At 45.4% G+C, this 112,026-nt stretch overlaps 8 protein-coding genes across 9 annotated transcripts; 5 read left to right on the plus strand and 3 right to left on the minus strand.

The window, feature by feature from the left end:
• Positions 1 to 13,461: 13,461 nt before the first annotated feature.
• On the minus strand, positions 13,462 to 20,918 carry LOC140357629 (uncharacterized). Its single transcript, XM_072442135.1, has 4 exons — positions 20,850 to 20,918; positions 17,899 to 18,059; positions 15,008 to 15,137; positions 13,462 to 13,824 (listed from the first exon to the last, which is right to left on the minus strand). Exons 2-4 carry the CDS (start codon positions 18,041 to 18,043, stop codon positions 13,596 to 13,598), a joined length of 504 nt encoding a protein of 167 aa, XP_072298236.1. The 5' UTR covers positions 18,044 to 18,059; positions 20,850 to 20,918; the 3' UTR covers positions 13,462 to 13,595.
• A 2,106-nt stretch (positions 20,919 to 23,024) lies between these two features.
• Positions 23,025 to 42,585, plus strand: ift70 (intraflagellar transport 70). Of its 2 annotated transcripts, XM_072442689.1 has the most exons (20): positions 23,025 to 23,140; positions 23,866 to 23,931; positions 24,406 to 24,615; positions 29,213 to 29,269; positions 29,962 to 30,097; positions 30,231 to 30,335; positions 30,471 to 30,599; positions 31,989 to 32,038; positions 32,549 to 32,701; positions 34,483 to 34,548; positions 34,625 to 34,678; positions 35,083 to 35,148; positions 35,246 to 35,322; positions 35,736 to 35,943; positions 37,403 to 37,450; positions 38,527 to 38,598; positions 38,823 to 38,926; positions 39,522 to 39,600; positions 41,131 to 41,260; positions 41,566 to 42,585. In XM_072442689.1, the coding sequence occupies exons 1-20, from the start codon at positions 23,093 to 23,095 to the stop codon at positions 41,700 to 41,702; spliced, it is 1,995 nt and encodes a 664-aa protein (XP_072298790.1). In that variant the 5' UTR covers positions 23,025 to 23,092; the 3' UTR covers positions 41,703 to 42,585. The 2 variants fall into 2 exon arrangements, with proteins under 2 accessions (XP_072298790.1, XP_072298791.1); XM_072442690.1 differs by lacking the exon at positions 37,403 to 37,450 and having other exon boundaries at positions 41,566 to 41,809.
• A 9,225-nt stretch (positions 42,586 to 51,810) lies between these two features.
• On the minus strand, positions 51,811 to 63,020 carry cunh16orf89 (chromosome unknown C16orf89 homolog). Its single transcript, XM_072442692.1, has 8 exons — positions 62,849 to 63,020; positions 57,812 to 57,964; positions 56,817 to 56,967; positions 54,069 to 54,186; positions 53,309 to 53,471; positions 53,135 to 53,239; positions 52,949 to 53,038; positions 51,811 to 51,974 (listed from the first exon to the last, which is right to left on the minus strand). Exons 1-8 carry the CDS (start codon positions 63,018 to 63,020, stop codon positions 51,871 to 51,873), a joined length of 1,056 nt encoding a protein of 351 aa, XP_072298793.1. The 3' UTR covers positions 51,811 to 51,870.
• A 585-nt stretch (positions 63,021 to 63,605) lies between these two features.
• Positions 63,606 to 71,340, plus strand: alg1 (ALG1 chitobiosyldiphosphodolichol beta-mannosyltransferase). Its single transcript, XM_072442691.1, has 13 exons — positions 63,606 to 63,945; positions 64,833 to 64,910; positions 64,977 to 65,080; positions 65,604 to 65,752; positions 66,744 to 66,833; positions 67,265 to 67,378; positions 67,453 to 67,574; positions 67,836 to 67,874; positions 67,943 to 68,002; positions 68,091 to 68,201; positions 69,282 to 69,396; positions 69,478 to 69,553; positions 70,614 to 71,340. Exons 1-13 carry the CDS (start codon positions 63,663 to 63,665, stop codon positions 70,752 to 70,754), a joined length of 1,482 nt encoding a protein of 493 aa, XP_072298792.1. The 5' UTR covers positions 63,606 to 63,662; the 3' UTR covers positions 70,755 to 71,340.
• Positions 71,341 to 71,586: 246 nt separating this feature from the next.
• On the minus strand, positions 71,587 to 76,183 carry eef2kmt (eukaryotic elongation factor 2 lysine methyltransferase). The gene is made up of 9 exons (XM_072442693.1): positions 76,062 to 76,183; positions 75,043 to 75,105; positions 74,891 to 74,971; positions 74,402 to 74,503; positions 73,818 to 73,951; positions 73,446 to 73,596; positions 72,523 to 72,607; positions 71,798 to 71,935; positions 71,587 to 71,715 (listed from the first exon to the last, which is right to left on the minus strand). The coding sequence occupies exons 1-9, from the start codon at positions 76,155 to 76,157 to the stop codon at positions 71,603 to 71,605; spliced, it is 963 nt and encodes a 320-aa protein (XP_072298794.1). The 5' UTR covers positions 76,158 to 76,183; the 3' UTR covers positions 71,587 to 71,602.
• Positions 76,184 to 76,257: 74 nt separating this feature from the next.
• LOC140358773 (THAP domain-containing protein 1-like) lies at positions 76,258 to 80,319 on the plus strand. The gene is made up of 7 exons (XM_072443822.1): positions 76,258 to 76,378; positions 77,685 to 77,880; positions 78,041 to 78,100; positions 78,178 to 78,247; positions 79,363 to 79,424; positions 79,683 to 79,826; positions 79,906 to 80,319. The coding sequence occupies exons 1-7, from the start codon at positions 76,299 to 76,301 to the stop codon at positions 80,137 to 80,139; spliced, it is 846 nt and encodes a 281-aa protein (XP_072299923.1). The 5' UTR covers positions 76,258 to 76,298; the 3' UTR covers positions 80,140 to 80,319.
• Positions 80,320 to 83,813: 3,494 nt separating this feature from the next.
• On the plus strand, positions 83,814 to 93,781 carry pigq (phosphatidylinositol glycan anchor biosynthesis, class Q). Its single transcript, XM_072442694.1, has 13 exons — positions 83,814 to 84,014; positions 84,227 to 84,426; positions 85,042 to 85,237; positions 85,608 to 85,804; positions 86,208 to 86,339; positions 87,027 to 87,147; positions 87,964 to 88,090; positions 88,845 to 88,998; positions 89,089 to 89,200; positions 90,919 to 90,999; positions 91,122 to 91,236; positions 92,701 to 92,762; positions 93,581 to 93,781. Exons 1-13 carry the CDS (start codon positions 83,862 to 83,864, stop codon positions 93,731 to 93,733), a joined length of 1,803 nt encoding a protein of 600 aa, XP_072298795.1. The 5' UTR covers positions 83,814 to 83,861; the 3' UTR covers positions 93,734 to 93,781.
• Positions 93,782 to 99,172: 5,391 nt separating this feature from the next.
• On the plus strand, positions 99,173 to 109,553 carry rab40c (RAB40c, member RAS oncogene family). The gene is made up of 7 exons (XM_072442695.1): positions 99,173 to 99,326; positions 102,385 to 102,445; positions 103,027 to 103,087; positions 103,159 to 103,236; positions 104,696 to 104,918; positions 106,985 to 107,280; positions 107,727 to 109,553. Exons 1-6 carry the CDS (start codon positions 99,185 to 99,187, stop codon positions 107,257 to 107,259), a joined length of 840 nt encoding a protein of 279 aa, XP_072298796.1. The 5' UTR covers positions 99,173 to 99,184; the 3' UTR covers positions 107,260 to 107,280; positions 107,727 to 109,553.
• The last annotated feature ends 2,473 nt before the right edge of the window (positions 109,554 to 112,026 follow it).

Genomic DNA, 112,026 nt, shown 5'->3' on the forward strand with positions numbered 1-112,026 from the left:
TGCGGCGTAGAGGCTTTAGCCACGCCCCTCACATGCAGAGAAGTCAAAGAAATGAGGAAAAACTGTTCCTGTGTACGCTAGCTTTAGCCACGCCCCTCACACACACTAGCTTTAGCCACGCCCCTCACACACACTAGCTTTAGCCAAGCCCCTCACACACACACACACACCTGTAATTACTAAACGTCTTTTTGTGAATCGCTGAGATTGAATTCAAACACGGGTTGTGAAAAGTTCGGAACTCGCTGGTTGTTAAGAGGTTTCCAGCTTCCAGTTTGTTCTTAGACCCAGTAATTACAGACATTTTTACTTTAACGCAGTGACCGCCCCAAGTCATTCAATCGAAACAGGAGAAGGTCTCAGACAAACCGGGCGTGTCCAGTCTCACAAACCTCATTCAGAACCATCAGAGGAGAAAATGGCTCGTCTCACTCCGATCCAGGACTGAATACACTCGGCCTCAGGAGAAAGCCACGTTATCACGGGACAAACTGAGGCAGATCTTTGTCTCCATCTGCTCACGGATTTATTCCGACAATTGAAATAAATATGCCGTGTCGATGTAAACCCCCGTTTGTCCAGGAGAGGCACAAAGGTTTTCGATGGTCGTCATCTGGACATGTTAGAAATCAAGAGGTTTCGATTAAAATGTTGAGCAGGAGAAGGTTTGAAAGAGTGAAACACATCCACCCTCAGTCTACAACAGCCTAAAAGACCTTGGAAGAAATCAGAGCAGTCAAACACTAATGAAGCACACGACCTCAATAGGTCTTAAAGGTCTAGTATTTTGCCTTATTTCCTGTTTCATAGTCTAGCTCTAGACTAAGAACATTGAATTATAATAATATTTTGTGTCGTTTAACGGCCTTAATTTAATTGTTACGAAATTGTCTTGTTGTTGAGTTCAGCTTGAGCCAGGCGCGTGTCGGTTGAATAAACTATTTTATCATCAATGACATACGTTGAAACGTTGAAAACTCTCGGTGCTTAAACCTACATCCATGGCTTAAACAGACCGAGGCAGAACACTTCCTGCAGGAGGCGGAGTCTGTGGGAGCAGTCGTTCGCTCTCTGAAAACCACTTTCCCAGTTTATTTAATTTTTTAAGGATTTTTGACCCATAGGTACAGTATAATCAGCATAAATAGAAGGTTTTGAAGTCACAAAAGTTGATTTGACAAAATATGGGACCTTTAAAAATCCCCCTTGGGCTCAGGACGAATCAAAGCTCAGTAGAGTATAAATGCCCCTCCCCCTTGGGCTCAGGACGAATCAAAGCTCAGTACACTATAAATGCCCCTCCCCTTTGGCTCAGGACCAAATATGACGCCATATTTCTAGATTTAATGATTCTCTTTTGGTCCAGTGCAAATAATAAAGTAACAAGTTTAAATCGACTAAGCCGCTCTAGTTTTATTTGAGATTCTGGTGACAGAGTGTGGACTTTAAAAACACAGAGGAGCAGCAGCAGAGACGACGTCAGCAGAGTGAGCGTGAGACTCTGTTTAGACCGATAAACAAAGTGCAATAAAGCGACGGTTGTTGTGATTCCTCTCACTTTTCCCGGCGTTTTCCCGGCGTCTGCTCCACGCTCCGGCGACTCCCTTTGTGCGGTTTATAATTAAAGAGGTTTCGCCCGAGACTTCATCGCGGCGAGAAAATGGCGTTTATGGAAATCCGGTCCAAACGGATCAGCGGCCGCGACGTGTGGCAGATTTCAATAAGGAAGTGAAAACGAGAACCGCGTTTGGAGTCTCTCTTTAACCCATTTATCCAACATAGAATATATACTGCTGTTGAGCATACTTGCAGATGGAGCAAAGCCATGTGTTACCTGCGTGATCAGTGAATGTGTTGTTGTGTTGTAATGAGCATGCGCAATAAATGGTCGGTAGTGTTGTTTTTCCCTCAGACCAAAGAGACGACGGTTGTCTGTATTCTTCCCCCGAACCACATTGGTGACTACAAAACAATAGACTGCTGCAGAATGTCTAACGTAACAACTGCGTTATTAATTACACGTGTTTATTGTTTGTTTCCGTTTGTGTTTTACTGACCGCCGTATGTGGTTACTTGACGATTGCGTTGATGGATCTACTGAGCGTGGAAACAGTTGAGTTCAGTTCAGGAAGGTCAGTAACAGTCGCTCTTTCTCTTGTTTTTTGACCGTAAAAGATCTTGGAGAGATTCTGGCACCTCCGGACACTCTCTAAGACGTTATAATAAAGTCTAACGGGAGCTCAATGTGGACTGGACACTGCGGGTTCTGTTTAAAAATACTGACCGTGACGAGGGCCTACGTCTTTAAAAGTGCATTGTTTTTCACTGTAACATTCGCAATTTGCACAGGGGACGCGTTATTATCTCTATCAGAAGAATGATTCAGACTTTTAGCTCATTATTATGCAAAAACGGCTCCGTTCACTCTCTTTATGGTTGTTTATTTGTCCAGCGTAAGCAAATAATGTATAGACCCTTATTACAGCAGCTCCTCTAGGCTTCATTCACTCATTTATTAGATTAGATTGTTTGACATGTGATGGTGCAATAAAAAACACACATGAAAATACATTAGTTAAGAGTCAGAATTGCCTATACCGTATTTTCCGGACTATAAGTCGCACCTTATTTCATAGTTTTACATAGTTTAGACTTATACGTGATATTATTTGTTATTTTCACACTTGCAACTGTATTTCATACTCCAGTGCGACTTAAATATGTTTTTTTCTTCTCTATTATGCATTTTTTGGCTGGTGCGACTTATACTCCGGAAAATACGGTAGTTGTGTTACAGCGTTTGGAACGATAAAATGCAGACCAGAGGAAACAGACACTGCACACGGTTAGACATGGACAGGAACAACAGTAACAAAGCACAAACCAAACATAGACGTTTAGTGAATACATTATACGCGCTTTGTCTTTTGATATCTTCTGGTATCAATCCGACTGAGCGTTTTCCTACATTTAAAACCTCCCAACGCTGAAATGTGACTATTGACGTCTCGCGATTGTCCCCCCAGGGCCAGTCGACCCGCCGTCTTGAGTCTTTCTGCGGGTTTATCAGATGCTCGCGCTCCACTCGCCGTTATCGCGTCGTCCGCTCGTAGCTGTCGGTCGCCGTGACGAGAGCGGCTAATCCCGGAGTCCTGCGCCGAATCCTCCGGCCGCGGACGATTGAGCCCGGAGATAACGAGAGGACGATAATCACTCGCAGCCGCCCAATTACTCTAGAATGAGTTGTCAAACAGGATTTACTGGACAAGGTGAGAGCCGTCTGACCCTCTGCGTCCTGGTTCTGGTCCTGGTCCTGGTCCTGGTCCTGGTCCTGGTTCTGGTCCTGGTTCTAATCCTGGTTCATGCTCCACAGGTATCCATCCGTCATCTCCATCACTGGAGCGCGACGTCCGAGACACGTGGTTTTTCAGTTGAACTGAAAACAATGAACGATCCCGCCCCATTTTTTATGAATAACTCCTTATTGATAAATATTGGTAAATGCCTATAGCTTTTTATGTGATTATCTTTAGAACTTGATGAAAAACATTTCTACCTTTTGTAATCCAGACCTTGAGTCAGTTCTATTTGAGATCGTAACTTTGTTTAGTTTGTGCGTTTTGATCAGCTCCTTCCATGTTGTAAGCACAGATTTGTCCCAGGGATTCTTCACTTCCTCCAAATGACTCAAGCGTCTGTCATCTTTTATGTATTTATTTATTTATTTATTTTTATCTTTATTATTTTTCCCCTCCATCCCTTGTTGGGAAATGGGAGGTTTTGTCTATGGGAGTTTTTGTTTATAGGAGATCTTCTACTGAGAGTGTTTTTCAAACTTCCTATAAGGGATCTGTTCTTCTGTATCTACCTCGGTATCTTCCTGCGTTGCATTAATGAAATTTCCCCATGTGGGACAATAAAGAAATATCTTATCTTATCTTATCTGCCAGTAAGGCCTGTTCAGGAACCTCAGGCATCACATTACACTCAATATAAGGCCTGCACAGGAACTTCAGGCATCACATTACACTCAATATAAGGCCTGCACAGGAACCTCAGGCATCACATTACACTCAATATAAGGCCTGTACAGGAACCTCAGGCATCACATTACTCTCAATATAAGGCCTGTACAGGAACCTCAGGCATCACATTACACTCAATATAAGGCCTGTACAGGAACCTCAGGCATCACTTTACACTCAATATAAGGCCTGCATAGGAACCTCAGGCATCACATTACACTCAATATAAGGCCTGCATAGGAACCTCAGGCATCACATTACACTCAATATAAGGCCTGTACAGGAACCTCAGGCATCACATTACACTCAATATAAGGCCTGCACAGGAACCTCAGGCATCACATTACACTCAATATAAGGCCTGCACAGGAACCTCAGGCATCACATTACACTCAATATAAGGCCTGCACAGGAACCTCAGGCATCACATTACACTCAATATAAGGCCTGCACAGGAACTTCAGGCATCACATTACACTCAATATAAGGCCTGCACAGGAACCTCAGGCATCACATTACACTCAATATAAGGCCTGTACAGGAACCTCAGGCATCACATTACACTCGATATAAGGCCTGCATAGGAACCTCAGGCATCACATTACACTCAATATAAGGCCTGCACAGGAACCTCAGGCATCACATTACACTCAATATAAGGCCTGCACAGGAACTTCAGGCATCACATTACACTCAATATAAGGCCTGCACAGGAACTTCAGGCATCACATTACACTCAATATAAGGCCTGCACAGGAACCTCAGGCATCACATTACACTCAATATAAGGCCTGTACAGGAACCTCAGGCATCACATTACACTCGATATAAGGCCTGCATAGGAACCTCAGGCATCACATTACACTCAATATAAGGCCTGCACAGGAACCTCAGGCATCACATTACACTCAATATAAGGCCTGCACAGGAACCTCAGGCATCACATTACACTCAATATAAGGCCTGCACAGGAACTTCAGGCATCACATTACACTCAATATAAGGCCTGTACAGGAACCTCAGGCATCACATTACATTACACTCAATATAAGGCCTGCACAGGAACCTCAGGCATCACATTACACTCAATATAAGGCCTGTACAGGAACCTCAGGCATCACATTACACTCAATATAAGGCCTGTACAGGAACCTCAGGCATCACATTACACTCAATGTAAGGCCTGCACAGGAACCTCAGGCATCACATTACACTCAATATAAGGCCTGTACAGGAACCTCAGTTATCACATTACACTCAATATAAGGCCTGTACAGGAACCTCAGGCATCACATTACACTCAATATAAGGCCTGTACAGGAACCTCAGGCATCACATTACACTCAATATAAAGCCTGTACAGGAACCTCAGGCATCACATTACACTCAATATAAGGCCTGTACAGGAACCTCAGGCATCACATCACACTCAATATAAGGCCTGCACAGGAACCTCAGGCATCACATTACACTCAATATTTTTCCTCTGATTTGAGCTGAAATATTGTAATTTTTCAGACAGGGTAAACCCCGCCTCCTTTTTCTTTTGATAATTGTAGAGTTTTAAATCAGATTCAAGGATTCTTGCTTTGCCACACAACTCTAGAGATTGTTTTATTCCACTCATCAAACAGCCGGTTGGGGATGGAAATCGGGAAAGTCTGGAATAAATAGAGAAAGACTTAAATGTGGGATCAGAGCATTTTTCAAGACATTTCTTTATAGAGGAGAAAAGAGGAGTATATTTTTTCTCTAGAATTGTTGACAAATCTTTATAATACTACAGTGTCTGGGGAAAAAAGTGTTTTTTATACTGGGGCGTGTTGGGTTTGAAGGTCTGGATCTTCTGGATAGTGATTAGACCTGGTTCAGAGGTCGATCTTATACATCAGAACAAAAATAGTTTTCTTCTTTCTTATTTCTTTCTTCGTATATGGAAGTCTATAGTTTGCTTCTCTCTGGCCCACCTCGGATGTAAGGTAAAGGTACTTGGTGGGTCCTCTGTAAAATGATTGCATGTCATGGACAACATTGTAATAACTCTTTGTAATAAAGTCGTCGTCGCCATGAGTCGCTTCAGAGTCCCTCGCGTGGTTACGGCTGAAACATATTTACATGTTGGTTCCTGGAGGAGCTTCCTGTTTGTCTTCTTCTGCGGTTAATAAGGAGCGAGAGTGTGGCAGAGTCGCTCCTCCAAGCCCGACTTTAATTACGTTTGGGAGGGAAATTGGACTGAACGACTGGAGGCCTCCAAAGTGCGTCTTCATGAATGAACTGCCAACCGCAGGCAGCAATAAACACGAGACAAACAATATACTCCAGTCAATTGAACTAAAGGTGCATCACTTTTCTGGTGGAGCGTCTGGCATCATCCAGACGGGGAGAGAAAGTACACAAAGAAAGATATTTTTGGGGGGGAAATGTACAGATTTTCCATGTGCTTTTAATGTAATGTAATTTGAAATAATATTCTAGCCATATAATTGTACTTATGAGAGTTTTAATACTTGTACGTGTAATTTAATATGAAAAGATAAGCCTTTATTTGTCCCACGATAAGGAAATTTCAGTGTTGCAACTCAAAGTAGGAACAGAAGTATAAAAATAAAAAGCAGATAACTTATAAAAAACACTCTGATAAAAATCTTGATAAATATAAAAAAATAATAACAATAGTAACACTCTTATTTACAGTTGTTTATATGGACAGAGAATATTGCACCAGGATGATCGACATTATGTCACAGTATTGCACATGAATGACAGTATTGCACATGAATGACAGTATTGGACGTGAATGACAGTATTGGACGTGAATGACAGTGTTGCACATATAATTCCATCCTTGTATTTGGAATTACAATTTCATTACAATTAAAATTAAATTAGTCACTATACTCCTTTTCCATTAAGGTTCCGAGCCGGTTCTGGATTAATGTTTTCTACCGAAAAAGGGCTGGTGCCATAGCAACAGCTAACAGTTAGCATTTAAACCCCGGTTTTCTTGTATTTCAGCTTAAATTTAAAGTCAATTTCAGCATCAGAATCAGAATCAATGGCAAAAAACCCTTTCTAATTCTGATGCTGAAATTTACTTTGTTTTCCTTTCGCCATTATTTACTTTTAAGTTATAATATTCATACATAACCATGAGTGACTGTGACGACGTAAAAACAATAAAACACAAGAACCAATGGAGTTCATTTGTCAAACAGGACAACTTTATTACATTTGGAAGTGAATTTCTGCTTCTGTTCACATTAGCTCCGCGTCGACGTTAGCAACATTAGCACAACGACGCATTTCAGAGTGCAGAGGCTGGACGGCAGCACAGGAGCAGCTGCACAGACAGGGGGCAGTAGAAAGCAGAGGAAAAACACCTGGACCATCAATATTTTTAGCTGTCGGATGTAAAACTTTATCCAAACACACGAGCAGACGCGTCGGATTGAACTGCATCGCCTGCTCTGATTGGCCGATGCAGTTTAAAGCGTTAAACAATTAAATGAAGCAGCATTTATGTGCAGAGCTTTCAAGAGTCAGAAAGGGAAGGAAATCGTGACGAATGCTTTTCATTGAATGCTTTTGAGTGTCGCTTTTGGTCGGACTGTAAGTGGATTAACACAATCACTGTCTGTTCAAAAACCTGATCGTAATCTGATTTCTTCTCAGATTATTGACGCGCGATCAGTGAATGAGTGATTTTTCCTGTATTCGTGGCGTCACAGTAAAAGTGTAAAATGTGACGGAGAATATGGACCTCACGAAGTAAATGAAGCCGTCTGTGTCTCACTCCAGTTTGTGACGTCGTAACGAGGATTCGGGCGATTTCTCTGGCGATTTCTCAGGTCGGCGAAGGACTCGAGTGTCAGAGCGGAGCAGGTGCTTCGGCCGAGGACCACAAATCAGACAATGCAATCACTGTGGGGGGAGAGAGGGAGGAGACAGGGAGAAAGAGAGAGGAGAGAGGGGGAAAGAGGGAGGAGAGAGGGGGAGGAGAGAGGGGAAAAGAGAGAGGAGAGAGGGGGAGAGAGGGAGGAGAGAGGGGAGAGAGGGAGGAGGAGAGATGAGGAGAGAAGGGAGAGAGTGGGGAGAGAAGGGGAGGAAAGAGGGGGAGAGGGGAGAGAGGGAGGAGAGAGGGGGAGAGAGGGGGAGGAGAGAGGGAGAGAGGGCGAGGAGAGAGGGGGAGAGAGGTGAGAGCAAGGAAGAAAGACAGGGAAGATGAGAGGGAGTAAAAGAGGAAAGGGGAAGAGAAAAGAGAGTGCAGGAAGAAGTGAGAGAGGAATGAGAGAGTGAGCCAGAGGGAGGGAGAGAATGAGTGAAAGGGAGAGAGAGAAAGTGTAATCTCGTGTCACGTTATCAGATTTGTTCGACTGACTGGTCTTTTCTTTTCCTCCGCAGCTTTTCTCAGACGAAGGTGTTTAATTAAAGAATCCGCACCTGCACCCACACCTGTGTGTCGCCGCGGAGACCAGGTGTCGCCGCCGCAGAGACCAGGTGTCGCCGCCGCGGAGACCAGGTGACGTCGCCGCGGAGACCAGGTGTCGTGCACTCTGAAACCAAGGCCTTTTGTTCAGGGGCTTAAGAAGATATATTGCCACATATTGAGCTTAAGCTTTTATTGTCGCGAGTATTCTACAGATTAATACTGTCTACTGCCATCTAGAGGACAAAAGCTGCATGTTCACTGTGGGCTGTGCAAACAAAAAGTCTGAAAACAAAGGATTCTTTCTCTTCTGCCACGCCCCCAAAGACCCCGTGTGTCCAGAAGTGTGTGACTGTGGTCAGGAGGGACCAGTGGACTTACAGAGGTCACTCCACACTGAGGCGGAGCTGTTTTCAGGTCGTTAGCAGCTGGCTAATGCTATATTATTGCGTGACTATGCTAATAAACGAGCCTAAGTATCAATTCTTTTCATTTTCAGTTTTATGCTCTGTTTCTCATGACTATCTAGAGCGGGAGGCAACAGCATGTTGCCTCCCGCTCTACGTCTGAAACGTCTGAAACATGTGTCAACAAATAAGTCACGTGACTGAAACCCAGGAAACGGTAAGTGGTTGCATGTCAATTGGCTGCTGTGATTGGCTTAATTTGATTTGATTTGACGTTTATTTTACCAAACTCTTTTTCAACAGTGTCCTGGCCTAAAACTCGAACAACATCAACGGGAGCAATTACAGATAGTTATTGGGTAGAATTAAACATATCAATCTGACTTTAGACCGACAGATTACGTCATATTATCTGAATATTGTAATTAAAATTGTTCATTTTCAGTGGAAGACAATTAAGAAACAGTTGTAACCAGTGTTGTGCCTGAACGCGTTCATGGAATGACATTTCATAAACGCGTTCACAATTTTGGTGAACGTGAACTGAACGAACGGTTTTACTGCTGACGAACGATAATGTGAACGCGTTCATTCTGGTGTCTGTGAACGGCAAAATTCATTATTTTTATTTTCGTTAAAAAAGAGCCTGTGTCTGGCAACTGTGAGAGCTCCAAAGTTGTAGAGGCGATAGATCGCGGAGACGGACAGAGATTTCACGTGTCGCACCGCACTGCGCATGCGCATCAAAACACAAAGCAGCATTGACGCGACCGCGACATGTGTCAACAGAGCAGCAGGAGTCGCCCTGCTACGAGCAGTTACGTGAGTTTTATGATACGGTCGGAGAGGATGGGAACAATCTAACATTTCTGTACAAACTTTGCCCAGCAAGTTTTTCCTCATGTTTTTGAGAATATAATGTGGGGCTGAAAGCTGCTGCTGCTGCTGCTAGTGTGGTGCTGAAGAGACAGCAACACATGGGGAAGTCTGTCCCTTCAATGTGAATGTAAATCCTGGGTAAGGATTCAAAATTGGATGAAGATGAAATCTGACACATAGTTTCAACATTAAACTAATAAAATAATTGCTGCCTGTGGTTGTATTTGGGCTGTGGAAATAATTTAGAAAAATAAGAGCATAATCTTTTGAAAAAAGAACTGAACTAGTTCATTTTTTGGAGCTGTGAACTTAGTTCAAAATTTTGAATTATGAACTATGAACTGAACTAGTTCATGTAGAAAGTGAACTTTCCCAACACTGGTTGTAACCATAAAACACCATAAAAGTCATAAAAGTCGACCCCTGAACCCTGCTAATGTGGCTAACGTCTACACGGAGCTAATGACAACAAAAGCAGAAAAACAGTCCGGGTTAATTAATGAACTTAAAGGGGATGTATTATTCTCAACCAACTTTAATGAGCTTTTAACCTTGTCACAGCAGTGTTCCCTCGTCATTCGTTCTCTCAAATCTGCAATTTGATTGATCTCTGCATGTTTTAATAATCCTGCATTGTCCTACAACTGAGGCTCAATTGCTCAGAAAATTCCTATTTTCACCTACCCCCTATCCCCGCCCACATTTCTGAACACTCCTGAGTGATTCATGTTGGGTTTGAACACGTTGTCACTTTATCAAAAATGAAAACATGTACATGACAATTTGCTGCTTGTTACGGTGAAATCACGGTGGTTACGGTGGAGTCACTGTGGAGAGGCGGGGCTTATCACTATGAAGAGGCGGGGCTTATCAGTTCAGGAAGTCAATGGACCCAATTCTATAACTATGTCGTTTTAGATCGGTCTTGCCCTTTACAATGAATAAAATGTAAAATGAAGATATAAAATGTAAACTAAAGATCTACTTTACTTTATTTGTTCCACTTTCACGGTTTTATTTGATTTGAGCGGTTGCCATGGGCTACAAAAGCTATCATGACCGAAACACGGAGGAAAACGTCCAAGTTCCGGACGCGATTGGGGCGCAGCGTGAATCCAGGAATGCATGGAGTGAAAAGCCTCGCTCTGATTGGCCCCCGCAGAGTCCAGGTGCCGTTGCCGTGGAGACAGGACAGGTGTGGATCAGGGACAGGCTGGAGGCGGTGTTTCATTAGCGTCATTAGCGGGGAGGAAAATGCGGCGACAAAAAAAACAACAACAACTTTAATAAACTGGAACCTGTGAATGCACTGGTGCGAAAATGATAAAGAAAGATTACAAAAATGTGTGAAATCTAGTGTCAATTTAAGGTGAGACGCTGCAGATGAATAGATTTTTTTTTTTAATTTGAAGATATATATTGTAAACTTCTCCTGTAATTTACTCACATAAAAGATTTGTTTTCATTGTGTTTTCATATAGAAATAAGGCATTTTATGTGTAAAAATTGCACAAATGTCACATATTTGGGAGATTTAAAACTGACATAGCAGGTTTAACTTTCTCTCTTCCGTATTTTCCGGACTATAAGTCTTTTCATAGTTTTCCCCGGGGTGCGACTTATACTTATATTTATACTTATATACTTATACTCCAGAGCGACTTATATATGTTTTTTTTCTTCTCTATTATTCATTTTTTGGCTGGTGCGACTTATAGTCCGGAGAATACGGTAGTTGACATATTAGATACGACATATTGGAAACAACTTCCATCCAAATGTAATTTTCAATCTGATCCATGGTAAAAAAGTTTTCCAGATTAACCCTTTTCTACTGTGGACCACTGCTGGACAAATGAGGAATTACACTGACAAAATTAAGATAAGATAAGATAAGATAATCCTTTATTGTCAGCAGAAGGAAATACATCATTAACAATTTTTACTTTAAAACAAGCTGAAACGTTGACTTTAGTTATTCCAGTTTGTTTTTTCATGTGTGTTTATTGTGCTGTTGTTTCTCATTGTCTTTTCATTGTGTGTTCAGCGCGACTTTGTTGTTTTCATAGCGCTCTAGAAACAAAGTTGGATTGGATCTAAATTATTCATATTGCACCTTTCCAGACGCCTAAAGCTGATTATATTGCATATTTTACTCCCTCCGCTCGGTGATGTTAAACTGCAGGACTGACACACACACACTTCACACGGTACGAGATGTGTGACGTGTCTTGCCCAAGGGCACAAGGCGGCCCCAATGAAGCACCTGGTATTTCCATACGGTAATTACAGTTTAACTCACTCTCACTCTGAACAGTAAAGAGAATATATATTGCAAATCTAACCACAGCAATATTGCTCAAACGATTTCCTGTTTCCAAATGTTTTCAAACTCAGGAATTATGAATTAAGCTTAAATCTGTGGATCCGGAACCCTTTAACGAGGCCTGAGTTGTGAGTTGAAAATGTTCTGTCTCGTCTGCACCAGCTGTCAGTCTGATTCAAGCCTCACAGCTCCAGGCCACACGCTCATTTTAAACAGAAAAGCCAAATGGAGTCCGAGAAGAATGAGCCAATCACGGTCGAGAGCAGGAAAAAGAATCTGACTTCATTTAACGCTGAGGACGAAAAGTCGATTTGATGGAAGTTTCTCTCAGACGGAGCCGGAGCCAGGTCTGTATTCATTAAGTGAGACTTTCAAACACAGAAAATCCACAAATGTTGAGGCTGATGATTGATCTTTGTGTATTATTTTGCATTTCTGCACATCTCATGCATCTCTGAGCAGGGGAAGAAAATACAAACATAAATATAAATTTTTCTGCATTTAATAGTAGCTCGTAGCTCAAAGCAGCTACAGAAGACACACTGGACATACAATTATTTGTAATATAATGGTTTATAGAATACATTTATGTGGAGAGAATGTATAAAATGTATGACCAATAGGCTCTGAGCACAGCAGTGCTAGCTAGCTCACGGTGTCGCGCAGCCAATGCGAAATTGTATTAAAACGTCAAATATAAAATAAACAACCATTTCTAATTTAAAGTAAAGACTGTCTGTTTTTATACGTGCATTACTTCAGTTTGTGCCGTTTTATTTGTATTATGCCTCAAAATTAGCATAATGTTAGCTTTGAGACACAAAGCTACCTTTATCAAGAGAGTCCAGCTGCAGACGCCGCATGAAGTGGAGATCCACATTGGTCACATCCGGTGGCCATATACAAGATATATTTTTTTAAACTGGGATAATCTAGCAATTTATTATAGCGACATGGTTAAGTTGGGTAAAGTTAGGGTTTTGGGATGATAGTTGTTTATTACACCACACTTGATGAAGCTAGTGGAGCTAATTAAGCTAGTGGAGCTAGTGGATCTGGTGGAGTTAATGGAGCTATAGTGGAGCTTCACTCAACATGGCGCCGTGCAGCGAGACCCTTCTCATCTTTCTAAACACTGAATCGTTCTCTGGTAAATATCCGTGTCATTTAATGTCTTCATGTTGTTGTCAGTGACATTCTCGCTGTCGTATTGATTCATTTCAGCACAACTCTGCAAAAACCCCATAGAGATGTAACTGGACAGGAAGTAGTGATGCTAACAGTGAGCTAGCCGTGCGCTGTTGTGCAAAGTCCTGGAATCAGTTACATTTGTTGTGGTTTGTTCTGGTTAAACTTTATATTTGTGTAACTGTCGAGCACCATCGCCATCACCAGCAAGTCTTCTCAGACTGAGTCGACCTCAACAAACGAGATTACATGTGTAATTAATACAATTATAACTATGTAATAAGCTCAAAAGAGTAAAATTAGCATGTCATCTATTATAGCTTGTTTGTGCTTTGTGTGGTTGTTTATTCAGTGGTTGCAGGCTTCTTCCTGACCACTCTCCTGTTTTGCCGAGTGACCGGGGCGACAGGGTTGGAGGCGGGGGCGGAGGCGGGGGCGGAGGCCTGCTTGACCTTCAGCTCGTCGATAAACGTCTCCACGGCCGTAAACTTCTCGGTGAGGTCGCCGAGATGAGCCTTCAGCGCGTTGAACTCTTTGTACAGATCGTCCAGAGCTTCGGACAGAGGCTGGATCCTGAGCACAAAGACACAAAGACACAGGAACTGAAGCCGTAGAGTGTCTACAGAGCCGCAACTGCTAGGCTATTTCATGCCGCGGCTCCTAAAACTGCAGGGCTATTTGACCGCGCCGCGGCTCTGTAGCCACGGCCTTTAAGCAAACCAACAGTTCTTCCATTTGTGAGAAAAAGACCTCAGTGTCATGTTCGTACAAACACTGAGGAGTGGAGCGGTTGAAACTTGTTACTTGGTAGCTGAAGTTTGTTTGTGTAGTTTTTTATATTTAATGATTGGAATTAATCCGGGACAAACGTGTGGAATATTTTAAGGATTTAGGAAAGAGGCAAAATGTTCAGGTTTAGAGGACAATGTGGTGGAAAAGGTCGTATCTGGACTCTGTTTAAGTTTATTTATATATTTAAGCATTTATTTTCTCCTGAGCTCCGATTGGTCCTGCCCAAAGTGGGGAGCAGTTATAACTGAAACTTGATCTGCTGTTGTTTTACAGTGTCACACTTTTAGGCGGCAATACAAAACACAAATAATATCATCTAAAATCAAATCACGACCGTTTCTGATGTCAAGGCTGTGTTAAAAATACACCAGAGGGCGCTAAACGTTATCTTATTTGTAGGAGGAAAAAAGCCAAGAAAACGAAGTGAGAAAAGAATGTAAAACTCGCACTGCGGCCCCCAGTGGTCAGCGCCGTTACTCCGCTTCATATTGCTGGTTTGATTTAAGACGTTATGAGTCTGTAGTGAACTGAGGGGAGGTTGTATCTCAGACCGACTTTACTCTTGGAAGAATTTTATTTCTTTCCAAAAATGGCCCTCTTCTTCGTCCTACGTAAAAGGGTTTAGGAGGAAGCGACGGGGCCCGGTTACAGGGGCCCGCGCTTGAGCTGCAGTTTATTTGACTTGGTCTTAATGTGTTTCCGTGGCGACAACATCCACATCTGCGTTTCTATTTAAACGGCTTGACGGAAAACCACAGGGAATTTATAGCTTTAACACACAAACACGCTCGGAGTTTCTAATTGTGGAGTAGAGCTCTGTAAAAACCCTTCAGCTGATCTTCGTCTGAGTCGTCCTCTGCTCCGTCCCTCTGCGTCCACAGCCCCTCCTCTTTGCTCTTCCTCTATGCCATCCACATACCCGCCGTCCCTTCCGCTCCCCACGCCGTCGGTTGGGCAGCATTACCTGGCGTAGTCGGGCAGCAGACTCTGGTGGTCGTTCAGCAGCAGGTTCTTCATCTGGCTCATGATGTCGTACTTCCAGTTGTCCAGGACCTCGGTCAGATTGGCCACGTTCCGCATGTTCACTTTGTCGGCTGCAAAGAGAGAGGGCGGGGCCGAGGTCAGACGCAAGACACAGATACAAACGAAGACGCCGGCGCTATCGTTTTGTCTGTCGCGGACCGAATTACACGTTCTCTGCGGCTTTGGGTCTGTGAGATTCTGCAATGTCAAAATATATATTTAATTACAGTAGGTTTACATTAAGGGTTCGGATCTGTAGTAGATCAGGTGTTTTCTCTGCTCGATGCCAATGGTTTGACCTTTCTCAAACATACTGATATGATCTCCATGACCACGGGATTCGTCTTTCTATATGTTTTTTTTTCAGAAATGAGAAGCCGCTCGCTGCATTAGTCGGGTTTAAATAATGAAAGATCATCAGCTGCAGAGGAGACAACCTCTTTTATTTTGTTTTGACAGAAAGTGTATCTCCTTAGAAGCAGGTCTATGTTTACTCTGTTTGTCTAGTACATTTCCGTTGCCGTGCTTGAACTTTTATTGTTGAAAACACGCTGCATAATAATATCCTCTAAAGTGTTTTCCAATTACAGAAGAGTAAATAATGTCCGTGTCACTGTGTCTGGCTCTGGGGACGTGTGTGTGTGTGTGTGTGTCTGTGTGTCTGTCTGTCTGTCTGTGTGTGTGTGTGTGTGTGTCAATGAGTGTGTGTGTGTGTGTGTGTGTGTGTGTGTGTGTCTGTGTGTCTGTCTGTCTGTGTGTGTGTGTGTGTGTGTGTGTGTGTGTCTGTGTGTGAGTGTGTGTGTGTGTCTGTGAGTGTGTGTGTCTGTGAGTGAGTGTGTGTGTGTGTGTGTCTGTGAGTGTGTGTGTGTGTGTCTGTGTGTGTCTGTCTGTCTGTATGTGTGTGTGTGTGTGTGTCTGTGAGTGTGTGTGTGTGTGTGTGTCTGTGAGTGTGTGTGTGTGTGTGTGTCTGTGAGTGTGTGTGTGTGTGTGTGTCTGTGTGTGTGTGTGTGTGTGTGTGTGTGTCTGTGAGTGTGTGTGTGTGTGTGTGTCTGTGTGTGTGTGTGTGTCTGTCTGTCTGTCTGTGTGTGTGTGTGTGTGTGTGCGTCTGTGAGTGTGTGTGTGTGTGTGTGTGTGTGTCTGTGTGTGTGTGTGTGTCTGTCTGTGTGTGGCACTTCAATTTGTCTCATTATTACATTAAATACCTGAATGAGGGATTACACCAACTTAATTAAATAATTTTGGGAATGAGATAAGTGAAATAAAAGACCTTTCCGAGGCCCACCTGGCGCCCCCTGGTGAATATTTATGTCATGAGCGTGTTTGGGAAAAGAACCTCTGACGACCCGGAACACGACCCGGGACAGTGGCCCGGGGTCTTCCTGTAGGAGATCAAAGCAAAGAGGACAGTACATCTAAGTGTAGTCCAGGCTCCCGTAGACGTTTGTCCCATAGTCCAGGCTCTGAACTGCACAAACGTCTCAATAACTCGTATTGTTAGACGTTTGTCCCGTAGTCCAGGCTCTGAACTGCACAAACGTCTCAATAACTCCTAATGTTAGACATTTGTCCCGTAGTCCAGGCTCTGAACTGCACAAACGTCTCAATAACTCATATTGTTAGACGTTTGTCCCGTAGTCCAGGCTCTGAACTGCACAAACGTCTCAATAACTCCTAATGTTAGACATTTGTCCCGTAGTCCAGGCTCTGAACTGCACAAACGTCTCAATAACTCATATTGTTAGACGTTTGTCCCGTAGTCCAGGCTCTGAACTGCACAAACGTCTCAATAACTCATATTGTTAGACGTTTGTCCCGTAGTCCAGGCTCTGAACTGCACAAACGTCTCAATAACTCCTAATGTTAGACATTTGTCCCGTAGTCCAGGCTCTGAACTGCACAAACGTCTCAATAACTCATATTGTTAGACGTTTGTCCCGTAGTCCAGGCTCTGAACTGCACAAACGTCTCAATAACTCCTAATGTTAGACATTTGTCCCGTAGTCCAGGCTCTGAACTGCACAAACGTCTCAATAACTCCTAATGTTAGACATTTGTCCCATAGTCCAGGCTCTGAACTGCACAAACGTCTCAATAACTCATATTGTTAGACGTTTGTCCCGTAGTCCAGGCTCTGAACTGCACAAACGTCTCAATAACTCATATTGTTAGACGTTTGTCCCGTAGTCCAGGCTCTGAACTGCACAAACGTCTCAATAACTCCTAATGTTAGACATTTGTCCCGTAGTCCAGGCTCTGAACTGCACAAACGTCTCAATAACTCATATTGTTAGACGTTTGTCCCGTAGTCCAGGCTCTGAACTGCACAAACGTCTCAATAACTCCTAATGTTAGACATTTGTCCCGTAGTCCAGGCTCTGAACTGCACAAACGTCTCAATAACTCCTAATGTTAGACATTTGTCCCATAGTCCAGGCTCTGAACTGCACAAACGTCTCAATAACTCATATTGTTAGACGTTTGTCCCGTAGTCCAGGCTCTGAACTGCACAAACGTCTCAATAACTCCTAATGTTAGACGTTTGTCCTGTAGTCCAGGCTCTGAACTGCACAAACGTCTCAATAACTCCTAATGTTAGACATTTGTCCCGTAGTCCAGGCTCTGAACTGCACAAACGGCTAAATAACTCATGTTAGACGTTTGTCCCGTAGTCCAGGCTCTGAACTGCACAAACGTCTCAATAACTCATATTGTTAGACGTGTGTCCCGTAGTCCAGACTCTGAACTGCACAAACGTCTCATAATGTTTGACGTTTCATCCCGTGTCATCGTGCTCTTTCACCTCGTGGCTGTGACATCATGAGGGACACTCACAGCCAGCTCTGTAGTCCCACTCTTCGGCGTTCTGCGAGGAAGTGGACGTCCTGGAGTTCGCCCTGGTTCCTCCCCCTCCGCGTCTCTGAGCCGTCACCGCGGCAACCACCAACAGCATCAGTCCCAGGGTCAGTCTGGACGCCATCTTTACCTCGCTTCACCTGAGAGAAGAAGAGGAAAGGTTTTAGATCATGAGGCTGGACATCACACACTCCCAGCATGCACCACCCAACTCCACCCAACTCCACCAAACTTCACCAAACTCCACCAAACTCCACCCAACTCCACCAAACTTCACCAAACTCCACCAAATTCCACCGAACTCCATCAAACTCCACCCAACTCCACCGAAATTCACCCAACTCCACCGTGGCACGTAGAAACCACCTGACATGTGTGATGGTCCAATGAGGTTCATTGAGTCTTCTGATCAGGAGCCAATTGAAATAGAGAAATGTGCAAACAGGACTATAAACCGGGATGAGGGGGCCATTTTACTCTCACACACCTAGAATACTGTAGTTGCACTGCAGATGGCGCTGTCCAAAACCTGTGTAAATCAGCTGAAAGGACTCTTCATCACACGACTCTGAAGAAGATGAGTCTAAACTCTCAGCTAAATAAACTCACTGCTCCTGTCTGCTCCTCACTGCTCCTGTCTGCTCCTCACTGCTCCTGTCTGCTCCTCACTGCTCCTGTCTGCTCCTCACTGTTCCTCACTGCTCTTGTCTGCTCCTCATTGCTCCTCACTGCTCCTCACTGCTCCTGTCTGCTCCTCACTGTTGCTCACTGCTCTTGTCTGCTCCTCATTGCTCCTCACTGCTCCTGTCTGCTCCTCACTGCTCCTCACTGCTCCTCACTGCTCCTCACTGCTCCTCACTGCTCCTCACTGCTCCTCACTGCTCCTGTCTGCTCCTCATTGCTCCTCACTGCTCCTGTCTGCTCCTCACTGCTCCTCACTGCTCCTCACTGCTCCTCACTGTTCCTCACTGCTCCTCACTGCTCCTCACTGCTCCTCACTGTTCCTCACTGCTCTTGTCTGCTCCTCATTGCTCCTCACTGCTCCTCACTGCTCCTGTCTGCTCCTCATTGCTCCTCACTGCTCCTGTCTGCTCCTCACTGCTCCTCACTGCTCCTCACTGCTCCTCACTGCTCCTGTCTGCTCCTCATTGCTCCTCACTGCTCCTGTCTGCTCCTCACTGCTCCTCACTGCTCCTGTCTGCTCCTCACTGCTCCTCATTGCTCCTCACTGCTCCTGTCTGCTCCTCACTGCTCCTCACTGCTCCTCACTGCTCCTCACTGTTCCTCACTGCTCCTGTCTGCTCCTCACTGCTCCTCACTGCTCCTTTGACCTTGTCGGGTCGAGGAGTTCACTCTTCATAGGATCATTTTCTCTTCCATTTTAAGGCTTTGATTCTCAAAAGAAAAGTCACTGCAGGTGTCGACATGTCTTTATGTTTTTGCGTAACATGATGTTCTCTGGCACAAGCTCACAGCAGCACCATCACCGTGGTTACGACGGCCCTGAAGGAACATTCAGGTGCAGAAAGGAGATCAGATCAACTCGAGAGGAAATTCTGTGAATGTTTTTAAAGACAACTCAACAAATGTATGTGAAGTTCACAAATGACCTTGTCACTATAGTATAAATAATAACAAAGTATTAATATAGTAGAAATAAAAATATAAAGCATAAAAATAAATATTAGAACTTCAAAATATATATATATACATATATATATATATATATATATATATATGTGTGTGTGTGTCTGTGTGTGCGTGTGTGTGTCTGTGTGTGTCTGTGTGTGTCTCTGTGTATGTGTGTGTGTGTGTGTGTGTGTGTCTGTGTATGTGTGTGTGTGTGTGTGTGTGTGTGTGTGTGTGTGTGTCTCTGTGTATGTGTGTGTGTGTGTGTGTGTGTGTGTCTCTGTGTATGTGTGTGTGTGTGTGTGTGTGTATGTGTGTGTCTGTGTGTGTGTGTGTGTGTGTGTGTGTGTGTGAGTGTGTGTGTGTGTGTGTGTGTATGTGTGTGTATGTGTGTCTGTGTGTGTGTGTGAGTGTGTGTGTGTGTGTGTGTGTATGTGTGTGTGTGTGTGTGTCTGTGTGTGTGTGTGTGTGTGTGTGTGTGTGTGTGGCTGAGCTGCACAGGCACGAACAGAACCACAGCCTCATCAGACACGTGTGGGCGAGAGCGCGTTTGGGGCTCTGCTCAGAAACCACCCCCAAAACTCCTCTCATGGACACAGTAGATGGATACTTTTAGCGGCAGGAAAAAGGCACAAAGAAGAGGCACAAACACCACCACGATCGAGGACGGGACTGACATCGGAACAGACATCAGGCGGTAAATGCAGCTTTGCAGTGGCTGCCATCCGCCATTAAAAACAACGATGACAACAACAACCACCACCACAACAACAACAGACATCAGTCGAATGGAAAAACTAACATTTGGACCAAATGGGACTTTTATTTTAATTAATTGTTTTCATGATTGTGATTTTTCTTTTAGTCTATTTATTATTCCTAATTGAACTCTGTTTTTTATGTTTTAAACTTTAAAAAACAACAACAAAACACACAAAAAAACACAGTAAAACGAATACTGAGCCTGTTAAAGTTTTGTTAAACATCATTGGGATAAAAAACTCACCACTGTAAAAAGTTAATGAGGGTTAAACGACACGTATTAAGCTAAATTAACAGTTTTGAGATTTTGTGGTCCACATCATAAAAAACGCATTACATACGGTTAAAAATATAGTGTAACATAGTAATACAGATGAAAAATAGACTATTTAGAAAACGGCAAAATAGCTTAAAATAGGCCTCCAAAAACAAAGTGTAGAATAAAGTAGGGTTAAATACAAAATATATACAGCGAGCTCAGAACAGCAGTCAAACTAAAATAGATAGAGAATAGAAACTATAAAGTAAAGTTCATGTACCTGTGTGAGTGGAGCTTCTCTGCTGCTGCCGCTTCAAAGTCTCAAACACAAATGACTCGAGCCGCTCCCGTCTGCAGAGAGGCCCCGGCACGCTGTGGTCCAGGGCCCGGGGCCAAGATCCCGATCCAGGACAAGTTTCCTCTGGTCTGACCACCGCAAGTTTCCTCTGGTCTGACCACAGCAACGTCTGGAGTCCTGCTAAAACGAGCTGCAGCGGGTGTGACATGAGCGCTTGTTTGAATGCCACGGCCTCGGGGCAAGTCTGACCTTCAGTACTGACCGACCTCGACCATTAAAGGTGCACGAGAACTTTCATAGCCACAGAATGACTTTTAGCATCAGTGTTCATTTTTTCGGATTCAGGAGGAGCAGAGTGGTTTTGGTCCTGGTCGTGGAACACTGGACCAGCTCTATACCCTCCATCGGGTGCTCGAGGGTTCGTGGGAGTTTGCACAGTCCACATGTGCTTTGTGGATCTGGAGAAGGCTTTTGACCGTGTCCCTCGGGGTGTCCATTGGGGGGTGCTCCGGGAGTACAGGGTCCGGGGCCCTTTGCTTAGGGCTGTATGACCGGAGCAGGAGCTGTGTTCATTGCAGTAAGTCAGACCTGGTTCTGTTCATAGTCTTAATTAACAGAATTTCTGGGCGCAGTCAGGGGTCAGTGGGTGTGGTCAGGGGTCGGGGGTGTCCAGTTTGGGGACCACAGGATCTCATCTCTGCTGTTTGCAGACGATGTCCTGATGGATCCATCAAACCCGGACCTGCAACATGCACTGGGACGGTTTGAGTCGAGTGTGAAGCGTCTGGGATGAGAATCAGAGATCGACAGGCGGATCGGTGCAGCGGCTGCAGTGATGCAGTCGCTGCATCGGACTGTTGTGGTGAAGAAGGAGCTGAGTCGAAAGGCAAAGCTCTCGATTTACCGGTCGGTCTACGTTCTGCCCTCACCTATGGTCATGAGCTTTGGGTGATGACCCAAAGGACAAGATCGGAGATACAAGCGGCCGAAATGAGTTTCCTCCGCCGGGTGGCTGGGCACTCCCTTAGAGATAGGGTGAGGAGCTCGGCCACACGGGGGGAGCTCGGAGTAGAGCCGCTGCTCCTCCAGCTGAGGTGGCTCGGGCATCTGTTCCGGATGCCTCCTGTGTGTTTCGGGCATGTCCCACCGGGAAGAGGCCCCGTGGAAGACCCAGGACACGCTGTCTCTCGGCTGGCCTGGGAACGCCTCGGGATTCCCCTGGAGGAGTTGGGTGAAGTGTCTGGGGAGGAGGAAGTGTGGGAGTCCCTGCTTAGACTGGAGCCCCTGCGACCCGGCCCTGGATAAGCAGGAGAAGATGGATGGATGGATGTTTATTTTTATATTTATATTTAATTTTAATGGTCTTTCATCCATCTAGACTAAAATAAGTTTTTGTCAAGATCTAATTGATGAAAATGTCATGTTAACTTCATTTGCCAAATCGTGACAGTTTTATTCAACCTGAAGTGTTTTATTTCATACTTTAACTGTGATAAATTGCACGTCGTTGCTTCGCGGAACGTGTCCGGACGAGCTCTTGGATGTTGAGTTTATTTGTGTTCTGGATTCTGGAACTTGGATCGAGTCTCCGCGTTTTAGGAGGGGAATTTCTTTTTATTAATTTATTATTACTTTTTATTTACCTCTGGAGTAAAGTGAATATCTTAGAGTGTGACGTGAGTGTGGAGCAGAGCCAGACACGGTGGAACAAGTCACCGCAGGAGCTAATATGTGGAGAGAGGAAGCGTTTAGTTTAAATAATACATCGCATATTACAGAAGGGGAGTTTAAGATGTAATTACAATTTTTAAGAGGAAACAAAACTGTTAAAGCCGATGTAAAGTTCGTGTAGAAACGTAGACACTCCGGTACAGCAGGGGGCGCAACATGCAGCTAAACGTTGTTTCCACCCGCCAGAAAAGCACAAGAAGAAGAAGAATGTCGCGGTTACGCTCCGCTCTGAGACATCGTCGTCATGGCAACGGCACTCGCAGAAAGTATACACATGTAGCTGTAGAATTTGAATGTTCTTTTCTGCGCGAGTATTTGCTTTGAAGCGTGTTGTACGTGGAGGCGCTGCCGTGGGTGAAGCTTCCTCCCGGTGCAGCTCTGCGGGTGAGACACTCTGGACTAAACGGACGCTCTTGTGGGGTTTTTTGGGACATTTTGCGCGAATAAACCACGTTCTTCTCACTTTTAGCCGCTGTAACACCTCGTCTGACGCCATGACGGCCATAAAGGACGGAGAATACACGGCCACGATCTACAAACTGGTAAAATGTGACGGTTTTAGCTCCGCGTTAGCCACCGAGCCCCGAGCTAACATGCTAACACGCTAAAGCTAAGATACAAAACACCACCTTCTGCTGATGATCCATGTTTTCCAGTGTTTCCCATAAGTTCACGCTGAGGCTTTGTGTCCAGGCAATCCGTATATAATATTATTACAATTTTTAATAATATTATTGACTACATTTTGTATAAGTTTATGTCTTTATTTTGTCTGTTTTATGGAACTGTTTTTATTGTTTTCTGGTAATTTATCGTTGCTTTTTTTGAATGCAAAATATATGTAATTTATTCCCTCATTTCACCAAAAAATAAAAGGCTAAATATTCAAATTTACTATTATATTTTTAAAGTTACCTCTAACTATATATTTATGACAAATCAAGCCAAAAACTCTTGAAATTAAAGCAGTTTGGACAGAGAGAGATTAAATAAAATACAAATACATTGACGCAGACAAGTAACAACCACAATAAACAATCTCATTCAAATACATTCTCAATCCGTACGCCCAAAAAATAAATAAAGTTAAATTTAAAAAAGCAAACCCACAGTTGCTAACATTTTTTAATCCCAGTTTATTGCTCAGCTTGTTTTGGAGTAACTATGGAAGCATCGTTATCTTTTTCTGATTATGGGAAACTGTTTCGGAGTCAACATGCAACAACATTAAATTAAACATCTTACCTTTGTAACGTTTGTGTTTTAGATTAAAGAAAGTCAGTATGTGGACGCCATTCACATCCTGAACGGACAACTACAGAAACACACCAAGGTGAGGTCTTTAAAGTGTTCTTTATGTAACACTTGTTGCAACAATGTACTGACTTTCTGTCTGTCCGGGATTACCGTATTTTCCGGACGTCGCACCAGCCAAAAAATGCATAATTGAGAAGACAAAAACATATAAATTGCACTGGAGTATGAAATGCGGTTGCAAGTGTGAAAATAACAAATAATATCACATACAAGTAGCTCCGGAGTATAAGTATAAATATAAGTATAAATCGCACCCCGGGCCAAAACTATGAAAAAAGGTGTGATATCTTATAGTCCGGAAAATACGGTACTTGAGCCAAATTTGACCAAATGTCTAAATTCAGATTTCAGAATTAAAAGTATTCGACCAGTAGAAGAAACAAATGATTAAAAGTAAATAATCTAATAATAACTAAAAAATAAGAAAATATATGAATACATTAGAAATCTTAACCATGTTTAAACTGACCTGCTGGTGGCGCTGTTGCAGTCCCGCGCGGCGCTCTCGTTGCTAGGATACTGTTACTACCAGCTGCAGGACTTCTCCAGCGCCGCCGAGTGCTACGAGCAGCTCACGACGCTGCACCCGGACGTGGAGGACTACAAAGTGTACTACGCCCAGTCGCTGTACAAGGCCGGGGCGTATCCCGAGGCAACCAAGGCGTCCTTCGCCCTGGACACGCCCAGCAGCCACACCAAGGTATGTCTGCCGGCCAATCAGGGCTTACTTCTCTTCTCTCAACACTGGACAAACTCTTCTAGAAATAGGGTTAGGGTTTTTTATCATAAAGCTGCGTTTCTTTTCTCTCTCTTTTTTTAATTATTTTATTTTAACAAAAAACTCTGAAATAACTTTTTTCTGTTGAACATTCTTGAATCAGTTTGTTGATGATGCAGTTGTAATCCAGAGCGTGACACGAACAGCTCGTCATCATTTATGCTCCAGGACAAAACCTTAGACTTTTTATTTATTAATTATTCCTTTTTATGTGTTAAAAATAAACTATGAGCTGCTGAACGTGTTAAATATTAAAATAAAGTCATAACTCTCTTCTGTTCAGTCACGTCAGTCAAACTGGGATGAATCAGGCTCAGTTTGACCTCCAAAACAGAAAATACACAAATTCACATAAAATAGAAGTTAAAAAGTGAATAGGACTTTTATATAGATTATACCTGGACTTTATTTTGAAAGTCCATGAATCTAAAGGCAAGGCAAGGCAAGGCAAGGCAAGTTTATTTGTAGAGCACATTTCATACACAAGGCAATTCAAAGTGCTTCACAGCAGGAAAAATGCATTCAAATCACAAAGAAATTACAGAAATACAATAAAATTAACTAAATTAAAAATTATCAATCCAACTGATTTTCTAAACTAATAAAATCACAAACAAAAGAGAAGAGTGCAAAGAAAAAATCCTTTTAGTCATATGCGCAGCTAAACAAAACAGTTTTTAGCTTAGATTTGAACATTGTCAGAGTAGAAGCCTGTCTCACATCTTCAGGAAGACTGTTCCAGATTTTAGCTGCATAAAACTGAAACGCAGATTCCCCATGTTTTGTCCTGACTCTGGGCACCAGCAGGAGGCCGGTCCCTGAGGTCCTCAGAGTCCGAGATGGTTCATATGGCACTAACATATCCAAGATGTACTTTGGTGCTAGGCCATGGAGAGACTTGTACACAAGCAGAGCTGCTTTAAAGTCTATTCTCTGAGCCACAGGGAGCCAGTGCAGAGACCTGAGAACAGGACTAATGTGATCATACTTCCTGGTTCTAGTCAGGACCCGAGCAGCAGCGTTCTGGATGTACTGCAGCTGTTTTACAGCTCGTTTGGAGAGGCCAGTGAGCAGGCCGTTACAGTAGTCTAATCTACTGGAGACAAACGCATGTACAAGTCTCTCTAAATCTGCTTTTGACACTATATTTTTGATTTTGGCAATGTTTTTTAGATGGTAAAAAGCTGCTGATGTTATTGATTTGACGTGGCTATTAAAGTTCAAGTCTGAGTCCATTATTACCCCCAGATTTCTAATTTGGTTTGTAGGTTTTAGAGCGAGACTCTGGAGGTGACCGCTAACACTTTCTCTTTGTTTCTGTGGGCCAAAAACGATTATTTCAGTCTTGTCTGAGTTCAGCTGGAGAAAGTTGTTTTGCATCCACAAACTGATCTGTTGGATGCAGTGACAGAGTGAATCTACTGGTCCATATTCACCTGCCGATAGTGAAACATAGATCTGAGTGTCGTCTGCATAATTGTGATAGGACACATTTTCACTGCGTATCAACTGACCCAACGGCAGCATGTAGAGGTTGAACAGAAGGGGACCCAGGACTGACCCTTGGGGCACTCCACAGGTCAGGGTCATGTGGTCTGAGACACAGCTACCAATTTCAACAAAGTACTTCCTGTCTTCCAGATAGGACCTTAACCAGTTTAGGGCAGTGCCAGTGATGCCCACCCAGTCCTCTAGTCTCTGTAAGAGGATCCCATGATCGACAGTGTCAAAAGCAGCACTCAGATCTAACAGAATTAAGACTGAGGCTTTGCCCGTGTCAGTGTTCAGGCGGATGTCATTTGTCACCTTGACAAGAGCAGTCTCAGTGCTGTGATGAGGTCTAAAACCTGACTGAAAAACATCAAATGAGTTGTTTATTAAGAGGAAATCTGTGAGCTGTTGGTAAACAACCTTTTCAAGGACTTTGCCCCAAAATGGCAGATTAGAGATGGGCCGGTAATGACTCAGTACTGCGGCATCAAGACTGCTCTTCTTTAGGAGAGGCTTTATGACCGCAGTTTTCAAAGACATTGGGAATGTTCCAGATTGAAGCGACATGTTAACTATGTGAGTGAGTGGTGCTAACAAACTGTTCAGCACAGACTTTAGAAATTTGGTGGGTAACACATCAAGGCAGCATGTAGATGAACTCAGACTGGTGATGATCTCATTGACAGTTTTGTCAGTTACTGGTGCAAAGTGAGTCAGCTCTAAGTGTCTTGGTGGTTTTAGGGTAATTTTTTGCATTGTGGGATTTATAGCATTTTTAATGCCCTGAACTTTGTCATTAAAGAATAATGCAAACTCATTACACTTGGATGTGGAAATGAGTTCTAACGGCAGCTGAGCTGGAGGGTTTGTTAATCTGTTTACTGTGGCAAACAGGACACGCGAGTTGTTACTGCAGCTTCCAATTATTTCAGAAAAATATCTTTCCCTAGTTCTACATAAGATTAGGTTGTACATATTCAGCTTTTCTTTGTAAATCTCTTTTTGAACCTGGAGCTTTGACTTGCGCCATTTCCGTTCGGCCCTGCGGCACTCCCTTTTCTGTGCCCTGACCGAATCATCATTTCTCCACGGCGCCTTCTGCTTATTTTTAACCATTTTAGCCTTTATAGGGGCGATGGTGTCCAGAACATTCAAAACACTAGATGTAACAGAGTTCAACAAATCATTTACATTAGAACATGAGACATTTTCGAAGTTTATCATTTCCATAAACAGTGCACCTGTGCCATCACTTATGTGTCTCCTCTGAACAACTGCAGGACCAACCGGAGGTTTGGGAGAAACAGACAGGTCAAAGAAGACACAGAAATGATCAGACAGAGCAACATCGATCACATTAACATTTGAAATATTTACCCCCTTTGTAATTATGAGATCTAGAGTGTGTCCTTTGCTGTGGGTGGGGCCTCTCACATGCTGAGTAAGACTGAAGGTTTCAAGGACAGCATCAAGCTCTTTAGCGTTTCTGTCACAAATATTATCAACATGCACATTGAAATCACCTGTAATGACCAAACCATCAAAGTCTGTGCATATGACTGAAAGCATCTCAGTAAAATCATCAATAAAACTTTGGCAGTGCTGGGGAGGCTTGTATAAAACAATGAAGAGAATGGATGGAGACCGTTTTAGCTCCATTTTAAAGGATACATACTCAAATGTTTAAAACACCCCAAAAGACAACCTGCGGGTAATTATTTCATCTCTAAAGACAGCACAGACTCCACCCCCTTTTTTGTTTTCTCGTGTTTCAGATTCAAACGTAAAGTTGGGTGGAGCAGATTCTATCAGAACTACATTTCCTGTGTTTTTGTCAAGCCATGTTTCAGTTAAAAACATAAAATCAAGATTATAAGAAGAAATAAAATTATTAAAAAGAAATAAGCTCAAAATACAATTTTATATGTATATGTTATTTATCAGAATATAGAACAACAAAAAAAGCAAGAACACAACAACAGCACAATAAATAATGATAAAATAAATACAATAAATAAAATTAAATACAATAAATATGATAAATAAGATAAATAAAAATAAATAAGATAAGATAAAATAAAAAATAAATAAAAACAAGCCCAAACTAGTGTCAGATCACCAGTTTTACTCTGACTTATATTTACCAGAGAAAATCTAAGCAGGATTTAGATTGTGATTTAGTTTTTATTGCTGCGTCGCTTGTGAAGGTTCAGAAGCAGCTTCAGTTTGAACTGGAGCTCATTTTTTGTTACACGTTTTAGGATAAATCAGCCGCAATTATACGTTTTATTTAAGCTACATCGAAAGAAATAATAATTTTATTCCTGTAAAGACGTACTTTCAGAAAAACGTTGAATGTGCGTCAGTTTAATGTCCCGCCGTGTCTGATTGTTAAAAAATAACCTTATAGAATGGGACCGTTACATCATGTTTAAACTTAAACTATAGAAACATTAGGTCATTATGGTGCATTGGTTACGCTTGCTTTGCCTGGAATGTTCCACAATCTGTAACGACGTATCCATCTTCCATTTCATACCGTTTTGTTTCACATTTCATCGCACACTCCACCTTAAAACTTACATCCTGCCTTTATTTTTGATGAGCATATGATGAAAAAGGCTGCAAAATGACGGCAAACATATCAAATATCTCTGGGCTTATTGTGATTCTTTCCTTGACGCCCGTTTCGCCCTGAGCTGCAGTGACACTAAACGTAATTAAAAACATGAAAAATGATCTGGCGTTTTGCTGAGCCGCGCGGTCTGTTTACAAAAAAACATTAATTACAGGAGTGAGAAACTGCGCCCCGAGGTACACGCCATATGCTGAAGTCCATTTACCAAACTATAGTACGACGCAACGGTTTGAACGTGAATCTGTGACACGACACGTAGACATCTTCTACGACTCGAGCTAAGACACCGGCGCCTTCGCTCCCGTGACGACGCAGCGGTTTGAACGTGAATCTGTGACACGAGACGCTGGCATGTTCCCTGTCTAAACGTTTGCCTTATTTTTGGCGCAGATGGTGAAATTACAGGCGAGCATCAAACACTGTGAAGAGGATTATTCTGCGGCCAAGGTACAAACTAAAACACAATCTCCAGCCGTCTGACATTCACTGCATCACACCATTTTCACCACGTTTTCATGAACAAATAAGGCCTTTTTATGTGTAAAATACCTCAAAATGTCACATATTTGGGACATGTTTCTCCTTTTAAAATGAATGGGTTTGTGTCTTTACGATGATTTTTTTTTTACAAAGAATGGAGCGGGCATTTTCTAACCTCAAAATTGTACTTGAGCTGCACAAACAGTACAATTTTGTGGTCAAGTATGCAATATATCTAAATAAAAGGTACAATCTGTCAAATGTTTTGTTAAAGTCCAAAATATATAAAATCTTCATCCTAGTTTTACTTCCGTTAAGTTGCAGTTTGTGAAGACATTTAGACAAATCAAACTACAGAAAGTAGAGCTGCGTTCTAAACAGAATCCCTCTGTGATGTCATCAATGTGCGACACTTAACTCAACTGACAGTTTAAACCATCGCTCAACAAAATATTGTGTTATTCAGTCATATTATCTGTACGATCTACATCATAATGGCCTAACCGGGGACGAATAAGCAACATTTTGTGAAATCTGAAATATAATCATGTTTTGTCAAAGGTCACACAAACTTTAAGTACAAGATTGTAGTTTTATCTCTTCTCTCCACGCGCTCCGGAGCTAACCTTCTTCCCCGCTCTGAACCGTCTGACCTGCAGGCTTTGCTGGAGCAGTTGCCCCAGGACGACCCCGACTACATCTTCAACACCGGCTGCCTGCTCTACATCGACGGGAAGTACGAGGAGGCGTGTAAGAAGTTCAGTTCGGCCCTGCAGGTCCTGGGGAACGTGCCCGGTAAGAGTCACGAGGGACTGAAATCATTTTCAATGGCAAAGTTAATGTTCATTAAAAAAAATCATGATTTGCCCTCTAAACTCTATAATTAGTTGACACTCTCTTACTAGCTGAACCTTGTGTGTTTTCACAGCTCTGTCCTACAACATCGCTCTGTGCTACTACAGCCTGAAGAATTACACCCAGGCTTTGAAATACATCAGTGAAATCATCGAGCAAGGGATCAGAGAGCACCCAGGTAAGCCCCTCCCACCCAAGTAAGCCCCTCCTGCCTGGCATCACATGACCGCATTCTGGATATCCTTCAGGAACAGTATTCTGGATCATGTCTGTATTCCACAATGGTGATAAAGCGTGCGTGTGTCTGTTCCAGAGCTGAGTGTGTGCATGACCACAGAGGGCATCGATTACCACAGCGTGGGCAACACTCTGGTGCTGCACCAGACGGCGCTCATCGAGGCCTTTAACCTGAAAGCAGCCATTCAGTACCAGCTCAAGAACCGTGAGACTCTTTATCTCTGTTTACCGCCTCCTGAAACACTCCTGTAGGGGGAGCTCTAGTTTGGACTCTGGGTTTCAATTAAAACCATTAACAATTCAAAACTACAATTAACCATGTTTTAAATGGTCAGAAGCTCTAAAAATAGCGTCCATAAAAGGAAAACGTCGACCAAATTAAAGACATAAATAGAGCCTTTTGTCAGAATCAGAAAAGGTTTATTTTCGTTGTCAGACTGGAACTTGCTTTGGTGCAACATTCAACGATGAGCAATAATAATTACATCATGGTTAAAGTGGCTGTAACTAACGGTAATCAATTATTGAAATGACCAATGAAAGTAAAGACGTACGCCTCAGTGTCAGGACAAAACAGCATTAACTCCAACATGCAGGAATCAATCAAACTTTGAGTAAAATGTGACCCCTTTAATATTTATGTCGGGGATAAAATCGAGGCGTAGTGCGCACTTTAATTACTTTTTACTAAAATATTTTAAGCGGTTTGAATTTTATATCAAGCGGTCGTCTTGGCAGATCTGACTGTATTCAGGTTAACATTTTATTTAAATCATTTCAAACGCACAAACCTTTGGACTAATCTAAAAACCAGACGACTGAAATAATGATGAGTCGACTCCCCAGAACGGCGGCAGATTGTTGGCGTTGGTGGATGAAACGCAGCGAGTTTGAAAAAATATTGGAACTAAATAATATCTGTTTTTTAATATTTCGTACGAAATCGGTCGATACTAGGACCGATAAAACATGACAAACCTGCATTCTTTTAAGCTGTGAGTGCGCTCGCCGCTCCACAGATCTGACGTGTAACTCCTTATAGGTTATACGGGCCCGGATACAAACACAGGAAATCAATCAATCATCTCATCAATGTTTCACTCCGTCTAATGCTTCATAATCGTTTAAAGGGCGTATGTTTTTCTCATTATTAACTCGTTTGTTGGGACAGACCCGTGGTAAATATGTATCATTTTACACCATTCAAGTGGCAGTTTATGAAGAAAAATGAAAACAAAAGTTGAACATTACAAGAAGTAGAGCCATGTTCTTTAACGGAATCCTTTTGTGATCCTTTTCAATAAGCGTCGGAAATTCCAGGTCCAGTTACACACAACTGACATAACAGTTTAACAATAATGAAACAGATTTAAGGTGCTATCCGTTCATCAAATTCATACATATTTTGCAGTCTATATGGATGTTGGCCCTTGTTTACGAGCGGTTGCTAGGTAACAGTTGTGGAAATACCTATTATAACGTACGCGCAAGGAAAATTGCGCAATAAAATCTGAAATATATGCACTTTAAAACCCGGTAGTGTGGAACATGGAGCAATGACGAACTCGTAACGTGTCTGATGTTCTCTGTTCAGTGAAAGGCGCTCAGGAGGCTCTGACGGACATGCCGCCCCGATGCGAAGAGGTAACGCTTCCTTTTCATCATTTTCACTCTCATCACAACCGCCCACTGTTACTTTGAACTCCTCCCACCAGTACTGAGCTCCTCCCACAATCGCCCCTGCTCGTTTCTGCCGCTGATTTATGTAAACGTGTTGTGTGTGAAAGACAAATTCATTCCATTCCGTTTCGGTCCAGAAGAGAACGCCTAATTTAACGTACGCCGACGACCTTCAGACGCCGATTTGTGACCGACGTGTGAAAAACGGCGCGCGGTTTGAGAGAGAGAAAAGGCGTTTTATCGAGGCCGTTTATGTCGTGAAAATGTCAGGCTTGTTTTGTCGCCGTCGCTCAGAGGTTGAAAACACAAATCATCTTTTTATCTGCAATACTGTACCGAGGTATTTACCGCCCCCTAGTGGACAACCATCTGTATCGCCTCTTCCACTCAGACCACCGTGATGTTATAACCTCTGTACCGTCTCTTCCACTCAGACCACCGTGATGTCATAACTTGGTGTTGTTATGTGTGAAGGAGCTGGACCCGGTGACGCTGCATAACCAGGCCCTGCTGCACATGGACTCCAAGCCCAGCGAAGGGTTCGAGAAGCTGGCCTTCCTCCTGCAGCAGCCGACCTTCCCCCCGGTCACCTTCGGAAACCTGCTGCTGCTCTACTGCAAACACGAGGTACACACGTGAAGTACACACTACTGCAAACACGAGGTACACGCGTGAAGTACACACTACTGCAAACAAGAGGTACATACGTAAAGTACACACTACTACAAACACGAGGTACACACGTGAAGTACACTCTACTGCAAACACGAGGTACACGTTTACCACACGTGAAGTACACACTACTGCAAACACGAGGTACACGCGTGAAGTACACACTACTGCAAACACGAGGTACACGTTTACCACACGTGAAGTACACACTACTGCAAACACGAGGTACACGCGTGAAGTACACACTACTGCAAACACGAGGTACACGTTTACCACACGTGAAGTACACACTACTGCAAACACGAGGTACACGCGTGAAGTACACACTACTGCAAACACGAGGTACATACGTAAAGTACACACTACTACAAACACGAGGTACACGCGTGAAGTACACACTACTGCAAACACGAGGTACACGTTTACCACACGTGAAGTACACACTACTGCAAACACGAGGTACACGCGTGAAGTACACACTACTGCAAACACGAGGTGCACGTTTACCACACGTGAAGTACACACTACTGCAAACACGAGGTACACGCGTGAAGTACACACTACTGCAAACACGAGGTACATACGTAAAGTACACACTACTACAAACACGAGGTACACGCGTGAAGTACACACTACTGCAAACACGAGGTACACGTTTACCACACGTGAAGTACACACTACTGCAAACACGAGGTACACTTTTACCACACGTGAAGTACACGATAGTGCAAACACGAGGCACACACGTAAAGTACACACTACTGCAAACACGAGGTACACTTTTACCACACGTGAAGTACACGATAGTGCAAACACGAGGCACACACGTAAAGTACACACTACTGCAAACACGAGGTACACGCGTGAAGTACACTCTACTGCAAACACGAGGTACACGCTTACCACACATAAAGTACACACTACTGCAAACACAAGGTACACGCTTACCACACATGAAGTACACACTACTGCAAACACGAGGTACACGCTTACCACACGTGAAATACATGACTGCAAACACGAGGTACACGCTTACCACATGTGAAGTACACTCTACTGTGAACAGTAACATAAGTACATCAAGATTTTAGGTTAATAATAACGGCTGAAGAAAAGAAAACTCCAAAAGACGTCCTGATGTTAGCCCCGCCTCGTCATAGTGATAAGCCCCGCCTCGTCATAGTGATAAGCCACGCCTCCTCATAGTGATAAGCCCCGCCTCTTCTCAGTGACATTTCATTACATGTTTTTGTTTTGGAAAATGGTCCACGTGACATTTTAGAGCTCTACATGTGTCACTCAGAGTTCACATTTTGGAAGCATCTCATCTGGGCACAGAGCAGTGGGCGGGGCTAGGGTGTAGGTGAAAACGGACACTTTCTGAGCACTCGTGTCTCAGTTGCAGTACAAAACTGAATTAAGTGAAACGTGCCAGAATCAATCGAAATACAACAGGGAGCAAGATAACGATTAGGGAAAGTCAAGTTTATTATACATGTTTATTATATTTTTGCTTTTATACAAATGGTTCCTTTAATCCCTCTGTAGTATCTAGTGTAGCCCTCCAGTGGTTTTGTAGGTCGGCATGTTCCACCATCTTGTGAAGCGGCAGGAACTGTCACCGTCTGGACTTCCTGTGGTTCGAGTCTCACTGGAAACCTCCCCAGGACCCGAGTCTGTTTAATTAAACCATGTGCTAAATGGCGCCCCCTGCTGTGCTCCTCTCGCCCCTTCAGTATTTCGACCTGGCAGCGGACGTCCTGGCAGAGAATGCCCATCTCACCTACAAATTCCTCTCTCCCGTGAGTGACAACGCGATGAACCTTTGCCCCGCACACGTATGTTCTGCTGTTTAAATTCCTCTCCTTCTTTCCACAGTACATGTACGAGTTCTTGGATGCGTTGCTCACCTGCCAAACGGCACCAGAAGAGGTAAAAAGAAGTATTCGTATCCCAAAATATATATGTAGATGTGTTTTTTTTTACTTTTTGGGGGATATTTTGAACCAGAACACATGGGTCGCTTGAAAAAAGGGCCTTAATTTAAAAATGTTCTGGGTTACGAATCCTTATGGCTTATTAATTCATAGTTATTTGATAAATGGTGACAGCAGTTGATAGAAGTGTTTCCCCAGAAATGTTTAATTATTTGGTGATCCGTCATAGTGCTTTGTTTCAACTTTCTGAATGGATAAGTGATGATATTGTCGAACAAACAGACGGATTAGGAGTACTTCACATGTAGTTTTAGAAAAGATTTACCTAAAATTAGTGTCGATACCTCAAAACGTTGTATTCACGTTCATAACCGTTTTTGTTTTCTGTGCCGTCTTCAGGCTTTCAGGAAGTTCGATGAAATGAACGGCAAACTGACAGAGCAGCTTCGCAAAGTGGCCAAACAGGTGAAGCGCTGTAATATTTCAGCGCTGTAACGTTGTCATCGTCGTGTGATTGAGTCGAGCTGCTTGAGTCTGACTCGTTCTGTCTCTGGTTTTGAAGCTGCAGGAGGCTCGTTTGGCCAGAGACGACGACGGCCAGAAGAGGGCGCTGCTCGAGTACGACCAGATGCTGGAGAAGTGAGAACAGACTTCTAGATCCTCTTCTAATGATTGTGTCCTTCTAACAGTTTATTTTCTATTGCAAAGAATGGGGAGGAACTTTAGCTCCATAAAAGTTACTTGTGGCACAGTATTTAATATATTTGTAGAAAAAATAAGAATATATTTGTATTCAACCTAAAAATCTGTATTTTGCCATCATTACGCATGCCTAGTGTCTTTAAGAAACGTCCTTTTACATAAACAAATAATGTAAAGTCCAATAGCAAATGTGTTTGAAGCAGCTCTGCCATCACTCACATGTATCCGAGTACTTTTACTTTGACAAAACCACCTGGAACTTTCAGATTTTGTGACATTCTGAGGTTAATCCCAGTTTCTTGTCTCAGAATAACTTGTACTGAAGTACTAGTACTGCCTGTGTCTTCCAGATACATCGTGGTGTTGATGGCTCAGGCCAAAATCTACTGGAACCGCGAGAACTTCCAGATGGTGGAGAAGATCTTCCATAAGTCTGTGGAGGTCTGCACCGAGGACGACACGTGGAAGCTCAACGTGGCCCACGTGCTCTTCATGCAGAACAAGTACAAGGAGGCCATCGGCTTCTACGAGCCCATCGTCAAGAAGCACTACGACAGCGTGAGTGGCTGAAACGGGGTGAAACAGAGGGTGAAACAGAGGGTGAAACAGAGGGTGAAACAGAGGGTGAAACAGAGGGTGAAACAGAGGGTGAAACGGAGCACTACGACAGCGTAAGTGGGTTAAACAGAGGGTGAAACCGGTTTTATGTTTTTCGTCACATTAAGTAGTGTTGGCTGTAATGACTAACTCCTCCCCCTTCTCTTAAGTCTGGGCTTCCGTGGCCGCGTGTTCCTCGTGTGTTCCTCGTGTGTTCCTCGTGTGTTCCTCGTGTGTTCCTCGTGTGTTCCTCGTGTGTTCCGCGTGTGTTCCTCGTGTGTTCCTCGTGTGTTCCGCGTGTGTTCCGCACGTGTTCCTCGCGTGTTCCGCGCGTGTTCCGCGCGTGTTCCTCGCGTGTTCCGCGCGTGTTCCTCGCGTGTTCCGCTGTGTTCCTCGCGTGTTCCTCGCGTGTTCCTCGTGTGTTCCTCGCGTGTTCCTCGCGTGTTCCTCGCGTGTTCCTCGCGTGTTCCGCGTGTGTTCCGCGTGTGTTCCTCGTGTGTTCCGCGTGTGTTCCTCGTGTGTTCCGCGTGTGTTCCGCGTGTGTTCCTCGTGTGTTCCGCGTGTGTTCCTCGTGTGTTCCTCGTGTGTTCCTCGTGTGTTCCGCGTGTGTTCCGCGTGTGTTCCGCGTGTGTTCCTCGTGTGTTCCGCGTGTGTTCCTCGCGTGTTCCGCGTGTGTTCCTCGCGTGTTCCGCGCGTGTTCCTCGTGTGTTCCGCGTGTGTTCCTCGTGTGTTCCTCGTGTGTTCCGCGTGTGTTCCGCGTGTGTTCCTCGTGTGTTCCTCGTGTGTTCCTCGTGTGTTCCGCGTGTGTTCCGCGTGTGTTCCTCGTGTGTTCCGCGTGTGTTCCTCGTGTGTTCCGCGTGTGTTCCTCGCGTGTTCCTCGCGTGTTCCTCGCGTGTTCCTCGCGTGTTCCGCGCGTGTTCCGCGCGTGTTCCGCGCGTGTTCCGCGCGTGTTCCGCGCGTGTTCCGCGCGTGTTCCGCGCGTGTTCCGCGCGTGTTCCGCGCGTGTTCCGCGCGTGTTCCGCGCGTGTTCCGCGCGTGTTCCGCGCGTGTTCCGCGCGTGTTCCGCGCGTGTTCCGCGCGTGTTCCGCGCGTGTTCCGCGCGTGTTCCGCGCGTGTTCCGCGCGTGTTCCTCGCGTGTTCCTCGCGTGTTCCGCGCGTGTTCCGCGCGTGTTCCTCGCGTGTTCCTCGCGTGTTCCTCGCGTGTTCCTCGCGTGTTCCTCGCGTGTTCCTCGCGTGTTCCTCGCGTGTTCCTCGCGTGTTCCTCGCGTGTTCCGCGCGTGTTCCTCGCGTGTTCCGCGCGTGTTCCGCGCGTGTTCCGCGCGTGTTCCTCGCGTGTTCCGCGCGTGTTCCTCGCGTGTTCCGCGCGTGTTCCGCGTGTGTTCCGCGTGTGTTCCTTGTTGACCTGAGCCTGTTGTTTCAGATGGAGCAGTGTAACATTCAGGAGTGTCCGTGCAAATGCAAACCCTCGGTAAAGCTGTGTGTTTCTGAGTGTGTTTCTGTCTCAGACGCATGCTTTTCACACTCGACTCTCACTTATCTTTGATCTGAGCAACACCGTCGTCATCGGCGACGGGTTCACGCTTCGATCGGCTTAATTCAGATTTGTCTTTTTGATTAATCACGACGAACGGATGATTTGGTTTGATGCTGCTCAGTGACTCGCCTGGTGGAGCTGAAATCCACACGACTTTTATAGAGCTGCACAATATTGTATTATAATATTTATAATAATATGAGAAGTGCATCAGTATTAATATCAGTGTGATATTTTAACACTACCGTATTTTCCGGACTATAAGTCGCACCAGCCAAAAAATGCATAATAGAGAAGAAAAAAAACATATATAAGTTGCACTGGAGTATGAAATGCAGATGCAAGTGTGAAAATAACAAATAATATCACATATAAGTATAAATCGGCCAAAACTATGAAAAAGGGTGCGACTTATAGTCTGGAAAATACAGTAATTTTGCCCTTGATAAGAAGGAAAAAAAAAAAAAAATCTGCCTTTTGTCGTGATATATTTAGTTTGCTGCAACATGAATTATTGCATGAGTTTTTCCTCTAGAAGTGAAACAATTATTGAACTAATCATGATTAGTCGACACAATTATTGTCTCATTATCTGGAGACATATAATACAGACTTAAACACAAGCATAAAGACGTGTGGCAGTATTAAGTCTTTAGACCTTCTTTCTGCGAGGAAAGACGTACATTATATTAAAAATACAGAGAAATATCAGCGTGTGTCATTATTGCGATATCGATACTTTAGCGATATATCGTGCGGCCCTAGTTTCCACCATTTCTCTTTAAATCAAGTCAATTTATTGATGACTGATTCTACAAAAGTACGATTACGTAATGCGCTTGATTCATCGACTGTTTCCACCACAATATGTCTAAAATGTTTCCTGAAGCTGTTTCACAGTGGTGCATGTTCCACAGAAGAGTGTTTTTCAAATCAATATTTCATCCTCAACAATGACTTTTAAACGTGTTGTTTTCATGGTGTTCACAGAGAAATGTCTTTTTGTCCAGATCCTGAACGTGAGCGCCGTGGTGCTGGCAAACCTGTGCGTGTCCTACATCATGACCAGCCAGAACGAAGAGGTGAGTCCAGCTCTTCTTCTGGACGTTCTAAAGCTCCAGCTCGTCTTCCGGACGTTCTAGAGCTCCAGCTTGCCTTCCGGACGTTCTAGAGCTCCAGCTTGCCTTCCGGACGTTCTAGAGCTCCAGCTTGCCTTCCGGACGTTCTAGAGCTCCAGCTCGCCTTCTGGACGTTCTAGGTGCAGTGCGTTCTTTTCTAGCTCAAGTTAAGCTCCTCTCTGTTTCAGGCCGAGGAGCTGATGAGGAAGATTGAGAAAGAGGAAGAGCAGATTTCATACGACGACCCGGACAAGAAGGTCTTTCACCTGTGCATCGTCAACCTGGTCATCGGGTGAGACATTCAGCAATAGAAGCGTCACTTCTATCTTTTCAAAGGGTTGTAACATTCTTCTTGTCATTATCAAGCATTTTATGTTATGAACAAGCTAAAGTCCGTTAGCCTTTAGCTAAAGTCTGTTAGCCTTTAGCTAAAATCCGTTAGCCTTTAGCTAAAGTCCGTTAGCCTTTAGCTAAAGTCCGTTAGCCTTTAGCTCAGATGTCACGCTTACATGCTAATTATGATCTCAAATAAAACACCAAAAGGTTTTCACACTTTGGGGTTGGTCCCAGGACAAACTCTGGATTATTCACAAAGTGCAAAGTTTTCACTGCTGCTTTATGCTAATGGATAATGCTAACGGCTATAGGAAAAATAAAGTCACTTTGTCCGACATGTTCTTCTTGGATTAGCCGAGCTTTGAACACCGCATCGACTGAATAATACGTCTATGCTGCAGCGTCTTGTCCCCATGGAGACGGATACATTTTAATACTAACAAGGAGAGCGTTGTTTAGCTTTATGACAGTAAATGATGACGAGTGTTTCAGGATTGTATTACATGAAACGCTAAATATAACTGCTAAACGTGAGCCTTCTGCTTCCTCAGAACGCTGTACTGTGCTAAAGGGAACTACGACTTTGGCATCTCTCGTGTCATTAAGAGTCTGGAGCCGTACAACAAGAAGGTCAGTCCATGATTCACACAGATCAACTGCACAGATGCATCGCGCACGGCCATGTGTGAATACATGAAGCTTCAATAGTCTAGAGATTTCCCTGAGCCTGGTTTAAACTAAAGGCGTGAGTATTTTCCGTGCTGTGAATATAAATAGTCTTTGCAGATGCCTGAGCTCCAGCTGCAAAAACATCATCCCACAGGATAAATACACAAGAGTTGTGCAGAGGAACACGCTGTGCAGAGGAACACGCTGTGCAGAGGAACACGCTGTGCAGAGGAACACGCTGTGCAGTGGAACACGCTGTGCAGAGGAACGGAACGCGCTGTGCAGAGGAACGGAACGCGCTGTGCAGAGAAACGGAACGCGCTGTGCAGAGGAACGGAACGCGCTATGTAGAGGAACGGAACGCTGTGTAGAGGAACGGAACGCGCTGTGCAGAGGAACGGAACGCTGTGCAGAGGAACGGAACGAGCTGTGCAGAGGAACGGAACGCTGTGTAGAGGAACGGAACGCGCTGTGCAGAGGAACGGAACGCGCTGTGCAGAGGAACGGAACGCGCTGTGCAGAGGAACGGAACGCGCTGTGCAGAGGAACGGAACGCGCTGTGCAGAGGAACGGAACGCGCTGTGCAGAGGAACGGAACGCGCTATGTAGAGGAACGGAACGAGCTGTGCAGAGGAACGGAACGCTGTGTAGAGGAACGGAACGCGCTGTGCAGAGGAACGGAACGCGCTGTGCAGAGGAACGGAACGCGCTGTGCAGAGGAACGGAACGCGCTGTGCAGAGGAACGGAACGCGCTGTGCAGAGGAACGGAACGCGCTGTGCAGAGGAACGGAACGCGCTGTGCAGAGGAACGGAACGCGCTGTGCAGAGGAACGGAACGCGCTGTGCAGAGGAACGGAACGCGCTGTGCAGAGGAACGGAACGCGCTGTGCAGAGGAACGGAACGCGCTGTGTAGAGGAACGGAACACGCTGTGCAGAGGAAAGTTTCACTGTAGGACATCACACTGTATATATATTTGCAGCAATAACATACTATTAAATTATTTAAAATAACATCTACAATGAAAATGTCAGACCCTCAGATTTATAAGTGAAATGACATCCAAAATGACAAGGTGTTCTCTGGTCTGTTGTACGTTCTCTCATGTGTTCTCTGGTCTGTTGTACGTTCTCATGTGTTCTCTGGTCTGTTGTACGTTCTCTCATGTGTTCTCTGGTCTGTTGTACGTTCTCTCATGTGTTCTCTGGTCTGTTGTACGTTCTCTCATGTGTTCTCTGGTCTGTTGTACGTTCTCATGTGTTCTCTGGTCTGTTGTACGTTCTCTCATGTGTTCTCTGGTCTGTTGTACGTTCTCATGTGTTCTCTGGTCTGTTGTACGTTCTCATGTGTTCTCTGGTCTGTTGTACGTTCTCATGTGTTCTCTGGTCTGTTGTACGTTCTCATGTGTTCTCTGGTCTGTTGTACGTTCTCATGTGTTCTCTGGTCTGTTGTACGTTCTCATGTGTTCTCTGGTCTGTTGTACGTTCTCAGCTGGGCACAGACACGTGGTTCTATGCAAAACGCTGTTTCCTGTCTCTGCTGGAGAACATGTCCAAACACATGATGTTGCTGCAAGACACAGTGGTCCAGGAGTGTGTGCAGTTCCTCCAGCACTGTGAAGGTGAGTTCTGGTTTAGTTCTGGTTTAGTCCTGATTTAGGCCTGGTTTAGTTCTGGTTTAAACCTGATTTAGGCCTGGTTTAGGCCTGGTTTAGGCCTGGTTTAGACCTGATTTAGACCTGGTTTAGGCCTGGTTTAGTCCCGTTTTAGCCCCGGTTTAGTCCCGGTTTAGCACTGGTTTAGCCCTGATTTAGCCCCGGTTTAGCCCTAGTTTAAACGCTTACTGTGTCTGTGTAAAGCAGGATTTGGAGACTGATCTTGTAAAGTGTCTTCATTTCTTTTTGCATTTGTGTCTGTATTTTTTCAGTTTATGGTAAAGAGGTGCCGGCGATCATCGAGTCGCCGCTGGACGAGACGCACGTTCACGTCGGTAAAAACACCGTCACGTACGAGGCCCGGGTTTTAAAGGCGCTTTTCTACGACGTCACCGGGTGGAACAAATGAAACGAGAGTCCGAGGAATGAACTGGATACTCACACATGACGTTAAAGGACAAATATTCTGCTGTATTTGTGTTGTTATCAGCCGTTGATGAGCCAAAACGCACATCCACATAGACTTGGATGGTAAAAAGCTGCTGATGTTATTGATTTGATGTGGCTGTTAAAGTTCAAGTCTGAGTCCATTATTACCCCCAGATTTCTAACTTGGTTTGTAGGTTTTAGAGCAAGACTCAGGAGGTGACGCTAACACTTTCTCTGTGTTTCTGTGGGACAAAGACCATGATTTGAGTCTTGTCTGAGTTCAGCTGGAGAGAGTTGTTTTGCATCCACACACTGACTCTGGCACCAGCAGGAGGCCCTCTGGTACCAGCAGGAGGCCCTCTGGCACCAGCAGGAGGCCCTCTGGCACCAGCAGGAGGCCCTCTGGCACCAGCAGGAAGCCGGTCCACACATCCACACACTGATCTGTTGAATGCAGTGACAGAGTGAAACCACTGGTCCATAGTCACCTGCCGACAGTGAAACATAGATCTGACTCGTCTGCATCATTGTGATAGGACACATTTTCACTGCGTATCAACTGACCTAACGGCAGCATGTAGAGGTGGAACAGAAAGGGTCCCAGAACTGACCCTTGGGGCTCCCCCTGTCTTCCAGATAGGACCTTAAACAGATTAGATTTGTGCCAGTGATGCCCGCCCAGTCCTCTAGTCTCTGTAAGAGGGTCCCACGCTTCGAAAAAAAGAATATCTCGCACATTTACCTGTGTTAGCACATTTTTGATGGTTTGAATAATATTTTCTGAAAACATAAAAAAACGAGACCTTTCTATCACCCACTTTCAGATCATTATTTGAGTTTGAATACAAGTTTTTTATTTGTAAAGTTTGGAGTGAAATCAAAGCTTTGCACATTCACAAAGATCCACAAATCCAATTGTCTGTTTGTTGTTAACTACATTTACATTATTTTGTGATACAGTAGAAATATTGATGTAAAATAAAAAAATATTTATGTAAAATAAAAACGGCCTTGTTTTTTGATTCAAAGAAGCAGAAGGAAAAACTACCCAGTATGCATATTCTGAGATGAACTGGTTCTGTTAAGTCCGGGTTTAGGGCCAGGTTTGTCTTCCTTTGTCCTGTTTTAATCTTAAAAGAATAAAGAATAATAATAAAGTCTAAGACGTACAACTACAGTAGGTGGCGGTAATGTAACAGTTGGATACCAACTGCGATAAAACGCCAAAGAAGAAGAAGACGGCTTAGGCCGAGGCCCTGTAATATTGTTATGCAAGATTACATAAGAACATTACGGTTGTTATGCATTCTTGCATAACAACCGTCACGTGATGTCAGTATTCAGTGTCACAAAAGTTCTAAGATTCTAGAACGTTACTTTAGATACCCTCATCTACATACCCTCATCTACATTGAGTCTTGGCAGGACTTCGACCCCAAAAAGTCTGAAGACTAAAGGAATAAAGTCTGGCGGTAATGCAACACTCGGATGTCAACCGCCATAAAACAACAACAACAACAACAACAACAACCCCAAAAAGAATAACGGCCAACTGCCAGTCTAGGTCAAAGGAATAAAGTCTGGCGGTAATGTAACACTTGGAAATCAACCGCCATAAAACACAAGAAGAAGAAAAAGAAGAAGAGCAACCTGTGTACATGTGAGATTCAATAAAGCTCCTGACCCGTTGGCGTGTCTCCTCATTCTCTTCAATCACCTGAACATATCAATGCTGTCCTGACCCGGCACCCTGCGGTGATTGCTAACCAGTATCCAAATATTTTCGTATATCACGTTATTAGAGTCCTCATTAAAATTGTTGGTCCTTCGAGCTGGATCTGAGCCACCACTGCAGTCAATATGCTAAGGCCACATGAGCGAGAACCTGCTGTGGAACACCTGCAAAGATACTGGCTGATGTGGCCTCTTCAGCTGCTGACGTTGCCTCTACAGCTGCTGACGCTGCTACTGACGTTGCCTCTACTGCTGCTGCTGACGTTGCCTGTACTGCTGCTGACGTTGCCTCTACTGCTGCTGACGTGGTCTCTACTGCTGCTGACGTGGCCTCTACAGCTGCTGACGTGGCCTCTACAGCTGCTGACGTGGCCTCTACTGCTGTAGAGGGCTCTACAGCTGCTGACGTGGCCTCCACAGCTGCTGACGCTGCTACTGACTTTGCCTCTACAGCTGCTTACATGGCCTCTACTGCTGCTGACGTGGCCTCTACTGCTGCTGACGTAGCCTCTACTGCTGCTGATGTGGCCTCTACAGCTGCTGACGTGGCCTCTACAGCTGCTGATGTGGCCTCTACAGCTGCTGATGTGGCCTCTACAGCTGCTGACGTGGCCTCTACTGCTGCTGACGTGGCCTCTACAGCTGCTGACGTGGCCTCTACAGCTGCTGACGTGGCCTCTACAGCTGCTGACGTGGCCTCTACTGCTGCTGACGTGGCCTCTACAGCTGCTGACGTGGCCTCTACAGCTGCTGACGTGGCCTCTACAGCTGCTGATGTGGCCTCTACAGCTGCTGAGCTGCTGACGTGGCCCCTACTGCTGCTGATGTGGCCTCTACAGCTGCTGACGTGGCCTCTACAGCTGCTGATGTGGCCTCTACAGCTGCTGACGTGGCCTCTACAGCTGCTGTAGAGGCCTCCACAGCTTCTGACGTGGCCTCTACAGCTGCTGACGTGGCCTCTACAGCTGCTGTAGAGGCCTCCACAGCTTCTGACGTGGCCTCTACTGCTGCTGACGTGGCCTCTACAGCTGCTGACGTGGCCTCTACAGCTGCTGTAGAGGCCTCCACAGCTTCTGACGTGGCCTCTACAGCTGCTGACGTGGCCTCTACAGCTGCTGTAGAGGCCTCCACAGCTTCTGACGTGGCCTCTACAGCTGCTGACGTGGCCTCTACTGCTGCTGTAGAGGCCTCCACAGCTTCTGACGTGGCCTCTACAGCTGCTGACGTGGCCTCTACAGCTGCTGACGTGGCCTCTACAGCTGCTGATGTGGCCTCTACAGCTGCTGACGTGGCCCCTACTGCTGCTGATGTGGCCTCTACAGCTGCTGACGTGGCCTCTACAGCTGCTGACGTGGCCTCTACAGCTGCTGATGTGGCCTCTACAGCTGCTGACGTGGCCTCTACAGCTGCTGTAGAGGCCTCCACAGCTTCTGACGTGGCCTCTACAGCTGCTGACGTGGCCTCTACTGCTGCTGTAGAGGCCTCCACAGCTTCTGACGTGGCCTCTACAGCTGCTGACGTGGCCTCTACAGCTGCTGACGTGGCCTCTACAGCTGCTGATGTGGCCTCTACAGCTGCTGACGTGGCCCCTACTGCTGCTGACGTGGCCTCTACTGCTGCTGACGTGGCCTCTACAGCTGCTGACGTGGCCTCTACAGCTGCTGACGTGGCCTCTACAGCTGCTGACGTGGTCTCTACTGCCAGCAGAGCCCACTTTCCTCCCAGCCTCTGTTACGTGCCCTTTATGTTTCAGATACTCACAGCTCATATCAAATGTGAGGAAGCGCTTCTCACCGCTGACTCCTACTGCCACAGCCCGTACCCATTCACAGACACTATGAGAGCACTCACAGAGATGTATGGTCAACCCTAGCAGCATTTGAAGAGCCTCTCTGATTTGATGGATGGGCCAACATAAGATATGGGGCCATTAAACCGTTTAAGTCATTTGATCTCCAGGTCCGATCACTGGTTGGAATGCTGCACCAACAGGGAAGCCCAGGTCGGACTGAACTCGTGTGTGGCTCACACGTCTCCCGCCTCTTAGCTAAGTTACTACATGACCTAAGAGCCAACTTCAACAGATTTGTAAACCACAGTCAGACTCACATTCCAACCCTTCTCGGTCTGGCTACTTGGCTTGAATATGAAGTCAGAGTCCAAGCCCAAGGGGAACAATACACGAGCTTGGACAGCAACCCAGCCAGAGGGAGACCAGCACCATCTAAGAGCCAATACCCCGTCTACAAGTCCCAGGGATCTACTACCGTTCTCCTCGGCAATAAACCCGTTAAGTCAGCAAAGGAAGCCGCAACAACTCCGGGTCCACCACAAAGGGAGATGACGTCTGACAAGCCTAAACTGTAATGTCCCTTCTGCGACACAACGCAGCACTATCTGAACCAGTGCAGAAACTTCAAACTCCTTTCAGTGGAGCAGAAGACACGGTGGATCAAGACAAACCACCTCTGCTGGAGATGTGGTCGCACCAGGCTTCCAAGTGTAACATAAAAGCCAAATGTAGACAGTGTGAGAAGAGGCACCTGGACGTCCAGAATGCTCACCCAAATACTAGGCCGCTGGTGAACCCCGAACACCAGAAGCAGGCACCGGTCTGGCTAGTTCTGTGTCACAGACCCTGTACCTCGACCGGCCAGCCAGTAGCCACCAAGTTCAACTCAAGCTCAGTCGAGTCGTCCTTCAGAGCGGTAACCAGGTCCTTGAAACCTACGCCATACTGGATGATGGGCAGAGCACACAATACTTCTGAACGAGGCTGATCTTCAGCTGGGTCTTCGTGGGCAGGCGGAAGAGCTCACACTCCGTACCATTGGATAGGATGTCTGAGATCCAGGGATCTATTGTATCCTTCGCTATCTCAGAGCCACTTAAGTGCTACAAGATAAATCAAGCCTTCACTGTTCACAACTGAACCTCGCCCGTCACACTTATCCCATCCAAGCTCTGCAGGAGAAATATCGCTACCTTAGAGACATTCCACTTCCTACTATCAAGGATGTCCATCCGCTGCTGCTGATTGTGTCGGATCATCCAATTTTGCTAGCTCCGGTGGAACCGGTACATCTCGCCCCCCCTGGCGGACCTGCAGCAGTGCACACCGACTCGGATGGACTCTCCAAGGCCCTACAAGCCTCCTAAGTCATCAGTTGCCTTCACAGCACTTTCTTTTCACCGTTGGCAGCCCTCCAGATGTTGAGCCCCGAAACATGTGGATAAACTGTGGCAATTGGATATTTTGCTATACAGGTGCAGTTAATAACCAGGTCAAGGCAGAATGCAGAGGCAGTTCGCATGCTGGAGGAGAAGACCACAAGAGTAATGGTAAATAGGGTGAACAGATATGCCACTTCGGAAACATCATCTCCCACCACCCAATTCCTCAAGGAGGTGGTGCTGTCACAGTTACATGGGACAGAGACATCTCGTGAGAGACCCAGAGAAAGCTTCCATCTATTCCAAAGAGATCCACAGACTCATTAAAGCTGGATATGTCAAACCCATTCCCCCCGCCAAAGCCAAAGAAACTAACTATTAATGCTTTATTTCCCACCACATGATGCAAAATAATCAGAAACATTGAATAGTATTTAACTGCTCCTTCACATTCAACGGACAGAGCCTGAATGTAAACCTCCATCCTGGCCCTACGCTTGGAGCTAGCCTCTTGGGAGTCCTACTCAGCTTCAGAGAGCACCCAGTGGCCATCAGCAGGGATGTGAAAGGAAATGTTTCAATCAGGTCCGCCTTCTGGAAAAGGACAAACCGTTTCTGCGCTTCCTGTGGCGAGATGTTAAAGTGGACATGGACCCGACCATCTATGAGTGGCAGGTGCTCCCATTTGGCACAACGTGCAGCCCATGCTGTGCCACCTACGCAATCCAGACTCTTGTCCAAAGCCACACTGAACCAAAGGAAGATGCACGTCTATCCGTAGAGCGCTGCTGGGCCTGGTAGCTAGGAATGCCACTTGTACCTGTCCTGCCAAAGGACCCTCCTTTCTCCTACACGCATCCAACATGTGGCCGGAGAAGCCAGTGAGCACACTTCAGGAGTACGGTGTTTTCCGGCTTGACCACAGTCTCATCTTAATGCCTGCATTTCAGCAGTTTAGAACATATCAAGAAAGAGCTTCTAGATGCCACAGCTCTGAAGCTACACGGGACGGCTGATGATACGCCTCTAACTGCGGACAACTACCATGAGTTAGTTAATCCTAAAAGAATAAAGATAATAAAGTCTAAGACGTACTACTACAGTAGGTGGTGGTAATCAAATCAAATCAATTTATTTTTGTAAGGCCCAAAATCACAACAACAGTTGCCTCTGAGGGCCACAGGGAGAAATGAATCAACAATGTCTGTGGTGGCGAGGGAGTCAGACAATGTCTGTGGTGGCGAGGGACGATGTCCCAGGGTCCTCTGTCCTTAGACTCTCCTTCTCGGCCAGGAAAAACTACAAAAAAACCTCTTTGGGAAAAAAGCGTAGAAACCTGGAGGAGTTCCAGTGAAGGAGAGATCCGACTCTCACAGACGGACAGACGGACACGAGGGAGACTGGAGCTGGACCCACTCTTCAGGCAGAAGAGGGACCGTCTGAGTCGAGCTGGACCCACTCTTCAGGCAGAAGAGGGACCGTCTAGAGGCGAGCTGGACCCACTATTCAGGCAGATGAGGGACCGTCTGAGTCGAGCTGGACCCACTCTTCAGGCAGATGAGGGACCGACTGAGGCGAACTGGAGCCACTCTTCAGGCAGATGAGGGACCGTCCACACAGGGCAGGGACCACTTCACCAGGGGAGGGGCATCTGGGTCCACAGGTCCTCAGGAGTGAGAGAAAGAAAAGAAGGCGGTGAACAGTTTGCAAGTGGAATCAAAAAATAAATATTGTTTGATAGCATAAGTAGTCAGAAGAAGAAGAGGATAGTGCTCAAGCTGTCATACTTCCCCCAGCACAGTTACTCCTAGGGCAGCGTAGCTGAAGCTGTGGGTTTATCTTTCTGTTCCTAACTACTCTGACCATAAGCGATTTCGAAGAGGAACGTTTTAAGCCTGGACTTAAATGAAGAGACTGTGTCAGCATATTTAACATGGGTCGGGAGCTGATTCCATAACACAGGAGCTTGGTAGCTAAACGCTCTACCTCCTACTGTGCTTTTAGAGACTCTTGGTAATGTAACACATAGATACCAACCGCCATAAAACACCAAAGAAGAAGAAGAGCAATCGGCGCCGGACGAAGTCTAGACGAAGAAGAACCGATCGACCCGTTCAGAGAAGTCTCAGATAGGGAAAGAGGCAACCTGTTTGTACCTGTGAGATTCAATAAAGCTCCTGAGCCGTGGGCGTGTCTCCTCATTCTCTTCACTCACCTGAACATATCAATGCTGTCCTGACCCGACACCCGGTCTGATCAGTATCCAAATCTTTGCTTATATCACATTATTAGAGTCACTACATCTGGGTTTGTACAATAGCAGCTGACCATGTCATTATTTCTGAAACATGGCTTAAGAAATCTGCAACCGACAATGATATTTCTATTCGTTTTTAATGTACAATTGTTGCGATCAAGTATCTGGAAAAGGGTTTCAGCTTCTGTTAAATCCTCCTTGTATGTTGTAGTCTCTTCCTCAGCAACTTCTTTGGATTGAAGAATGTGACAAGAAACAACTGCATTTGACCCGGGTCTGAGAAGGAGAGAGAACTGAACCGGGGCTCTAGAGCTGAACCGGGGCTCTAGAACTAAACCAGCGCTGCCGTGTCTCGTTCATTCTGTGCCGAAGGGAAAAACTAAGACCTTGTTTCCAGAAACGTTGGGAAAGAGCTGATTTGAACAGCGCCCCAAAGAGTTCATGAGCAAATCCAATCAAATGTTACACCGTTTGAAACAAAACAACGTTTGAGTTTAGATTTTAATTTTATTTAAATTTTCTGTAATCATCTCCTAATTTCTGTCACTCCAAACATCACTGTGAATTATGACACAATTAATATATTTAAAATATGATTTTATTAATGAGATCAGTACATTCAATAAATACATTCCAGCATAAACATTTAAACTTTATTTTCCTTAACCTTAAATACATTTATAATGACTTGTACATTAGGGCAATTATATTTGGGAAATTGATTGTTTTTTATTTTTCAAAATAAATGTCACTTTGTCAAATAAGACTTTTTAAAACAAATTAAACACAAATAAACACAGATCAGCTGAAAAACATAAATCGAATGACATTTGTGGATTACGTCAACATTTTAACAAAATGGAACCCAGTAAAAGAAAGAAACTAATACCTCTGATGAAGGTAAATACGCTTGTTTACACAGATCTAATAAAACCTCTTGTTTGCAGAAAAGTGACATTTATTAAAGCTGCAACTAACAATTGTTTTAGTTGTCAACTTGTCAAACTATTATTTTTTTTAAATACATTTTAACCAAGTGAAGGCTGAACTATGTTGACAGGATATAATATTTATGAACAACGTGTATTATTGATGAAAATTAAAAATAGTCTAGAGTCTGTAAAGTCCAGGTTACGATTACAAAGACTTTAGCCTCGTTGCAATCCTGTTCTTTACCATTTAGAATGACTTCTACTTTTGTGTGCATTTCCTATATAAAAGTTAGCATTACATTCACTTCCTCTAACTATGATCAAAACTACATTCTTTTTTAAAATGGGAACTTGCCGGAGACGAAAAAACACAGAAATGCAGAGAAATGACACTGCTCGAACTCTGAACTCCGCGATAACGACAAAAACAATGCTTTTAACTTTCAGAAGCGAGTTGTGCCATCACAGTAAAGCTAATGAGGACTAGCATGCTAACAGCACTAGCTGACTCACGTTTTATTCCTTATTTTCACGTACAAACCAAATGAAAATGTGTTAATTGGACAGTTACGTTCACGTTTACGTTAAAACTATAGTCCAATTTTAGACCTGGTTTAGCTCTAGTTTAGACCTGGTTTAGCTCTAGTTTAGACCTGGTTTAGCTCTAGTTTAGACCTGGTTTAGATCTAGTTTAGACCTGGTTTAGCTCTAGTTTAGACCTGGTTTAGCTTTAGACCTGGTTTAGCTCTAGCTTGGACCTGGTTTAGCTCTAGTTTAGAGCTGGTTTAGCTCTAGTAGCTTAGACCTGGTTTAGCTCTAGTTTAGAGCTGGTTTAGCTCTAGTAGCTTAGACCTGGTTTAGCTCTAGTTTAGACCTGGTTTAGCTCTAGTTTAGACCTGGTTTAGCTCTAGTAGCTTAGACCTGGTTTAGCTCTAGCTTAGACCTGGTTTAGCTCTAGTTTAGACCTGGTTTAGCTCTAGCTTAGACCTGGTTTAGCTCTAGTAGCTTAGACCTGGTTTAGCTCTAGCTTAGACCTGGTTTAGCTATAGCTTAGACCTGGTTTAGCTCTAGTTTAGATCTGGTTTAGCTCGTCTGGGCTCAGAAAGTCTCACGTTCAAACTCACAGATTTAAAGGCACAGAATCAATCTAAAATAATGATCTCTGACATGTTTTAATTTGTAAAGTTTGGAGCGAAAACAAAAGCTTTGAACATTCACAAAGATCCACAAATCTGTCTGAAAATCAGTTTGTTGTTTACGACATTTACATTTTGTACAGTAGAAATATTTATGTAAAATAAAAACAGCATTCGTTTCTAAGGAAAAACAACTCAATATGCATATTCTGAAATGATTTAGACCTGGTTTAGTTCCTTTAAGTCCGGGTTTAGGGCCTGATTTAGTCTCAGTCCTGGGGCAGGTTCAGTCCTGGTTTAGTCCTGGTTTAGTCCTGGGGCAGGTTCAGTCCTGGTTTAGTCCTGGTTTAGCCCTGGTTTAGTCCTGGGGCAGGTTCAGTCCTGGTTTAGTCCTGGTTTAGCCCTGGTTTAGTCCTGGGGCAGGTTCAGTCCTGGTTTAGTCCTGGTTTAGTCCCGGGGCAGGTTCAGTCCTGGTTTAGTTCTGGTTTAGTCCTGGTTTAGTCCTGGTTTAGTCCTGGTTTAGTCCTGGTTTAGTCCCGGGGCAGGTTTAGTCCTGGTTTAGTCCCGGGGTAAGTTTAGTCCTGGTTTAGTCCCGGGGCAGGTTCAGTCCTGGTTTAGTCCTGGTTTAATCCTGGTTTAGTCCCGGGGCAGGTTCAGTCCTGGTTTAGTCCTGGTTTAGTCCCGGGGCAGGTTCAGTCCTGGTTTAGTCCTGGTTTAGTCCCGGGGCAGGTTCAGTCCTGGTTTAGTTCTGGTTTAGTCCTGGTTTAGTCCTGGTTTAGTCCTGGTTTAGTCCCGGGGCAGGTTTAGTCCTGGTTTAGTCCCGGGGTAAGTTTAGTCCTGGTTTAGTCCTGGTTTAATCCTGGTTTAGTCCCGGGGCAGGTTCAGTCCTGGTTTAGTCCTAGTTTAGTCCCGGTTTCAGGACAGCGGTCTCTTGGTGATGTCCTGCTCCGCGAGGTAAAAGTTCAGATATCCTCCCAGAGCTCCCACTGCCACGCCCGTCATGTGACTCGAGCAGCCGTCTGCAGAACAGAGACATTTAAGACCAGAACCAGCACAAATGAACTAATGTCACATTATTGTTTCACAACCGCCTCAGAAAACGCTAATTCAACTCCAAAGACGTGATTGTGGTCAGTTAAAGGACTTTAGATTGATTGTGGAGCCAAAACCAAACCAATAATGACGTTTGTGGATTTATATTTTGGAGATTTGGAGAATCCTGTGTTTCGAGACTTTTTCTTGGCAAAGCGCACAGTGAACATGCCACTGTCATCCTCTAGATGGCAGTAGCAACGAGTGTGTGACATCACTTCAGACCCAGGTACTCTTTAGACCTGGTTTAGCTCTAGCTTAGACCTGGTTTAGCTCTAGTTTAGCTCTAGTTTAGACCTGGTTTAGCTTTAGTTTAGCTCTAGTTTAGACCTGATTTAGCTTTAGTTTAGCTCTATTTTAGACCTGGTTTAGCTTTAGTTTAGACCTAGTTTAGCTTTAGTTTGGACCTGGTTTAGTTCTAGTTTAGACCTGGTTTAGCTTTAGTTTAGATCTAGTTTAGACCTGGTTTAGCTCTAGCTTAGACCTGGTTTAGCTTTAGTTTAGACCTGGTTTAGCTTTAGTTTGGACCTGGTTAAGTTCTAGTTTAGACCTGGTTTAGCTCTAGTTTAGACCTGGTTTAGCTCTAGTTTAGACCTGGTTTAACTTTAGTTTAGACCTGGTTTAGGTTTGGTTTAGACCTAGTTTAGACCTGGTTTAGCTCTAGTTTAGACCTGGTTTAGCTCTAGTTTAGACCTGGTTTAACTTTAGTTTAGACCTGGTTTAGGTTTGGTTTAGACCTAGTTTAGACCTGGTTTAGCTCTAGTTTAGACCTGGTTTAACTTTAGTTTAGACCTGGTTTAGCTTTAGTTTAGACCTAGTTTAGTTCTAGTTTAGACCTGGTTTAGCTCTAGTTTAGACCTGTTTTAGCTTTGGCTTAGAATTCCTTTAACTTGTTTCTTACCGAGCAGAACCTTCTCTCGCCGCTTGACCCTGTGGTGAGGCTGAAGCTGCTCCAGTAGCTCCTCGCCGATGCGCTCCGACACCACGTTCCCTGAAAACCACAAAAACAACCGCGTAAACGGCGCTCGTATCCGGGGGAAACGGCGCTCGTATCCGGGGGAAACGGCGTGCGGATAAACGGTCGTACTGTCGCGGCCGAAGCAGCCAACTTCCACGTCCTGAAGGCGGAGGATGTGCTGCAGCCAGTCCACTTTGTAGAAGTCCGAGAAGCCGGCCAATCCACAAACCAGGACTGAAACAAAGAAGAAACAGAACCAGGACTGAAACATTTAAAAGACGGTATTGAAGTTCTAGCTCGTACTGTTCTCCAGGAAGATGTCCGCGTTCAGCGCCCCGAGTCCGTCCCTGAGCAGATCCTGGTTGGTCTTCATCATGTTTGAGCAGAAGATTCTCTGGTAACTTTGCTCCGTCATGTTCAGGCGAGACAGACGAGTGTCGCCCTTCAGCAGGTCACTGCAGCCTCTCTGAGGAAATAAGGGACGTTTGAGTGCGTAGTTCGAGCGCGTAGACGTTTGAGCGCATGAACGTTTGAGCGCGTAAATGTTTGAGCGCGTAGACGTTTAAATGTGTAGACCAGGGGTGTCAAACTGATTTGGGTCGCGGGCCGAACATAACGTAAAACATAAAACTATTAAAAATATAAGAAGTAAATAGCTTTATATAGCCTACGCTGTTTTGAAGCAATTACTGGATCGACATTTAAGACAGATAAACATTTGACTTTATAACAAAATAAACTTCTCAAGATCTAAAAAAACTTTTAAATGTACTAACTAACATTTCCACGTCTGTGTAGTTCTCTGCACACCTGAACTGACACACCACTAAACTTCTGCTCATAAGTGCTTAAAGTACACTTCTCCCTCAGCAGCTCACACAGCAGTGCAGCAGAGCCGCGCGGGGGAGGGGCGGCCACCTGCAGCATTGTGGGACGCGTAGTTTTAGCGATGTAACTATTAAAAAAAATAATAATAATAATTATATAAATTTGAAATGTTCGGTGGGCCAAATTTTGACACCTATGGTGTAGACGTTTGCGTAGGTGTGGGCGTGGCACTGACCATGTGACCGATCATGAAGTAGAGCAGTTGGTGAGAGAGCGAGTAGAAGGGGCAGCCGAAGCGTGTCATCATGTCTCTGCACTGTTTGGTTACGATACACGGAGTCCCATTCTGCTTCCTGTGAACGCAGACACAGACACACAGACGCACAGACGCACAGAGGCACAGACACACAGAGGCACAGACGCACAGAGGCACAGACACACAGAGGCACAGACGCACAGAGGCACAGACACACAGAGGCACAGACGCACAGAGGCACAGACACACAGAGGCACAGACACACAGAGGCACAGACACACAGAGGCACAGAGGCACAGACGCACAGAGGCACAGACACACAGAGGCACAGACGCACAGAGGCACAGACACACAGAGGCACAAACACACAGAGGCACAGACACACAGAGGCACAGACACACAGAGGCACAGACGCACAGAGGCACAGACACACAGAGGCACAGAGGCACAGAGGCACAGACACACAGAGGCACAAACACACAGAGGCACAGACACACAGAGGCACAGACACACAGAGGCACAGACACACAGAGGCACAGACACACAGAGGCATAGAGGCACAGAGGCACAGACACACAGAGGCACAGACACACAGAGGCACAGAGGCACAGACACACAGAGGCACAGACACACAGAGGCACAGACACACAGAGGCACAGAGGTACAGACACACAGACGCAGAGAGGCACAGACACACAGACACACCAAGGCACAGACATACAGAGACACAGACACACAGAGGCACAGATACACAGAGGCACAGACACACAGAGGCACAGACGCACAGAGGCACAGAGGCACAGAGGCACAGACACACAGACGCACAGAGGCACAGACACACCAAGGCACAGACATACAGAGACACAGACACACAGAGGCACAGATACACAGAGGCACAGACACAGACACACCAAGGCACAGACACACCAAGGCACAGAGGCACAGACACACAGAGGCACAGGCGCACAGAGGCACAGACACACAGAGGCACAGAGGCACAGACGCACAGAGGCACAGACACACAGAGGCACAGAGGCACAGACGCACAGAGGCACAGACACACAGAGGCACAGACGCACAGAGGCACAGACACACAGAGGCATAGAGGCACAGACACACAGAGGCACAGACACACAGAGGCACAGAGGCACAGACACACAGACGCAGAGATGCACAGACACACAGAGGCACAGACACACAGAGGCACAGAGGCACAGACACACAGAGGCACAGACACACAGAGGCACAGAGGTACAGACACACAGACGCAGAGAGGCACAGACACACAGACACACCAAGGCACAGACATACAGAGACACAGACACACAGAGGCACAGATACACAGAGGCACAGACACACAGAGGCACAGACGCACAGAGGCACAGAGGCACAGACACACAGACGCACAGAGGCACAGACACACCAAGGCACAGACATACAGAGACACAGACACACAGAGGCACAGATACACAGAGGCACAGACACACCAAGGCACAGACACACCAAGGCACAGAGGCACAGACACACAGAGGCACAGACGCACAGAGGCACAGACACACAGAGGCACAGACACACAGAGGCACAGACACACAGAGGCACAGAGGCACAGACGCACAGAGGCACAGACACACAGACGCACAGAGGCACAGACACACAGAGACACAGACACACAGAGGCACAGATACACAGAGGCACAGAGGCACAGACACAGACACACCAAGGTACAGACACACCAAGGCACAGAGGCACAGACACACAGAGGCACAGACGCACAGAGGCACAGACACACAGAGGCACAGACACACAGAGGTACAGACACACAGACACACCAAGGCACAGACATACAGAGACACAGACACACAGAGGCACAGACACACAGACACACCAAGGCACAGACATACAGAGACACAGACACACAGATGCACAGACACACAGAGGCACAGACACACAGAGGCACAGACACACAGACACACAGAGGCACAGAGGCACAGACACACAGACGCAGAGAGGCACAGACACACAGACACACCAAGGCACAGACATACAGAGACACAGACACATAGAGGCACAGAGGCACAGACACACAGAGGCACAGACACACAGAGGCACAGACGCACAGAGGCACAGACACACAGACACACAGACGCACAGAGGCACAGACACACAGACACACCAAGGCACAGACATACAGAGACACAGACACACAGAGGCACAGATACACAGAGGCACAGACACAGACACACCAAGGCACAGACACACCAAGGCACAGAGGCACAGACACACAGAGGCACAGACGCACAGAGGCACAGAGGCACAGACACACAGAGGCACAGACACACAGACGCACAGAGGCACAGACACAACAAGGCACAGACATGCAGAGACACAGACACACAGAGGCACAGATACACAGAGGCACAGACACACAGAGGCACAGATACACAGAGGCACAGAGACACAAAGGCACAGACACACCAAGGCACAGACACACAGAGACACAGACACACAGAGGCACAGACACACCAAGGCACAGACACACAGAGACACAGACACACAGAGGCACAGACAAACAGACGCACAGAGGCACAGACGCACAGATGCAGAGAGTCATGAGCTACTGTCCTCCTGAAATTGTGACGTGACATTTTAGAATGACCTCTTCCTTAAAGGTCAAGCTCTGTTGGTGAGTAAAGTGTTTGCTGTGGAGTGAGTGTAAGAGTTCCTCACCACGTTCCCAGCAGCAGAGTCAGACACTTGTCACTGAGCTGCTCGTCGTAGCACTCGGACGTCAGAGTGGAAGAGTAAACCAGGCTCAAGTCTGTGGAGCTCCAGGAGCCAGGGACCAACCAGAACTGCCAGGTCAGGAGCGGCTCGAACTCTGCTCCGGAGAGGAGGAAAGTACAGTCAACGAGCTTCAAATCTGCACTAAAGAGGAGGAAAGTACAGTCAACGGGCTTCAAATCTGCACTAAAGAGGAGGAACGTACAGTCAACGAGCTTCAAATCTGCACTAAAGAGGAGGAAAGTACAGTCAACGAGCTTCAAATCTGCCCTAAAGAGGAGGAAAGTACAGTCAACGAGCTTCAAATCTGCCCTAAAGAGGAGGAAAGTACAGTCAACGAGCTTCAAATCTGCACTAAAGAGGAGGAAAGTACAATCAACAAGCTTCAAATCTGCACTAAAGAGGAGGAAAGTACAGTCAACGAGCTTCAAATCTGCACTAAAGAGGAGGAAAGTACAGTCAACGAGCTTCAAATCTGCACTAAAGAGGAGGAAAGTACAGTCAACGAGCTTCAAATCTGCACTAAAGAGGAGGAAAGTACAATCAACGAGCTTCAAATCTGCACTAAAGAGGAGGAAAGTACAGTCAACGAGCTTCAAATCTGCACTAAAGAGGAGGAAAGTACAGTCAACGAGCTTCAAATCTGCACTAAAGAGGAGGAAAGTACAATCAACGAGCTTCAACTCTGCACTAAAGAGGAGGAAAGTACAATCAACGAGCTTCAAATCTGCACTAAAGAGGAGGAAAGTACAATCAACGAGCTTCAACTCTGCACTAAAGAGGAGGAAAGTACAATCAACGAGCTTCAACTCTGCACTAAAGAGGAGGAAAGTACAGTCAACGAGCTTCAAATCTGCACTAAAGAGGAGGAAAGTATAGTAAACGAGCCACGCCCTCCATGGCCACGCCCTCCAGGTGCATGCTGGGAGTGGTAGTCTTGCCTCTGTAGTAGTCGGGGTCGTTCTGCCTCAGGGCGTTGACGGCTCGGTCCAGACTCAGGTCCAGTCTCCGGACCAGGACCACGGCCCGACTCCTCTGGGACCAACTCACGGGGTCCGAGTGAGGCCAGGACTGGACCGCCTGCTTCAACTCGGCTGTGAGGGAGGGAGAGAGGTGAAGGAGGGAGAGAGGGAGGTGAAGGAGGGAGAGGGAGGTGAAGGAGGGAGGGAGAGAGGGAGGTGAAGGAGGGAGAGAGGGAGGTGAAGGAGGGAGGGAGGGAGAGAGGTGAAGGAGGGAGGTGAAGGAGGGAGAGAGGGAGGTGAAGGAGGGAGAGAGGGAGGTGAAGGAGGGAGGGAGGGAGAGAGGTGAAGGAGGGAGGTGAAGGAGGGAGAGAGGGAGGTGAAGGAGGGAGAGAGGGGGGTGAAGGAGGGAGAGGAGGTGAAGGAGGGAGAGAGGGAGGTGAAGGAGGGAGAGAGGGAGGTGAAGGAGGGAGGGAGGTGAAGGAGGGAGAGAGGGAGGTGAAGGAGGGAGGGAGGGAGAGAGGTGAAGGAGGGAGGTGAAGGAGGGAGAGAGGGAGGTGAAGGAGGGAGGGAGGTGAAGGAGGGAGAGAGGGAGGTGAAGGAGGGAGGGAGAGAGGTGAAGGAGGGAGGTGAAGGAGGGACAGAGGGAGGTGAAGGAGGGAGGGAGGTGAAGGAGGGCGAGAGGGCGGTGAAGGAGGGAGGGAGGGAGGTGAAGGAGGGAGGTGAAGGAGGGAGAGAGGGAGGTGAAGGAGGGAGGGAGGTGAAGGAGGGAGAGAGGGAGGTGAAGGAGGGAGAGAAGGAGGTGAAGGAGGGAGAGGGAGGTGAAGGAGGGAGGGAGGTGAAGGAGGGAGAGAGGGCGGTGAAGGAGGGAGGGAGGGAGAGAGGTGAAGGAGGAAGGGAGGGAGGTGAAGGAGGGAGGGAGGGAGAGAGGTGAAGGAGGGAGGTGAAGGAGGGAGGGAGGGAGAGAGGTGAAGGAGGGAGGTGAAGGAGGGAGAGAGGGAGGTGAAGGAGGGAGGGAGGTGAAGGAGGGAGAGAGGGAGGTGAAGGAGGGAGAGAAGGAGGTGAAGGAGGGAGAGAGGGAGGTGAAGGAGTGAGGGAGGGAGAGAGGTGAAGGAGGGAGGTGAAGGAGGGAGAGAGGGAGGTGAAGGAGGGAGAGAGGGAGGTGAAGGAGGGAGAGAAGGAGGTGAAGGAGGGAGAGAGGGAGGTGAAGGAGTGAGGGAGAGAGGGAGGTGAAGGAGGGAGGGAGGGAGGTCAAGGAGGGAGGTGAAGGAGGGAGAGAGGGAGGTGAAGGAGGGAGAGAGGTAAAGGAGGGAGAGAGGGCGGTGAAGGAGGGAGAGAGGGAGGTGAAGGAGGGAGGGAGGGAGGTGAAGGAGGGAGGGAGAGAGGGAGGTGAAGGAGGGAGGGAGAGAGGTGAAGGAGGGAGAGAGGGAGGTGAAGGAGGGAGGGAGAGAGGTGAAGGAGGGAGAGAGAGGTGAAGGAGGGAGAGAGGGAGGTGAAGGAGGGAGGGAGGGAGATGAAGGAGGGAGGTGAAGGAGGGAGAGAGGGAGGTGAAGGAGGGAGGGAGGTGAAGGAGGGAGAGAGGGAGGTGAAGGAGGGAGAGGAGGTGAAGGAGGGAGAGAGGGAGGTGAAGGAGGGAGAGAGGGGGGTGAAGGAGGGAGAGAGGGAGGTGAAGGAGGGAGGGAGGTGAAGGAGGGAGAGAGGGAGGTGAAGGAGGGAGGGAGGTGAAGGAGGGAGGGAGAGAGGGGGGTGAAGGAGGGAGGGAGGGAGAGAGGTGAAGGAGGGAGAGAGGGAGGTGAAGGAGGGAGGGAGAGAGGGGGGTGAAGGAGGGAGGGAGAGAGGGAGGTGAAGGAGGGAGGAAGAGAGGGAGGTGAAGGAGGGAGGAAGGGAGATGAAGGAGGGAGGGAGGGAGGTGAAGGAGGGAGAGAGGAAGGTGAAGGAGGGAGGGAGAGAGGGAGGTGAAGGAGGGAGAGAGGAAGGTGAAGGAGGGAGGGAGGTGAAGGAGGGAGGGAGAGAGGGGGGTGAAGGAGGGAGGGAGAGAGGGAGGTGAAGGAGGGAGGAAGAGAGGGAGGTGAAGGAGGGAGGGAGGGAGAGAGGTGAAGGAGGGAGAGAGGGAGGTGAAGGAGGGAGGGAGAGAGGGGGGTGAAGGAGGGAGGGAGAGAGGGAGGTGAAGGAGGGAGGAAGAGAGGGAGGTGAAGGAGGGAGGGAGGGAGGTGAAGGAGGGAGGGAGGGAGGTGAAGGAGGGAGAGAGGAAGGTGAAGGAGGGAGGGAGAGAGGGAGGTGAAGGAGGGAGAGAGGAAGGTGAAGGAGGGAGGGAGAGAGGGAGGTGAAGGAGGGAGGAAGAGAGGGAGGTGAAGGAGGGAGGGAGGGAGGTGAAGGAGGGAGAGAGGGAGGTGAAGGAGGGAGGGAGAGAGGGGGGTGAAGGAGGGAGGGAGAGAGGAAGGTGAAGGAGGGAGGGAGAGAGGGAGGTGAAGGAGGGAGAGAGGGAAGGGGGAGAGAGGTGAAGGAGAGAGGGGAGAGACTTTACAATGACATTTTTTGATAGCTCATTTTAAAAAAGCCCTCCCTCACTGCACACGGCCCCTCCCTCACTGCACACGGCCCCTCCCTCACTGCACACGGCCCCTCCCTCACTGCACACGGCCCCTCCCTCACTCCACACAGCCCCTCCCTCACTGCACACAGCCCCTCCCTCACTGCACACAGCCCCTCCCTCACTGCACACAGCCCCTCCTCGCCGTCCACACACTCTCACACTCCTCTAGCGCCCCCTGCAGTGTGCTGTACACATGTTCAAGCCTGAGTCGTGCTGTGATCAGTCTCTTTAACAGTTCCACAGGCTCCGAGCAGCAGGTCCCAGCTGCCTGGTTCCTCCAACTGAGCCAGATGCTCATTTTTGCCTGGCCCAGTAAAACGTTCGTTAAGGCCATAGTTTTCTGTTGGAGTGATAAGAGTTAAAGCGCCCCCTACAGGTCGGACGACTCATTGAACTAAAATGTAGTTAAGATAAATATATTTTGAATTTTGCTAAAAATAAATAAATGTTGAAGTTATCTCAGAAAAGAAAATTTTTAGGTTTATAATTTCACTTCCTGTTTGTAATTGATGACATCACAGTAGGAAATTACCCGGCAAACACTGGGGCAAAACTCCTCTAATGTCACAGTTTGTTTTATTTGACAAATAAAAATATATGAGAGCGACTTTATTTTGTTGAATTCATGTTTAGAGTCAAAAAAGTTCTTTCTTTGTGTAAATTCTTCATAAACTTTGACTGAATGAGTGTCCCTGCTGTGATGTCACTTCCTGTCATTTTCTACACGTTTTTCAGCGTTTTCTCCACAAATACCTGCTCGATTGATGTGAAACTATCATTTATATGTACAACAGGTATAAATACACTGAATAAAGTTAAAATTAGAACATTGTAAAAACCCGTCAGAGGAACTTTAATATACACTTTTAAATATTTCGGAAGAATAATAAACAACGGTCTTTTGGTTGGTAAATTTACACTTAAGGATCTAAATTGTTGCCAGTAAAAGTACAGTTACAGTTTTATTAAAGCGCGTCTTTGTCTTGCAACGTGACGGGACGGAAATCTTTTTTGCAAGTTTGGACAAAGACCCCGACCGGATTCCTGCGGTTAAAGACCCGAGTCGGGGGTCTTTAACCGCCAAAGTGAAACGTGAGCTTGTGGATCATAACTGCAACAACAACGAGTGATTTTCATGTGTTTATCCATCGTACAGAGAGAATAAGAAGAGAATTAGACTGGAATCACCCAAAACACCCCAAAAGTACGTTGTTTTCTGTGTAAATCTGAACAAAAGTGCGACGTGTGCAACAGAAAGATACATAATGTAGTACAAAAAACACTTTGATCATTACTGTGTTGACAATAATCTACAATATCATGTCTTTTGTCAAGTGCAACATCATCAAAAATGCACTCAATTAAAAGTTCAAGTACTGCTGCCGAAACTGTGCTTAAAGTAAAAAGTACTCGTGAAAATACTACTCGTGGATGTGAACGAGGAATAGAAGACGCAGCTCTCATAGTGAGCGTGCGATTAAAGTTATTGCTTATTGTTATGCTAAATCTAGGGACGTGTGCAGTTTGCAGATAGCGCGTTGATATGGGAAAGAATCAATCTAAAGGTGATGTGTCCATCCCGGAGACGCCTGTCATGGAGTGTCTGGAATACTATGTGTCCGTCATTTCTTTTGATGCATTTTGAATTGCCTTGTGTATGAAATGTGCTCTACAAATAAACTTGCCTAGGCTAAGTCCATTGTCATAAATGCACAACAAACAATGAAACCACAATACTGACGATACAAACACTACAAACAGGTTTAATTCAATTCACGATGAAAGTATTCTATGTATTCAGAATACACTTCTCTGTATGTCCCTGATCCTGGTCCTGGTCCTAATCCTGGTCCTCTTCCTGTTCCGGTCCCGTTCCCGTCCCTGGTCCTGATCCTGATCCTGATCCTGATCCTGGTCCTGTATCTGTATCTGTGTCCCTGTCCCTGGTCCTGTCCCCGGTCCTGTCCCTGTCCTTGGTCCTCTCCCTGGTCCCTGGTCCTGTCCCTGTTCTGTTCCTGGTCCTGTCCCTGGTCCTTGTCCTGTCCCCAGTCCTTGTCCTTGTCCTTGGTCCTGTCCCTAGTCCTGTCCATGGTCCCTGTTCCTGTCTCTGATCCTGGTCCCTGGTCCCTGGTCTCTGGTCCCTGGTCTCTGGTCCCTATCCCTGGTCCTGTCCCCTGTCCCTATCCCTGGTGCTGTCCCTGATCCCTGGTCCCTGTCTCGGTCCTTGGTCCTGGTCCTGTCCCTGATCCCTGATCCCTGTCCCTGATCCCTGTCTCGGTCCTTGGTCCTGGTCCTGTCCCTGATCCCTGATCCCTGATCCCTGATCCCTGTCTCTGTCCTTGGTCCTGGTCCTGTCCCTGATCCCTGATCCCTGATCCCTGATCCCTGTCCCTGGTCCCCGTCCCCGGTCCCGGTGGCGCACTCACCCTGCAGCATGACGTATCCCACCACTCCGTCCAGGTTGATGTGCTCGTGCTGCCGCTCCAGAAAGTCTACTCCACGCGCGAGGCTGCTCAGGACGTCATCAATGACCTCCGCGCGTGACACCGCAGAGAACAGCGCGAGGACGGCAGTCAGACGCAGCCACGAGCCCCGCATCGAGCCCCGCATCGAGCCCCGCATCCTGCCGCTCTGCTCCGGGACAATCTGCAGAGCACCGCAGTGAGAAGCTCGAGGGGGAAAAGACCGAGGCACGTGGTGGCGCAGGGGCGGGGCTTACACGTGTAAACAACAGAAAAATTTAGTTCTGGACCCAAATCCACACAAATGTTTCTCACCACGTCCAGTGTCCACTAAACCACGACAGTAAAATTTGATCCTATTTTCAGAAAACATGGAACAGAGACCACGTGTCATCTCCCATTGAATATTTGTACCAAATACTCAATTTCTACCAAATATTCAATTGGAAAAAGTCTAACAAACACTTCACCACCAACAAGTAACAACCATAGATGTATTATATATCACGATTACAGTTGTGGCCCTCGTCAGTTATGATTATATCGGATCACAATGATTGATTAAACCATCACAAATACAAACTCTGATGCCAAATACCAAACATTCCTACGTAAAGTTAATTTACTGGGTCACAATTAATTCACAATATTAAAGGCTGATTAAAGTGGACTTTGCAGGACGCGTCTCCTTTAAGAGAAAACAAAACAAAGCGCTGTCTCTTTAAACATAAGCCCCGCCTCTCACGTTGCGTCGCGTCATCACAAACTCAAAACAAACATGGCGCCGCGCGGCTCCTCCGCCGCGCTCTGCTCCGGTTTAGCGCTCGGTTTGGCCCTTTTCCTCTCGTTTTCCCCGTTTCCCGCGGCTCTGACCTGGACAGCGGCGTGCGCGGCGGTAGTGTGCGGCCTCTTAGTGCTCTGTCTGCGGCGTGGAGACGACAGGAGCCCGCGCCGAGCCTGCGTGCTGGTGCTGGGCGACATCGGTCGCAGCCCGCGGATGCAGTACCACGCGCTTTCTCTCAGCAAACACGGCTTTAACGTGACTTTTGTGGGATTTGTAGGTAAAGTATTTCTAGTGTAAGGTGTAAAGTGTCTAGGTAAAGTGTCTCAGGGCGTCACGTAAATACAACATGTAGATCTGTACGTGATTTAACACACCTTCTCATTCAATGTTTTCTGTTTAATACTTTCCACTGTACATTAAATGTATAGTATAAGTCTCTATGAGGACTGTCCAGAAGTAGTTTGAACTATCTGTATCCATGGAATACTGCAAAACGACATATTTTTGCTTTAAATAACGCCAAATAGGTTTTATATTTTAAATTCTGATTGCTATATTGACACTGCAAACCCCAGACTTTTCTCATTGAGCTTCAGAATTCTCCTGAAATAGTTTCATCTGCTGAACCTTGTCAGGGCTCAAAAGCAACATATAACATTTTAGATCATGTGGTGAATGTTATTGAATATATGCTAGAGTGGACTATGAAGTATCTTTTATAGTTAAAAAAATAATAATAATACTGTCAAAAGAGCTGATTAAAAATATTTTTCACATTTGTCTTGGTAATAAAACATAATCTAATATGTTTCAACACATTTCTGTTGGATTGACATTATACGGCCTGAATATATAAAAAATGCTGCAGTCACGGTAGAGTGAGTGTAGAGTGCGTGTAGAGTAGAGTGCAGAGTAGAGTGCCTGTAGAGTAGAGTGCCTGTAGAGTAGAGTGCCTGTAGAGTAGAGTGCCTGTAGAGTAGAGTGCCTGTAGAGTAGAGTGCCTGTAGAGTAGAGTGCCTGTAGAGTAGAGTGCGCGTAGCGTAGAGTGCAGCATGAAGTATAAATGGCAGTTTTAAACACGCACCGATACACGCTCAGCCCTAGTATATACATTTCAATGTTTTTTGCCCACAAATGAAAAATGATAGACTTTTCCCTGTCAAGAGTCTAAACCTCACCCAGACGTGCTGCGAGAAGGAAACATAAAGATCAGGGCCATCTCTGAAGTCCGAGGAATCACAGGTGACCATCTTTAAAGTACTCGTGCGTGTTTCTTCTTGGATTTATTTGTGCTTTTGTGGTTCGCAGTTGGGCCCAAACTGTTGGCGTACGTGACCAAAGTGAGCGCTCAGTGTTTACAGCTGCTCTTCGTCCTGCTCTCCATGGATCTGCAGGCGTTCATTCTGATGCAGGTTCGGATTTGCACCGTTTACGCTGTTTTTTTATCACAAAGTCTGTGCAATTTTGGGCAGAGACGACTGACATCGGAACGGCTGAACTGATAAAAGAAGAACGCCGTGTGTGTAAAGGTCTAAATTACAGGGAGAACGGTTTAAGACCGAGGAAGAGCTCATGGGAAAACATTTTTTATTTTTTTTTATCACTTTGCTAATGTTATTTAATTCCAAGCCTGATTTATTAACGTTTTAACTCCAGAAAATGAGGCTGAATGTGAATGTTTTTTGCCATTTTACAACTAAATACGCTCTAAAATCCCTTCTGTACATGATGTCACCAAAACGAAGCAAGAAACTCAAACCCATCTCTCAGTTTTTATCTTAAATATGTGCAATTTCAGACTTTTACGCATAAAAATGCCTTATTTACGTCCATCTTTAACGACAGAAGAGGTTTCAAATTCGTGTCTCTAGATTCCACACTCTTTCCGTTCCACCCGCAGCATCGCTCCTCTAACTGCGTTGTGCGTTTTCCCAGAATCCCCCTGGGCTGCCGGGCATCGCCGTGGCGTGGCTCGTGGGCGTGGTCCGAGGCTCCCGTCTCATCATCGACTGGCACAACTACGGCTACAGCATCATGGCCCTGAGCCACGGAGAGCGGCACCTGGTCGTCCGGGCCGCGCAGTGGTCAGTGCTCAGCCGCCGCGTGGTCCAAACCTCTCGTCTTTTAGTGAATGTCGAGCGTGTTACGGGTTTGACTGCGCCGGCCCCCGCGCTCGAAGGGGCCGGTACTCAGACGTGGCCTTTAGATATGTTTCCACTCTTTAATTTTGCAGATCCATTTGCATCAAAAGTCAGGTAAAAACATTCAGACAAAACAGCAGTGTACATCAGCGAGTATAAAAGACAACTAGAACCACTATCTATCCAATCAATCAACTTAGCACCTACAATATCCAAATAATACATCATAGTAGCAGTATTAGACACCAGCCTATATTTAACAACTATAAGATACAATTACAAAATAAAGGCTCCAATTAATCAATGCAGCAATTAATCAATTTACTTAGACTTAGTATTTACTTACTTTACTTACAATAACCCACTGAGATACATCACACCACATCATAGCACTTAAGTTGTTTCATTCATATTTACACTGAACACTCCCCTCGCGCTGAACCCGCCCCTCGCGCTGAACCCTCCCCTCGCGCTGAACCCTCCCCTCGCGCTGAACCCGCCCCTCGCGCTGAACCCTCCCCTCGCGCTGAACCCTCCCCTCGCGCTGAACACGCCCCTCGCGCTGAACCCGCCCCTCGTGCTGAACACGCCCCTCGCGCTGAACCCGCCCCTCGTGCTGAACCCGTCCCTTTAACAAACGGTCTTAAAGCAACACACGAACCGGCTCAAGCGGCGACGCAAGCAGCACATTAACAATCACATGACAATCACAATCATCGCTTAAAACGGTTCAAATAAATATGAATAAAGCCAGCAATCGTACCGGCTGCTGCTTCAACGTTCACATGTGGAAACCCGGCTCCGCCCAGCTCAACAGGTACGATGTCTCTCCTGTCGCTCGTGTCTTTAAACTGCTCTCGCCGACTTTAACTTAACAGTTCCGCCCCGAACGCCGCAACAACAGCCCAACAGTTAATCCAATCATTTGTTTTAGGTACGAACGCGTGTTTGGACCTTTAGCAGATCGTAATCTGTGCGTGACCGACGCCATGAAGGAAGATCTGCAGAAGAACTGGGGCATCAGGTCAGAAAACACGGCGATTTATTCACCAGAGAAGTCGACTCGAGAGGACTTCAGTCTCTTTTCTGACTCGAGACTTGATCAAATGGACTTGGACTCGAAGGACGGCGACTCGGGACTTGATTTGGACGTGATGTTTCTCCTCAAAGACATATACGTGTGTTTAATTTTACGGGAACAAACCGTGACGAGGGGCTGTTTAGAAGTGTCATAAAAGTGCACCTGTGTTTGGTCGTTCGGTGCAATGGACTCGGGACCAAAGATCTGAGAATGACTTGAGACCTCAAACTCAACTCAAGTATTAAAACCTGGGTAAAAGCAACAGGGAATCTAGAAAACATTTTGCTCGGAGTAAAAAGACTGTGAGAAAAGCTCGTGTTCTGTCCCGTAAATGAACATCTCTTTCTTTATCTCTGTTTGGTTTTGACCTCCAGAGCCACGACGCTGTACGACCGCCCGGCGTCCGTGTTCAGAGAAACCGCCGCGAGACAAAAGCACCAGCTCTTCGTGAAACTCGGCCAGACGCTTCCGGCCTTCAGACACATCGAGTGAGCGCACCGGCACCGTTTTCACCTTCTCCCGTTTCCGTTTTGTCGTTTTGTTACGGTGAGTCTGTGTCCAGCTCCGGGGACGAGCGCGACGACGTGGAGCAGACTGCGTTCACGCAACGGGACGTAAAGACGGGAACGGTGGATCTGAAAGAGGAACGGCCGGCGCTCGTCGTCAGCAGCACGAGCTGGACAGGTCAGTTCGAGCTCTACGTCACAGGCGTGTCGCTACTGCCATCTAGTGGACAACAGCTGCATGCTCACTGTTTTGAGACTTTTTCGTCACAGCCCACAAAGGATTCTTTCTCTTCTGTTTCATCCCCAAAGACGTGTGTGACTAGTGGACTTACGGAAATCACGATAAAACTCATTGCCGCTGATACCGCTGTAAAATTATGAATAAAAGAGTCATTCATTAGAGAACAGTAAAAGCTCATTTCAAATCCTTCTCCCGCAGAGGACGAGGACTTCTCCATTTTGCTGAAGGCTCTTGAAGGTATTTGTCTCTCGGTGAATATAAATATTAAACGCCCTGAATCTACAGCATGTGTTTTGTTTGAACAGAATATGAAGCTGCGGTGAAAGAAGGAGCCACGTTACCACCTTTAGTGTGCGTCATCACAGGTGAGGAACGCAGCAGAACCGTAGCAGAACCGCAGCAGAACTGCAGTAGAACCTCAGCAGTGTGTGATGAGAGTCCTCTTGTGTCCAGGGAAGGGTCCTCAGAAGCAGTTCTACCTCAGGCTGATGGACGCCCTGCGCCTGCAGCATGTTCAGATCTGCACTCCGTGGCTGGAGGCCGAGGATTACCCCGTGTTACTGGGTACGACGCTCTCCACTCCACCAACTACATTCATCTGTTTAGAACCACAGTCTCTTCTGTTTGGTTCAGGATGATTTGGTTTGAAAGTATTTTGTTCACACTGCACTGGAAAAATGCCCGAAAAATGCACATTTAGAATAAGATATTAAAAGTAAATAAGTAGTATTTCTCTTGTTTTGAGTATATTTTGATTATATATTATTAGATATTGACATTTGGAACAAGCATAAAATATTGAATTTTACTTAAAGAAAAAGACAAAAGAAAAAGCTACTACACTTGAAATATCACCAGAACTTCCTCGTTCTATTGGCTAATCTTATTCTCTAGGCTGTGCTGACCTGGGCGTGTGTCTCAACCTCTTGTCCTCTCTCGTGTCCTCGCTCATGTTCTCTCATGTCCCCTCTCTTCCTCTCTCGTCTTTAGGCTGTGCTGACCTGGGCGTGTGTCTCAACCTCTTGTCCTCTCTCGTGTCCTCGCTCATGTTCTCTCATGTTCTCTCATGTCCCCTCTCTTCCTCTCTCGTCTTTAGGCTGTGCTGACCTGGGCGTGTGTCTCAACCTCTTGTCCTCTCTCGTGTCCTCGCTCATGTTCTCTCATGTCCCCTCTCTTCCTCTCTCGTCTTTAGGCTGTGCTGACCTGGGCGTGTGTCTCAACCTCTTGTCCTCTCTCGTGTCCTCGCTCATGTTCTCTCATGTCCTCTCTCATGTCCCCTCTCTTCCTCTCTCGTCTTTAGACTGTGCTGACCTAGGCGTGTGTCTCAACCTCTCGTCCTCTCTCGTGTCCTCTCTCATGTTCTCTCATGTCCCCTCTCTTCCTCTCTCGTCTTTAGGCTGTGCTGACCTGGGCGTGTGTCTCAACCTCTTGTCCTCTCTCGTGTCCTCTCTCATGTTCTCTCATGTCCTCTCTCATGTCCCCTCTCTTCCTCTCTCGTCTTTAGGCTGTGCTGACCTGGGCGTGTGTCTCCACCTCTTGTCCTCTCTCATCCTCTCGCGTCCTCTCATGTACTTCTCTCTCATCCTCTCATGTCCTCTCTCGTGTCCTCTCTCATGTCCCCTCTCTTCCTCTCTTGTCCTCTAGGCTGTGCTGACCTGGGCGTGTGTCTCCACCTCTCGTCCAGCGGCCTCGACCTGCCCATGAAGGTGGTGGACATGTTCGGCTGCTGTTTGCCGGTCTGCGCCGTCCACTTCCGCTGGTCAGTGTCCCTTTCCCCCGAACCCTGTCCCTCCCTGCGTTACCGTGACGACGGTCTCACCGGCGCTCTTTGTCTCCACAGTTTGCACGAGCTGGTGAAGCACGACGAGAACGGCCTGGTTTTCCGAGACGCGCACGAACTCGCCCGACAGCTGCAGGTGAAGGGAAGCTTCAAGATGATCGGGTTCAAACACAAATAACACACTTAACCTTTAAACTCATTTTTAGTCAAATAAGCGACAGTTTCAATAGAGATGATCGGGTGAATCGATATTTGTGTTTATTCACGTCACAATTCGATCATAAGAAGCACAGAATAATCATCTCGACAGTTTCAGAAGCAAAATGAAGTCGTTTTAGTTCAATATTCAGTCAAAAACAGAACTAAATGTAAAGAACTGTTTTTAATCTGGCTGTTTTTGTCACATTTAACTTTATTTTGTCTTTCAGAACGTTACATTTATCGTCACAAACTCGATATGAATGAAAGAAAATGAAAGATTTCACCGTTGTTCGGTCTCAGTCTCACAATAATCGTGACGCTAAAGTCTGACACAGCTTTACTGCGCTTTATATTTCAAATGTGACGTTCCTTTGAGCAGAGCTTGTGACTCTTCTCTTCAGAGTAAACCAGAGGACAGGACTACAGCTTCACAAAGTTCCATGCGTTTGTTTAAACTCAAAATGTCATTTTAGTCGAACGTTTTAGGGGAAAATCTGCCGTAATGAAAAGGTGTTGAATACGTTTTGACAGGGAGAGTTCACGTTTAAATACTTTCACGTTCACGTACACGACTCGATGAAACGTGGAATCACTACACGTCGTTTTGTGAGATCGCCCTTGTGATTAAAAGGTATAATTACGTTAAGATTTAGATTTTATTTGTCTTTTGTTTGGGCGTCGCCAGCTCCGCCTCTGGCCCCTGAGCACAGAGAAGCAGCTCATGAACCAGAGCAAAAAACTGTGTATAATAAGAGCAAAAAGTGTAAACTGTGCTAAAGTGTCACAATAAAAGTGATTTAAATGCGAATTATACGACAAGCTCAGACTAAACGCTCGAAACTGAACCACGTTTTTGATGATCGTTGTTTGTCTTGCTCTTTTTTTAAATAGTTTTGTCTACGAAACACGCGTCCGTCTCAAAGAGTAGATTACATGGGCCTTAACATGCTTGCCATGAGCTCTGACCCGCCCCTCTCTTTGCTCCGCCCCCACAGACCCTGCTGGCGGACTTTCCCTCGGCGGGCGGCGACGGCGGGAAACTGGGCTCCTTCAGGTCCGAGCTCAGGCGGAGCCGAGGCCCGAGCTGGGACCAGAACTGGGACCAGAACGTGCCGCCTCTGCTCCCACCGCACTGAGGGAGCGGCTCGACGGCGCCACACGCTGGGCTCGGAGGGCACGGCGGGTCGAAAGGTGCGACTAAAGTCTGTCACTCGACGATGTTTCAACGTTATTTCTCAGGACGATTGAAAGTCAGACGCCACACTGAAGGTAACGGGTGAACAAACGCTTGGATTAAGTCGTATTTCACTTGATTTGAGTGTTTTGACCACATCCGCCGATGGAACAAGCATAAAATGTATTGTTTGACTTGAAATAAGGAAAAATAATGTAGTTTAAGACGGTAAAGATGTACACAAACAAGGGCTCTCTGTGTCTTTACATGCGTTTGTGGAGGTTTAATGTGAAATGTACAGTAAAATTGCTCACAAAAGTGCAGAAATATGAACTTCTTCAGTTCATTTTGTAGCATTTCTTACCATAAACTTTGTATTTCTTCATAACAACATTCACTATTATTATTTAAATGTCATTATGCTAATTTCTACACAAACACAATCATGACTTCTAACACTTTTTAATACCGGATCTATTTCTTATTTCCCCAGAGTAATAAATACTTAAACTAATGAAACTCTGAAACTGCGTGGAAACAAAGAAGTTTTTTTTTTATTGTTAATATTATTCCAAAAACACGACGTCGCTCAGAATCATTAAATGTCGCCTGAAATCTTAACATTCCTGAACATAAAAACCTGTCTAAATCAGCGTTTATACTGTCGTCCCTCAAAATAAAGTTGTTTTTTGTGTGTCTTTAATTCCTTTTTGAAAAGCGAAACTATGACCAAAGTGTAAAATACTATTGTAAGTACGTCTTGTATAAAAAATGACTTTGATACAGCAGCAAAGTGTGGAAAATAAAGCTTTATTGTGGTATTTTTTGGTGCAGTTTGATGAGTTCTATGTGCGAGTCTGTGTTGCAGGGGAATATTCTAGTGACGGGGTCAGACAAAACCTCCAGACGGATCCCGCCGGCCTCTGCACAAACACACAATTACAGATTATTACACAATTACAGATTATTACACTTTATTACACTTTATTAAAGCCGGCATCTCACCGAGCTGCTCCGTGAAGCCTCTGTACGTGTCCGGGTTCCTGACGGCGGAGCAGACGAACACGTCGGCACGCGAACTCGCCACGATCCGACGCAGCAGCGACACCAGCGTTTCCACGACGACCGGGTCGTACACCACGTCTGCGGAACACGCGCATCGTTCAGCTTCTCTTCTTGCACTCGATTGGCGTGAAACGTTACATTTAGAACAGGTTTTATTCCACCAAATAAAGTCAAAAGTAGAAGTCATAAAAAGCTGCCATTCACACTTTAAAGGACACATTCTGCATTATTTGTATTGTCCTTTAAACTAGCTCATGTTCCTTTGGTTTTATTGATTTTATTCTGAAACTGTTTCAGAATCACACATGACTTTCTCTCAGGCGTTCCCTCATGAGGCTTTTGTGTTGGCGCTCCATCTACTGGCTGCAAAGCGAATTACCACGGGGAAATAAAAGCTAGCTTGTCCCGTCATGCTAATGTGAGCACACAGTTGTAATGAAGGTGATTTGAGGCAGAAACTTGATGATTAATGGAGTTAAAAAACAGCACACGAGCTCCAAATCTATAATGACGTCACAAATATAGGAAGTTTGAAGCCGGGCGTTGAAAACGAGGACCTCGTAAACAGGATTCAACGACGCTAGCGTGTTCTTAAACTGACACGTTTTAATCGGCCGATGCGCTCAACTTCCCGATGGCGTTCTGGGTTTGAAGCGTGGACAAACCTGCGGCGATGACCGTGTCCGCTCGGACGGCGGCGAGACGCTCCTCTGTCACCGACGACCAGTCCAGCTCCTCCACGCGCACGGCCTGAGCAGGGACGGAGGTCGTCACGGTTACTCTTCCTGTATCTCCCTGTACACGCTTTTTCCTATACTCCGGCACACGCCTCCTCCTGCACACGCCTCCTCCTGCACACGCCTCCTCCTGCACACGCCTCCTCCTGCACACGCCTCCTCCTGCACACGCCTCCTCCTGCACACGCCTCCTCCTGCACACGCCTCCTGCACACGCCTCCTCCTGCACACGCCGCCTCCTGCACACGCCGCCTCCTGCACACGCCGCCTCCTGCACACGCCTCCTCCTGCACACGCCGCCTCCTGCACACGCCGCCTCCTGCACACGCCGCCTCCTGCACACGCCGCCTCCTGCACACGCCTCCTCCTGCACACGCCTCCTCCTGCACACGCCTCCTCCTGCACACACTTCCTCCTGTACTTCCTGCATACGCCTCCTCCTGTACTTCCTGCACACGCCTCCTGTACTTCCTGCACGCGCCGCCTCCTGTACTTCCTGCACGCGCCTCCTTCTGTACTTCCTGCACGCGCCTCCTTCTGTACTTCCTGCACGCGCCTCCTCCTGCACACGCCTCCTCCTGTACTTCCTGCACACGCCTCCTTCTGTACTTCCTGCACGCGCCGCCTCCTGTACTTCCTGCACGCGCCGCCTCCTGTACTTCCTGCACGCGCCTCCTGTACTTTCTGCACGCGCCTCCTCCTGCACGCGCCTCCTCCTGTACTTCCTGCACGCGCCTCCTTCTGTACTTCCTGCACGCGCCTCCTCCTGCAAATGCCTCCTCCTGTACTTCCTGCACACGCCTCCTGTACTTCCTGCACGCGCCTCCACCTGCACGCGCCTCCTCCTGTACCTGCCGGTCGAGCTTGTTCAGAGCGATGTTCTCCCGGAGCTTGTGGAGCACCCTGGGGTGACAGTCGCTGAAGATGAACTCTGAGGGACGACAGGAGGAGCAGACGGTGATCCCAGTGAGGCCAACGCCGCTGCCCAGCTCCAGCACCGCCCTGAGCAGAGCGAGAACGTGTGAAACGACGAGCTGCAGCAGCGCCCGGACCGGAGCTGCAGCAGCGCCCGGACCGGAGCTGCAGCAGCGCCCGGACCGGAGCTGCAGCAGCGCCCGGACCGGAGCTGCAGCAGCGCCCGGACCGGAGCTGCAGCAGTGCCCGTAGCTCATGTCGGCCTGTGGAGTTTGAAAGGCCCTGTCCGTCTGAAGTTCTGTTTTTACCTGTTGTTGAAATACTGCTGGTTGTCCAGAGCCCACTCCGCGAGGAACAGCGCCGCCTCCCACGTGACCAGGCCCGTTGTACCCTCTGAAATCACAGCCACGTTCTCCTGCAGCGTCACAGCGCCGCCACCTGGCTGCAGGGCGACAGAAGAGGGAGAGAGCATTTATCTAAAGTTCTTACACAGTCCAAACATTTGTGTTGCTGTAGCCGTGTTCGTTTACCCGCTGTGAAAGTGACGAATCAGGTTACAGTACGAGATAAAGAAAGAAGCCAAAGCTATAGGTATTTTAGGGTCTAAACTGGGACTAACCCTGATGAACACTAAAGTTTCAATCATATTCTTCACTGATGGATCCATATATTTACTGTTGTAATATTACTGTCACTTTGTTGTTGTCACTCGTCACTCAGTTTAGCGTCTTTGCAGCGGCTTCTCGTTCATTTTGGAGTTGATTTTAAAATATTAGTTTGTTTTTAAAGACTGGCCCCACATCACATCTAGAGCTCATCCAAATGTACAGTTTAGTGTCTGTGCAGTTCTGTTTGTAAAATGCGCTGTATAAAAGGTGTGAGCTTATCGTACCAGGAAATAGGATTTGTAGCAGAGCGTCGTCTCCGCGGCGCCGATCACCTGAGCCAGAGCGTCGTAGAGATGGTCTGAAGGATCTAAGCCAGAGGCCTCCTCCTGAGGAGAGACCATGTGAGCAACACTGCCCTCTGCTGGCAGCCAGGTCAGATCTGTGAAGACTGGACTGGACCAGGGATTAAACCTGACGTTACAACAGTAACTGTTTAACAACCGTGTCAGCTCTTTCTTGCACAAATCTGTTGCTCTCACAGCTTTATCTGCTCCTTTTCATTATTTACACGTGAAAAACACAGAAAAAGCTCTTTGATCAAAGAACACGCGGATTGTGATTCAAAACAACTTCTATGTTTTAAACAGTGGAATTAATCAAGTTTTGCACAAACAATTGCTCAGAAATGCTGCTAAAATTGCGTAAAAAATAAAACCTAGTATTTTTATGGTGTAACTTTTCCCAGTTTGAAGAGTGACAGATAAACTTCGAACCCTTTTGATGAGCTCGGAGAGGAATAGTCTTCTGTATCGGACCGAGGGAGGAAACTCTGAGCACAGACGATGGAAACAGGTCTGAAACGAGAAATGACAGCTGTAAAACACACTCTTTAACTCTAAACCTCCCACTGACAAACAGCTTTTACCTCGTTCAGTATTTGTGAAATCACTTCTGAGGATTTACTGCCAACAAGTTTCTCTTCTACAAACTGCAAAACACACAGACATTTTTTGATTAAAAAAACCCAAACAAACCCATTTTCTAACAATATAAGAAACTAACTCCATGTTTTCCTTCTTTTCCTCTAAAAATGAGCCCGTTCTCAGACATTTCAGACCATGTGTTCTCAAAAGGCCCTGGCTAAACTCGCTCATGAACTTTAGCACGACTTGGCACAGTTTTTCTGCTAAATAACATCTAAGTGTTATTTTTTTTTTACATGAAGCAGCACTAGCATCATATAGTGTCACAAAAATATGCCACACTCCTAGCTAAAGCCACCAGGGGGCGCAAGGGAAGCTGTGCGCAACGGGGCAGCTAACTCATACAAATCAGCCTCATTTACATTTTAGCAAACTTTATAGTTAAGTTACAAAGTCTAATTTAATATTTTTTAGACAGAATTAGTTGAAACTTTCGCACGTCATTTGACATGTTTGAAGAACTGTGTTTGTCTTTATTACAGGCACTTGTGTGTACATCAGTGCAATATTACACCGTACACGTCACAAATATGTTATAATATGTACTATTTAAATATATTTGAACATCTGACATTGCACACTATTGTTGTTGTTGTTGTTGTTGATCAGAGGGGCAATAACTGGTGAATTTGGAGTGTTTTCTAGCCATTTAAAACTATTTTTAATACATATTTTAAATCAAACACTGTAAATCAATATTGTATGTAGTTTATAATTGCAGTAGCTTCACTTCACTGCTGCCACGCAGGGAAAGACGTTAACAAATATAACTTTAGAGTAGGATAAAGATGATGGAAATAGTTACAGCACAACTGAAAGCTCTTAAATGTCACTTTTAATAATAATAATACATGACAACAAACGTGTACAGACCGTAATGTGCACAGCCTCATTAAGCTACAGGTGAATATGTACTTTAAAAACACATGTCTGTCTTTAAAAATGCTCTACAAACACTCACGTTCCAGGGCAAAGACGCCAGACGACTCATGGAGAAGAAATAGTCGCGAAAAGTCTTTAAATCCCGCTCCTTTTCGGAAACTGTCGGTGTTGTCATGTTTCCACGGCGGCGGCACGCGCTTCCGAGCACCACCCGGACCGCGCATGCGCCGCCGCCATCTTGGAGCGGGGCCGCCGTCAAAGAAACTCGGGAGTATTTGTAGTTTCTAGCGCGACAGGCTTCGTTTGCAGAGCCGAAATGCCGTCTCAGTGCAGCGCCATCGGCTGTTCCAACATGGTCAACGCCAGCTCCAAAGAGCGACACATCACGTTCCACAAGTAAGTTTTAAATCGCTTTTCCTCCGTCGCGTGTTTGTGGCGGCGCTTCGCGAGTGCAGCTCGGCGGGCGCCATCTTACCTCGGTCGACGGCAACATTTTGACTCCATCAATGGTCCATTTAGAGCTATTTTTGGTCCAATATTGTTTTAAATGATTGTATTATGTGAAGGCGGCTGGTATGTTTTGTTAATAGACGTAGTTGGATTAATTTAGTCTCATTAAAGGGATGTACGATCCTTATTTTCAAGTATTTAGTGTTGAACTTTAACACAAGTGGATCATTATTTTACATTTTGTTCCCTTGTGAAGTGCAATATTGATCTGAAACGGTGCAATACCAGAAACGGGTTCATCAACTTCCTGTTTGAAACTGCAGAACTGACAAGCCCCGCCCCTTCAGTGGAACGCAGCAGATTTTTATGTTTTTTACAGTTGGAAAAAAATGTCAACAAACAACAATGACAAGGGAACACTGTTAACAGAGGGTTAAAAGTGCGTAATGTGTCTCCTTTATGGGTTAATGATTATTTTAGTTGTCGACTAGTCAGCGATTCATTTTTTGATCAGTAAAACGACTAATTCTATTCCACACTTAAGTCTAAATACATTATCAAAAAGGTTGAAGCGTGGCGTCTGATTGACTCTAGATACAGAATAAAATGTATTATTGTTGACATTCTTTTTTGACATTTTTGGTTTAATGATGTTGCCATCTTTGTTATAAACTTCCTTTTGTATGCGTTTCGTATCGTCCTAATTACAATGATTTAAAAAAATACGACTTGTGCGTTCTGTTGTCATGTCCTTGGGCAACACGCTTCACCCGTCTTAAGATAAGATAACTTTGATTTGTCCCACAATGGGGAAATTCCAGTGTTTTGGAACAGATTAGTCACAGAAGTAAATTAAAAAAACAAATAACTTATAAAAACACTCATATACTCTTAATAAAAATAACACTCTTATTTACATCTGTTATATGGATAGAAAATATTGCACCAGGATGATTGACTTTATGTCACAGTATTGCACATGAGTATGACAGTATTGCACAGGAGTATGACGGTATTGCACATGATTATGAAGCTGAATGACACATGTTCTTGCCCTCATGCATAAGCTGATATTGCTGGTGGTTTTGTAAGATTAATGCATTATTTGTCAACTGTAAAACCTGTGATGTCTGTGTCTGTGCGTCTTTGACTTCTGTGTCTCTGATGTCTGTGTCTCTGATGTCTGTGACCTCTGTAACATCTGCCTCTGTGACTTGTGTCTGTAACATCTGTGTCTGTCTGTGCCCTGCAGAGTGCCCTCAGACCCGGCTCGTCGTGCGATGTGGAAAAAGGCTTTGAGGAGAGACTTTGTCATCACTAAATACACCGTGATCTGCAGCTCACACTTTGAGGAGCAGCACATGGACCGAACGGGACAAACCACACGCCTGCGGGACGGAGCCGTGCCCTCCATCTTTAACTTCCCCGACACGGACGCCCAAGGACAGGTGAAACGTCCCCGACACAAACATCCTAGACACAAACGTCCCCGACACAAACGTCCTCGACACAAACTTCCTCAACACAGACTCAACATCGGCTCTTTAGAAGGTTCTGAACTCTAATAATCTCTATGTTACAAATTTTCTCTCGTTTCTCTCTTTTCAGCCCCAGAAATGGAAGAGGAAAAAATCCAAACCAAAGAAAGTCGTAAAAAACAGTAAAACGGTGAGTGAACGCCGACGTCTTTGTGTGTGAAAAATGTGGATCGGAACGACAAACGCTATTGTTCTTTTGTTCTGAAGGGGGCGCCAAAGAGGAAGTTCACGCCCAAAATCTATCTGCCAGAAGAAGCCGTTCCGACACAGGATGTGAGTCTTTGAACGCAAAAGAAACTATATTTATCACACGCTTGATCCCGTTACAAACTTGAAGCTATAAAGTGATATTTCTGTAGTTTTGAGGTTAATTCAGCTTCACGTTGGGTTGGATTCTGTCAAAGTACAAAGTATATGTGTATTTTTATGAATACCGTATTTTCCGGATTATAAGTCTTTTTCATAGTTTGGCAGGTGCGACTTATACTCCAGAGCGACTTATGTGATATTATTCGTTATTGTCACTCTGACAACCACAAGAGGGCGCTCTAGGCTCTAAGCGACGCAGAAGAAGAATCTGCACTTCCTCTACCTCTGGAGTTTGTGGAGTTGTTTAGAAGTGACACAGAGGAAGAAGAATTCAATGGATTTAGTGATTTGGGGTAAAACTGATGCTTTGGTAAACTTGTTAGCATGTTCTTTATGCTATAGTTATCTGAATAACTGTTAATATGTTACGTTAACATACCAGACACTTACCACAGTTCTGTCTGTGCCTCATGTAGCTGAAGGTGTTAGCGTTAGCATACGTACACCTATTCACCATGTTCTCTCATCTGTTATTATTTTAAACTGCATTTCAAGAGGAAATGTCTGTTCTTGGTCCTGGATTTGATCAAATACATTTTCCCCCAAAAGATGCGACTTATACTTATACTCCAGTGCGAATTATAGTCTGGAAAATACGGTATTTCCTTCTTGTAAAACTGTCAGAATAACGTTGGAAAATGACGTTTGGAAAAAGTTACCCATTTGTATTAAGTTTGAAATGCTTTAGTTTTGCTGTTTTAATCTAGTTCATCTTTTGGTTTTATTGTGCAAATCAGAAGAAATAAAATTGTAGCTTCCAGTCGAATTGAGAAGGACAGAACTGATGGTTAAATTCATTTTAATGTTTCTTTTTCCGTGCCATTCAACCAACGTAAGAACAAATAAAAACGAACATTTTACAACACATTTGTAAATCAAACATTTCAAATTCATTCATAAATACAGTCATTTCTACTACACGCCTTGTTGCCCTGACGACTGTTGCTCGATCTCTGTGTTTGAACATGTTTTGTCCATGTTTTCACCTTTTATCTTAGTTCACTTTTACTTTGCGTCAAGTAGACTTTCACAGCCACTTCCGGTCACACAGGAAATTACCAATAGCAAAAATCTTACAATACAACGTAAATGTGTCAAATTGACCTTTACAAATATGTTTGGGTTATCAACTCTTAAGTAAAAAGTGAAGAAAGAAAATAAAAAATGAACTTAATAACTAAAATGTGAGTCTTTGTTTTCTTCTATTTTGCAGCTCTAAAACTGAAGAAAATTCTGCTTTACATTTAGTTGTTTTTGTCCTTTTTTAAAATTTGCTCTCACACAGTTTTACTTCTATTGTTGCTTGAAATGTTGGATTCTTTTTTCTTCCGTTTTCATTCAAGCAGAAAGCCAGAAAGTCGGTCCGTGGAGCAGGTCGCCGCGGCGCCCGAGCAAAGGCCATGGAAACTGACTCAGAGCCTCCTCCTGCTGCTCCTCCTCCTGCTGCAACGCCTTCTCCTGCTGCTGCTCCCGTCGTCTCTGCCGTTGTAAGTGTTTCAAAAATCACAGTAACTAAAAAAAAGCCGATTAAAACGTGTAAATGTGACCCTTTTTGCCGTTTCCCAGGACCACCACTATGCCATCGACCCGGGCAACGTGAAGGAGAAGCTGGACAAGGCCAACGTGCGCATCGAGGAGCTGCAGAAACAGCTGAGGAACTACCGGGACCGGATGAGGCGGAAGGACGCCGAGTTCCGGGTGCTGATGGCCGAGACCAAGCGGCAAAATGCGCTGATGAGCGAGCTGATGGAGGGCAGCGAGCTCTGGATCCTGTGCGACAAGTGCGGCGCTCGAAACTGAACCGAGCGACGAGTGCGGCGCCCGGAACTGAACCGAGCGACGAGTGCGGCGCCCGGAACTGAGCCGAGCGACAGGTTCGGCGCCCAGAACTGAACCGAGCGACAGATGCGGCGCCCGGAACTGAACCGAGCGACGAGTGGGGCGCCCGGAACTGAGCCCGGCGACAGGTTCGGCGCCCGGAACTGAGCCCGGCGACAGGTTCGGCGCCCGGAACTGAGCCCGGCGACAGGTTCGGCGCCCGGGACTGAGCCCGGCGACAGGTTTGGCGCTCGGAACTGAGCCCGGCGACAGGTTCGGCGCCCGGAACTGAACCGAGCGACGAGTGGGGCGCCCGGAACTGAGCCCGGCGACAGGTTCGGCGCCCGGAACTGAGCCCGGCGACAGGTTCGGTGCCCGGAACTGAGCCCGGCGACAGGTGCGGCGCCCGGAACTGAACCGAGCGACGAGTGGGGCGCCCGGAACTGAGCCCGGCGACAGGTTCGGCGCCCGGAACTGAGCCCGGCGACAGGTTCGGCGCCCGGAACTGAGCCCGGCGACAGGTTCGGCGCCCGGGACTGAGCCCGGCGACAGGTTTGGCGCTCGGAACTGAGCCCGGCGACAGGTTTGGCGCTCGGAACTGAGCCTGGCGACAGGTGCGGTGCCCGGAACTGAGCCCGGCGAGTCCACGTCGGGCTTTTGTGATGCTCTCTCATCACGTTTGAACCGTTGTATTTATAAGCTGTTATTACCGTATTTTCCGGAGTATAAGTCGCACCAGCCAAAAAATACATAATAGAGAAGAAAAAAACATATATAAGTTGCACTAGAGTATGAAATGCAGTTGCAAGTGTGAAAATAACAAATAATATCATATAAGTCGCTCCTGAGTTTAAGTATATAAGTATAGATGTAAGTATAAGTCGCACCCCGGCCAAAACTATGAAAAAAGGTGCAACTTATAGTCCGGAAAATACGGTATTTACTTTAAGATGAGATGTTGCTTTGGCTTTTAGGTTTAAAGTTCTGCAGGGAAAAGGGAATGAATAAATGACCAAAATGAACATTGTTTTTGACCTGTAAAATAATGTTTTATTATAGCGAATCATATTTTTGACTCTACTTCATCTGTAAATAATGCGTCTTAGGCCTGTTTTTGGCTCAAACTGGAAATTGTACAGTTTTTTTAAGGAAATTAAAAACAAATTGTGATTTTCTTGATTATGTTGTTTTTGTAAATGAGTTTAAATGAATTATATAACGAGCTCCAGTCATATATATTTATGCTCTGCCTACTGTCTACTTAAGTAAACCTTATATAAAAGTATTGGTTTAAATATGTAAAAGTGTTTCACGCAGATTTTGAAGAATGTTGAAGCCTTGAATTAAGTGATTTTGACAAAGAATCACGCTGTTTTAAGCAATTTCCAAACCAAAGTTTATAGTGAATTTTATGTGTATTTTTTTACTGTTCAGGCCGTTTAAAAAGTACAAATACTGCTCGTGGATGTAGTGAAGTTAAAGTTAAAATGATCTGCTGTAAAATGACTATAACACAGCTGATATACCTTTATTGGACTGTGTTTCTTGGTGGTTTTGTGATTCTTAGCGTGACGTAGATAACTGTAACGCCTGTGGACGGCGGGTTTTTGTGGTGTTTGAATGAGATAAAACGCTGACAGTTTGGACACGCCTCGCTCACTTCAGGTTCGGCCGCAGCAGAACTTCACGAGGTCGGTGAGGAAGGAATAAACCAATACTTTTGTCGTTATGTTTGATTGTTTTATCTTTGTATCATCTGTTTACATTTCATTTAAAGGAGACGTCATTTAAAATGGACTTTCATGAGATTTCCCCTCGTCATTAGTGTTGTCAAAGCTGTATTCTGATTTGGGTCATTGTTTTGTCCTGCGTTTGAGGCTCGAGTGCTCAATAAATCCCTGTTTTCACCTACCCCCTATCCCCGCCCACTTTACTGTACTTAGTGCGAGTATTTTAAAGAAAAATGTAAGCATTTCATAGCTTCAAATACATGTTCAATAGCCAAAAACAAAACAAAAAAGGTGTCTATCAATTTTTTTTACCATTTTACAGCCACTTCGCAGTTCAGAATGAAAAAAAAACATTAAAATGGTGATAAAAGAGCATTATTTGTCTCCTTTAAAACTTGTCTAATAAAACGTAAGAAATTAGACACGTAGGAACCTAGGAATATATTGACACACAAAGGCTTTAGTTTTTGTTTGTAGATTTAATAGTATATTCTCATCATTTACTAAGTTAAATTTGTACACATGTGTTTATCTCTATTTAATTATTCTTCAACTCTTTTTTTTGTTCGAAATGGTCGGACTTTTCAGCGGAAAAGTTAATCACCCGAAGTTTGTTTCCGTCGGACCGTTTTCAGGGACGAACTGTCAACAACAAAGATGGCGGCCGTCGGCTCGTAACCTGAGCGACGTCTGTGAAACCGACCGCTTTCATCGCGTTTTTCTCCGGTAATATATGATCTTTGCGGGTTTTATTCACGAAAACGAATTAAAATGCATCGTTTGAATTTTCTGATTTACGTAAAAGCTTTTAATAGAGATTAATTTGAACGCTTATGAGTCAAACGGACTGGAAAACTTGAATGGAATGAGTTTGATTTAAGTAAATTATTTCGCGTTGGTTCATCATCTGTGTAATGTATCGTCTTGTGTTTCGTTTTTAGTTGCATTTTGTCTGACTTTTCTGTTGGTCCAGTGTCTGGCTGTGAAATCGATGTTATTTTCCCCGTGGCCGTGTTCGGACTCGACAAACTCAATATTTGAAGGGCAAAATCGAGGGCAACGAGATCGCTGCAAAACAGTGAGATTCTACAACTGCTCGATGTATTTGAGTCATTTTTAGGCTGTAGAGGTCCAAATGGTCATATTTATTGCGGGATTCGAACTGTCGACCTTCTTCTTCTTATTCTTTGGTGTTTTATGGCGGTTGGTAAAAGTGTTACAAAATTAGCTTTAAGAATATAACTCTCTTCTAAGAATTCGTTTTAGGGACTTGTAATAAAGCAAAACTGTCCATATAAAAGTCCTTAATTAATTTTGCTTTTAAAATGTAACAGTTATTGGGTCGAGACGGTACACGTTAATGAACCTCATGCATCTATTGTCCTGCATTGACTCTCACACATCTTTTTAGTGGGAAACCAACACAGACACGGGGAGAACATGCAAACTCCACACACGATGCGTCACTTTTCGTTTGTTCCCGTGAATTATCTGAATAATCAAGTTATACAGGTAAAAACAGATATTTAGCACTGCAAACATATGAACCTGGAACCGAACCTGGAATTGAACCTGGAATTGAACCTGGACCTGAAGCTGGAATTGAACCTGGACCTGAAGCTGGAACCGGACCTGGAACCGGACCTGGAAGCGAACCTGGAATTGAACCTGGAAATGAACTTGGAACCAAACCTGGAATTGAACCTGGAACCGAACCTGGAACCGAACCTGGAAATGAACCTGGAAATGAACTTGGAACCGAACCTGAAATTGAACCTGGAACCGAACCTGGAACTGAACCTGGAACCGAAGCTGGAACCTAACCTGGACCTGAACCAAAGTTCCCATTCACAATGAGACCCGTCTCATTAGCACTCTAAAACCAGGATGTTGTAGGTTGTGGTGTCTCATCCCTGTCGCCGTGTCTCCCTCAGGTCCCGTCTCCGGACCCTGAACCCCGGACCCTGGGTCGCCATGGTGATAAAGGTGTTCTTCCCTCAGTGCTGTAACCGCGCCGACAGCGGTTTGCTCGTGGGACGATGGTTAACGGGACACGACTCTGCGCTGGTCCTGGCTGTGATCCACTATCCGTTCATCCCCAGCAGCGTCAAGAGCTACATCCAGCAGGTCGGTGAGGGGCGGGTCGGTGGGGGACGGGGGTCAGTGGGGGACGGGGGTCGGTGACTCTAGATGACTCTGTACACGTTAAAGATGCGCTAAATCGTTCAAACATCAGCGAGCCAGTACATCGGCCTATCTCTAGAAATGAATCTCACCATTGTATTTGTATAGCAGAATATAACGTCACCATGGTTACAGAGACATTGCTGTGTGCTCAGATGCAGAGCCGCAGCGGCGTGGAGCTGGCGGTGCTCGGCTCCTGGAGTTTGCCTAAAGACGGTCAGGGCGACATGGAGAGTTTCCTCAGGGACTTGAGCACCATCTTCCCTCAGCGGCGCTGGCTCCAGATCAGCCGAGAGATGGACAAGACGGGCTTCAGCTGCAGCATCCTGAACACCGAGCGGGGTCAGAAGCTTTTATTATTATTATCATTATCATTTATCTGTGAAGGGACAACACATGTTAAAACCGCTTAAAATCATATTCAGACCCGGTGGAACTTTTCTACATTTACTCCCTTTTGTCCATCATCTGATTAAAAATAACAAATTAACACAATTATAACATGAGGCCTTCTATAGATATTCTGTTTTAAAAGCTAATCATATTAACATGTCCCATTTTAGAGTTGATTTCATATTTTATAATCTGGTGCTAATTCTTTCTCACAAACCTTTTCACTCGCTTTCATTTCACATGGATTTTGTTTGAGTTTTTCACTTTGTTCGCTTTTGATCCTGTGTAAAATAAAACATTCCCTTTAATGACTTTAAAGTCTAATTCCCATTTGCACATTTTGTTTAGACGGTGTTTTTGAGATGAAGACAGAAAAGAGGAGAGAGAGGAAAGATGGAAGAGAGGAGAAGAACTCTGAGGAGAAGATCTCTGAGGAGAAGAACTCTGAGGAGAAGATCTCTGAGGAGAAGATCTCTGAGGAGAAGATCTCTGAGGAGAAGAACTCTGAGGAGAAGAACTCTGAGGAGAAGAACTCTGAGGAGAAGAGCTCTGAGGAGAAGAGCTCTGAGGAGAAGAACTCTGAGGAGAAGAACTCTGAGGAGAAGAACTCTGAGGAGAAGAACTCTGAGGAGAAGAACTCTGTGGAGAAGAACTCTGAGGAGAAAGTGATCTTCATTCATTACGACCAGCACAAAGTGATGCAGTCACAGCTTCACCGAGACGAGAACGGACGAATGGAGCCGAACCCTGAGCCTCCGTCTGAACTCACCCAGGTACAAGGGAGAGAGGAGAGAGAGAGAGGAGAGAGAGAGGAGGAGAGAGAGAGAGAGAGAGGAGAGAGAGAGGAGGGAGAGGAGAGGAGGGAGAGGAGAGGAGGAGGGAGAGAGAGGAGGAGGGAGCGAGAGGAGGAGGGGGAGAGAGGAGGAGGGAGCGAGAGGAGGCGGGAGAGAGAGGAGGCGGGAGAGAGAGGAGGAGGGGGAGAGAGGAGGAGGGGGAGAGAGGAGGAGGGAGAGAGAGGGAGAGAGGGGGAGGAGGAGGAGGGAGAGGGAAAACTGAAATTTGCCTTCTCTCTACTTATCTTTTCCCTTCTCCTCTTCGCTCCTCCTCTTCACTCCTCCTCTTTGCTCCTCCTCTCTGCTGCAGATGTTCCAGAGCGTGTCCTGCAGTGGGCCGCTCTTCTTCCTGGACAGGTACGACGAGGGTCCGGTGAAGACGACGCACTGGCAGAGCGAGGGGCGTGAGGCGAGCATCGTGGTGGAGCTGTGCAAACACGCCGCTGTGCCAGTGTGTGCTGCCTCCAGCGCCCTGCTCCACCTGTGGAGCCGCTTCTGGAGCCTCAGGTTAGCCGCAACACCGCAAAGGGGTCACCAGGGTCACCCGCAACACCACAACTGCACCCGCAACTGCACCCGCAATTCAACTGCACCCGCAATTCAACTGCACCCGCAACTCAACTGCACCCGCAACTCAACTGCACCCGCAACTCAACTGCACCCGCAACTGGCAACTGCACCCGCAACTGCACCCGCAACTCAACTGCACCCGCAACACCGCAACTGCACCCGCAACACCCCAACTGCACCCGCAACATCGCAACTGCACCCGCAACACCGCAACTGCACCCGCAAAACCGCAACTGCACCCGCAAAACCGCAACTGCACTGGCACCACTTGGCTGCTCTTGGTGCAGTCAGCGTCTTCATGGCTCTTACTCTGTGTGTTCTTGTTTCCGTGGCGTTTCAGGATCTTCAGCGTTTTCCCGCTGCCGTTCATCTCGTCCAAACTGTCGACGTGCGTCCAGCTTGGCTACAGGACGGAGCGAATGAAATCGTTGTTCTCCACCACCACGGCGTCTGACCACGGACACTTCATGAGGTGAGCGACCGAGCGGCGTTTAACGAGCTCTCATGAGCTTCTGACCGTACTGAAGCCGCTTCATGTGTTTGTATGTCTTTTATTAGTCTTAATAAGACGATTATAAGAGGTTAATAAGATGTTAAGACTTTAATAAGACGATAAGACGTTTAGAGGTTGAATGTTAATAAGACGTTAAGAGGTTAAACGTTAATAAGAGGTTAATAAGACATTAATAAGACGATAAGACGTTTAGAGGTTAAATGTTAAGAGGTTTTAATAAGATGTTAATAAGAGGTTAATAAGACGATAATAAAGACCTTAACAAGACGATAAGCGGTTAATAAGACGATAATAAGAGGTTATTAAGACAATAATAAAGACGTTAATAAGAGATTAATAAGACAATAATAAGAGGTTAATAAGCGGTTAATAAGACGATAATAAGAGGTTATTAAGACAATATTAAAGACGTTAATAAGAGATTAATAAGACAATAATAAGAGGTTAATAAGCGGTTAATAAGCGGTTAATAAGACAATAATAAGAGGTTATTAAGACAATAATAAGAGGTTAATAAGAGGTTGATAAGACGATAATAAGAGGTTAATAAAACGATAAGAGGTTATAAGACTACGATAATATGATTATAAGGGGGTTAATAAGAAGCTTTTTTTTTTATATATAAGAGTTCTTCTCTGTCCACAGAAAAGCCAACGTGTTCGTGTCTCTTCTGCTGGACGTGTCGCTGGGGCTCCTCCTCATGTCGTGGCTTTACCGTGACGACCACATCACGACCATCGCCGGCGCTCTGGTGCCCGCGGCCGACGTGAGCCACACTCGACGCTCGAACCTTCCACTTCACCACATTCTAAAGCCGCTGTAGTTCACCGTCTTCTCTGCCAAACGAACAAAAGTGGCATTATATTCTCACAATGGCCTCAGAAAGCGAAGCCATTATTCAGCTCCAACTTTAAGACGTGAGATTAATGTGACGAGTTTGTGTAGCCAAAACTAAAAGAATGAGAAGGACAAACGTTTGTGGAGTCAGATTTTGGAGATTTGTTTCCAAAAAACTTTGAGATTGATCAAATTCTAGAATGTGAAGTTATTTAAAACAAATCAATTCATTCATCTGAAAGACGCTTGACAAGCCGACTATTCAAATAAATTCTGACTATTTTAATCATCATCATTATTATTATTATTTTGATTTTACAGACTAAACGACCTTTTATAATATATGTGCTCTTCATCTGTAATAATAATACTTTTTCTACTCTTCTTCAATTCTAAAGGCTTCAGTCCATATATTTCTCTTTTGCCTGGTAATTTACAATAGAAATATGAAAATAATCATAATAATGATCCTCTTTTAATCCGTGACATCAGACTGCACGGCCCAGATTAAATCATTTTAGTAGTTTCATCATTTTAGGTATGATTATTGTGACTAGAAACATCAATTTCTTTTTACAGTTATTGATGATTATTGAGGTCAAACTGTAAAACGTCTAATCGATCATCATTCCTTTATTTAGTTTCTACATAAACACACTTTTGAAAGACATTATCAACCAAATAAAGGTTGAATTACGGAGTTTGAATGATGAAGTCTGACTCAGTTGTTGTTGTCGTGGTGCAGCATGTGGCCAAAGAGCTGAACGAGCTACTGCAGTGGCTGATGGGAGCTCCGGCCGGACTCAAGATGAACCGGGCCTTGGACCAGGTCCTGGGACGGTTCTTCCTGTACCACATCCACCTCTGGATCAGTGAGTCACGCTTTATTTACTCACAGTGAAAGGCTGAAAGAAAAGTTACAACCTGCACCTTTAACCTTTACAACCTGCACCTTTAACTTTTACAACCTGCACCTTTAACTTTTACAATCTTTATGTTTACGGCTGATTTTCTCTAAAACTTCCGAGTCAAACTTCCCCAAATTCTTTGTTTTGCATTGATACTTGCTCAAATGAGTATATCTTACATTTAAATACTAGATTTTTTAGTGTAATTTGTGATACGTTTGACCGCTTTTACCCTGAACCTTTTGGAGTTTAAACAAACATCTGGATTCTGTCTGAAGCCGAGATGTTGTAGCTCTGATTTACTCTGATCATGAGCAGAAACGACCTTGTTTACACGTTTTATCAGACAAAAAGGAATCAATTCAGGAACATTCAAGAAGCAAAACAGAAACGTAACATGAGAAGTGCACTCTGCTGCCCTCTGCTGGCTGTTTTGTGCCGTAGTTTCCCCTTCAGCCTTGTGTGTTTTGTCCCGTAGTTTCCCCTTCAGCCTTGTGTTTTTTACCCATAGTTTCCCCTTCAGCCTTGTGTGTTTTGTCCCGTAGTTTCCCCCTCAGCCTTGTGTGTTTTTTACCCATAGTTTCCCCTTCAGCCTTGAGTGTTTTGTCCCGTAGTTTTGTCCCGTAGTTTTGTCCTGTAGTTTTGTCCCGTAGTTTCCCCTTCCCCTTGTGTGTTTTGTCCTGTACTTTCCCCTTCAGCCCTCTGTTTTGTCCCGCAGGCTACATCCACCTGACGTCCCCATTCGTGGAGACCCTGCTGTGGTACGGGGGTCTGTCAGCGGCCCTGGGTCTGAGCCTGGCGCTGTCGCTGCTGTCGGATATGATCGCGCTGCTCACCTTCCACATCTACTGCTTCTACGTATACGGCGCCAGGTAACGGCCCGGGACTCGCGCGCGCCTTTTCTCCCCCCGGGGGGCCCCTGCGTCGGAGCCCGGGCCCCTCACGCGCTCTGTGTGTTTCAGACTCTACTGCCTGAAGGTGTACGGGCTGTCGTCGCTCTGGAGGCTCTTCAGGGGGAAGAAGTGGAACGTGCTGCGCCAGAGAGTGGACTCGTGCTCCTACGACCTCGACCAGGTACACGCACAGGGATGGTCACCGTGTAACTGCGGTCCTACGTAAGCCCGCATGACCTGCGCGTAAGCGGATGATCACCGTATAACTGCGGTCCTACGTAAGCCCACATGACCCGCGCGTAAGGGGATGATCACCGTATAACTGCGGTCCTACGTAAGCCCACATGATCCGCGCGTAAGGGGATGGTCATGTGTAACTGCGGTCCTACGTAAGCCCGCATGACCCGCGCGTAAGGGGATGGTCACCGTGTAACTGCGGTCCTACGTAAGCCCGCATGACCCGCGCGTAAGGGGATGGTCACCGTGTAACTGCGGTCCTACGTAAGCCCGCATGACCCGCGCGTAAGGGGATGGTCACCGTGTAACTGCGGTCCTACGTAAGCCCGCATGACTCGCGCGTAAGGGGATGGTCACCGCGTAACTGCGGTCCTACGTAAGCCCGCGCGCAAGGGGATGGTCACCGTGTAACTGCGGTCCTACGTAAGCCCGCATGACTCGCGCATAAGGGGATGGTCACCGTGTAACTGCGGTCCTACGTACGCCCGCATGATCCGCGCGTAAGGGGATGGTCACCGTGTAACTGCGGTCCTACGTAAGCCCGCATGACTCGCGCGTAAGGGGATGGTCACCGCGTAACTGCGGTCCTACGTAAGCCCGCGCGCAAGGGGATGGTCACCGTGTAACTGCGGTCCTACGTAAGCCCGCATGACTCGCGCGTAAGGGGATGGTCACCGCGTAACTGCGGTCCTACGTAAGCCCGCGCGCAAGGGGATGGTCACCGTGTAACTGCGGTCCTACGTAAGCCCGCATGACTCGCGCATAAGGGGATGGTCACCGTGTAACTGCGGTCCTACGTACGCCCGCATGATCCGCGCGTAAGGGGATGGTCACCGTGTAACTGCGGTCCTACGTAAGCCCGCATGACTCGCGCGTAAGGGGATGGTCACCGCGTAACTGCGGTCCTACGTAAGCCCGCGCGCAAGGGGATGGTCACCGTGTAACTGCGGTCCTACGTACGCCCGCATGATCCGCGCGTAAGGGGATGGTCACCGTGTAACTGCGGTCCTACATAAGCCCGCATGACCCGCGCGTAAGGGGATGGTCACCGTGTAACTGCGGTCCTACGTAAGCCCGCATGACCCGCGCGTAAGGGGATGGTCACCGTGTAACTGCGGTCCTACGTACGCCCGCATGATCCGCGCGTAAGGGGATGGTCACCGTGTAACTGCGGTCCTACATAAGCCCGCATGACCCGCGCGTAAGGGGATGGTCACCGTGTAACTGCGGTCCTACGTAAGCCCGCATGACCCGCGCGTAAGGGGATGGTCACCGTGTAACTGCGGCCCTACGTAAGCCCGCATGACCCGCGCGTAAGGGGATGGTCACCGTGTAACTGCGGTCCTACGTAAGCCCGCATGACCCGCGCGTAAGGGGATGGTCACCGTGTAACTGCGGCCCTACATAAGCCCGCATGACCCGCGCGTAAGGGGATGGTCACCGGTGTAATCCCAGTAATACAGGGATGTGGGGTGATTTTCTGAGCATTAATTGCAGCACAAAACAGGGTTATCTCAAACGCACAGGAATCAAAATACAGCTTTGATTGAACGAAATTATGAGGTTGAACGGTCGTAAAAACTTGATTTATTTTGCAATACGTCTCCTTTAACCCGGACGTGGCGAGTGAATGTTGTGTACTTCCTGTTTTTGTCACCGCAGCTCTTCATCGGGACTCTGCTGTTTACCGTTCTGCTGTTCCTGCTGCCGACGACCGCCTTGTACTACCTCGTCTTTGCTCTGGTAATATAACAGACACACTGTCGTCAGCGTCTTTGGTTCATTGCGTTGCAGTGTGTAATTAGAGCAGCCGCACTGATTCTGGGCGTGATTCTGAACCCGTGTGTCGTGCGCTTGTCGTGCAGCTGCATCTGGTCGTCGTGGTGATCCAGGGCGTCATCCATCTCGCCGTGGACTTCATCAACGCCGTCCCTCTGTTCGCTTTGGGGCTGCGAGTGTGCCGGCCCTATAGACTCTCAGGTACGCCCACTCTGAACGCCCACGGCAACTGCGTCTGGAGAGTTTGTCAATTTTTATTGGCCGAGTGAAGGGGCGTCGCCGGGTCAAATGTCAGCGTCACTGGAGTATAAGTCGTATTTTTGGGGGAATTGGATTTGATAAAATCCAAGACCAAGAACAGACATTTCATCTTGAAATGCAGTTTAAAATAATAACAGATGAGAGAACATGGTGAATAGGTGTACGTATGCTAACGCTAACACCTGACAGACAGACAGAACTGTGGTAAGTGTCTGGTATGTTAACGTAACATATGAACAGTTATTCAGATAACTATAGCATAAAGAACATGCTAACACGTTTACCAAAGCATCAGTATTACCCCAAATCACTAAATCCATTGAATTCTTCTTCCTCTGTGTCACTTCTAAACAACTCCACAAACTCCAGAGGAAGAGGAAGTGCAGATTCTTCTTCTGCGTTGCTTAGAGCCTAGAGCGCCCTCTTGTGGTTGTCAAGATGAAAATAACGAATAATATCACATATAAGTCGCACCCCGGCAAAAACTATGAAAAAAGTTGCGACTTATAGTCCAGAAAATACGGTATGTTGCGATTTGAATAATCACGATTATTGATGAACGGCCGACACAGTAACCTTAAAGCAGGACTGGCCCCATAATAATAATGATGATAATGGGTTTGGGTTTGGGTTAACAATTTTTTAAATAAAAAATGATACATACAAATATTGTTTAAAAAATATGAGCTGTAACAAATACATAAATAGTTGAATTAAACACGTTAGTACTTAGTTTGTATCTATTATGAATCAAACAAGTTATTTATTCTAATAAACAAATTTTACTCTAAAATCCTTAAAATCCTCCAATAATGCAAAGAAAAAATAGCAACGACGAATATTGGCTGAAAAATTTATAAGATAATCCTTTATTGTCCACACATGGGGAAATTTCATTGATACAACGCAGGTTGATACAGAGGAAAAGGACAGATAACAGATTATAGGAAGTTTAAAAAACACTCTTAATAGAAGAACTCTTATAAACAAAAACTCCTATAGACAAAACCTCCCATTTCCCAACAAGGGATGGAGGGGAAAAATTGGGATGTCCGCCGGGATAACGTGACGATCTCCGGGTAAGACGATGGTCTCCCCCTCAGTTCCATCTATGAAATATTGTTAATTTGCGAACACAATAACGTGCACCTGTCACGATGATTACTCGATTTATCGCTCAATAAATAAAATATCTAGATTTTGGGTTAAATATTTATTGTGCACATTTTCTTTGCAATGTAGATGGGTCTGAGTTATAGAGAGTCCATTAAGTCACTTCTGTGGTCGACGTTTGGTTCATTTTGGTTTTATTTGTTGGATAACGACTGTAGATGATCCAGCTTTATTGTGTGGTTTATGCAGCAGCGTATTGTGCTTCATAATGTGTTCTCGCTTGTTTTTCAGATGGAGTGAAGTTCAGAGTTCTGTGTGAAGAGCCCGGGACGTGTCTTCACCTGCTCATGGAGGTCAGGCTCATGTTCCTCTAAACCAGGATCAGACTTTGCTTTAGTTCAGAAGTTTAAACACGATCAGACTCGAGGCATTTGCTTTCAGAACATCTAAACATCTAAACATCTAAACAACTGCAGTGTTAGTAAGAGTTTGTACAGACGTGGGTCCTGCTTTAGCGTATTCCCATTTGGTGCCACCTCCTCAGACCAGGTACTTCTCGTCCCCCTCACCTCCCTCGTCCCCCTCGCCTCCCTCGTCCCCCTCGCCTCCCTCGACCCCTCGTCCCCCTCGCCTCCCTCGACCCCTCGTCCCCCTCACCTCCCTCGTCCCCCTCACCTCCCTCGTCCCCCTCACCTCCCTCGTCCCCCTGTCCCCCTCGGGCCAAGTCGAGCCAAGCGGGGAGTAAACATGTCGTCCGCAGAGCGTCAGATGTAAAAGTGACGTTCGTGGGCGCTCCCCTGGTACTGAAACAGCTCTTCTGCCCGTGTGAAGCACAACTGAGCAAAATCAAGAGGCTGGTCCGTGTTTACTGACTCTTCATTGGTTAAACTGCATCATGTGACCAAAGCAGAGAGGTGCTAGGCTAATTGTGATGCTAACTCACTCACCTGTGACGCTAACTCACTCAGCTGTGATGCTAACTCACTCAGCTGTGATGCTAACTCACTCAGCTGTGATGCTAACTCACTCACCTGTGATGCTAGCTCACTCGTGCCGGCCTCAATCGGACCCTGCGTCGGCTTCGATCGGGCCTCGACCTCGTGTGGACCTTGATCGGGCCGCGTGCCGACCCCGCTCTGATCCCTTTGCGTTTCCGTTCTTATTTCTGCAGATCAATCCTCTGAGGTGGAGCTCAGTGGTGCAGACGTATCGCACTCCCACCTACAGCTGTTACCCCCGAGACTCGTGGGCCGCGCTCGTGAAGAAGCTGTTTGTGGGAGAGCTGGTGTATCCATGGCAACGCAAGACCGAGAAAACGGACTAGGACCCGCCCTTCGATCGGACCGTGACCCGCCCTTCGATCGGACCGTGACCCGCCCTTCGATCGGACCGTGACGCACGAGAAAAGGACACAAACCTCACTGATAAAATATAATATAAAAGTATTGCTAAAGAAAGATGATAAAGTTGTAGTTATTGTAGTTACAGTGTGTAACATGAGAGTTTCATAATCATTTTTAATCAAAACGTAAAAAGGTCAGTTTGTGTTATTGACTTGAAAATGGCTGCTCTTGCAGATTTTATACTTGAAATGCAAACACTGTGTTATTCGCACTCCCGTGTTACGCCGTCACCATCGTGTTAACGTCATGTTTTATAAACCTGTCAGTTTGTGCCAAGTAGTTTCAACTTTCATTCCTAATCTTTTCATTTTGTGTTAAGAAGCTGTTCCGGGAGTCGTCAAACAAACACGGATTGATTAAAGGTCCCATATCATGCTATTTTTCCCGTTTCGTAGTCTATCCTAAGGGTGGATTTGGGAGGCGGGCGTGTTACAGAGTGCTTCCTGGAGGAGGGGCTTAAACAGCGTGCTGCGTCACCAGGGATGAGTCATCCTGGTGAGAAGCCCCGTTCGTCTGCTCATCCGAGGAGAAGGAGAGAGACTGTTCTCAAGCTAAAGACCACTTTCCACACAAATATGAGGCCTCAATAGCGCTGTAAGAAGGTTAAACGCTCTGAAAAGTCCATTCTGCATGATATGGACCTTTAATGTCAATGTTAGATGGATAAAACAATAATGTGTAATTTAATAAATGTAATCAACACTCATTTTGTCGTTTTGTCAAACAATTGAAATTTTAAACCAGAAAGTTTGTTTGATAAACACAAAAATGTAATGACATCACACTTTGGGCTCGTGAGCAGAAGGATTTCACAGACTGTTTCCTGAATGAATTATTTAACTTTGTCTTAATATAACTGTGATTTTGTTTTGTTTTTTTAACCTATTTTTGGAAAATAATGTAGAATTTTGATTTTATTAATGTTTTATTAATTCTGTCCATGTGATTAATTATGCATTCAATAAAAAGTGAATCGTACATTTGAATATTGGATTTTTATATTTTGTGCCATAAATCCTTTAATAAATGCTTTATTGCAGACTTTTTGAATACATTTATAACCAAACGAGGGTTGAAATGTGACACTTAATTTACAAAAGTAAGTATTGATGAAAATCTTAATGAAAAAAAAAAGATCTTTATTGTCGGGGAAATTATTACGATTTTTTCGACTTACAATAGTTGATTAATCGTTACAGCTTTAATGGAGGATTTATTTTGATGATTAGAACTATTAATGAAAGTCATGGTGAGTTATTGCTAATGGTTTATTTGGTTTAACAAAGAACAGATTCAGACAAAGCACATTTTGCACAAAGAACTTGTAAAACATGTGACGTCTAAATTATGAATATTAACAACACTTAAACACAAACGTCACTCCTCTTCTGAGGCCAAAGCGACATTTGTATTTGTTCTGGAACATTTGAAGCGTGAATTTATCGGATTAATTGCGTTTTTTCCTCATTGTTCTTCTGTTTACCTTTGTCCGCTGCGTGTGTGTGATCGACGTGCGGCCGCAGCCAATCCGCGCCAATGTTTAGATCTTTCGTCCAATCCCGTGACGCAGTGGGCGGGGCGTGCGGTCAGCTGTGGCACGTCGATAAAGTCCAGGCATTTCGTACGAGTTTCTTTTGTCAAACTGGATCAGGTTTTTTTTTAATGTGTTTTACTCTTATTATAGTGTTAATATTATTACTTTTATTTAATGTAACTGTTATAAATAGCTAGTGACAGAAAAAAATATGAATTGTATCTCTTATTTATTTATTTATCTATTAAAATATAATGTTATGGTCCCGGTGGCAAAAACCCAAACGCAGTCCGGATGAAGGCAAAGTAGAGTTTATTTAACAAAGATTCAAAATTCCAAAAAGTCAAAACAGGAACACACCAACTTAACTCGGGTAGACAGGCAGGAAAAACAGGAGCAGGGCAGGAGAGACGTCTCATGGGCAGGTGCAATGACATATCAGAGCCTAAAGAATAAAGCCGCACATCAAATACACACAGAGCGGATATTAACATATAATTTATTGTGAACAACACTCTGGAAATTGATTTTGAGTTTAAAAAGTGTTGGATCAAAGGAACATAAATAATAAATAATAATACTGATTACATGAATGATATCGCGCCACACTCAAAGACGCTTCACAAAACAAGAACAAAACAGTTATTTATGGAGTATATCATTTATTGCACATATAACTTTGGACTTTTGAGTTTAAAAGATAATTAAAATTACCTTTTTGAGATTTTTACCATTTTACCAACTTAAAAGTGCTCTCTTCATTATCTTTATCACATACCCCCTATCCCCGCCCACAGTATTGTGATTATCTAGATTTTTTTTTTTTTTTTAAATGTTCCAGAGCCATTTATCAAAATTTACAACATGTATTTATGAGTTATTTATTGACCTTTATTCAACCCGTCAAATCCCACCTGGTTTTAGAACGATCACAATGGGCTAAAGAAGTGCTTTTGTCGCTAAAGCTAACGCTAACATACAATAAATGTGATCAATAATGTTCAAATAACAGAACAAACGGACCTAAACTGTTCAAAAACAATAAGATCCGTGTTGCAGTTTACAATGAACAAAATGTAAAATAATGATCTTCTTCTGTTATCTTAAACACTACACGCTTGAAAAACCCCACCGTATGTCTCCTTTAATACATGTCTCCTTCAACACATATCTATTTTAACACATGTCTCCTTTAATGTATGTCTCCTTTAATATGTCTCCTTTAATAATAATAATAATAACTTTTATTTATATAGCGCTTTTCAGTGACCCAAAGACGCTGAACATAATAAAAAAGGGGGGGGGGGTATTTACAGACAGGGGGGACAACACGTACAATACATATTAATATACAGATAAAATGAACAAGACAGAAGAAGTAGAGAGAAAAAGATGGGGATGTAACAGGGGGTAGAAGAGTAGGCAATGGGGTAGAGGAGGCTAGGGGTAGGGGAGGTCATAGGCTTGGGTGAAGAGGTATGTTTTGAGGCGGGATTTGAATGTTGTGAGTGTTAATATATGTCTCCTTTAACACATGTCCCCTTTAACATGTCTCCTTTAATTTGTCTCCTTTAACGTATGTCTCCTTTACTGTTTGTCTCCTTTCATGTTTGTCTCCTTTAACACATGTCTCCTTTAAGTATGTCTCCTTTAATGTATGTCTCCTTTAACACATGTCTCCTTTAATGTATGTCTCCTTTAACACATGTCTCCTTTAAGTATGTCTCCTTTAATGTATGTCTCCTTTAATATATGTCTCCTTTAATGTATGTCTCCTTTAATGTATGTCTCCTTTAATGTATGTCTCCTTTAATGTATGTCTCCTTTAACACATGTCTCCTTTAATGTATGTCTCCTTTAACACATGTCTCCTTTAAGTATGTCTCCTTTAATGTATGTCTCCTTTAACACATGTCTCCTTTAATGTATGTCTCCTTTAACACATGTCTCCTTTAATGTATGTCTCCTTTAATGTATGTCTCCTTTAATATATGTCTCCTTTAATGTATGTCTCCTTTAATGTATGTCTCCTTTAATGTATGTCTCCTTTAACATGTTCGCTTTAACATGGCTCCGCCCCCGGTCCAAATGCCCAGCCTCACGCGCGTCATCTGTCAGCAGCTCCAGTGTTTGTGCTGCGAATCTGCGAGCGACATCTGCGGCTCGAGTTTGGGGATAAATGGACCAAAATGGGACAGAAACGAGCTGAAATCGCTGGACACGCGCTCACGGACGTGACCCGGACGTTACACCCCGGGATCGGTTTGTCAAACGTCCCGAATTTGTCCTTTTAAGTGTCTGGATTTGCAGAAGAACGAAGAAGACGGGAAAGCGGCCCTAAAGCGAAGCACTGCGGAGCGCGTTAGCTTGTAGCATTTAGCCACAAACACGCACAGTAAACATCGCATTTAAGTTTGTTTAATCATCTTGACAATCTATAATGTTTTCAGCCATTTTATCTATTCTATTTTTAACGTCAGCTACATCACCGTTTTAGTATTTTGACTGCAAAGCTATGATGCTAACTTGCACAATGCTATCTTGTTGTTATCTTGTCAGATTTACAGAATTATAATGGAGATTTCTGCATATTTTGAGTGATTGCAATGACTCTTAAAGGTTAAAACGAGACATTAAAGGTTTAAACGCGACATTCAAAGATTATGCATGTATTTTCTTTTGTTAATTCCAATCTAAACCCAACGCGTCCGGTGTGTTAATAATTTCATATCTGCCATTTTAATCTATGAAATCCAGGTTAATCTGGGGCTAAAAACAGAGGGATTTTCAGATTAACGCTGCATATTTATTTTATAATCTACACGAGTACATGTGGATAAACCTTTTTGATTTATTTTCCTATTTCTACCTGTGGGATTGTGAAGCTGTGAAATAACAACAAGGGGACATATTCCAACACTATCTTTTTTTACACATTTCTCAACACATTTTTGGGATTATGTGATATTTTTGAAGCTGCAAAACTGTTTAAAAAAAAATCAAGGACGTTGAACTCTGACCTGGACCCACGTTGAGGTGAGTCGGTACTTTGTTTTCAGGTCGCGTACTTTTACTCCTACTTCAATAATATACGGCATTTTCAGTCTCTACTGAAAATGAGTAAAAGTGTTGTTTGTCGTGGGCTGCTGTATCGATATCGTGGGCTGCTGTATCGATATCGTGGGCTGCTGTATCGATATCGTGGGCTGCTGTATCGATATTGCGGGCCGCGCTACAATTTTGTTGCGGTTCGTTAAAGTTAAGGATGTATCGGTTATCGTGTGTATCGCAAAATTGTGATATGTTTGTATCACAATTGATTTGTTTTAATGAGGCAAATCTTGGGAAATTAAAAGCAAACGAATGTGACAAAGATAAAAATGAAAGAGAAAATGTTAACGATTGATGCCTTTAGTCTACTACTGCCTTTAGTCTATTTAGTCTACTTCTACTGCCTTTAGTCTACTTCTACTGCCTTTAGTCTACTTCTACTGCCTTTAGTCTACTTCTACTGCCTTTAGTCTATTTAGTCTACTTCTACTGCCTTTAGTCTACTTCTACTGCCTTTAGTCTATTTAGTCTACTTCTACTGCCTTTAGTCTACTTCTACTGCCTTTAGTCTATTTAGTCTACTTCTACTGCCTTAAGTCTACTTCTACTGCATCGTACTGCTGCCTGAGTAATATTATTTTGACGTAGCGTTCCTCGTACTTGTTTCGCTCACTCTTCCACCTCTGTCCGTCGTAGCAGGAGTTCACGGGACGCCGTTGGACGCCGTTGGACCCCGGCGGCCTCGGGGGCCTTGGCGTCGCCGGCCCATCCGCAGATGTGAGCAGTGATGGGGACCCAGGGCAGCCCGGTGAAGAGCTACGACTACCTGCTGAAGTTCCTGCTGGTGGGGGACAGCGACGTGGGCAAAGGCGAGATCCTGGACAGCTTACAGGACGGGTCTGCGGAGTCGCCTTACGCCTACAGCAGCGGTGAGACGATCCCTGTGTTGTGTTCAGGGTTTCCTCTTCTTTGGTTGATGCAAATGTCGGGTTAAAATGTCGCAACAGCAAATCAGCTTCAAGGTTCTTTTATTTTGTCGTTCCAACGTGCTATAAATGCCACAAACTTCAAATGTTGGACAAACTTGACCCTTTCTTCCATTTAAAGTGTTACAGTTTTAAACATGTGACATCAGATCTTTGGAAAGAACATCTATGTACTAAGGTCCCAATTTTTTAAAGGGTTTTTAAAGGTTAAACCAGTGTTAAAGGGTTTTAAAGTGACATGAAATATGTTTTTACAATGTCTAATTTATACCTGTTGTACACATAAATCATACTTTTACACCAGTCGAGCAGGTATTTGTGGAAAAAAATTTGGAAAAATGTGTAGAAAATTACAGGAAGTGACATCACACCAGGGACACACATTCCAGTCAAAGTTTATGCTGAATTTACACAAAAGAAACAACTTTTTTGACTCTTTAAACATTAATCCAACAAAATAAAGTCGTCTCATATATTTTTATTTGTAAAAAAATAAATGGTTACATTAGATGAGTTTTTTTTGGCCCAGTGTTTGCTGGGTAATTTCCTACTGTGATGTCATCAAGTACAGACAACCTAAAAATGTGCGTTTCTGTGATAATATAATTTTCAGCAAAATTCGAAATATATTCATCTTAACTTAGTTCCGTGAGTCGTTCGGCCTGTAGGGGGCGCTTTAATGTACAACAGCAGAAAATGTACGAGAGGACGTATAACAAGGTCTTTAAAGATTTGGCAGTGAATTATTGGTTTGATCTGGCTTTTTTACAGATAAATACAGTGTTTACTAGTACTTTTCTGTGTAGTCCCGTGTACTCTTGTCCGTGTACTTTGGGTCCAGAGACACGGTCAGTTTATGAAGATACTACATGGGTTTTGAGAGCTTTTAGTTGATGTTTTTGTCGACCGCAGCTCTAATCTTGACGCCTGTTTTATAAGCTCATCATCAGTTCTCAAATTCAGTACTTTCTCCATTTTCCTGTGAAATCTTGGAGCAGAATTGTCCCATTTTCCCTCCTCGTGCTGTAACCATGACGACCTCCTGGAGTAGCGTCATCTTTCTCTCGTTTCCTCGTCTCTCTCTTCATCCCTCTCTCTTTCGCTCCCTCTGTCTCTTCCTCTGCATCGCGTGGTGACTCGTGGTGACATCTTCTGCGTTGTCAGAAAAACAAACGACATCATGACAGACGAAGACACTTTGTCCTGTTTTTCACCCTGTTACATAACGTCTTCTTCTAGAACAGGGGTGGGCAATTATTTTCCTCCGAGGGCCATATTCGAATCCAGGCAAGTAGTGGAGGGTCGGCCCGTGATCATTGGTGTGAATTTTTTTTAATTTATATCTATATAGAGATATAGATATAGAGATTTTTTTTTTGGCACCTCTTCTTGCTCCTCCGCTTCTTCTCTCCTCCTCTTCTTCTTCTCTCCTCCTCTTCTTCTCTCCTCCTCTTCTTCTTCTCTCCTCCTCTTCTTCTCTCCTCCTCTTCTTCTTCTCTCCTCTTCTTCTCTCCTCTTCTCTCTCCTCTTCTCTCTCCTCTTCTCTCCTCATCTCGCTCCTCTTCACGTTTCACACGTTTTATTCTATCAAATTAAGAACAGAATCAGACGAGTTCAAACAGAATTTTGAACCTGAGCGACCGGTTCAGACCAAACGCTTGTCATGTTGTTTACGTTTAAACGACGAGCGAAATGTGGAATCCGCTCTTTATGTCGACATTTTCTCTTCTTTTCCTCGACAAACGAGAACAGTCAGAATGTAAATGTTCTCCGGCTGCTTTTGTCCCTGTGTTTTGGCTTCAGAAAGTTCAGTTTTTGCCGCCTTTTTGAGTCGTTCTTGTCATTTTCTCATAAACATTAAACTAGTCGTTCAGATTCAGATTCTGCGTGTCTCAAAAATGAGGGCGTTATGAGACGTTTTCCTGTGCTCGCCGAGCTCCTCCCACGTGAAGTCTGCCCCACCTTTAAACACTGCCTGCTCCTTTTTCATTATGTGTCCATTGTTTTTATGTGATTTTTATGATGTGCCAAGTGTGTTATGTTTTTTAATCGATTTTATTCAATTTGTATTAAAGTTGTGCTTGTTTTGTATTTTCTCTCACTTTACAGACTTTATGTTGGCAAAATGTGCTATATGATATTATGTAGATTAAATTTACATGTTCAGCGGATGAATTTTAGTGCTGCAAATGTTTTATCAATTGTTTTCGTAGTTAACTTTTAAAAACGACTTTCTTTTGAACATTAAAGGCGCAATGGACGATTTTTCGGCGATTTGAGAACGCAGGCGGAAGTGCGCATGCGCACTCCCCCGTGCGGACCGATACAACACACACACGTGTTTGTTTATTAGCGCAACGGATCGCATCGCATCTCTCGTCTCCCGTAGATTTCTGTCCACTTCTGCGTCAGCTCGAACTGTCTTTTTCCGTCTTCATTTTGCCCCGTACACTGAGGGAACTATATTATGATAGATCCATGCGCTTAGGCACGCGGAAACGTGGGGACGAACCGCACGCGGCTGCAGGTGAGCGGTAGGTGCGTTTTATGATTGATACGTGGCAGGACTAATGATTTATCCACGCCACGAGGAAATATGATAAAAAATTTGCTGAAAAAAATCGTCCATTCCACCTTTTTAAGACATTTTAAATACATTATCAACTGAATAATGAGAGGGAATCGTTACAAATCCAGTGCATTATTGTTATAAATCAGAAGGGAGTGTCTACAGAGCCGCGAAACTGCTGGGCTATTTGACCACGCCGGGTTAGGGTTAGGTCTTGGGGTTAGGGTCAGGGTTAGGGTTAAGGTTAGGGTTAAGGTTAGGGTTAGCCATGAGGCTATATGGCCGTGCCACGGCTCCTGAAACTGCTATTTGACCGCGCCGCGGCTCTGCAGCCACGGCCAAATCAGAAACGGTTTATTCCTTTTTCACGTTTCTCTTTTCCTCGGTTTATGTTTTGCGGTTTTAATGGTTTTTCCTCCGTTTTCGCCGCAGGAATCGACTACAAAACCACCACCATCCTGTTGGACGGACGCCGCGTGAAGCTGGAGCTGTGGTGAGTGCGCCCCCTGCTGGTGTGGACTGTGTGCGGCCGCAGCATGTCCGACTGCAAACGCTGTCAATACTGCGTCGTGTTTAAGAGGCCAGACGCCGAACGAGAAAGTCTTAAAATGTACAGATATCAGTTCAGAGATGGACCTGAATAACTGTTTGTTTAGTCTCAATACCGTATTTCCACACTATAAAGCACACTTCGATTATAAGGCGCACCGGACTATATACAAAACACTAGTTTTTTGAGAGAATGAAAGGCTTTTTAGTGGACCTTATTGTGCGGAGAATACGGTAATTGTGAATAATTATTAAATCGCAATGTTTTTTCCTCACAACAATCGTAGCACAAAGACATGAATGACTATTGTTTGGATTATTTTGGATGTAAACGCAGTAAGTTCTCGGAGCTAGAGATATCGGCGTGTTACAAAATTTTTCAGAGGGTTCTGAACCCCAACGACACGGCGACTCACGATCGGCGTTGGTGCGCGTGTCCAGTTTCGTCCCTCCGCCCGTTAGTCGTCAGTTACTTTTACTTTGGGGCTTTGCTTTAACCGTTTGCTTTCTCCCCTTGTCTCTCAGGGACACATCGGGACAGGGCCGTTTCTGCACCATCTTCAGGTCGTACTCCCGCGGTGCTCAGGTGAGGCTCGCCGCCGTAACACCCCCTGCGCCCCGCGTCCCGCTCTTTACCCCCCTGCGTCTCTTTTCCAGGGCATCCTGCTGGTGTACGACATCACCAACCGCTGGTCGTTTGACGGGATCGACCGATGGATCAGAGAAATCGATGAGGTGACGATCTTTAGCCTGTTTGTGCATAAAACTGCTGTGTCACGCTGCGCTCTTGACACACATCCATTATTATTGGCGCTCTCTGGTGGCGCAGTTGTGTATTACAAGTTTAAAGAGACGGTTAAAGTCCACTTCGTTTGGTGGTAAATACTTGTCATCGTTTTACATCCGTTAAGTGGCAGTTTTTTAAGAAAATTTGAAAAATAAGAGTTTAAAATGACAGGAAGTCGAGTGGATCTGTGTCTGTCTGTGCGACACAGACAGTTTAAACCATGGTTGGACTAAAGGTGTTTTATGGTATCAGAACTGTTGTTTATGTGGAGTTTGGCTCTTGTTTACAGTCTGGTTGCTAGGTAACAGCTGTGGAATTACCTCTACCTATGTCATATTTGTGCTCGTGTCCAACCGGGAAGTACAATTATAAACTTTACAAACATGGTTGAAAACTGGAGACAAATTGGGAGAATGTTGAGTCAAATCTGAAATATAATTGTGTTCAGAGCGTTTTGGGTAAATGTGTGTCTGACCTGTCACGTGGACTTTAATGATTTAATGATTTAGTGCCTGACAGCTTTTATTCGGCTCGTATTGACACGTGCCTCCAGGCGTTTGCGTCGTCTCATCACTGGGATATTGTAGTCATGTGTCGGGCCAGCGTGTGGGCGTCGCCCCGGTGTCCGTCTGAGTCTAGAGTCGTAAACCGAGCCTGATTTTGTGACGTGACTTTGGTTAAATGTGTTTTTTTCCATGAGGTATTTCCGTCCATAGGAATGTTGTGTTTTGGGTCCTTTTCCTGCTCCACCTTCAGCCACAGTCGGGTCAAAACCTCCTGTTCAAACACTGTGTAACATGTGTCTTTATGGAGGAGGTATTACTGCTTTGTCTGGAATGTTCCACAGCATGGCATTAAAGCGCCACCTACAGGTCAGAGGACTCACTGAACTAAAATACAGTTAAGATAAAAAAAATATATTGAATTTGGCTAAAAAGTTATCCCAGAATAGCACATTTTATAGGTTTAGAATCTCACTTCCTGTTTGTACTTGATGACATCACAGCAGGAAATTACCCATCAAACACTGGGCCAAAACTCATCTAATGTCACCATTTATTTTATTTGACAAATACAAATATATAAGAGCAACCTCTTTTTGTTGAATTACTCTGCTCGATCAGTGTAAAATTATAATTTATATGTACAACAGGTATAACTACACAGAATAAAGTCAAAATTAGGCCGTCTTAGACCCTTTAAACTCGTCTATCTTCAATTTCAGATGTTTTTTAACTCAAATAACCCTCGAATAAACGTGCATTCTCGCAGTGAGTGTGCTCGCCTCAACACAGATCTGAGCTTACTTGTGTCTGTGCTGATAGATACCTGTATAAATGGGTCCTCTGTAGTTCATGTGCCAGTCCGTCTCCTTCCTCTGACTCCCGCTTCTCCTCCGTTTCCCAGCATGCCCCTGGAGTGCCGCGCATCCTGGTGGGTAACCGGCTGCACCTGGCGTTCAAGCGGCAGGTGCCCACGGAGCAGGCGCGGGCGTACGCCGAGAAGAACGGCATGACCTTCTTCGAGGTCAGTCCGCTCTGCAACTTCAACGTGATCGAGTCGTTCACGGAGCTGTCCAGGATCGTCCTCATGAGGCACGGCATGGAGAAGTTCTGGAGGCCCAACCGAGGTACGTGTTACCAGGCAACCACGTGTTACCAGGCAACCACGCAACCGAGGTACGTGTTACCAGGCAACCACGTGTTACCAGGCAACTACGCAACCGAGGTACGTGTTACCAGGCAACCACGCAACCGAGGTACGTGTTACCAGGCAACCACGCAACCGAGGTACGTGTTACCAGGCAACCACGCAACCGAGGTACGTGTTACCAGGCAACCACGCAACCGAGGTACGTGTGTAACCAGGCAACCACGCAACCGAGGTACGTGTTACCAGGCAACCACGCAACCGAGGTACGTGTTACCAGGCAACCACGCAACCGAGGTACGTGTTACCAGGCAACCACGCAACCGAGGTACGTGTTACCAGGCAACCACGCAACCGAGGTACGTGTTACCAGGCAACCACGCAACCGAGGTACGTGTTACCAGGCAACCACGCAACCGAGGTACGTGTTACCAGGCAACCACGCAACCGAGGTACGTGTTACCAGGCAACCACGCAACCGAGGTACGTGTGTAACCAGGCAACCAGGCAACCACGCAACCGAGGTACGTGTGTAACCAGGCAACCACGCAACCGAGGTACGTGTTACCAGGCAACCACGCAACCGAGGTACGTGTGTAACCAGGCAACCACGCAACCGAGGTAGTGTTACCAGGCAACCACGCAACCGAGGTACGTGTTACCAGGCAACCACGCAACCGAGGTACGTGTGTAACCAGGCAACCACGCAACCGAGGTATGTGTTACCAAGCAACCACGCAACCGAGGTACGTGTTACCAGGCAACCACGCAACCGAGGTACGTGTTACCAGGCAACCACGCAACCGAGGTACGTGTTACCAGGCAACCACGCAACCGAGGTACGTGTAACCAGGCAACCACGCAACCGAGGTACGTGTTACCAGGCAACCACGCAACCGAGGTACGTGTTACCAGGCAACCACGCAACCGAGGTACGTGTTACCAGGCAACCACGCAACCGAGGTACGTGTTACCAGGCAACCACGCAACCGAGGTACGTGTGTAACCAGGCAACCACGCAACCGAGGTACGTGTGTAACCAGGCAACCACGCAACCGAGGTACGTGTTACCAGGCAACCACGCAACCGAGGTACGTGTTACCAGGCAACCACGCAACCGAGGTACGTGTTACCAGGCAACCACGCAACCGAGGTACGTGTTACCAGGCAACCACGCAACCGAGGTACGTGTAACCAGGCAACCACGCAACCGAGGTACGTGTAACCAGGCAACCACGCAACCGAGGTACGTGTAACCAGGCAACCACGCAACCGAGGTACGTGTGTAACCAGGCAACCACGCAACCGAGGTACGTGTTACCAGGCAACCACGCAACCGAGGTACGTGTTACCAGGCAACCACGCAACCGAGGTACGTGTGTAACCAGGCAACCACGCAACCGATGTACGTGTGTAACCAGGCAACCACGCAACCGATGTACGTGTGTAACCAGGCAACCACGCAACGAGGTACGTGTGTAACCAGGCAACCACGCAACCGAGGTACGTGTTACCAGGCAACCACGCAACCGAGGTACGTGTGTAACCAGGCAACCGAGGTACGTGTGTAACCAGGCAACCACGCAACCGAGGTACGTGTGTAACCAGGCAACCACGCAACGAGGTACGTGTTACCAGGCAACCACGCAACCGAGGTACGTGTGTAACCAGGCAACCGAGGTACGTGTGTAACCAGGCAACCGAGGTACGTGTGTAACCAGGCAACCACGCAACCGAGGTACGTGTATTTCTGACCGGCAACAACAGACGCGAACAAATGTAGACAGACTTTTTGAAGATATTTTTAACTTCCCTAAGTTTACGTTAGCTTGGACCATGAGCCTCTCTGATTGGTCGATCCACATGTGGAGCGTGACCTTCAGAAACCACGACTGAGCAACTGATCATGTTACTCCAAATCATGTTACCTCCTCCTCTCCCTCCTCCCCCCTCTCTCCTCCCCACCTCTCCTCTCTCTTCCCCTCCTCTCCTCTCTCCTCCTCCCTCTCTCCTCTCCTCTCTCCCCCCTCTCTCCTCCCCCCTCAGTCTTCAGCCTGCAGGACCTGTGTTGCCGGGCGATCGTCTCCTGCACTCCGGTCCACCTCATCGACAAGCTGCCGCTGCCCGTGGCCATAAAGTCTCACCTGAAGTCGTTCTCGATGGCGAACGGCATGAACGCGGTGATGATGCACGGCCGCTCGTACTCGCTCGCCAACCCCGGCGCGGGCGCCAAGGGGAACTCGCTCAAGCGCTCCAAGCCCATCCGACCGCCCCAGAGCCCGCCCCAGAACTGCACCCGGAGCAACTGCAAGATCTCATAGCGGAGAGGCGGGGCCGACACGGTGGGAGGAGCTTACACGGCGTTCACTTTGTGCCTGACGTTATGACAAAAGACTGACATTATTAAGACTAAATGTCAAGATTATTCGACAATTAAAAGGGTTTTTAATGAAGACTTTTAAACACATTTTTGACTACATAAAAGTTTAAACGCGGTGACAGAAGCTTCAAGATAGAGAATATTTACAAATAAAATGTGTAATTAATGAAAATCTGAAATAAGTTTATTCTTTTCTGTCATTTTGATTGAATAATGTCACTGTCTTAATTATAAAAGGTCTTTTTGTTCGTCTGTTTAGTCCATTATTAAAATACAACTCAGATCATTCAAAGTTTTGCAGCTTTAACGTATTTATTATTTATTTATAAAGTGATTTTCGAGCCGTTTTCTCTTTAGTGACGCGACATTTCACTGACTTAACACAGTTTCTTCTTTGTCGTTCTAAAGGTTTATTTTCTGGACCAAATCCGGTTTTGTCCGGACTCTGTGGGAGCAAAGACTCGTAGGAGGAGCCTCTTTCTACGTGGGCGGAGCTTCGACGCCGCGCGTAAACACGACCGGACACTTTTTACGACGCGCCACAGCTTTTATTCCACTACTTTGTCTCTTTATTCACTATTTTCCTGTGTTTTTTTAATGCTATTTAAATGACCAATAAGCTACCACGGAAACACACTACGCACCCACTCATCTTCCTCCACAATAAAAGCTCTTGCACGTTTTGGAAGCTTTTGTCGAGAGAAAAGACTGAAACGTTGGCAACAAGATAAAAATAAAAAAAGCAAAGGTCATTGAGCGAAAAGGAAACGATTTAATGTATTATGTTCATGATGGTTTTTTGCACCTACAAAGTGGCTTGTGATGGAAAAGAAGTTTATTTTACATTGACATTGAGTTTTTAACCCTGTTCACGAGCCTCACAAAGAGCGCCGTTTCAATTTCCCCAGATTTTTTGCCACAATCTGATCTTGTCAAAGTCTGAACACACGGACACGCCCTCTGCCCCGGACACGCCCTCTGCCCTCGACACGCCCTCTGCCCCCGACACACCCTCAAAGCTTTCAAGAGCACGGACTTTGTGTCTGATCCTTAAATATAACACCTGGACTGTTAAAAATGAGGCTCCTTAAAACTGTCTGCAGTAGGCTAACGTTTATTAGCATAGTCACTAGCATTAGCATTAGCCGCTAACGACCTGAAACAAACGGCTCAGTCTGCAGTGACCTCTGAAGTACACTTCTGGACACACGGGGTCTTTGGGGGCGTGGCAGAAGAGTCCAGCCCACAGTGAACATGCATCTTTTGTCCTCTAGATGGCTCTAGACTTTGACAGACGGCGCTTCCTCATCAGATACTTTGACCATTTACAGTTTGAATATTCGTGTGACTTTGACATTTTGATTTCTGTACAAACAAAGGTCATAAAATGCACTTAGGACTTCTTTTCGCTCTCGCTCGTCTTGTACCGTCGTCGTTTCAAGGACCAAATCACGCGTATAATTAATGTATTGATCTCTGAGAATACCAGAGCGGATCGTCCCTCGGCTCCTGAGGGATTTAGAACACTTTTAGTCGTCTTTTCTCTCTTTTGGCTTTGACTTTTTGAAGAAACGACTCGAGTAAAATGTTGTACAGTTGAGTGAAAGTGAAAGCTTTACGTCGACGGCAGGAAACCATCCGAACGCTTGTGTTTCTCGTTTCGTCTCTGAAAACGACAGATTCCGTGCGTTTTTTAATGTTTTGTGCTTCACATTCACTTCAAATCAAAAATCTGAATTTGCATCGAAACAGTTTTTTATCTGACTAACACTTTCTTACTCTTTACTTCTACTTGAGTAATAATTCAAGACCACAAATACTCACAAACTACGAACGAACAAAAACCTTCTGAAACGTCTAAAATGTAAAGTCGCCTCAGGAACTTCACGATCTCACACAAAGGTCAAAGGTCTAATGTCTAATCAACGCAATAATAAAGACTCATTCACGCGTTTCCTGTGATGGTTTAATCACGACTCACAAGAACGAGCAATACCACAAACATTTACAAAGGTTTTTTTGTACTTTTTCCTGCTGCAATACTTTAAACGGCCACTAGTGGGCGTGGCGTCGCATCGACACTACAAAACAAATATTTCTACATTTGGTTAAAATGACATTCATTCACAATGTTTATCGTGTTTGAAGAATATGACTAAAAATAATGAAATGTTATATTTTGGTAGAATTTTCTTTATTCTAGTTGAATTTGTATTAATATTTTATAATAACTGCACCTTAATTTGTCTTAAAGCATGAACAAAGGCTTTATTGTTTATTAAGAATGATTAGTATTAATTTATTTATTTACTAAGCATGAATCATTCTGAATAAACTGTTTATTCATTATAGTTTATGTTTTTAGTTAAGTCTTTGTTTATGCTGAATTAAGTTATTATAAAGTGTTAATTGTTTGCCTGTGTTTTTCTTAATATTGTAGGTTTAAAAATGTTAAAAACTAAGATAGAAATTCTGAATCTTTGTCATTTTAACATATTTATTATCGTTTTTTATGTATTATGTATTTTTAAGATGAAATATGTTTTTGTAAATTGAACATTATAACTTTGTGCGTTAAAAAGAAAAAAAATAGAAGAAGAAAAAAAGCTCTTGAATTGTCACAACAGTTTTTAAATCTTTGGGAGTTTTGACGTTTGTAATTCCACTTTTATCTTGTTGCCATGGTTTCGGCCGCTCTTCTTCCTTTGCCGCTCGTGTTTAACGATGATGTCATGTTTTGTACCGACTTCTTCCTTTTGTGCTTTTGTGTTTTCGAGCCGTTTAGTTTGTAGTTCGCGAGTGACTGAGACTTTTGTTAAATTATTGATTGTACAGTGACAGGAAGAAGGGACGAAGAGGAGTTTTTCACAATAAAAGTATTGAATGTTAAAGCCGAGTCAAAGTGTCTTTTTGAGAGTGAATTTATTGTTTTTTTATTCCAACTCAACAAATGAAATGTGCCGCAACTCACAATTATTTTAGTTTGTGTTTATTTCTATAGAACATTGAGACGATTTAAATACATTTTTAACCACGTAAATGTGACTGAATGCGTCTTTATGGAGAATAATCATAAATAAAGTGTATTATTGATTAAAATACAACATTTTTATTCTTTTTTCACATTGTAATTGAAGGCGAGACAGGCAAAACTAAAGCTTTACCCCTAACCCTGACACATTAGTAGTTTTTTTGCTCTGCACCTAAAGATGTTTTTCTATTTAATTGAAGTTAATCATCTTAAATCCGTAGATTTCTCGGAGACATTGTTTTTATCCTCGTAATTACTCGAACTGTATTATATTTCTTATCAGAGCAGCTTCTTTTTACTGTCACGTTTACAACAAAGCCGTGTGAGATGGATAAACTTCTTGTGCAGTAAAAGTGACGAGGCGGCTCAGATCCAGAGGGTTTGAGTTTGATTTTACAGGAAAATGAAACTATGAGACAGACGACTTAAACCTGAGGCGTTGTCCACGTCAGCACCACAGCTCTCCACACCTTAATCCTGTTCTGCCTGAAGTAAATCCACCTGAAGCACATAATGGCACAAAGTTTAACACGTTCAGGAACGAGCTGAGGTGTTTTCCTCGTTAACGACAGAAGAACGACAACGTTTCATTTGAAAAACAGTGAAATGTCCGTGACGTTTGTTAGTGACACTAGAACGTTTAAACTCTGATTATCAGTTTAAAAGTCATAATTATGGATTTCTGTGGAACTTGTTTAGCTCTTTAAAAGATGTAATGTTGACTCTAAATAAAAATATTGTCACCTTTTTCCATTTTATTATTTTAGGTTTGTCCCAGGCCAGATCTTTTTTATTTTTTTCCTCTCAAATTTGTTTACATAAAACAAGGATTAAGACAGAGAGCAGAACAAATGATGATTATAAGAAATAACAATGACATAGTTATGACATAAGTTATTTTGATTTAAAATCGATTTAAATGTACAATCTTATTAAACTTAAATCTTATTTAGATGAGAAAAAAGTTTCTATTTCTATTTGAGGCCAACATTTTGTTTTCGTAGTTTTCATGCTTAAGATTGGATCTGTGTAAAGTATTGCTCAGCTCTAGATGTTTCTCTGTTAAAGGGCCCCGGGCCCCTGCGTCTGACGCTGCATAAATTAAGATAAGTTTGTTATCTTAAGTTCGGGGGCAGGACCACACCCCTTTCACTCCCCTTCCTGACCCTAAACTATTTAGATATCCATGTCACATACATCAGCGTTTGTGACTTCGTGCACAGACTCCATGATGGCAGAAGCCCGCACTCGAATACACGCTCATTCCTTTCCTTTCAATGGATCATCTCGACCTTGTTCCTTCCAATGCATCGGCCCGACCCAGGCCTCACCTCGCCCAACACAGGAGAGCCACACCAGGCCATCCTCCACTGGAGTCCCACTGCTCCCGGTCCCATCATTTCAGCTGTTCTCACAAGCGCAGCTCTCGCTTACGGTCGGCTATCTCCTTTCCTCTTTTCTCTTGCTCCCGCTTCGTCTCACTCACACCAGTCTGGTAGCTCACTCTCCGGGCTCCGTCCACGCTCCAAGACCAGGCTCCAGTCAGCAGACCGGCGTCCTGCCTCGGATCACCTCTGCTAGTCCTTGGTTCAGATCCTCCCGCGCTCTAGGCTCCTCCTCACGGCGGCAGGTTTCCAGACCGTGCTTAAGAAGAAAGGCATTAGTTTCCACCATTGC

Source organism: Eucyclogobius newberryi, unplaced genomic scaffold (genome assembly GCF_026437365.1).
Source record: "Eucyclogobius newberryi isolate DKJ021-1_F unplaced genomic scaffold, fEucNew1.0.hap1 SCAF_13, whole genome shotgun sequence".
In the NCBI taxonomy this organism is placed as follows: Eukaryota; Metazoa; Chordata; class Actinopteri; order Gobiiformes; family Gobiidae; genus Eucyclogobius; species Eucyclogobius newberryi.

Excerpts from the sequence above, each read along its gene's own strand:
- LOC140357629 (XM_072442135.1), bottom strand. The coding sequence starts at position 18,043 with ATGGCGTCCAGACTGACCCTGGGACTGATGCTGTTGGTGGTTGCCGCG. Across the intron at positions 15,138-17,898 it reads GTGGGACTACAGAGCTGGCT|CCGACAAAGTGAACATGCGG; the intron begins GTGAGTGTCCCT and ends CTCTCTTTGCAG. Across the intron at positions 13,825-15,007 it reads CTGCTGCCCGACTACGCCAG|GATCCAGCCTCTGTCCGAAG; the intron begins GTAATGCTGCCC and ends CTTTGTGCTCAG.
- ift70 (XM_072442689.1), top strand. The coding sequence starts at position 23,093 with ATGACGGCCATAAAGGACGGAGAATACACGGCCACGATCTACAAACTG. Across the intron at positions 34,549-34,624 it reads CCTACAAATTCCTCTCTCCC|TACATGTACGAGTTCTTGGA; the intron begins GTGAGTGACAAC and ends TTCTTTCCACAG. Across the intron at positions 35,944-37,402 it reads TCAAGAAGCACTACGACAGC|ATGGAGCAGTGTAACATTCA; the intron begins GTGAGTGGCTGA and ends CTGTTGTTTCAG.
- cunh16orf89 (XM_072442692.1), bottom strand. The coding sequence starts at position 63,020 with ATGCGGGGCTCGTGGCTGCGTCTGACTGCCGTCCTCGCGCTGTTCTCT. Across the intron at positions 53,240-53,308 it reads GGACATCTTCCTGGAGAACA|TCCTGGTTTGTGGATTGGCC; the intron begins GTACGAGCTAGA and ends TCTTTGTTTCAG. Across the intron at positions 53,039-53,134 it reads TGGCTGCTTCGGCCGCGACA|GGAACGTGGTGTCGGAGCGC; the intron begins GTACGACCGTTT and ends TGTGGTTTTCAG.
- alg1 (XM_072442691.1), top strand. The coding sequence starts at position 63,663 with ATGGCGCCGCGCGGCTCCTCCGCCGCGCTCTGCTCCGGTTTAGCGCTC. Across the intron at positions 65,081-65,603 it reads AGGCGTTCATTCTGATGCAG|AATCCCCCTGGGCTGCCGGG; the intron begins GTTCGGATTTGC and ends GCGTTTTCCCAG. Across the intron at positions 68,003-68,090 it reads TTTAGTGTGCGTCATCACAG|GGAAGGGTCCTCAGAAGCAG; the intron begins GTGAGGAACGCA and ends TCTTGTGTCCAG.
- eef2kmt (XM_072442693.1), bottom strand. The coding sequence starts at position 76,157 with ATGACAACACCGACAGTTTCCGAAAAGGAGCGGGATTTAAAGACTTTT. Across the intron at positions 74,504-74,890 it reads TCTCCGAGCTCATCAAAAGG|GAGGAGGCCTCTGGCTTAGA; the intron begins GTTCGAAGTTTA and ends GTCTCTCCTCAG. Across the intron at positions 72,608-73,445 it reads TGAACAAGCTCGACCGGCAG|GCCGTGCGCGTGGAGGAGCT; the intron begins GTACAGGAGGAG and ends GTCCCTGCTCAG.
- LOC140358773 (XM_072443822.1), top strand. The coding sequence starts at position 76,299 with ATGCCGTCTCAGTGCAGCGCCATCGGCTGTTCCAACATGGTCAACGCC. Across the intron at positions 76,379-77,684 it reads CGACACATCACGTTCCACAA|AGTGCCCTCAGACCCGGCTC; the intron begins GTAAGTTTTAAA and ends TGTGCCCTGCAG. Across the intron at positions 79,827-79,905 it reads CTCCCGTCGTCTCTGCCGTT|GACCACCACTATGCCATCGA; the intron begins GTAAGTGTTTCA and ends GCCGTTTCCCAG.
- pigq (XM_072442694.1), top strand. The coding sequence starts at position 83,862 with ATGGTGATAAAGGTGTTCTTCCCTCAGTGCTGTAACCGCGCCGACAGC. Across the intron at positions 88,091-88,844 it reads CCACATCCACCTCTGGATCA|GCTACATCCACCTGACGTCC; the intron begins GTGAGTCACGCT and ends TTTGTCCCGCAG. Across the intron at positions 91,000-91,121 it reads ACTACCTCGTCTTTGCTCTG|CTGCATCTGGTCGTCGTGGT; the intron begins GTAATATAACAG and ends CTTGTCGTGCAG.
- rab40c (XM_072442695.1), top strand. The coding sequence starts at position 99,185 with ATGGGGACCCAGGGCAGCCCGGTGAAGAGCTACGACTACCTGCTGAAG. Across the intron at positions 102,446-103,026 it reads CGCGTGAAGCTGGAGCTGTG|GGACACATCGGGACAGGGCC; the intron begins GTGAGTGCGCCC and ends CTTGTCTCTCAG. Across the intron at positions 103,237-104,695 it reads GGATCAGAGAAATCGATGAG|CATGCCCCTGGAGTGCCGCG; the intron begins GTGACGATCTTT and ends TCCGTTTCCCAG.